Source organism: Varanus komodoensis, unplaced genomic scaffold, assembly GCF_004798865.1.
Source record: "Varanus komodoensis strain SLA01 unplaced genomic scaffold, ASM479886v1 scaffold101, whole genome shotgun sequence".
NCBI lineage: Eukaryota > Metazoa > Chordata > Lepidosauria > Squamata > Varanidae > Varanus > Varanus komodoensis.
In genome coordinates, this window is record NW_025335275.1 from 7775 (window position 1) to 151300 (window position 143526).

General features: G+C 43.8%; 5 protein-coding genes across 20 annotated transcripts in view; 1 reads left to right on the forward strand and 4 right to left on the reverse strand.

Annotated features, from left to right (window-relative positions):
• Positions 1 to 1040: 1040 nt before the first annotated feature.
• ILVBL (ilvB acetolactate synthase like) lies at positions 1041 to 52305 on the reverse strand. 8 transcript variants are annotated; one of them, XM_044419260.1, is made up of 17 exons: positions 47547 to 47640; positions 46804 to 46844; positions 26515 to 26676; positions 22696 to 22897; positions 22485 to 22612; positions 22094 to 22232; positions 15041 to 15152; positions 12222 to 12321; positions 9189 to 9286; positions 8695 to 8831; positions 8425 to 8559; positions 8131 to 8245; positions 7808 to 7977; positions 6221 to 6291; positions 5901 to 5972; positions 4974 to 5079; positions 1041 to 2304 (listed from the first exon to the last, which is right to left on the reverse strand). In XM_044419260.1, the coding sequence occupies exons 3-17, from the start codon at positions 26650 to 26652 to the stop codon at positions 2126 to 2128; spliced, it is 1902 nt and encodes a 633-aa protein (XP_044275195.1). In that variant the 5' UTR covers positions 26653 to 26676; positions 46804 to 46844; positions 47547 to 47640; the 3' UTR covers positions 1041 to 2125. The 8 variants fall into 8 exon arrangements, with proteins under 8 accessions (XP_044275195.1, XP_044275196.1, XP_044275197.1 ...); XM_044419261.1 differs by lacking the exon at positions 47547 to 47640 and adding an exon at positions 47396 to 47540; XM_044419262.1 differs by lacking the exon at positions 47547 to 47640 and adding an exon at positions 46921 to 47389.
• Positions 52306 to 66866: 14561 nt separating this feature from the next.
• On the reverse strand, positions 66867 to 68021 carry S1PR5 (sphingosine-1-phosphate receptor 5). The gene has a single exon (XM_044419336.1). It carries the CDS (start codon positions 68010 to 68012, stop codon positions 66867 to 66869), a length of 1146 nt encoding a protein of 381 aa, XP_044275271.1. The 5' UTR covers positions 68013 to 68021.
• A 31145-nt stretch (positions 68022 to 99166) lies between these two features.
• Positions 99167 to 118138, forward strand: ATG4D (autophagy related 4D cysteine peptidase). 6 transcript variants are annotated; one of them, XR_006413659.1, is made up of 12 exons: positions 99289 to 99530; positions 100564 to 100870; positions 103310 to 103393; positions 108493 to 108666; positions 109109 to 109445; positions 109695 to 109759; positions 109892 to 110040; positions 110536 to 110614; positions 111798 to 111874; positions 113499 to 113618; positions 114073 to 114865; positions 116761 to 118138. XR_006413659.1 is itself a non-coding variant. In XM_044419272.1 (12 exons), the coding sequence occupies exons 2-10, from the start codon at positions 100651 to 100653 to the stop codon at positions 113611 to 113613; spliced, it is 1344 nt and encodes a 447-aa protein (XP_044275207.1). In that variant the 5' UTR covers positions 99289 to 99530; positions 100564 to 100650; the 3' UTR covers positions 113614 to 113618; positions 114073 to 114101; positions 116761 to 118138. The 6 variants fall into 6 exon arrangements, 4 of the variants coding, with proteins under 4 accessions (XP_044275205.1, XP_044275207.1, XP_044275206.1 ...); XM_044419272.1 differs by having other exon boundaries at positions 111798 to 111918; positions 114073 to 114101; XM_044419271.1 differs by having other exon boundaries at positions 114073 to 114101.
• A 2746-nt stretch (positions 118139 to 120884) lies between these two features.
• On the reverse strand, positions 120885 to 129392 carry LOC123017767 (galactose-3-O-sulfotransferase 3-like). The gene is made up of 2 exons (XM_044419330.1): positions 129009 to 129392; positions 120885 to 122043 (listed from the first exon to the last, which is right to left on the reverse strand). The coding sequence occupies exons 1-2, from the start codon at positions 129110 to 129112 to the stop codon at positions 120885 to 120887; spliced, it is 1263 nt and encodes a 420-aa protein (XP_044275265.1). The 5' UTR covers positions 129113 to 129392.
• A 3476-nt stretch (positions 129393 to 132868) lies between these two features.
• Positions 132869 to 143526, reverse strand: part of KRI1 (KRI1 homolog) — a 36106-nt gene continuing 25448 nt past the window's right edge. For all 4 annotated transcript variants that reach the window (XM_044419273.1, XM_044419275.1, XM_044419274.1 and 1 more), the window contains 10 exons: positions 140324 to 140444; positions 140062 to 140157; positions 139754 to 139924; positions 138707 to 138782; positions 138326 to 138438; positions 137476 to 137617; positions 136958 to 137088; positions 136799 to 136863; positions 136020 to 136115; positions 132869 to 134929 (listed from right to left, as the gene is read on the reverse strand). In XM_044419273.1, the coding sequence (XP_044275208.1) occupies positions 134497 to 134929; positions 136020 to 136115; positions 136799 to 136863; positions 136958 to 137088; positions 137476 to 137617; positions 138326 to 138438; positions 138707 to 138782; positions 139754 to 139924; positions 140062 to 140157; positions 140324 to 140444 (1444 nt within the window). In that variant the 3' untranslated portion in view covers positions 132869 to 134496. The remainder of the gene's footprint in view (positions 134930 to 136019; positions 136116 to 136798; positions 136864 to 136957; positions 137089 to 137475; positions 137618 to 138325; positions 138439 to 138706; positions 138783 to 139753; positions 139925 to 140061; positions 140158 to 140323; positions 140445 to 143526) is intronic.

Here is a 143526-nt window from a genome sequence, read left to right on the forward strand (position 1 = left end):
CCGAGGACAGAACCGAACCCTGTGGCACCCCACTTGCCACCTCCCCCCATTCTGAGCATGTGCCATTGATGTGCACTCTGAGTCTGATTTTGCAGCCAATGGTGGATCCACTTAATGGATGCACTACCTAGCCCACTCTCTGGATGTGGTGGGGGACTTTGTCTAGATAGATTATGTCACAGCATTTCCACAGTCCATCAGGAAGGTTACCCAGTCAAAGAATGAAATTAGATTAGTTGGGCAGGATTTGTTCTTGAAAAATCCATGTTGGCTTATAGTAATTGCTTCATTGTCCTCAAGGTGTTTGCAGACTATTTGTTTATAATTTGCTCTAGAATTTTTACAGGGACTGATGTCAGAGTGTAGTTCCAAAGTTTGTCTTTTTTTCCCTTCTTGTAGATAGAGACAGCATTAGCCCTTCTCCAGTCATCTGGCACTTCTCCTCTCTTCCATGAATCCTCAAAGATAATAGATAGTGGCTCTGAGAGTTCCTCCACTAGCTCTTTTATGAGTCTGGGATGAAGTTAATCAGGCCCTGGAGATTTGAACTCATTTAGCCCAATTGAAGGGCAGCGGGGCTCAACTCCTTGACCATTTGCCTTTCAATCTTGGGCTGCCCTCCTGCCACTTCAGCTCGTATTGCACCTTCATCAGGAAGGCTGTAGTTCTTCTTTTGGGAAAAGACTGAGGCAAAGTAGGAGTTGAGCCCTTCTGCCTTTTCTTTGTCGTCTGTTATTGTTGCATCTATAGTAAGTAGCTGAACTCCCTTCTCTTTCAGCTGTCTTTTGCTTTGGATGTATTTGACAAATGCTTCAGTGACTCCACCACCAACTGCTTCAGTGACTCCATCTGTACAATTAAGTACCACTAAACTTGACAGGGCTTGCTTCCAAATAAGCATGCATAAGTTCATTTTGTAAGGTCCTCCCCCCCACAACTGCTGGTATGTCTAGGCATGCTGTATGTTACAAACAGATGGGGAAGAGCAGTTATGGAGGCCTAAAGCTGAACTAGTTTAGAACAGACAATACTTCAACAGGTAGCAAGAATCCCATCCTTTTATTGTTTGCACAGCAGAAGGTTACACAGTCATTTCTGAATGGAGAGAGGCAAAGACAGAAGAGCAGTCTGAGAATGACTCCCATGATTTGCCTGCTGCTCCCTTAGGTTTAGTAGACAACCAACAGGAGAGATTGTTTATAGATATAAGACTGTCTGCTATCAGAATAGAAGCAGTTGCTTAGTCAGAAGAGTACTGGTGGCAGTGAAAGGGAGACCAAGATCACACCCAGTCTAACTCACACAGGGTAAGGATGAGGCCCCAAAGGATGTGCTATCAGCTTGTCCTGCACCAAATTTGCACCCAGTGCTGCAACATGACCAGTTACCTACATATGCACATGGGATAGAATGAATATTCCAAGGGCTAAAAGACTCATCTAAATCCCCATGAGGGAAAGCAGAGCACCTAGTTTGAGAAGAGAGTTGGGCTAAGGGAAAGAAAGGACAAAGAATGGCACTTGCCATTCAAACTCAACAATAGATATTTACTTCAGGGGCAGCTTTAAGAGTGACCCATATCTACCTGTGTTGACAAAGGATTCCTTTATATCAGGGGTGTGGACAACTTGTTTTTGCTCACAACGTCCGTTACTTGCAGCCAGCAGAGCCAATAGTGAGGGAATAGTTCGTCAAAAATTTGGAGGACCACAAGTTGCTCTCATTGCACTAAATTACTGGATGTCTTATTTAGGGGAAGGGTGTCTTGTTTAGTCCTAACTGTGGAAAGTTAAGTGTTAGCAGACATAAACAACCAGGAGGAAAGTGCCAATACACAGGAAAAGTGATTCACCAATGTGCACATGTGGGGATGAAGCACAAGCAAGACTTCAGCAAAAATGCTGACTCCAAGAAGTAAGGGGCCCTTGATATTTGCGGAAGGGCCCAAAGAAGGCCTGTGGAGCCAGGACAGGAGCTAGCAATTCAGGCCCCTGGAGCTGCTAACGTAAAGGTAAAGCTTTTGTGCTACTCCATAACCTTGCTTGGGAGGCATTCAGTTGAACCAGGGCCCTCACACAAGGCAGATGCAGATCCCTTTCTAGCTGGACCTCACACACTGCAGGCCCTATACAGAGATGGAGCCTTCACGGAAGTTTGTTTTTCCAATCAGGGCGTTGAGGAGGACAGGCCGTCCACTCCTGCATTCAGACTGTGCAGCTTTGATGATGTCATCCATTTGCTCCTCATTCTGGCGGCTGAGCAAGAAACCTTTTCCTCCTAATCCTTCTGCTACCACATGGTAATCTGTGGGGAAGAGCACCAATCATGAGCAAGTGGGAAAAGCACATTTCAGAAGAGGCAGGGTGCTTCATTTCTGAAAGAGAAGACTCCCTGGCATAACACTACCCCTGAAAGATTATGTATACACAGTGCTGAAGGAAAGGCATGCTTCCACTTCATCAATTCCAGGATATGTATTAAAACATGTTTCCAAGGTTTGGCAACTGCTGACTCCAATCACTAAGCCCAGCAACAGTGGTACCTCAGCTCACAAACCTAATCCATTCCATGACTCTGGTAGCGACCCAAATTGGTCGCGAGTCAAGTCAAATCTCCCCATAAGGTTCAATGTAAATAAAGTGAATACTTTCTGTAAATATTTTTTATCACAAATATCTGAAACAAAATAACAAAGAACAACAAAGTAACAAAGTACAGTACAGTAGAGAACACTAACCTGGGGAGGGAAGTTATTGCTTGGAGGGAGAGTCCAAACCATAAGCATGCGATAGCGATCGTGCTCAGGGTGGGGGGAAGACAGCTGTGATTGCGATCGCACTCATGCAGGGAAGAGGGGCATGATCATGGGCATGCTCATGCAGGCAAAATTGTTCTGAAATTTCTGTTCGTGACCCGATTCGGTCGTGAACTGAGGCATTTGTGAACCAAGTTACCACTGTACTAATCCTGAGCTACCTTGCCAGCTCCTGGACTTGCAGTCCTTAATGCTAGCACAATTTACACCCCTCTTTTTTAATCATTCAATTGGCATATTTTACTTTTATGTTCAACAGGCCTTCATTTCTTCTTGACTCCCTTTTTATTTTAATAAACAGTGTATTTCTACCCATCAGCCACATATTGCATTATAAAATGGTGCACACATGGAAACTTGTAAAATGTGGAACACCCCTTCTTTGCACATAATGCTAACCCATCCATGGTTTAATTCATGGTTCATTGCCCTATCCAGATCACCAGATGATCAGGCAGATGTTCAAGCAAAGCATGGTTTTCTCATTCCTTGGGTTCTTTGCATCCCATATATGTTGCCTGCTTGCTTCCTGTATTCCATGCTTTTGTGGCAGTATGTAGATGGAGGCAGATTTTTTTTTACTGACTCTTGCTTGCCTCCTGTGTAGTCTGGTGAAACAGTTTGGGGTTCACACTTAATGGCTCAGAGTTCACAACTCTACAATAAATTATGTGTTCACTTTCTGGGTTGTTCATGGTTAACAAACATGCTTTGTTAGTGCAGCTGAGTTCTCACAACATGAAAACCCAGAATTCAATAACCCATGAGCTCACACTGTGAGTGATCTCTTCCACACTAAGAAATCGATAGGATTAATTATGACTACATTTGCATAGCTGCATCTTTAAAAGCTAGCATGACTCATGAAAGACTTGGGATGAAAGTAAGAAATTGTCCTTTCAGTTGTATTGTTTATGTGTATGTCTTCAAATCCAGCTCCTGGGAAGAAACAGATGTGAAGTTAAATTGACCTGTGTGTTAATACTCCGTAAAATCAATATATAGATTCGTGCTTTTATGTATGTCTTCTTAAGGAAGAGAAGAGATTATATCTTGATTATCTCTATTGGCCTAGAGATTATGTTGACATTTGATAGGCATATCCACAATGTCATACACAGTGCCTATAAAAACAATGATATTGGTGATGGGATCTGTGTAAGTAATAATGATTTATATGTTTATGATTGCTGAATGGGCTTTTTGATTTTTTTTACACCATACAGATACAGTTACTTAAATCTGTTCACAAGTAGTTTTTTAACTTCACCTGCTCCCACTGAGCTGGCTTGAGAATGCTGTCTGGGTGATTAGCAAATATCCATGAGTTTATACCAGCAAACATCCACAAGCTATTTATATCTGCAACATGCAGCTGGTAGTCAGAAATGCACAATACTGCATCATAGGTAAACTCTGAGAAACTCCACTAAAAAGGCAGGTTATAAAAGCAATGTAATCAACATAATCATCAGTGTTCTGTGCAAAGGAACAGTTTTTGACAGAAGAGTGGAGCTTACTGAACACCAACTCCAAATCTTCAGAAGCCACTAATAAGGGGCTGGCCCCAGTGATATCACAAACCTTGGCCCTCCAACAATCACAGGAGCTCATTAACATAGCACTTTAATAATAAAAAGACTGACAGTACACCTGAAGCACTAGGGGAATGGAGGGGAGAAAGACCAAATAGTGGAGTAGGAAAAAAAAGCATGCTGCCATTCTTGGTTTAATGTCTTATTTTACAGACATGTGAAGCCACTGAAATAGATAATAATGAGCCCAAACACAGACGCCATGCAGCAAGATGGAAAAGGGGAGGTGCTTAGTTTACCATCCTTAGTCTACCACCATTGAAACATGTATGCTTTCTAACTTAGAGAAAAATATATGGTAATGTCACAGGAATCTGGAGATTTAAGACAACAGGGGTTGTAACAGGATTTACAATCATAATACCACACCTCTTTGTACAGACTAGTCTATACATCACATTGCACAGGGGAATTTGCAGTACAGGCAGAATTTACCATGAAGCAAGGTGAGGCATTATCTTGTTGGCCCCACATGAGAGTCAGCCCAGGCTTTTTTGGTTCCAATAGGGCCAGGATTTGTGTGTAGGATGTCCTGCCTCCTGCCATTTACACCATCAACTCACCCAGATACTCCAGGCCACAAGCTACATTGCTGCCCAGCATGGGAACTTGCTCTCGGGAGATCTGGCTCCAGCAGGCATCATTCCCCACTAGGGCGATGACAGGGGTCTGACAGAAAAGACAAAGTGTTGAAGAATCAAACAGAGTTGAGACAGGCTGCCCCACAGTCCTCTCCTGCTAACATTTTTGCTATTTGGGCTGCTCACTTTCATATGTATGAGTACTGGCAAATCGACAGTGCGATTCTGACTGCAAGCTGAACTAAGTCCCCTCTACCTGTTTCATAAGTCCCTGTGAGGAGGGAGAATTACATCTCAGTCACGTGGCTCTTGCACGCAATCCAGTCCTCTAGATTCCTCTCCCTACATGTTGCTGGAAACAAATGGAAGGGTGACAGGCAGAACAAACAGCAGCAGGGGGAGAACGAGGAAACCCTCCTCCTTCGTATCTGTCTTTCTTCTTCTTTCCATGCCTGAGTAGCATGCTTGGGCCATAAGAAAAGGGAGAGAAATGTGCATGCAAAAGAAGAAGGTAGCCATCACTTATCACTTGCACTTATCTTGCTCCAGAGACCTACCAGGCACATTTGGGAAGTGCACTGGCTCAGCTTTATATGACCTGGAATGATGTGGGAGTTGAAAGGGAGAACTACATGAGAAGGAAGGGTGGTTGGCTCAATTTGCAAATAGGCCACTCGGCATGGTGGAATGGAAAAGTTTGCCCTTCCTGCTCTCATGTCACCAAAACCAGCTGCCAACAAAAACCTACAAACAATCAGGAAGTTTTGACTGAATAATGCAATAGCCATCTTAGCAAAACCGCCATAGTTCCATGAACTTGCCAATGCTGCATCTCTCCAGGTGTTTTCTACACCCACACCATGCTGTGCAAACACAGGAACCCAAGAAACTGGGCAGAGTTACACCTACCTTGTGCCGCACGAAGGAGTCAAACTCCATGATGCTGAATCCAAGAGAACCATCTCCATATATAATCCAGACCTAATAATGATATGAACAGAAGGGCAAATGATGCAGTTAAAGACCAGGCAGGAAGATCTTAGTACCCTATTTCCTTTTACATGAATAAGCAACTGTCACCAAAAAGGAGGAATGCTTAATCTGGAGAAGGTTTAGTATAAGCAAACATATCAATTAGGGATTGAGACATTTACCCATTTACCTCTTTTGAGAAGAGGGGACATTCCACCAGAGCTTCCATCCTTACCTTCCCATCACTAAGCACTAACCTCTGAGTCTGGCCTGCAAAGCTTGGCTCCTAAGGCAAAACCTCCACCAACCCCCAAAGTTCCAAAGGCTCCTGCAGTGAGAGAAAAATGGAGAATTAGTAAGTGAAGGGAGTTTGCAGCTGCCTGGCTGTTCTGCAGGCCTTCTTAACTGGTGTTGTTTTATTATGACCGGTTGATGTTAGCTACTTTGGATGTCTCATATACAAGGTGGCATGATGGGATATATTGTAAGTAACAAATAGACCATAGTCCTGTACCAAGGAAAGGCACACACTAAGCAGCCCCAATGAACAGGGCTTACACCAGTTTTTTTAAAGCCACTTAAATAAAAGACAAAGCACAGCATCTGAAAGTATCTTGATCCAAGCAGAAAAACTCTGGATGGAAAGTATTTCTGATTTTTTCCTTAAATTGACCTGTTCATCCTATTCTTCTAATCTGAAATCTTTCCAAAATGATGTTCTTTTGTTTCCCCATTTCAGTCAGCAAGCTCAGTGGCAGTGACAGTGGTCATGGCTGCTCCAACCACCATTTTCTGCTGCCCTGTTCACCTAACAACAGGTGAGTTTCTAGCAGACAGGATACTGATTGGCTGCCCCTGCACTTCCTGCCCTCCCTCTCAGTGCATGCACCCTGAAGCTCAGCTGCCCTGCTGGCACCATGTCAACTGTCCGGCCAATTGCACATCTTGTGCAGTGCTAATTGCTCACCTCACATGCTGCATAGCCAATTGCCAAGGGGTCCAGCTTGCACAATGGTGCTGTATTATCACCTCACAAGCTCTCATACACTATCCCCATGTCCCTGCACTTTGTGTGAAAACTCATGCTGTCCCCATGCATGGGACATGGGGCAGCCCATGAGAACTCCCATGAAGGTCAGGCACTTGAGAGGTGATGGAATGGTCCTGCTGTGCAAGCTGGATAACTCAGCAATAAGTCAGGCAGTGCATGAGGCAGGCGACCCAGCCATGAGGTAGGGGGCGGGTGACTGGCCAGGTGACAGACATGATAGCAGTGAGGTGGCTGGGTATCAGAGGGTGCACACTCAGAGGGACGACGGTGAGCAGTGCCCATGGGGGCAGCTGTGTTAACGCTAATGAATTCACAGGGACTTTGCAGAGCAGGAATGCGAAAAAAGCAGAGGCTGGCTGAGAACATCCTCAGAGGAGCATGTGGGCCAATAGGGCAGAGGTAGGCAACACAGGCAGGAGTGGTGTGCACTGGGACCAGTTCCCAGCCAGGGAGGCTGATAAGGTATGTGCTGCATTTGGAGGGAAGATGAAGGCATGCTGAGACTATTCCTGAGTTGGTGCCTTGCAATTGTGTGTCCATAGAGCACAAGGTAACTACATGGTAACCATATGCATTATGCAGGATGGCAAATATCTTTCCTGGATGGGAAAGATTACACTACCTCATGCTGCAGCAGAGGTCCATGGGCAAGAAATCTCAACAATGAAATGTCCTAAGAATCACCAAGCTACAGCTTGTCGCCTGGATCATAAAGTCCAAGTCTTTTCCCCCCAGGAGACACTCAATTTAAAGCTTCTCCACCAATGCATAACTCTTCCTAATCTCATGTTACCTGGATCTAGCCAGGAGAGCGGCTCCCTGGGCTTCACAATGTAGGCAGCACTTGCCACAAAGTCACCCCCATCTGCAATCAGCAGGCTGTCCTCTGGAAGCAAGCAGTCCACATGGTGCAGCAGTTTCAGAGGGTTCAGGTGTTGTTCTGTTGGCACTTCTGCCTTCTCTCTAGGAGGAAAAAGTGTCATAATTTGAAACACATCTGTGAACAGGCGTATACTTTGCAAATCACAATGTTACTGAAGGGCAGGGCAAAGCAACAGCACCACTGCACATATGCACGCATATGGATAAAGACCATTGGTTAGTCACATTTCTAACCTGTTTTCTTTCTCCTTCATGCAATCAGCCTCCTTTAGACTTGTTTTCCAGTCCTGGGGACACGAATAACCCTTCAACTCTTGGCTCAAGTGCACTAGGAAGGAGCCAGCATCTCCTGTGGAAAAAGGGTTGTACAAGGCCTGAAAAGCTCAAGGTCTAGGAAAGAGGGAGGATGAAGCAAATGTATCCTCAACTTTAGGACACTGGCATGCCTTGAAACATCCTTTTCCTCCAGTAATTCAACCCATGACAAATACCCAGGACCATCTCGTAATCCCTTGGCAGCCCTCTCACCCTTTATGGTTATGTGGGGTGTCCAAAATAAATGTGCATTTTTCAGCAGTTGTTCCCGGTTCCTATTGACAGCAATAATTTTGCTGCGTTTGCTCAAGATACGTCCATATGACAGACGAAAATCACAGACTGTGCCTGGAAAGGAAAACCAGAGTTATGGAAAGACTTAAGAGATTAATCACACATGCACAAAACTCTTGCTCCCCTCCACAGTTCCCAGAACTGTTCCCCTTGGCATGCAGCTTACACAAGCCTTCTGGACCCAGCTACCTGCAAGAATGACCACATCTGCCTCCTTGAGTGCCTCATGGCGCTTCTGACGAATGTGTAATGGACTATTTTTTCCCAGCATGCCACGGGCCATGCCTCCCAGAAAGCAGGGAATCCCCAGTTCATCTAAAGCATCCCTGTAAAAATAGGAAAGGCAAGGAGAATCTTACTGTAGAGATTCCACTAGCATCAACCACCAACAGCCAACAGGAGATAACTTCTATCCCTTTCCCCTTTTCTATCCTTTCTATTCCTTTTCCCCATCCACCTCTTAATCTGAACTCATGTTCCCCTCTGATTTTAGTTCTGCTTTCCTTACTGATTTGGCTTACCAGGATACAGGCTACATTTCCTAATGTTGCTCTGAAAGTTCTGTAGTAACATCTCTAAATCAATTATACTGGACCACAAGCACACTGGAGGCAAGATGCAGAGAGGACTCAAGGAAAGCCCCAAACTGTGGCTGAATGCCTCCAAGAGCTAAGCAAACTCACCTGAGCTTCTTTACTGGTGTTGGAGGCAGGGTCACTTGGCTGCCAAGGAGAATGACTGGTTTCTTGGCTCGGCTGATTAGTTCCACACACTGTTGCACCTGCACAGAGGTATGCCCCAGTGAGGATCAGGCTGAGAACAAAGACCAAAGCTCTGGAGCAGTGTGGACACTCTTGCGGGTGAGGGACACTGTGCTGAAGAACTAGGAGGAAAGACCTACTAGTTCTGGGGGCAATGTATGTAGAAAAGAAGAAATCTCAGGGTTTTGCTGGTAGCAGTGGAGAATATGTCTTCTGGCCTCAGTTTGACCCTTTGCAAAGGTAAAACTGGATTGCCCTCTGTAGAAAATAGGTTGACTGTGTTTGCACCGTACAGCACCCCACCATAAGCAAACAGCCATGGTATGTTCTCATGACATCTAAATCAAGAGTGTTCTCTGTGGGGTGTTTTATTTTTGGGGAAGAAATCAAATAGAGAACTCATGTGTGGGATTGTTCTTGCTCACAAAATGTTGTCCAAGCAGGGAGACCAATTTTATTGTCAAATGAGGTAATCAGCTATGGAGACATTCAGCAAAAGGACCAAAAATGCTGATGCCCCTTGATTTCTTGATCTTACCAATGACTGCCCTTCCACCAATGCCAAAACAGCACTTTGGAAAGACAGTCATTTATTCCCTGTTTTTCATTTTAATTTTCAGCATCTCCAAAATGCATGATTAGGGTTGTTTTTGTTGCTGCTGTTGTATGTTTTTCACAAGTGGGCACTAACACCTGTTCAGTATGAGTGGTCTTTCCCAGTCGATTTTCTTGTATGTTCTAGGTGCCAATCAAAGGGGACAGGTTACAAGGAAATTGACAAGACAAGGCTGCCTCTTGGCTAATTTGCATACAGAGGCACAGGACCAGGAGATAAATAACATTGAGAGAGAGACAGAGGGACTTGGTAGCACAAACCAGAAGCACCAAAAATGGGGGACAAAAGCCAAATAGGAACACCCCAAAGGAGAGCAAATAAAAATCAACTTGGTGATGTGATCCTCCTGGTTTTAAGTGCTGAACTGATACTTCTGAATGACCCCCATCTTTTCAACACTTCCCTGATTCTCCAGCTACTGCAGAAAGAGGAGCTATTAACTCCCCCACTTTTTTGCAGCTTGTTTTTTGAGCAGTTCCTGATGCAGTTACTGCAGATGGAAGCTTAAAAAATCCAGTGGAAATGCATGCACATTTAATGGCTGGGAATAAACTGAGGAGAAATCTACATACCCGTATTAACTGCACCATTAGTGCAAGTGTGCAAATTCTCCCCCCATCTATTTCCTGGGCATTAACTTTGCATCCCTTTCTCTTCCATGTGCTTTCCAGCCCTCACATTGACACACATTTTCCCAATAGCTTAAAAAAAAGAACAAACAGAAACCCTTAGATGATGACAGAATGAGATGGAGTAATGTGGGCACCCATCCCAGCCGTACTTATGCCTGCTCCACTAAATGAGGCTGTATTTCTCCATCACATGCAGCTGTCTGGTCAGGGTATTTTTAAAAAACCATCAGGGAAGTGCTACAGTTTCTGAGGTACCCCCCACACCCAAAAAGGGGAAATGGAAAGGGATAGTGATTGGAGCAGGGAGGGGGCTGGGATGAAGAGACAGGAAGAGTTTCTGCTGCATAGTCTCCTTGTATAAATGCTGGAGCTGGCTAGAGGACTGAGGGGAATAAGAAACCATGACAAACAAGCCTGATCATCTGTCCAGTGTACTGTGGGATGTTCTGTGAATAACAAACCGACTGCATCTTATTTGCAGGATGGTTTAATGTGATGAGTCAACTTACCCATTAAGTGCTAGAGGGAAAAGGAAAGCCAAAGATACAAAGAAACTATGGGTGGGTCCACACATCACACTACCCTGGGAAAAAGCCAAGGTGGGCAGTTGTTCACTGAACAACATGGTACATCCAACAGACAATGGATGGCTTGTTCTCTCACTCCTTCCCATTCAGTCCTTAAGGTAGCTCTGACACACATCCCAAGGAACTTTAGCAAAAAAAAAAAAAAAAAAACCCAAAACATTTGCCTTTCACTTCCTGCTCCAGTCACTACTCCTTGTTCCTGGCCGTTTTTTTTTTTTTTTTTTTTTGGGTGCCTAAGAACTGAGCAATTTGGCTGACTGTTATTCCATTTTGCTTTCCAGCTTTATTGTTGGGGGGGGGTTGTCACAAAATGTGCAACAAGGTAATAATTTTTATTAATTTTTTGCCAGTCTTTCCCAAGTGCACATTTATAGTTGTCTGATACATGTAGTCTTGCCTGGGGAATTTCCTTGGCTGTTTCAGCTGCCAAAGGGAACTATAAAGGGAAGCCGGGAACAAGACAAGGTTACATATAAATTACACACATTAGCCAGGGACGAAGAGAAGCAACAGTTAAGAGAAAGGAGGGACCCAGTAACACAATTCAAAAACACCAAGAATGGGACAGGGGAAACAAATGTCTATGCATACCAAAAAGGATAGAGGACAGTATCTTCCCAGTGGCAAGGTGCTCTCTCAGTTTTCAGTTTAGAACTGAAACTTTTCAACATTCTCCCAGCTGCCAAAATCCCTCCTTTATGGAGTATTTAGGGCATCCTTCCAGAAAGGAACAAATAACCATCCAGTTTTGCCATTGGTGGAAGGGCAGTCCCTGATCAAATCATGAAATGCTTTTTTGCTGCCCTTGCTGAGTGGCTCTGCAGCCAACCAGTCTTTCAGGTTTGTATGACATGACAACCTGTTGTGGGCAAGAACAGCCTCATAACAAGTCAGAAGTTCTTGGCATGGCATGTTCCTGAAAAATAAGCCACCTCATGGAAAACCTCCAGGTTCAGGTGGCGTAACAACCTACTGGTTGCCTATATTGGGTGGTTTCATTGTGTGAACCAGTCAATACTGGCTGCAAATCAAGACAGAAATAATAAATAAGACACACTCAGCTGCTTACTTTTCTAACAGGAGTCGTGACTCCCTTGCTATACTTCTCTAAGAGACTCACCTGTTCCTTTGTGGCCTTTGGAACGCTCACTGGCAAGGGTGAAAAGTTTTGCACCTCCCATGCCCCAGCAAAGAGGTTCATCAAATATCTGCGCAGATACCTAGGTGAGACAAAGCAAATGTGACCACTGAAAGCAAGAGATTGCCAGAGGCATGGCTGCAATGTACAGGACTGTAGCACAGAAAATACAAAAGCTCAAGAACCCTTGCTGTCAGTTTCCTGCCCCAAATATAGGTAGTTACCAACCACCAAAAACCCCCTAAGAACCCTGATGTGGCAAAGTGCAGAATATTGCAAGCCAAGAGGGCAAAAATCTGCACTTCCCTCCTCAGCATTATACACAACATTGAATCAAAGAATTGCTGTACCTTACAGTGAATGTGCACATGACTTAATTAAAAGTTGGAGAGGACTGATTAGAGAAAACTACAAGGCCTCTTTAGGAATTGTAATATAGTATAGGCATCACCTCTTTCTCTTAGTAGTTTACTGTTTAAGCTTTGTTTGCAAAACTATCTTCTTTTCTGCTATAATCTTTTTACACTATCTGATAGATGTTGAACACAACTGTGAGCACAAGGAACTTGAGTAGGAAAGAGCCTACATTGGAGGGGAAAGACGTCTGAAGTGTTTAAAGTGGTAAGACTTTTATTTTATAAATTCTATTTTTATAAATTTCTAAGACAAATGATAGTTAATAATTTTAAAAATCCAAGTGTAGCCTTTCTGGCTGCACCAGACACTGTGTTCACTTGTGGGGAGAGCACCAACAGCCAATTTAATGAGAGAAGGGCAAACTATACCTACAGGTGAGCAGCCTCTAGGAAGTATTGAGACACTGACACAATTTGCACGCCACAAAGCAAATGGGGAGGTATTTAAGCCATGATTGTGGGGACATGCACAGCATGCAAAATGTTCTCACTTACTGTAAACATCCTCAAATTGTCACAATCTGAGGTTGTTGGTGTGATGTGTAAACCAACCACAAACCATGGTTTAGCCCTAAACAACCCAGCTGTCTGGGTTCACATGTCATACTGACAACCTCTGATCACAAGCTGTTTACAATAAGCAGAAGCTGTTTGTGCAGTGCATGTGTTCTGGCAAATCATGGGTTAATTAACCTACTATCTACTGCCATACATGCAAACTGCATCTGTGAAATTATGGGAAGGATCATGGCTCAAGCTCCAATTCTTGAACATGGACTAAAGAAGGGAATCAAAAGTAATCATAAGCTAATATTCCCAACATTTGATAAAAACCTAGCATGAGTATAAAATTTAGGGAGAAATGAAGTATTAATCCAGTTTGTGACAGAAATGAGCTTGTGAAATATTATTAGGCTTAATTACAGTTTTAGAAGACGCATATATGCAAAAAGCCTTTAACCTTTTCAAAGACCATTCACTATGGGTGTTATTTATGGCTATGTGAATATACCCATTTATTTTTATTTGTTGAACCATTCAAATATATTTACACACTGTATTTCAAAGATCATAGAATCATAGAATAGTAGAGTTGGAAGGGGCCATAAATGCCATCAGGTCCAACCCCCTGCTGGTGCAGGACACCAAGTTACACCATCCTACTCTGTTGGCTGCCCAGTTTCTTTTTGAATATCTCTAGTGTGGGAGAGCCCACCACCTCTCTGGGCAGCTGGTTCCACTGTTGTATTGCTCTGACAGTGAGGAAGTTTTTCCTGATGACCAGCCTGAATCTGGGTTGTCACAACTTGGACTGATTATTCCGTGTCCTACACTCTGTCATCAGCAAGAAGAGATCTTGATCTTCCTCTTTGTGACAGCCTCTGAGGTATTTATACAGGGATATCATGTCCCCCCTCAGTCTTCTCATCTCAAGGCTGAACATGCCCAGTTCCCTCAGTCTATCCTCACAGGGCAGTGTTTCCGAACCCTGGATCATTTTTGTCGCCCTCTGCTGGACCTTATCTATTATTTCTGCTTCTTTCTTAAATCTTGGTGCCCAGAACTGGACACAGTATTCCAGATAAGGTCTGACTAGTGTGGAGTACAGAGAAACTACTACTTCTTGTGAACTGGAATACATCTGTTAATGCATCCCAAAATAGCATTTGGCCTTTTGGTGGCTGCATTGCATTGTTGGCTCATATTTATCCTATTGTCCACAATTACTCCAAGATCTTTTTCAGTTCTGTTGAGTCATGCGTTCCCCATCTTGATGCATTTGGCATCTTTTTCCTAGGTGAAAGACTTGGCACTTGTCCTTATTGAATCTCATTCTGTTGCTTTCATGTACAGTCTTAAACCCACTTACAAATAAAGAAATTGGACACAAGCAAATATAAATATAGAAAGATGATTTTTCTCAGAATTAAGGAATTGAAGCCAATTCTGAGGCTATTGAGAATGGAACAAATATGATCTTAAAACTTTCTCAAAGGTCTCATCTGAGAATGTATAAGGTCTAAACCACAGGAGAGAGTTCTGTGATTTAAGGGCTCCAGTCAAGAAAGTCCTGCCTCCTTTATGTGCTAATCTTACTGTTCTAACCAGGAGACATATTCTGATCTAAGTATACTGGCCACCTTAGTATGAGTGAATGCAGTTCTTCAGGTAACCTGGTCCCACATCATTTAAAGCTTTACTGGTCAAATAACCAGCAGCTAGAAATAAATTGCCAACCAATGTAATTGACACAAAAGAGGTGTCACAAAACAGATTTTCTGGCTTTCATCAGCACTTCAGGAAGCCACTTGAAATTTCTGAGCCAGCAACTTACCAAATAAAAGTTCTCCTGATTAGGGGGCAGTGAGATTCAAACTCACTTACCAGTTAACAATCTTTTCTGTCAAACTCTTGGGAGTATCTTTCTTGAACAGCTCTCTTTCCACCAAATGATAGGGATATAGAACATCCAAAGGTAACTCCACAAATACAGGACCTGCAAGACAAGTCAAAAGTTTTATAAAGTCAGGTTGCTTACTTTTAAGTGTTGTTCTTCCAGTGATCACCTGTATAGTCACACATTTCGGCTTTGTACCTGTACAGAGCCTGTTGTCAGGAAGACTTCCAAGTTAGACTCATTCTGGCAGGAACCCTTCCCCTTCTAGGAGAGGTTTCTGCCCTTTCCCCTAGTTCCTTTGAGACCAACATTGTGGCCTTGGAACTGAGGGGAGGCCAATAAACAGCCAACCCATACCCGATAGATACAGGACCATATGAAAGACATGGTACTGAAGCTGGATGGCATCACCAAAGGGTCAGTGGGCGGGTTGTGTGAATGCATAGATGTCCACTCAAAGAATGACAGTTACTGGTAAGCAACTTGACTTTTTTTTCATGATCGCTCTGCATCACACATTTGACTAGCAAACTTACCTTGAGTTGGAGGTAGGCAGGTGCAATCAGTGGAGGAACTTGGTAACAATCTTGTCTACTACAAATATGAAGCTATTAGTGCCAGATGAAGATTGACATTGCTGCTTTGCAGAGGGATGCCCACATGCAGTGTTGTAGAGGTCACCAGGACCCGTGTAGAGTGTGCTCTGGGCCACTCAGGGAGCTGTAGTCTTGCCAGATGATAGGCAAGCACAACGGTCTTGACCACCTGCTGTGTGAGTTGTTGGAAACTAACCAGCTCACCCTTGGACCTTTCATCATAGCATATTGACAATCTCTGGGACCAGTGAAAGGACTTGGTATGGGACTGATAGAATGCCAGCTCCCTGCAAACATGCAGGGTGTGTTGGATGGATTCCATTGGGTTCAGCCATGTTGGGAAGAAGGCCGGCAAAACAATGTCCTGGTTTAGGTGAAATGGTGATGTCACCTTAGGGAGGAAAGAGGGCCCTGGGCACAGTTTTGTAAGTGCCTGTAAAACCACTGACAGGCTCCAGCTGGGAAAGCAGGAGCAGAGTTGTGGGATGAAATTCTGCAGCCCCCCGAGGAACTGCATGACAGTGGATGAGAAAGAACTGAAAGACCATTGATCAGTGGATGGAATGATGAGACCACTGGTGGATGGATGCCTGGTCTCATGGAATCTCATGGAAAGATGGATGAAAAGGTGCTTCTGGACTGACACGTGCCAAGAACAATAAGCATGAATGAACCAGAACTGGAGCAGCCACATCTGTAGCCTGGAAAACAGGATGACTATGACTGTCCCCGCAATAAGCCCGAGGCATTGTACCTGCCACATCAATTTTGAGGACCAATTGACCTGCTGCTCTATCAGCTGGGAGGCAAACCTACACTGTTGATGAGTTGAGTCTTACTTATTTACTTATTTATTTGACTTGTATGTGGCCCCAGTAGTCATAGGCTCTCCTGAGTTTTGCCCCAGTGTAAAGGCTTGACTGGGAAGGAGAAAAGATAGCTATTTCACAGAAGGCAGACACCAAGAAAGCCTAGGAGATCACAGGTATGACACACCAAATCCAAAAGTTTATTTCAGGATAGGGCAACCAGCAGCCACTCATCCAGGTAGGGGAAAACTTGGACCCCTTGCACCCAGGGATGAGCACAAGATAACAGCCATGTGAGAACTTCTGGGGAGATGGCGACTTGCTGACAGCATCTTCTTGGTGCTCTGTACCTTATCTCATTTAGATATTAATAAATCGCCTTTGAGAGTGTTTCTACTTCTCTGAATGACAAGTGGGCTGTATGACTTTCAGCGAGATGGCCAGATAAGGTAAACTGAAATGTGTTATAGAGTGGATACCCCATATTTTTTCCCCAAGCTCTTCTTTTGTTGTAATAGTAGAAGATTCTGTAAGGAAACTGTGAAGAATTTATTTTGTGGAATGAAGACGTTGATGCCTTGGAAGTCAAGGATTGGGCAGAAACTGCCATCCATCTTTAGCATGGTAAAGTATTGTGAGTAAAACCCATAGCAAAGATCAGAATGAGGCATGGATTGGATAACCCCTTTTGACAGCAACATAACTACTTCCTCCACAAGGATGTTGGGATGGCAGTGTCAACCACATAGAACTGAGAGGTACCAAGGTCTTGAATTTAAGACCTTAAATGGCTGCTGGTGGATGGATCAGGAGTACTAACCCCTAGGTTGGTAAGAGGAGGGAGCCTCAAGTCCACTTATTCAATCCACTTCATGCGTCACTTGATGAAGAGGCACGAAGCCCATCTTCTTGGCTGTTGTCCTAGCCTTGTGGACTGCATCCATCTGTGCGGGTGTTAAAGAGCCTCTCTCCATCAAAGGGCAAATCCCCAATTCTGAAGTGAGTCTTCTGGGAAAGACTTGCAGCCCGAAGCCAGGCATGGCTCTGGATCACTATCATGTTAACCAGAGCCTTTGAGTCACAGTCAATGTGCTGGAAAAATGGAGGGCCTCCAATTGAAACACCCAAGCCAAGTCTCAGTATTCCTCTGAGAGGTGCCATGCTAGGAAACCCATCTTCTCCCAGAGGAACATTTGGAAGTGGCCCATGATAGCTTTGTAGTTTGAAACATGGGAGATCTACATGGGGGAACGAATGAGGCCAGGGACTTAGAGGCACAGATCAGTGTCAACCCCCGAGAAGTTGAGGAGCTCCTCAGGACACGGGACATCACAAAACCCTGATGGGTTACACCCAAGGGTACTTCAGGAGTTGGCAGGGGTCTCATGTGCCTTATGGCCTCCATTTTTGAGAACTTGTGGAGAATGGGTGAGGTTCCAGAGGACTGGAGGGCGGCATCAGTGGTCCCAATTTTCAAAAAGGGTAGGAGAGGGGACATGGGAAATTACAGATCGGTGAGCCTTGCGTACATTCTAGAAAAGACAATGGAAAGGCTCATAAGACGAGAGATCTAGTAACTGTAGATAGGGAAGAGAGGTTGGCAACCATGCAACATGGCTTCTGCAAAAATAGGTTCTGCCAGATGAACTTTGTGGAATTCTATGACAAGGTTTTAAGGTGACTAGATGGAGGGGATGCAGTGGATGTTGTTCATCTGGATTTCAGCAAGGCCTTTGACAAAGTGCCGCATGATATCCTGGTTGAGAAATTCAGGAGTTTTGGGATAGACCGATGCACTGTCCGATGGATTAGGGCATGGTTGATGGACCAGAAGCAGAGGGTAACTATTAGTGGGGAATCATCCGGATGGCGGCCAGTGATGAGAGGGGTCCCCCAGGGTTCTGTCCTGGGACCAATTCTGTTCAATCTTTTCATCAGTGACCTGGAATAGGGGGTAACCAGTTTGCTGATGAAATTCACAGACAATACTAAAATGGGTGCAGTGGCCACAACTGAGGTGCAGGTAATCCGGATCCAGAAGGATCTGGACAGACTAGGGAAGTGGGCAGGGAACAACAGGATGGCGTTCAGTGTGGGTAAGTGCAAGGTCTTGCACTTGGACATAGGAATGGGTGTCATAAATACAGGTTAGGGGGGCAAGTGGCTGAGGAGCAGCACTTGTGAAAGGGGACTCAGGGTACTGGTTGACTGCAGGTGAAACATGAGTCAGCAGTGTGATGTGGTGGTCAAGAAGGTGAATGCTATCCTTGGTTGCATAGCCAGAAGCGTGGCTTCTAGATCAAGAGAGTTACTACTGCCACTCTACATGTCTCTGGTGCACCTGTAACTGGAGTTTGTGTTCAGTTCTGGGCTGCACATTACAGGAAGGATATAGCCAGGTTAGAATCAGTGCAGTGTAGGGCCACAAGGATGGTGGCCAGAATGCAGGGAAAGCTGTAAGAGGAGAGACTGAGGAAACTGGGTCGTTTCAGCCTGGAGAAGAGGAGGCTCAGAGGGGATCTGTTGACGACATACAGGTATGTGAGGGGGTGTCACACAAAGGTGGGTAGAGACCTGTTATCTCCTACAGAGGAGGGCAGGATGCGCTCCAATGGAGTGAAGCTCAGGGAACAAAGGTTCAACTTGAATGCCAGGAAGTACTTCCTGACATTTAGGACCCCTAGAATATGAAATGAGTTTCCACGGGAGGTGGTTGAGGCCCCATTGGTGAGGGTGTTCAAGGACAGGCTGGACATGCACATGGTAGGCATGTAATGAGTGGAACCGGCTGTAGCCTTGGATCAGACTAAATGGCCTGGGAGACCCCTTCTGGCTTGCTCTGTTGTTGTTCTTTTTAATTTTTTCTAGATACAGAGCTAGATCTATGCTACTGATGCGTAAATCCACTTTATTTATTATTTATTTATTCAATGTATATTCCACAATTCTGCTTTGCCAATGACTCCAGCCAATGTCCCTCTCGGTCAGCCTGTGTTGAATGCTCCCACTTCTAACAACCCTGTGCTGACTCCAACATGACCAAATCCAGCACAGGACTGGGATCTTACATGCCATGACCTGATACATGCCCTCCAGATGCTTGGATGTTGGCTGCAGTGGCTGCAGCTGAGAAGAGTGGGCAGGAATGTATCAACAAGGGCACTACTTCCTCTGTTTGGACAGTGTCAAACTGGATCTGTCCTTCTCTGAATGCTGCTGTATCTCCTGTCCAAGAGACACATCATCTGAAGGATCTCCTAAAGGAAGCAATGAGGATGGAGTATCATACTGCAGGGATCAGGAGGCTGGCAGGCAAGGTGGTGGAGGACAAGACACCAACACTGATGCTGCATTGCAACCTTCTGGTCTAGAGCCTGGGAAGGCAAGGTGGCGATTTGGAGTGGGTGGTTGATGCCATGGGTCTGAGCACCTGTTCTCCTCCTGGTACTTTAGGCATTTGTCATGAGTCAAGGTTCCTCCTTTGAATAAGCACCAGCCAGAAACTATTTTCCTTGCAAAATGTCCTTTATTGCTTCCCAGTACTAATCACCCAGAACAGAACTCTGAGCATGCACAGAGCAGTTTGTTGAACCCAATCTAGAGTTTACCTCCAAGAATTCTCCTTATGGACATGACAGAACTCCATCCTCTCAGCAGGGGGAAGGGGCTTTCTTTAAATTAGTACACCTCATTCAGTTGGGCCTCCCACCTCTGCTGCCACATCCCCATGGGGTTGAGCACAATGGGCATCTTCTGCATCTGAAAATTCCTCATACTCAGAGGCCCAACAGCTGTACATCTTGGCCATTCCTAGGAACTGCCTGGCTCAGCAAAGTCGCTGGCCTTGAGATTATTACATCCTCCTCTCTCATCTCAGAATCTCGACCTAGACCATCCTCTGCAGTCCCACTGTAATCTCCTTCAGTTGCTGATTCTGAAAAATCTGAGAGGCAGTCAGCAGTCCATGAAAGTGATTGCCCAAGGTTGGTACCCTTACTCCCAACAGGTTGGCAGTGGAGGCATCCAGATGGCCTCTTGGTCCCAAGCAGCAAGAGGAGATCTGCAGCATGGGCAGTGATCAGAGGCACAGGACAACACTGGAGAATAGTCGCTGGTACTACATTGAGAGATGGTAGCAGCCAGTGGGCAAAGTAATGGCAGTGGAGGTAGTGGCCCTCAGCATGGAGACTGTTGGCTCTGGTTCCAGTACAGATGCACTCAATGCTGGTGGGGAATAGTGCACCCTGGGCTGCATCTTGTGTTTGTCCTTCCCCGAATCTGCCATTATTTTGGCCTTCTTTATTTATTTATTTTATTTATTAAAACATTTTTATGCCGCCCCATTCGCCGAAGCCTCGGGGCGGCTTACAACATAGATAAATGTTGTCAGCTTTCAAGCCCATTCAAGCCCAAATGTTCATCTGAACATTTGGAAACAGCCATGGATGGCATGCATGGTGTAAGCATAGCCTGGGAGGTAGATGGGCAGTCTGTTGGCACCAATAAGGCCAAATCAGCAGCCTGACGAGTACAGCTCCAGACTTCAGACCTGAGTCACCAAGCACAGTTTTTCTGAGCCTGTTTGGTGAAGACCTGGCAATGTTGACAAAGGTGCCCCTCTCCAAGGTAGAAGGGGCACAAAGAATGCCCATCAATAGGAGGGAGATGTCTTCTATAGCTAATATACTTCCAAAAAAGGACACCTTGAGTGCAATAGTGGAAGAAAGGAGAAAAGAAATAGAGGAACAAAATGTTGAGGCATGGGAGAGATGGATGATATTAGGTTTTTTTGCAGTGGGTGTTGGGGAAGGGTTAGGATAGGGCAAAAGTAGAAATGCTAAGCAGAAAGGTTAGAAACATGAGAGAGAAATGGGTTGAAAAGGCAAATACTGAGAAAGGAAAGTCCCAAGACATCCACAATGGTGGTCAGAAGAGAACTGGGAAAAAGGGCAGGGACCCTAGATATACCAGCGGAGGTGGGAGAGGAGGAGTTCCTGTCAGAGCGAGTCTAGCTTGGAAATCTTTCTGACAACAAGCCACACGCAGGCAGTGTCCATATGTGTGATGCACAGAGACCACAAAGAAGCACCATAGCCAAGTGAGTAAAGTAAGAGCTAGAGAGACATTGGAAAGGTAGGTTGTTATCCACACATCGCTAGCCATCAGTGTTTTCATAAGAGCATCAGGGTTCAGATGTTAGGCAACCCCCTCCCCCACTGGGGGGCAGGAAGAAGGGAGCTGCTTCCTTGATACAATATTGCAATACCAGGGCAAAAGCATCTCTTTTCAAAGTACATCCAAAGCACATGTTTTATAGACATTAAGTTCCAAAGGGTAATTTGTCTCCAATTTCATGGCTGAAATAAATGGAGAACCAAACCTGGAAATTCTCAAATTCTTAAACCTAATGGAACAATAAAATAAATGCATGCTATCATCTGCTCTGGCCTTTGTTATTTTATTTATGCCTTAGTCTAAGCACAAAAGTGACAGCAGCATTATTCTAAGTGAAGGAGCTATTGACCATCAAGGCCCATGCCCACAAATAGCTTCCACTTAGGTAAAACCCCACTACTCAACAGCTGAAATCTGGACTAGAAGAGCCTCTTTGTAAGCCAGTGGCAGAGTGCCATACCTGGAGTGTCACACTGGGCAAAGGCAATCGCTTTTCGCAGCACAGGGGCAATATCTCGGACAGTCTTCACTGAAGCACAGAATTTGCAGAGTGGTTTGAAGAGGGACAACTGATCAATGTCCTGGAGAGCTCCTCGGCCCTGAGTTGGAGGTGGAAAGAAAAAGGTGAGTGATCACTCTTGCACTTAGTCCTACGCAGATACAGCTGCTTGCAGATATGACATCTATTAGGCACACAAGCAAATAGAACAGAGATGCCACTGGGCAGAGGTGGTGGTTTAATGAAGAACAGTGGTGGTTTAATGAAGAAACGCCAAAGCATAATTAGAACAGTCAGGCACCATGTCAAGATCCTTCCTTCTTCTACAACTCCAGTAGCTGGGGCACCCTACCTTCTGCAGTGTGGATGCTGCCCCTCCAATCAACAACACAGGAGACTCTGCCATCTGGGCATTTTTCATAGCTGTCACAGTGTTTGTCACTCCAGGTCCTGCTGTCACTACAGCAACTCCCACTGTCCCTGCAGCAGAAAAATGCAAGGAAAGTTGTCATTCTGCATCTCTCCCTATTTGGCAAAGAAAGAAACAGGAACATACAAGGTACCTGAGAGCCTGGCCACTGCATCTGCTGCAAACACAGCAGTTGCCTCATGCCTTGTGTCTATAATACGAATGCCCATCTTTTCACTGGCCACCAGAATAGGTGAAATGTGTCCACCAACCAATGTGAACAGGTAGTGCACACCATGAGCTTTCAGCACTTCTGCCACAATCTCTCCACCATGCCGAGTGCTCTTAGGGTTTACCTGAAAGAGACAGGGAGACACAAAGTGAATACTCCAAAAATCAGCAATGATGTGTTTTACAAAACCCACTCGGGAAACATTTTCAATAATGTGCATGGGGTTCTGAGAAGCACCTTTAGCAGCAAAATTGTTGGGGTTGCAGCGGGGCTCATATTGTCCCTGGATGCCCTCACTTTCCACATGTGGATAGTCTATGGGCACAAGCCCATCCACCCAAAAACAAAAAATCAAGCCAATAAGGGTGTTTTGGGGGACAACCTCTTAATTCCTCTTTTCCAGGAGGATCCTCAAGGGTTTTTTCTTGCTGGTGATCAGAACTTTGCCACTGACCCTTAGTTGCTAGCATCTGAGGAAGTGGTAAAGGTTGTGGGGAGGAGGGATGTCCAGTTTGTGGGGTGCATTCACATGTGCCAAACATTGTCAATGGGAATCCCTCCCAGTTTTGCAGGTTTTCCCCAGGCTAAAAGTAGGGGGATACCTGCAAAATGGTGGCAGCTAGGTACACCTGTTCTCCCCATAAGAACCAGGAAATCACAATATAAAAATAGGTGGAAAGGCCCCTTTCCACAAAATGCTATCTTGCTGCCTAGGCAAACAGTTGCCTAGTCCTGACCTGTCAAATCTGACAGCTCCTTGTTAAGGGGAGAGTAAGGGTGAAAATAATGACCTGCAGCCTGCAGTAGCACTGTATGGGGGAGGGCCAATATTTATCCCAGGGTACCTTTTGCTCTATTTGCACAAATAAAAACATAGAAACAGAGCAAGACAGAAGGGGTCTCCCGGGCCATCCAGTCTGACCCCTGGCTCCAGCTGGTTCTGCTCAAGACATGCCCACCATGTGCATGTCTAGCCTATCTTTGAACCCCTCACCAATGGGGCCTCAACCACCTCCTGTGGAAGCCCATTCCATACCCTTGGGCTCCTAACTGTCAGGAAGTACTTCCTGGCATCTAAATGGAACCTTGGTTCCCTGAGCTTCGCTCCGTTGGAGTGCATCCTGCCCTCCTCTGCAGGTGAGAACAGGTCTCTACCCACCTCCGTGTGATACCCCCTCACATACCTGTATGTTGCCAACAGATCCCCTCTGAGCCTCCTCTTCTCCAGGCTGAAGAGACCCAGTTCCTTCAGTCTTGCCTCATACAGCATCCCCTGCAAACCATCCACCATCCTTGTGGCCCTACACTGCACTGACTCTAACCTGGCTATATCCTTCCTGTAATGAGGGGTCCAAAACTGCACACAATACTCCAGTTGCGGGTGCACCAGAGTCGTATAGAGTGGTAGTAATACCTCTCTTGATCTAGAAGCCACGATTCTGGCTATGCAACAAAGGGTGGCATTCACCCTCTTGACCACCGCATCAAACTGCTGATTCATGTTTAGCCTGCAGTCGATCAGCACCCCGAGATCCCTTTCAGAAGTGCTGCTCTTCAGCCACTTGTCCCCTAACCTGTACTTATGACACCCATTTCTATGCCCCAAGTGCAAGACCTGCCCACTTCCATAGTCTGTCCAGATAATTTTAGATATGGAGTACCTGCTCCTCAGTTGTGGCCACTGCCCTGGTTTTAGTATCATCTGCGAATTTGATCAGCAGACTGTTCTTCCAAGTCATTGATGAAAAGATTAAACAGGATCGGTCCCAGGACAGAGCTGGGGGGACCCCGCTTGTTACTGGCCACCATCCTGATGATTCCCCACTAATGGTTACACTCTGCTTTCGGTCAGTCAACCATGCCCTAATCCAGTGATGGCAAACCTCTTAGAGACTGAGTGCCCAAAGTGCAACTCAGAACCCAGTTATTTATTGCAAAGTGCCAACACTGCAATAAAACCTGAATTTGCTGACCACCAGTACAAGGTGGCAACATTCCACTGGCCACCAGGTTTTGGCCGGCCCTGAAAAAGGCATCTGAGTGTATTTTCTACCTTTCCTACCTTCTGCTAAAATCACAGTCAAAGGAAATCCCTGGCAGCTCACTGACTGGCCGTGCGAAAGCTCAGCGAGTTGCAGCTAATGAGTCGTGGCTAATTGCCTGGCATCCTTAATCTTTCCAAACATGTGCATGGCTGTTGGGGCAATCGCATGCTGACAGAGAGGGCTCTGCATGCCCCTTCGGGCACGCATGCCATAGGTTTGCCAACACTGCCCTAATCCATCGGACAGTGCATTGATCTATCCCAAAACTCCTCAGTTTCTCAACCAGGATATCATGGGGCACTTCGTCAAAGGCCTTGCTGAAATCCAGGTAAACCACACCCACTGCATCCCCTCCATCTAGCCACCTCGAAACCTTGTCACAGAATTCCACAAGGATTGTCTGGCAGGACCTGTTATTGCAGAAGCTGTGTTGTGTGGCTGCCAGCCTCCCTTCCCTATCTAGCATCACTAGGTCTCTTGCTATTATGAGCCTTTCCATTGTTTTTCCTACAATGAACGTAAGGCTAACTGGTCTGTAATTCCCCATTTCCCTTCTAGTACCTTTTTTGAAAATTGGGACCACTGACGCCTCCCTCCAGTCCTCTGGAACTTCACTCATTCTCAACAAGGCCTCAAAAATGGAGGTCAGCGGGTATGAGAGAACCCCTGCCAACTCTTGAAGTACTCTTGGGTGTAACCCATCAGGGTCTGGTGCCTTTGTAACTCCCAATGCCCTGAGGAGCCCCTTGAATTCCAGGGGGGTGACTCTAATCTGTGCCCCTAAATTCCTGGCCTCATCTAATCTCCCATGCAGATCTCCCCCTTTCTGCTTTGGGGAGAACACAGAGGAAAAATAGTCATTTAGCATCTGTGCCTGTTCCCTCGTATCAGTCACTGGATCCCCTTCCTCCTTATTGAGCGGTCCCACTACTTGTCTCCCCTTCCTGGATGGAACAGTTTGGATTATAAAAACCATGAATGCAGTTATTTGTACACATAATTGGTCTAAATATTTTTTAAGGGAGGACCATGGACAGCCCTTCCAAGGTACCGGTAGGGGTCCTTGGAGGGGTGTTTTGTGGATGCACCTATTAGAAAAGTAAAAGAGGGCTTGACAGCCTGCTATCATGATCTGAGATAATATTTTAAAAGAAGGAACAATCCAGTTGTGGTGAGCATGAAATCACACGTGGGAGATGCAGAGGGTGCCAAGCACTTGGGCACTTTGGGGTGGCCAGCAATGGTAGCCTCTTGCTAGCTGCTTGGGAAGGGATGCAAGGTTGTTGTTTTTTTTTTTTTTTTTTTGCCACTTTCGCTTAGTGACACTGTAATGTTTTGGATTGCCTCCTGGTGGGTCATGTCATCTGGGTTTGCAAAACACAGCAAGCCACCATGGGGAAAAGAAACCCTAGAAGCAGCCCTGGCATGTTAGGGTAGCTTATAAGCCACACTTAGGCCACCCTGTGTTTGGACAATATTTTAAGCCTTCATGGCTTTAAAGCCATGGGGGCTTAATGTGTCATGCAAACCAAGTCAATGTAACTGAGTCTCAGGGAACACACATCCACCAAGAGCAAGAGAAGCAGACATGAGTCTAGTTTTGATTAAGTCATTTAAACTCTGCCCAGTGTGTTTTGCTTCCCTATCAATTGTGTATTGCAAGTTACAAGTAGGCAGCAACTAGTTTCTCCTTTACCTGGTGCCAGAGCTGATAGATCAGCCCCAGTTTGTGTGCAGCCCCAAGAAGAATCACTGCGAGGATTCCAAAAAATGGCAACAGCCATGCTGAGGCACCTTCCAGGACTGAGGTGGCAGCAATCATATCAGGGTTCATTCAGGGTCTGCTAAATATGCTGTCCTGTCCCAAAAGGAAGACATGACACATGTGTCATTGTGTAACCTGCATGCCTCATACATATCAGACTTGCTTTAGAATTCTATTCCATATAAATACTCTCCTTCTCAAGTTTTATTTCAAGGTCACTAAACATGCTGGAAAATGCAAAAATAATGTAGCATAAACTCTGTCAAACACAATTCAGGTACCAATTCATCAAATAAATATTGCCATGTACTAAGAGATGTGGGTGGTTCTGGGAGTGACTGATCAGCTACTTTAATTCCCAAGAACAGAAAGTGAGCTGAAGCAACATGGGCCTAGAAAAGTGGGCAGCAAAAACTGACACATGGCCATAAATGAAGCGAAACCAGTGCTAGGTACCAAAAGAATGCAGGGCTCAAGCTGAGAAGATAGTGGGGGGGGGGGGCTGGTTTTGTATCTTTATTTCTTTTTTTTAGCACAGGTTTGTCTATGCTAATTTATGAATGCTCTAAAGTCTATGTGTGCCTGCAAAGGTCTCCTAAGGATATCCCTATTGTATGAACAGGGAAGAGAAAATATTTGATTTCAGGATAACTAAGACAGAAAGATTCAAGAAAGGGGGCAGTAGGAGGTAAAACACATGTAGGAAAAAATCCAACCAATCCAGGGTGCTCAGACACACAGAGATCATCATATAGCAGGGCAGCTGGCCTCTCAGAGATCTGTTGCTCTAAATGAAAGATTTGAGGCTCCAGTCCTAGTAGGCTGCCCCCTAACACTGATTCTGATGGGAACACCATTTGATTAAGAATCTGGATAGCTTCTGCCTGTTAGAATAGACAACACTGGCCTGGAAGGACAACAAATGGAACCTGGCACAGGGCAGGTTTCAATGTTCCTAAGCAGGAGGTAAAAGCATTAGTTGCATTTACCTTCCAATGCTACTCTTCTATGATTCTCTCAATTGGCTGATTTAATTAGGTCCTTATCAAAAAGACACTGCAACATCCAGTATACATGAAATACCTTTTTCCCCTGAATTAAACATACTCTTAAGTCCATTACTTCTTCTGAAATAGATAACAATGAAGCAATTAGGCAAATTGGGGCGCTTCAATTCCTTATTCTAGTCTTGGTTAGACCATATAATATTTATTCACCAATAATATTTATACACGTAGAATGCATGCTGATGTAGCTCTTCAACCTCAATCAATACTTCCAGTAACACAGGCAGCTCTGAAGCTGCAAAAGCAGTAGGGCCAAACCTAGATTCTAATACCTGTTTCACCTGCACATCTTTGCCATACAGCCATGGTTGGTATTTTAAAGATTGCCACAAAGTCGAAAATGGCAAAAAGTTATTGTCAGGACCAACAAGCTAATCCAAGGTAAAAATCAGCCTGACTATCCAAATCTGCCAAACCAACATTTTCTTCCTTATCCAAATTAATCCATGAAATTTGTTTTGCTTGTGAAAATAAGTAAACTGCAACTCATATAAAAATATACTCCACACCTCTCTAACTGCCATAATTGTAGGGGGCACGTTATTTGTTCTGGTATAACAAGAACCCAGTGCAATACATCTGAGAAGAGGATTCAAACATAAAGACTTCAGAAATGATCAAGGAGAAGAGTATAGTCTAAGTGGAAAAGACCAAAATCTAGTACAAGTGAACATATAAGCCTGATGATATAAGGAAAGATCAGGGAAACCAAATCCACCTTCTTTACGCAAAAGCTGCATTCTTTTCAAAGATATTTGTGGCAGAGTGGAACCCCATAAAAATTTACAAAACTAGGCTTCTGAAAATATTTGCCAGGTATAAATAAAGGAATACCACACAAAACATAAACAATTTGGGGTATTCAATCAATCAATCAGTCAATCAATCAATCAATCAATTCATTCTTTATTTGGTCATTGAGCAGCAAATAAAACACAAAATTACAGTTAGTTAAGAAAAATACAGTTGTTCTAAAATAACAGTTAAAGATAAGGGAAAATGCAGTTATCTTACAACGGTTAGAGTTAATTCTACAGTGGACTGTACAAACTATTGAGCAGTACATGGTTGTGGTCAAAGAAATAAAATCAGATTGATCCAATAAAAGCATCTTATGATAAAATAAATCAGAATGGCCAGGATATTTCGAAAAGAGCAGGAATAACAATTTCTGGTGAACATCTGCATAGGGAAAACGATATAGAATAACATGCTTCAACAATTCAATTATTCTCCCTCACATATTCTCTGTTCTAAGTGGATTTTTTTGGTATCTCCCTTCAGTTACAGCTGATGAGAGGGCATTGAATCTAACTAAGGAAAAAGTCCTTCTAAATTTTGGGACCTTTATTCATTTAATAATTCATTTAAAACTTGTCTATACCATCCCCTCACAGATGTCTCGGGATGTTTTTCAACAAATTAATACAATAAAATAAAAATAGAAATAGAAATAACAGTTGCACGGCATCTGATATTAAAATAAAACAGGTTAACAATTAAAATACTTGAATCAGACACACTGATTATAGCTAGACCTCTCTTTACCATTCTTATACTGCTGTTTGGAATTGGTTGACTTTTGTGGAGGTTTACACTTAACATGGTGAACATCAGCAGATCGTTGTTTCATGTCAGTATAATTTGTTGGAGGAATGGGTTCTGCCCCAGGCAGTGATGTTGCTGCTGCCTTGGAGACAATCTTTATCCTGATTCCATGTGGTTCCTGGGGTAAAGATTTGCCTAAAAGGCTGGAATGTGCTTCAGTTATTGGGTATATTAAGCAACACTTGTTCATGCCATGTTTCTGGTGTGACCCATCACCTTATTCATGTTGAGGTTCCCAGGGTTTGGGGCAGTCGAAACCTTCCTCTCAGCAACATTTGGATTGCATTCTTTAAAGTTTCTGGAAGTTGTACTATTTCAGGAAGGAACTGGGTAGAGGAATTTGGATCTGCTCCAGGGAACCTGTGTTGCTGGTCTGCATTTCTAGATTCCATAGGTCCAAGGAGGGGGTTGTGATACCAACAGATCTTTTCTGAGTAATGGCAACTATCTTGGATAGTTGAGAGAACCAGATGAGTTCTATCAGCTACTGATCAGTCTGACTACTTTATGTGTGGTCACTAAGGCTTCTCTCATAAAATCATAGAATAGTAAAGTTGGAAGGGGCCATGAAGGCCGTTGGGTCCAACTCCCTGCTGTTGCGGGACACCAATTTACACCATCCCACTCAGATGGCTGGCCAGTTTTGCCTTGAATATTTCTAGTGTGGGACAGCCCATGACCTCTCTAGGCAGATGGTTCCACTGTCATATGGCTCTAACAGTGAGAAAGCTTTTCCTGATATCAAGCCTGAACCTGGTTGTTGCAGTTTGACTTGATTATTCTGTGTCCCACACTCTGGTATGAATGGGAAGAGATCCTGACCTTCCTCTTTGTGACAGCCTTTGAGATGCATATAGAGGGAGATCAGGTCCCCCCTCAGTCTAAGATGTGATAAAGGACATCACTGATGTGTTTCTTCCCTTCTCTATTTGAAAGCTGTCAGTTAATACACCATTAATTAGAATCTTTGCATGTTGTCTGGTATAAATTGCCTGCATTCAAGTCAAAATGTTTGAGCCACAATCTAAATGTTGGAGGGTTTTCAGAAGAAAAGACCAAGCCACATTATCAAAAGCTTTCTCTGCATCTAAAATAATGAATGCCGCTTTTTTCCTTTTTAACCCATTCAATAGCATCAGCCACAAAATGTATATTATCTTTCATGTTTCTTTTAGGGACAAATCCAGCTTGCTCTGTATGGATCTGCTTTTCTATACATTTCCTTAATCTTTCTGCCATTATTAAAGTAAAAAGTTTATAATCAACATTTAATAATGAAATGTATCAATGATACATGAGCTTCTTGCCAAGTTGGTGGCAGTAATCCTTCTTCTTTGATTTAATTCATTACTTCTTGTAGTGGGAGAACTAGGTTTTCTTCTAAAAATTGGTAATGCATGGCAGTAAACCCATCAGGACCAGATGCTTTATCTTTTTTCAATTTGCTAATAGCTTGTGATAGCTCTTGAATAGTAATAGTATGATTTAATATTCTGCTCCAGAGTGAATTTCTCAAGCCCTGTTTCTTCAATATGTTTCTCCAGCCCATCTTCTGGGGCTGATGGTATATAAAAAGCTATATAAAAATAGCTTTGAGACAAAGTTAATAAATTGCTCATGAATTTCCTTTTCCACATATGTTATGTCATTATCCTTCTTCACAGCTGTTATAGATCTTCTTTCTACTTCCTCCTTGAGACAATACGCTGGACAATCTTCCAGATTTATTTGCATGTTCAAAGTGTCTCTGTTTTTAAAAACTCAGCTTCTTTTGTATCTCTTCTGTCTCTAACATATCTAGTTGATTTCTTAACTGTCTGAGTTCAGTTAAAATTGGTTTATCTTGGGGTTTTTTATGTTGATCTTCTAGTATTTGCCCCAAAAGTCTTTTTTTTTTTTTGGTGCTGACTTCTCTCTCTTTTCCTTAGACATTGTTTCTATAAAGTGTCCTCTCATATAAGCTTTACTGGCTTCCCAAATTGTAACTGTGGAGACAACATTAGTATTATTTAATCTAAAGAATTCTTCCAGTACTTCATCTGACTTTCTCAAAACATCTTCTTGTACAAAAGATTATCACTGAGTCTCCATCTTCTTCCTCCAATTTGTTCTTCCTGTCATATTATCTCCAATGGATTATGATCAGAAAGTAACTTGGATAAGATCTTTACTGACTCTAAATTCATAATTAAATTTTTAGATATCCAGCATGTCAATCCTTGAATATGTCTGATGTCTATCAGAAAAAAAGGTATAATTCCTAACTGCAGGATTTTTGAATCTCTATGCATCTTCTAACTGCAGCATTTCTATGTAGTTAAAAACATTTTTAGATAATTTACCACCTCTAGCTTTTTTTTACTTATGTATGTTTGGTCATGCACATGGTAGGCATGTCATGAGCAGAGCCGGCTGAAGCCAGGGGTCAGACTAGATGGCCTGGGAGGTCCTTTCTGACTCACTCAGTTTCTATGTTTCTATGATGTTTGGATCTATAACTCCATTCATATCAGAATTTCTCCTTCTTGAAAATCCAATATAAATTGAAAGAATTTTTTCAGAAAAAATTCCTTTCCATCATTTGGTGCATAAATCACTGCCAATGTATTAATTTTCCCACTCGGAAATCTAATCTTCAAGGCAATAAACCTTCCCTCTGGATCTTTAAATTCTACCACATTTAGTCCTTGATTACTAAAATAGATGGTGACTCCCTTCTTTTTAGAATATGTTGCAGAAACCCACCCAGATTTTTGCAATTGAGGATGTCAACAATTTTTTTCTTTATATAAGTTTCCTGAATACATATTATATTTGCCCTCTGTTTTTTTAATTAAAAATTTTAGTTTGTTTAGAAGGGGAGTTCATGCCACTGACATTTATAGATAAGATTTTCATTTTGCCTCTATTGTCCATTAAAAAAAAAAGCTCAAACAATTATTTTTCAATAAATCTAGCATATGATTCCACTTCTATTTCCAAGTTAATGCTTCTCTTCTCCCCTCCTCTTCTTCTCCACATCAAACTTCCACATTCCTTCATTGCTATAAATAATCTCACAATTTAACGAAGCTCCTAAAGCAATACAGAATTTAACAGTAACAGCAATAAGGGAGAGGGAGAAAAGAGGAAAAACAGAAAAAAGCAAAATTAAATAAAATCAGTCAATCAGTCGATAATATCATACTTTATAATGATACCCTATCTCTATTAAAACATTAGTAAAAATTAGTTCATTGGAAGAAACATTGTTCAAAGAAGACTTCCATATAAAGGAACTCTGACATACAAAAGTCTTAAATTAGTCTATGGCAGCATAAGTTCTTTTGTTGAATAGAAACATTGTTCAGACATTGCTTTCACAGCAGGGGGCCTCAGCCTTCCCTTCTCTCAAGGTCCAATAGAACTCCAATTCACTTTGCCCCAGCCTCAGGACTTTATTCACTCCATAAAGCCATAAACAAAGGAGATCAGAGCTCAAGTCAGAGGCCTGGGGAGATACATTTGCCTTTTAAGACAAGCCATACATCAGTCAAATCAGCTAAAGCAACAAAGAATCCCTCAACTCTTACAGACAGCTACTCCTCAGAAAATGGCTATGGAGAAAAGGAGAGATCATCTCCTTCAACACACTGAAATCTCAGCCACAACCAGTTAGCAACATCTGTAGTTAATTTCTTGAAAGATATTAAAGAATTTGCAAAATAAGATCTTAATACAAGTCAAACATTGCAAAATATCAGTTTTAAATAATTTCCAAGCATATAAACAGGAATGCCTTAAGAGAGAATCTCAGCCTCAAATCCAAGCTGTCCAGGGGATATAGTTATTCTTCAACTAAAAAGGCACAAAATGAATAGAAAAAGACAGTGGAACCTCAGCTCACGAAAACCTCAGTTCACAACCAAATTGGGTCACAAACAGAAATTTCAGAAAAACTTGCTTCAGGTCGTGAACTCCACATCGGGTGACGATCACGATCGCAGCCATGTTCCCACACAAACACGATCACAATCGCGATCGTGGTGATCTTCCCCACTCGTGGTCACAGACAGACCTGTGGTCACTTGCTGTAAAGCTTATTGAATAATGGCTCCAAAGAAAGTGGAGAGCAAGCATGGTGGTAAAAAGAATGTGCAGAGTTGTAATGAAGGTGACAAGCACGTGCAGATTTTTCGCCAAAACTGACCCTGCAGCTAAGAGACAAAGAAGAGAGGAAACCCCTGAAAGAGATCTCCCCAATGTCCTTATGGAGGGGGACTCTCCCTCCAAACAATAACCTCCCCCAGCACCTAGGTTAGTGTTCTCTGTTGTACTGTACTTTGCTACTTTGTTGTTCTTTGTTACTTTGTTTCAAATTTTTGTGATTAAAAAAAAAAATTTACAGACCGGATTAACCTTATTTACATTGAACCTTATGGGGAAATTTGACTTGGCTTGCGACCAATTCCGGTTGCAACCAGAGTCTTGGAAAGGATTATGTTTGTGAGCCAAAGTACCACTGTACTCCCAGCTAGTATTCTCACGCCAAGGTCAGTTTACACAATCCATTCTCCTCAATTCTTAGTTCTAAGACAGAACTTTAAACAGCCTGCATATAAAGCATCATTAATCATCCAATTTTCCATTCCAGAGACTCCTCAAAATATGCAAACAAAGAATGCCTTAAAAGTCCAAACAGCAGCAAATTGAAGTGTTATTGTTGCTCCCTTGGGAAAAGCAGAAACATAATACAAAATATGTTGTATAAAAAGAAAAACAAGAGAGAGAAAAAACAAAAAATAGTACATGGGAGGAGGGGAAGACTCTGAACTCATTCGAGTTAACCTTATTTTGCCTTCTCATTAATACCAGAGCAATAAACTAAATATTTATGCTCACCTGTCAATTAGAGAGGCCAAAATGCCTCTCAGAAGGCAAATTATTACCTTCCTAACAAGATAAGGAAAGGAGTGGCATCAAGCTGCTGCGAATTGAGTCACCATTCCCCCAGAAGTTGAGAGAAAAGGCTACTGATGAGCACTCTTTCTGTCTGATTAAGCAGCCAACTTTAGATCCACTTAATAGTTTTATATCTAGTCCAGTTTTGGTAATTTGCTTATCAGAATGTCATGTGGCATTATGTCGAAAGGTTTGTCAAAATCTAGGTCAATTGGGTCCACAGTGTTAACTTGGTTCGTTTGGCTGATTACCCAGTCAAAAATTAGATTAAATTAATCTGACAGGATTTATTTTTGATAAATCCATGCTGGCTTCCATTAATCACTGCATTTTCTTCAAGATGCTTGCAGATGGATTTTTAAATAATTTAAAAATTTTATTTAAAATTGTTCCAAGGATTGATGTCTGACTAACTGGTCTGCAGTTCCCAGGTTCATCTTTTTCCCCTTTTTGAAGATAGGGAAAACATTAACCCTTCTCTAGCCATCTGGCACTTCTGTTTTCCAAGATTTATTGAATGGTTCTGAGAGTTCCTCCACTAGTTCTTTTATGACTCTGGAATGGATTTCATTGGGCCCTGGAGATTTGAAAGTGTTTATTCCATTTACATATTCCTTGACCATTTGTCTGTCAGTCTTGGGCTATCATCTCTCATTTTCAGCTTGTACTTCCTCTTGGTTGTAGAATTCCTTGTGGGAGAAGACTGAGGCAAAGTAGGAATTGACCACCTCTGCCTTTTCCTTGTCATCTGTTATCACTCTGCCATCCACTTTAAGTCTAACAGCTGGACATTTGTTTCTTTCACATGTCTTTTGCTTTGGATGTATCTGAAGAAGGCTTTCTTGTTGTTCTTAGCATCCCTTGCTATTCTTTGGCCATTTCCTGCTCTAGCCTTCCTGATGCCATCCCCGCTATTTGTTTATATTCTTCCTTCATGACCTGGCCCTGCTTCCACTTCCTGTACAAGTTCTTTTTTTTTTCTTTCAGGCTGTCATTTAACTTTTTCTGGAGACACATGGGCTTCCTCTGCTGTCTTCTACACTTTTTTCTTGATGGAATTGTTCGTAGCAGCGCTTGGAAAATCTTCCTTTTCAAGATTTCCCACCCCTCTTGGATTCTTTTTCCCTTAAGGGTGTGCTGTCATAGCACTTTGCTTATCATTTTTCTGAGATCATTAAAGTTGGCTTTTTTGAAGTCCGGGATGCTTGTTTGGCTCCAGTTACCCTTGTCCTCTTTATAATTGAGAATTCAAGTATTACATGGTCACTTTCCTCCCACGGTTATTTTGTCCACCAGGCCATCCCTGTTAGTATAAAATCGAAGATACCTAATCCTCTTGTAGCTTCCTCTACTTTCTGCTGGAGGACGTTGTCAGCAACACATGTCAGGAATCTCTTGGAGTGGTCATGCTTAGCAGAATTTGTCTCCCTGCATATATCAAGGAAACTGAAGTCCCCCATGATGACTACATCATTCTTCTTGAAATGCTGGCAAGTTGCTTTTCAACGGTTGCATTCTTGCCCTCTTTTTGACTGGATGGTCAGTCCATTTATGGTCAGTCCATCAATAATAGAGTTCCAGTCATGTCAGTTATTCTTATAAGATCATAATTGCCCATAATTGTACTATGAGCTCAAGTTCATGTTGTTTCCCATACTCTGAGCATTGGTGGAGAGACATTGGAGTTCATTCTCACATTGCCCTGTTTATCTTCCTACTTTTTGGGGAATGCTTGGGGCTTTTTCTCTGTTGAAATACAAAAGTCCTTGCCAGGTGATGGTATGCCATGCTGCACATCTCCCTCCCCTGTAGGTTTTAGTTTAAAACCCTCCTGATGAACTTGTTCATGTAGTGGTCAAACATCTGCTTCCCATTCTTTGTGAGGTGCAGTGCATCATTTGCCAATAGTCCATCTTCCAGGAAGCTCAGCTTGTTGTCCCAGAATCCAAATCGCTCTTTATGGCACCACCATCATAACCAGTCATTCATTTGAAGGATTTTTCTTTCCCTAACAGTTCCTCTTCCACGTACTGGTATGATTGAGGAGAAGACTATCTGGGTCCCAGTATTTTTTATTTTCCTTCAAGTCTGATGTTATTTCAGCAAAGTTCATTGCAGTTTCATTTGTTCCCACACGGAAGAGAAGAAAGGGGTATTTGTTATTGGGCTGTATGAGTTGCATGAACTTGTTGGTTATATCTTTAATCTTGGTGCCCGGGAGACAGCATATTTGGACATTCTCTTGGTCACTGCGACATACATATTTTCCCATCTTGCATAACAGAGAATCTCCCACAATATCATTCTTCTCTTTTTGGTGTTGCAAACTTTGGTATCTTTTTCCTTTCTGGACTGGCCTTTTCTCTCTTTTTTGGAGTTACACAGTGTGTCCTGTAGTTCTTTTACAGTGGGCTTTTCACACAGCCCTTCCTCAAGTAACTTAAAGTAGTTCATGAGTTCTACTGCTTCCAGTGGTGCACTGTTTTCTAGGTCTTCTGCCAGCTCTCAATTCATCCAATCTTTTCATAATACCAACTTGCTCTGAATCTGGCAGGGCACTGAAGGAGTTAATCAGATTTTCTCCCAGAAGGTCATCTGTACAATGTCTTGCTGAAAGCAGTTTGGACTTTTTGCATGGACAGTCGTCTCTCAGGGGCTGAATCTTGAGGTTCAGGGGCGTCCTTGAGGTAATCTAGAGTTGTCTGGTGACATTTATTCTTTAGTGATAGTACTCTTAAGGATGGAATGACTTACAAGTGGACTGAGTTCCTCTGAGCAGAACACATATCTTTAAAAAATTGGGAAAGTATGCAGAAAAGGACTCATTTTAAACAACATACTGGGACTCATGGGTTGCCTAAATGTAAGTAAAATTTGTTTTTGGTCTCAGCTACATGGAAGCCACTCAGTCTGCTGTAAAACAATCAGCTGCTTTTCACATTGTAATAACTGACTTAGCTAATTACTGTTTCTGATCTCCATCTTCCTCTATTTGCTCTGTTATTTAATATTTGGAAGGTGATTTGTCTGGGCTGCAAACAGTATTTACAGTTTAGGAGTCTCTCCTTCGGTTACATGTGCATTGGAAGTTTGTTCCTCACCCTTTCCTATGGGAATAATCAGCTCTCTCTGCTTTTTGCTCTCTCTTTTCCTTGGTGTAGGGGTAGAGTTGCCCACAGCTTCTCTGCTATCTGCTTTTGTACCACACTTGGTACAGGAGATTAATACTTTTGCAGAGTTTGATTGATTTTCAATATACTTTGCAAATACCTCTTTTAAAGAATCCACTTTTGTTTTAACTGTGGATGACAATTCAAAGATAGAGAGAACTGTTCATGCTGTCAGCAGACTTTGATTAGAAAGTCAGTTACATTTTCATTCTTTAGTTTGGTCAGGTGAGTATTTGCACTCTCATCCTGTGTAAACTGTATGGCTGCAGAACAAATTGCATCTGTGTGTTTGGAGGAGGGGGAGTTCTCTGCCATTGAGGAGGAGAGCTCTATAAACTGTTGACTTTCAATCTCTGCTTGTAAATCCCATTCTAAGTCAACAGAGGGATTTGAGGGAGTAGTAAGACTTACAGGAGATGGCAGGCTATTCAGTAGGTAACTGTCAACTTTCAACAGCTTTGTGGGCTTGGAACTGATTTGTATTGCAGAATGTGTGTGATGTCTCTTCCTTCTTTTTCCCATGATGGTTTACAATGTCCTAGAAGTTCCTCAGCTCCTTCTAAATATTAAGACTTCCAATAATGCAGCAAAAGAATGGTATTTAAAACTATAAGTTAAAATACAAATGATAGAATCTTTTAGTGACTTACAGGTATGTGAGGGGGTGTCATGTGGAGGAGGGCAGGATGTGTTCCAATGGGGCAAAGCTCAAGGAACCAGGATTCAGGTTGGATGTCAGGAAGTACTTCCTGACAGTTAGGCTCCCTAGAATATGGAATAGGCTTCCAAGGGAGGTGGTTGAGGCCGCATCAGTGAGGGTGTTCAAGGAAAGAATGGAAAGCTTGGACAAACACATGTTGGGGCTTACATGAGCAGAGCTGGCTGGAGCCAGCGGTCAGACTAGATGGCCTAGGAGGTCTCTTCTGACTCACTTAGTTTCAATGTTTCTATGTTCAAAAGTCGTGAAAATAATTGAATGTTATCACAAGTGGTGGAGCAGGGTTCTGTGTTAATCTTTTTTTTTTTTTTGCTTCCTCAGAATTATCTATTTTTAAAACTTTCCTAACATATACAAATACAAAAAAAGAATATAAACAAATCAACCTAAAATAAACTAAGCAAACTAAAATGAACAAAGTAAACAAAATTGCCAAGGGAATTTTAAACAAATGCAACCTGTACATTCAATCTCCCAAAACTATCTATCTTCTATCTTTCAATGCTCTGTGAGAGTTTAACAGAAAAAAAAGCATTAACCTATGCAACAATGAATCTTCCTATCATTTCAAGCCCTCTACTGCTTTTCTTTTTCTTTCCAACTCCCCTCAGCTCCCATTAGTCATACTGAGCATAAAATTTCCATTTATCATTGAATTCTTCTAAGGATCTTCTCTTTACATAATTAGTTAACTTTGCCATCATGGCATATTCTGCTGGTATATTTCTCCATTCTTCAATTGTTGGGGGCTCTGATGATTTCCTTTAAGAAGCAATTGTGATTCTTGCTGCTGTTGTCATATACTTGAATAACTCTGACATATTTTTTAAAGGATCTCTGGCACTATATTTAGAAGCATATTCCTGGGACTCATAGGAAACCTGGTCTTCAAAATTTTCTACATTTCCAAATGTATCAATTTCCCCTTTCTTTCTTTCCTTCCTTCCTTCCTTCCTTCCTTCCTTCCTTCCTTCCTTCCTTCCTTGTTATTTCACAAGTCCACCACATATGATGGAAAGTCCCATCCACCCTGATATGTTTCCAGCATTTTCCATTGTACTTCTTGTCTATTTTTCAAAATCTTTTAGAGTGATATAACATCTTATATCCATCTTGTACCCGATAAAACATTGTGTACCCATTTTCTCTTAATGCTTGACTAGCAGTGAATTTAATAACATTTTTCCAAAGAGTTTCCCACTGACTCAGTGATATTTCTTCTCCAAAGCTGTTTCCAAATAAACATACATTTCATATCTTGATGGCTTTCAGTATCTTGGGGAAGTCATTGAGGTCCCATCGGTGCGGGTGTTCAAGGATAGGCTGGACGTCCACATGGTGGGCATGTCGTGAGCAGAGCCAGCTGGTGCCGGAGGTCAGACTAGATGGCCCAGGAGACCCCTTCTAACTCACTCTGTTTTCTATGTTTTTATGTTTCTATCTTAGTATAATAACAGTTTGTAGAGTCTTCCCAGTAATCATACTGTTGTGTAATCAGCTTTTCAAAATCTGTCAAATCTCTTAAAATACCTTCTCCTAGTTGTATTTCCCCTCTCAGTCTTGAAATCAGTTGATGATAAACAAGTCACTGTATGTTTTTCCCTTCATCTTTCAGTTGTTGTCAAGATCTGGCTTGTCTTGATTGATCAATGGCATGTCAGTAAGTTATAGCATTATTTCTCCTTAAGTGTTTTCCATATGCTTTAACCAGGAACATCAAAGGGGAGACTGAAGAACTATTTTTTTCCCCTCATGGAATACCAATTTTTTAATTAAACTATCTCTTAACACATGGTTGTTGTTTGATATCAAAGCCTTCTTAACAGACTCCTTAACCAAAAGGAGATTATGTATTCCGTCTTGAAGATCAGCTGTTTACAACTTCACTCACATATCATTTACATTTATAATTCAATCTGCAATATAGGCCAGGGCTGTGGCATAATAGTATAACTTCAGATTAGGTACAGCAAGGTCTTCTCTCTCCTTTGCATCCTGTAGAATTTTGAATCTAATCATGTTCTTGCCATTTCAAATAAAATATTTAGTTGTCTCTTAAAGAATTTTGTCTGATATCATAATGGATATCATCTGGAAAAAAATCAATTTTGCTAGTACATTCATTTTTATAATTGAAATTCTTCCCAACAAAGATGCTTTTAATTTAGTCCATTTTTGGATCTTTTCGGATTAAGTCTTTTTGGATATTCATCCAAGTTATTTGATACTTGTTTTGTGCATCATTATATCCTGCAATGTTGATTCCTAAGTATTTAACTGTATTTGAAGTTATTTCACATCCTGGGATTTTTTTAATGTTTTCCGCTTCTTGCTTTGTTATGAATTTTAATATAATCTTTGTTTTTTGTTTTTTGTATTGATCTTATATCCTGAATAAAATCCAACATTTTCAACATGAATTAGTTGAAATAGTCAAAACTATGTCATCAGCATAACATCTCATTTTATATTCTTCTCCACCTGTTTTAAAGCCTTTAATTTTGGGGACCTGTCTAATCTTTTTAGTTTAAATTTCCAATACAAGAATAAATAAAAGAGGTGATAAAGGGCATCCTTGGCATGTTCCCTTCTCCATTTGGAAACTATCAGTTAATATTCCATTAATTAAAATCTTTGCATGTTGTTTAGTATAAATTGCCTGAATCTATTTCAGGAAGTTGGAGCCACAATCCAAGAACTGAAGAGTTTTCATTAAAAAAGACCAAGCCACATTATCAAAAGCCATCTTCGCATCTAGAAAAATAAATGCAGCTTTCTTCCCCTTCTTCTTGGCCCATTCAATTGCATCAATCACAAAACATATGTTATCCTTCATGTTCCTTTTAGGAACAAATCCAGTATCATCTGTGTGAATCTGTCTTTCCATATATTTTCTTAATCTCTCTGCCATTATTTAAGCAAAAAGTATATAATCAACATTTAATACTGAGAGAAGTCAGTAAGTGTGTGGTAACATAAGATCATTGCCTTCTTCATGTATCACTGTCATACATGCTTCTTGCCATGCTGGTGGCAATGATCCCTCTTCTTTGATTTCATTCATTACTTGTTGAACTGGCAGAATTAGTTTTTCCTCTAAAAATTGATAATGCATGGCAGTAAATCCATCAGGACCAGATGCTTTATCTTTTTTCAATTTATTAATAGCTTGGGATAACTCTTGAATAGTAATAGCATCATTCAATACGTTTCTCTGTTTCAGGGTGAATGTCTCAAGTCCTGTTTCTTCTATATACTTCTCCATTCCATCTTCTAAAATTGTTGGGGTTTTTTATATAGTTTTGAAAAAAAAGGTAATTTGTTCATGAATTTCCTTTTCAGCATATGTTACGTCATTATCTTTCTTCACTCATGTTATAGATCTTTCCACTTACTGTATTCTTCTGTGTATAAGATGATACCTTTTCTTTAAAATATTTACCTAAAAATGGATGGGTGTCTTATACACAGGGGCTGAGAGGAGAACCATGGTTGCAAAACTGCTGATACCTTATCTCTGCAAACCAGCCTCACGAGCGAAACTTCCAATTGCAGAGACAAGCTAACAGTCATGAGCCTTATGTAAATGTCATCAGCTGATGCTGCAGAAAGCATGTAGCCAGTGCCCAGATGAGACAGGGAGTGGGACTCAGCAGAGAGCAGTGATGCAACAGAAGTTGAAAAAACTGATATGTTTGAAACTAAAAGTGAAGAAGAAGAAACCAGTGATGCAATAGAGGCTGAATAAAGTGATTTGCTCAGAGCTAAGTGTGATGCATAATATCATAGTACTGGTATGTAAACGTTGCCTAATCATTAAATAAAAATGTCTTCTATTTAATGTTTAAAATGTTGATTTCTGAATTTTGGGTAAGAAAAGGGGGGGGCATCCTATACATGAGGGTGTCTTATAGACAGGAAAAATACAGTACTTCTTAATACAATACGCTAAATATCTTCCAGGTTTATTTGCATGTTCAAAGTGTTTTTGTTTCAAAAATCTCAACTTCTTTTGTAACTCTTCTATCTCTAACAAGCCTAGCTGATTTCTTAATTGTCTAAGTTCAGTTAAAATAAATTTGTCTTGGGGTTTTTTGGGATAATTCTCTAGCATTTGAATTCACTCCAAAGGTCTTTTGCTTTGTGCTGACTTCTCTTTCTTTTTCTTAGACATAATTTCTAAAAATATGTCCTCTCCTATAAGCTTTACTAGCTTTACAGCTTGTGGCTGTAGAGACATCACTTGTATTACTTAGTCTAAAATTATTTTCCAATACTTTTTGTGACTTTGTCAAAATATCTTCTTGTAGCAAAAGATTGTCATTAAGTCTCCGTCTTCTTCCTCCAACCTGTTCTTCCTGCCATAATATCTCCAATAGATTATGGTCAGAAACTTATCTTGGGTTGGATCTTTACAGCTTCTAAATTTATGATTAAAGTTTTAGATACCCAATACATATCAATCCTTGAATATGTCTGATGTCTATCAGAAAAAAAGGGATAATCTCTGGCTCCAGGATTTATAAGTCTCCATGCATCTTCTAACTGCAAAATTTCCATATAAGTAAAATTGTTCCCAGAGCTATAGACCAAAAGTCTTCATGCACATCTGTCAACCTGAGAAGCAATAATCCTCCCAGGAGACGATTTATAACCGTCCTTAGCTAGATGAGTAACAGAACGGAAAATGCTGTTGCAATTCAGACTACCATCTCCCTGGAAGTCCCCCTTCTGTGTTAATCTTGAGAAAAGCCCCATTCCTTTGCTTTGTTATTTTGGTGAATGGTGGGGAGTCCCTCCTTATACAATGTGTAGCACACATGCCGCCAAAGTGTGCATGCATGGCAGTTTACTTCTCACAGACTCAGTATTCAATCTTCTCTGCTTCACCATCATTCAAGTGCCATTGTGCCACTACTGCTGTACTACGAGCACCCAGCAGGCACCTCAGTCAGTCTTGCGCTCAATTAGTAAGTTCTTCCAGGTCTTTTCTACATCTCTCCTCTTTGTCATCATTTTAAGTTTTAAATTAATTTTTCAATTTGAATATTATCAGATATGAATCAGTAGTTGAAAACTGGCACAGTAAAATAGCTGAAACATAATATGGATATTGACCAATCACCAAGAATTTCTTAGGAAACATTTAATACATAAAACAGTGAGAAGGCACAGTTGTCAGTTCTTCAAACAGGTAAAATGAGAAAATAGTGTGATGAACACATGAAGTATGGATTTTTGTATATAGGAGATGAGGACTGTTCTAAACCTGAGCGTGTAGAGTGTGGGGAAATATTAGCCAATGGCTGCATGAAACCTTCTTTATTCTTGCGGCATTTATATACAAGACATGCCAGATATACAAACAAAGAATGTAGTTTTTTTCACCACTTAGAGAAACATAAGAATATGACATTGTTCTTGTCAGCTAAAAAGGATAACAAAAATGCACTTGAAGTCTCCTATCGTATTAGTTATCATTACTAGATACGGTAACAATCATGCTATAGCTGAGAATTCATCTGTGTAAAAGATGCCATTCTACTGTGTTTCCCCAAAAATAAGACCTAGTACTATTTTTGGTACTTGCTAAAATGTAAGACCTAACCCGAAAATAAGACCTAGCTGTGTTTATTCCCAGGGCCAGTGAGGAACATAAAAAGCCTTTTTAAACTTAATTTTTTTAACTTAACTTTAACTTAATGCACTGTGTGGAGGAAACATGCTTATGCAGCTCCACTCCCTCTGCGGGTACATTTGGTATCACTCTGCCTGTGACAGGAGCCGGTGCTATAGAGGAAGCATCAGCTAAGCCTCTATAGCACCGGCTGCTGTCACAGGCAGAGTGATACCAAATGTACAAAATGTACATGTATTCATGCTGTTGTACATGAATAAGTGTGGATTGTTGTACACATTAAAAAAAAAAATAAGACCTACCCCAAAAATAAGACCTAGTGTGTTTTTGTGAGCCAAAAAAAATATAAGACAGTGTCTTATTTTGGGGGAAACACAGTATGTATGCTTGGAGAAGAATATGTAAGGATAATGAACACAATTCCTCTTTGTCTGACTAGGTTGAGGTAAAAGTAATAGATAAAATTAAAAATAGTACATTCTTTGCTATTCAAGTTGACAAAAGCAGATATGTTGCTTATTTTGCTGTTTTGCTTGTTATTGCAAAGTATTTGAAAGGCAATGAAGTTGAAGAAAACCTTTTGCTCTGTCATCCTCTGTCAGAGTGCACAAGAGATGAGGATATATTTAATGTTATTGATTGTTATTGCAAAGAAAAGGGCCTTAATTGGTCTAATTGTTGCTGGCTATGTACTTGTTGGGGGCAACTGTGTGTCAGGTTTTTACTCTAGGTCTTTGTAGTCATGTCATGAAGGTAGCCCCCAATATAATCTGAAGTCACTGTTGCATGTACAGGCAAAGGCACCTCCCTAATGAATTACAAGTCATTCTTGATAAACTGTTAAACTAGTTAATTTTATAAAGTCAAACTCCACAAACTCGAGAATTTTCAAAGCACTGTGTGAAGAGATGATGAGTCTTCGATCTACCCTGCTCCTTCATGCAGAAGTAAGGTGGCTCTCTCATGGTTAAGTTCTTAGCCAACTGTGTGAACTTAGACATGATGTCCAGAAACCATGACATTTTTTGAAGACCATCCTTTCCAACTTGCTTCCACGTTACGCAACAGCTTCAGGCTCTTGCATACTTATCAAATTGACTTCAGGCTCTTGCATACTTATCAAATTCTACAAATAAACAATCTAAATTTGTCACTTCAGAATATTTTGATAATAATATTCAAGGTTTCAGACAAGAGTCAATCTATGATTTAAAAATGAAATTTTTGGAACTCATGTATTGAAAAGGCCAACCTGAAGTATTTGAAAGTACACAATTTTCTATCTGAGAACATGCTACAGCTCTCTCAGGAAATTAGCAATAAAATAACTGAACACTTGAAAGGGCTAAAATTATCTTTCAAGAAGTACTTCTCAAAACACAGAGAAGAGAACTGGATTGCAAATCCCTTTGAAGAAGAAGACTTCTGAGCTGCCAGATTATCAATGAAGAAAAAAGAGAAGTTGATTGAACTTTTTACTGATTTGCAGTTTTAAGGCTGAATTCAAAGAAAAATCCCTTATTAACTTTCAGGCAGACATCAGCAGAGAATATACATGCACTGTCTGTTCACCTTATTATTCCATTGCCTTTTAATCCTACTATTGGCCTATCTTTTACAGTTACAACATATAAATTTGAAATAACAGCAACTATATTATTTACAATCATTTTTTCTAATAGGAAGGGTACAATTTATGGAAATGGGATGCCAAGAGGTTCGCAAGTGAAAATAAGTAGGGAACCACTGCCCTATCATATTATGGGTATAATACACACTGCTGCTACATGGAGACAATAGTGGATTGATAACTAGATCTGTGGAGAAAATAATTGATGACCATTTACAAATAATATCTCCTGAAAGGCAATTACTGCACAGGGGATCTTTCACAATGGCAGTGATGATCAAGCTTATTCTGGTTAGTACTGCACAGACAGCGATGGTAAACATCATAGCATTTGGTGTGATCATATTAAAATGGACTGAAATGGGATATCTTCATTCAGACAAACACAAAGTGTTTTACTCTGGAAATGACAAGCACAGAAGAAACTGAATGGCTCTGAATGGCTTTCATTCACAGAGTCACCATGTTACAGACAACCTAAGAGCATGTAATGCCCACCCAGCTGAAGACCAACTATGAGATGAATCAATTCCATAAAGGAAGCCACAGTCTTGAGTCTGCAATTACTGAGCAGAGCTGTTAAGGACTGGGCACTCTGGAGGGTATTCATTCATAGGGTCACCACAAGTTTGAGATGACTTGATAGCACATAACAACAATAAATCATGTATATAACTGCACCTTTAATTATATGTACAAAGTCTGGCATTTAGAGACCTCCTTAGGATTGTATGAAACCAATCAAGGCCTAAAAGCCTATATGTTCATTCCCTGATCTCACACACAGAGGAAACTGCCTTATATTAATTCAGACTTCAGTCTACTTAGTCCAGTACTGTCAGCACTGACTGACAGCCATGGCTCTCCAGGGTTTCATAGCTTTCCAAGACCACTACCTGGAAAGGCCACTGATTGAATGTGGAACCTTCTGTGTGCAAAGCAGGTGCTCTATGACTAAGACATGCACAAAACTCATTACTTTTTCAAAGCAACAATAATCTTTTATGTGCTCAGAACTTCATATTTTGATAAATCAAGAATGAAAGCCAACATCTATCCTCTTAGTGACCACCCTTACTCAAAATGTAGTTCTTTCATGCCATCTTCTTCTTCTATCAAGTTTGCCTTCATCTTTCCCTGAAACAATGTTTATATGGTTGGTTTCATCATCATCAGACTAAAATGAGCAAGTACTTTCAGATTGATCTTGCAAATTCAACTCTACATTCCTTTGACCTTTCTACTATTCACTGTCTACACTGCTGAAATTCACAGAAGTTCCTGCACAGTGAAGAGCAGAGGAATATTCCTCTTCAAATACTCCATGAGCGGCAGCCACCTCCCCCTCTCAAACATGGAGAAAAGGAAATCTCTCAAACGACAGGAAAATACCTCCACGGCCAGAACACACGTTTTGAAAAGATAGCTGTAAAAAGCCTTCAACTTACAAAATCCCGAACGATGGCGGCTCCAAGTGCAAAGTTCGCTCCTGACGGAGAAAACAGAAAGTAAGCATTCACTCCCTCGGTCTGTACATTCAAGGGGTGGCACCCTGCTACCCTCACCTTGTTCGCCAGCGCTGCATCGGTACACGCCTTCGGCTTATGTCCTATGCTAGCATAGGGTAAGTCTCAATCATTTCAGTGAATCTCTTTTAAGTAGGACTTCCACCGAAGGCAAACCTAAGGCCATTTCTTTCAGGGGAGCAAAGGAGGGAGCGGGAGGTGGAGCACCAGCTTGGCAGTTGGAAGGATTCCAGTTCAATCCCCGTCTTCTCCAGGGAGTACTAGAAAAGAGGCCCCTGCTGAATCCTTGGTCAGTCACAGCTGCCAGTCAGCGTCGACAGTACTGGCCTAGCTGGACCAGCGTTCTGACTCGATATAGGGCAGCTTCTGATGTTCCTCCAGATCGCACCGCCTTAAGGTCAGCAGCAGCGTCTTGGACAAGGGGCCTCAGCCGGCTCAATCCAGATCCTTCCCCAGAGAGGCCAAGGAGCCTCCAGAGATGGGCAAGGGCGTCTCAGCAAAACCCCAAACTTGCCTATGGCGCTCCGTTCCGCTTCTCGCCTGGTCTACCGCCAGCTATAGGAAGGGCAGAAATTGGCTGGCTCCGATTGAATTAATATGCCCCGAGCAACGGGACTAAGCATCCACACGAAGGGCAATTCCGAAATGTCCACCCCATCAGTTACCTAGCAACGTCCTCGGTTCACGGTCGAAGCAGCGTAACATCACGCAGCGTGCGCCTGAAGCGGGAAGGGTGACATTGCAAGTCACGCGACGTAACCAAGCCGCTTCCTCAACCCAAGCGTTTTGAACTTACATGGCCCCAATCGCGACTCGTAGCAGAGCTGATACCTCACAGACCTGATGGAATTATAGAGGACCGTCTAGGTAGATGTCTTTTGAGTTCACGTCTGAAGACTTTTTTTTCCCTTATCGTCTCCTGGATGGGGATTGAGAGCTAGAAGATTTTTAATGTACTGCCATAAGAATCAAGCAGGAGCCAATCTTCCATCAAACCGAAGCGGACAGGTTCGGTCTTATTTGGTGAAGGGTGGGGGAGTTGCAAAAGAAGAAGGGGATGGCAGAGGATGAGGTGGCTGGATGGAATCACTGGTGCGGGGGGCGTGGGGTTGGGTGGACTCCGGGGGATAGTGGAGGACAGGAGAGCCTGGCGTGCTGTGGTCCATGGGGTCGCGGACACGACAACAACGGGGGAGTTGCTGTTTTTAAACCTTAAAAGCAGAATCTAACCATGTCTACTCAGATTCGGTGCGTTTAATGCAGACCTACTCCCTGGTACATGTGTGTAGGATAGCAGTCAAATTAAAACCTGTCAGATTAAATTAGACCCCAGTAAGAATGTATCTGAATTCCTAGCTTCACTGTGGTTGACAGGGCAGGGAAATGTCTTGCTGTTCCTTAAGGAGCGTGATTGAAGGTCTACGTCGCTTCACCTGTTTTGCTTCTTGCCCAACGAGGAGACGAGGAATGCTCCAAGACAGTGACTATTGCAGCTGAGAACAAAAATGTAATCTCCCTAAGCTTTGCTCTGTGTCGCAACATAGGTGGTCCTTCTGAACCATGACTTATGATGATCAAAGTACACTAGCTAAATAACTTCTGCTGTAGTTAATGAAAGTCTTGAACTACAAGCCTTCACAGGCTGAGACAAGCACTTTTGCAGATCATGGCAAACATGCTGCACTACAATTTGGACAGGTTTGTCCAGAAGCTCGGACGTTTTCACAACCTGGAGAAACAATTACAACCCTTATAATGCTTTTGGTGTTTTACATGTCCTTCATGTAGCTGTGAAAACAGCAGATATAAATGAATTACACAGCATCATTTTCTGTACTGAAGTGGGTAGTGCAATCACCACATCTGCCACCTTGCTGTGACTCCATTCAAGAATATATTTGCATGCTAATTACCACACACGTTTGGGAAAATTGCCTGTCCCAGTTTCTACATATCCCCAGTTCAGCAGGCTATGGATGGCAGATGACAAGAGGTACTTATCATGCAGCAGGCAACTAGAGAGGCAACCTGGAAGTCAGCCCTGGAACTATTGTCCGGAGGTGGAAGCAGTCCTGTGTGGCACTTGCATGAATGATGTGTATAGCGACACATTCTACTGTGACATCCAAACTGTTGACAATACTCTGCTTCTGCTCTTGAACTACATAAGGAAGATTGAATTATTTTTATTGATGGAAATATTTTCAACTCTCCTTCCTTCTGTGATGAAATATTTTTGAGAAAACATTATATTTCAGTTTTGCTGTTTTCGTGGAATCCTAGAATAATAGAGCTGTAAGGGGTCAGAAGACCATCAGGTCCAACACCTTGCTCAGTGCAGGACTCCAAGTGAAACCATTCCTCTCAGATGTCTGTCCTGTGTCATCTTGAATGCCTCCAGTATGGGAGAGGTCACAACCTCCCCAGGTAATTGGTTCCATTTACCATTGTTGTGCTGCTCTAGCAGTCAGGAAATTTTTCCTGATGTCTAGCCAGAATTTGGCTTTCTGCAACTTGAGTCTGTTATTCCATGTCTTGCACTCTGGGATGATGGAGAACCTGGCCTTCCTTTTTGTGACAGGTACTTACAGAGTGCTATCATATTGCCTCTGAGTCTTCTCTAGGCTCAACATGCCCAGTTCTTTCAATCTTCAATGGACATGCACATGGTAGGCATGTCATGAGCAGAGCCAGCTGGAGCTGGGGGTCAGACTAGATGGCCTGGGAGACCCCTTCTGACTTGCTCTGTTTCTATGTTTCTAATCTCTCCTCATAGGGGTTTGTTTCCAGTCCCTGCTGGTGCTCTCCTCTGAACCCGTTCCAGCCTATCTGCATCCTTCTTAAACTGTGATGTCCAGAACTGGACACCAGATGAGGCCTAACCAGTGCTGAGCAAAGGGGAACTAGTACTACATATGGTTTGAAAGTGATATTTCTATTTAATGCAGCCTAAAATAGCATTTGCTCTTTTTCAGCCAAATCATATTGTTGAAGTTCTTGTATTGAGGTTTAATGTATGTATTTTTGCTTTGTAGTTTTATATAAGCTTAGCCAAACAGATGACAGTGCTACTTCGCCTCACGAACACCTCAGTTCACAACCAAATCGAGTCGCAAAAAAAAAAATTCATTAAAAAATTGACTCAGGTCACAAACTCCACATTGGATGGCGATCGCGCTGGGGGTGGGAGGGAGATGGCCGAGATCGCACCCGTCTTTCCTGCAGGAGCGCGTCTGTGAGTGCACCTGTCTTTCCTGTAGGAGCGCAACTGCGATCTCGGCCATCGCCCCCCCAGCACAATCGCGCCCGTCTCTCCCCCCCCCCAGCACACCCACGTTCATGCCCATCTCTCCCCCGTGTGCCCGTTTTCGCGCCCGTCTCTTCCCCCCCCCCCGCACACCCGCGATTGCACCCGTCTCTCCCCCGCCCCAGCACGCCGGGATGATGACATGTGTAAGGATGACGGGTGCGATCACAGTTGTGCTTGTGGGGTGGGGAGATGGCCACGATTTTTGTTGTTCTTTGTCACTTTGCTTCACTTTGCTTGATAATTATTTCAAGAACTGTTTATGGACAGCTATGAAAGTTCAGAATAGAACGCATTGTATGAGCTCTATAGGAAGAATGGTTCCTGTAGAAGCAGTTAAGATTCCACTGGTAGCAGAGTGAATTTTCCCAATGTCCCAAAGCTGCAATGGTTTCTTGAAGCCATGCCAGAGGCTTAAGGCCCGATCACTGCTCTTTTCTTCTCTTCTGCACTTCAGGGCATGCATTCTGTTTGCACAGCAGGGACTGCTTGGCAGTCATGGTGAGCCCAACAGCTTCCACTCACAGCTGGCAAACAAGTCTCACTCCTCCCTGGGTGCCTGCTGGGACACTGCCTGGAAGACTAAAAAGGAAGGAGATTGCAGAAGGAAGGAGAGTTTCCATGATGAGCCTGATCATCTGTAAGGCTCATCCACACAAAACACTGGCATGCAGAGATGCTTGTTATGATGTGCGAACACAACTACCATTGTTTCTTATCGTGGTTTTAAAGACCAAATTTACCGCAGTGAAATACCACAGCTGGGTTCAGACAACATGACAGGGGGAAAAAAAACCCCACCGTAACTTGTCATGTAGTCTGAACCTAGCAGTGTTGGGGACTTGAGTTGAGAGACTCACTCCCAAGTACAACTTGAGTTGCATTTGCAGCTTGACTTGGACTCAACTTAGGAGTAACAAGTGAGTGATTCGACTTGACTCAAGATTTCTATTGTTTTTACAACAGAGTTGCTTTTTGACACAAGGGAGGCAGTGGGAAGGAGAGACAGGGGGAAGGGGTTACAATACAGGTAGTCCCTGGGTTACATACTTACAAATGCATAGACTTCCATAAACCCTGTATGAATAACTCTAATGAAAAGCCCTGAATTTCTCTAAGGAACTATGTGATGTGTTTGGCGACACATCATCAGTGGCCAGATAGTTCCTTAAAAATATTTGCAGCTGTTAGCTCCATATTATTGGCGTGAAAGTACCCAAGTCAGTGTGTTTCAGGGCATGTGTGGGACCTGAAGGATGAATCAGAACCATGGCAAAACAATTTCTGGCAAGGGCAGAAGCAGAGGTGTCCAGATGACTTCTCCCTACTCTATTATTCTTTGTTTTAAAGCTTGAAAACCTGTTTTTCCCATAACTTCCTAATCCATGAGGTACCATTAAGCCCAACATTAACTAATGATGACAGAGATGGACCTGGTGCTGGAGAGCCAGGGTTTGATTGTACTGCTGGGGGGGGGGAGGGTTTGCACTGGAGTTGCTTTCTTGAAGTTGGCCTGAAGAGTTGTTTGTCAGCCATTTTCTTTCTTTCTTTCTTTCTTTCTTTCTTTCTTTCTTTCTTTCTTTCTTTCTTTCTTGTCATAAATAAGCCTTGTAGCAGCTGAGGGCCTGGTTACAAGAGCAAATGCTAAAGGAGGACTAGATCAGTATTAACACACCCATATAGATGGGGAAATGCTGCTAAATTGACAGCGGGAGGTGGGGGGGAGGAACCGGACCCTGTCTGTTTAGAATTTGGCAGGCTTCATCTCCTCAACAAGCCTGCAAATATTAGCCAACTCTATAAAAAGAAAGAAAGTTCTGATTATTTTTATCTGTTTTGTTTTAGATTAGTTTTTGTTTGGCACTGTGGCATTTTATTATTCTTATGGTTTATTGCAAATTAGCAGAGCAACTCAGAAATAGGAGTTAACAAACAAAAAGAACAAATAACATAAAGTACTTTAAAGTGTTCAAAATGCTTCATATTCATGATCTTCTTATAATCTAGGCAAGAATGATAGTGAGCTAGCTTAACCCTGTAAGACACTAATTTTGCAAAAATATTCACTCACCTGTTCGTTCGCCTGAGAGGACTGATTCCCAATCCAAATCGTCTCAGGGGAGACAATAACATGGACACCAATGGGTCTTGATTCAAGAGACTTTTATATAGAAACCAGCTGCAGTGGGTCGGAGCTCGGGCTCACACCACAAGAAGGAAGCTTCACCCCCGCCCCCCAGTTGTTCAATGACAGTTAGAGACAAAGAGTGTACAGTTCTAAACGGCCAATAAGCAAGCTTGCTTTACCTAATCATAATATGGCCTTGGTGTGCGCCTGATAAAATATTCCGGAGTGTACACATGCTCAGCTTCTACCAGCAATTACTAATTGAATGTGTTTCTCTAGGCTACAGTGTTTTTATACAATATACATCTTTGCTGCAACACTGATTTGAAGGAATGTTCTAAACTGTTTTAAGAACTATTTCTTTTATTTGTTTTTTACAATAGTGTATATCTACATACATACATACATATAGTTTCTCTCTCTCTCGTTACTTTATCATGACCGTATTATCATCATTATTACAATGCTGTATTGTATTTAAGATGTTTGTGTAAATATGGAAGTTTTATATGCATACAAAATGTAAAATATATACATATACTAAGACAAACATTTGGGTTACTCATGTGATCTGATGTACATACAAATTCAGCTTGTCCACAGAATGGAACTTGTCCGTAGCCTGGGGACTACCTGTATATGGGGAAGGCTGCAGCTATTTTTGGTGTATTTTGTTCCTCTGCTTCTCCTGTCTGCTGCCTCTGTTCTGTTCCTCCACATTTCCAGAGAAAATAACAGGGCCAGTCTGGGGCAAATTGTGTCAAGAAAATCATTTTTCTAAATTGCAATCTTGATAAATTCAAATAACAGCACAGCTTTGTTTAAATAAATCGTGGTTGAAATAAAGGCCTCCAATGCATCACTGAGAGAAGTGCAGATGGGAACACCAGGTGTGGGGTTTACAATTCCCCCCCACCTCGCACATACACACACACCACCGTCACCTCCCTTTGTTTTGTTAAAGCTGGCTCTTGAGACTTGACTCAAAAATGTCTTGCAGTGACTTGAAACTTGACTTGGGCTTGAAAACAAGACTTGAGACTTGGAGTAAAGGACTTGAACGCATCACTGGAATCTAGCCACTCAGAATTAAGCCTCTTGGCTTCATTACCTGCATAAGTCATTCTTTAGTATTTCATCTTCCTTATGTGGTGGAACTCAAAGCAGTGTAGAGCAGTGGTTTTCAACCTTTCCACAGCTGGGGACAGGCAAAAACAGGAAAACTGCCTTGGGGACTGCTGAGGTAGAAACAAAAAGCACCATACACATAATATAGTATTCTGTGTATTAACTTCCAAACACAATACCAAAAAAAATTAAAATTCACCAAAACAACTAGAAACCGAGCAATAAAAAATGTCAACAAAAGAACAAAATACTGAAATCAGTGCAGCACGACACCCAGCTGGCTCCCACTGAGCCGTCAATCCCCTCCCTGCCCACCCCCAGTGGCACTAACACATCCACTGCGAACACAATGCCAACCAAGGAAGAGGTGATGGAGTACAGCCAGCCCCCATGCCAGTCCGCAGCAAGCAGGATGTGCCCCACCCCCATGGACCTGCAGGAAATCCATGGACCAGTGCTGCTCTGTGGACCAGTGGCTGAAAAACACTGATGCAGTGGATCCCCAGGGATTTTCCACCCACAGGGAGAAAACGACTCTCGCCTCTTTCTCCATCCCATTCTTAATTTTATAAACAACTATTATGTCACTGCTTTCCCTTATTTAAAAACCCTCAAACATTGTAGCCTTTTCTCATATGGAAGTCATTTCCACCTCAATTATCCTACTGGCTATCAGGAGGGTAGGGATGAACCCTTTCAGACTCTACCCCTCCCAAATCCATGGTCTTCCTCTTGTGCCTGGCCCAGTCCTGCAAAGCAAGCCAAGCCAAAAGGAAGTATGTCAATGCTTGTGGACCCCCAGTTGCACAACTGGCAACCTTTCCTATTAAGGAGTTGCTCCTTCTCATTAGGTGGCCAAAGTATTTGAGAGTTTCATCTTCAGTATCTGGCCTTCAGTCAGGGTTGATTTCCTCTAGGACTGACTGGTTTGCTCTCCTTGCAGTCCAAGGGACTCGCAGGAGTCTTCTCCAGCACCACAATTCAAAGGCCTCAATTCTTCGGCACTCAGCCTTCTTTACGGTCCAGCTTTCACATCCATATATTGTAACTGGGAAAACCATAGCCTCAACTGTACACACGTTTGTTGGCAGGGTGATGTCTCTGCTTTTTCATATGCTGTCTAGATTTCCTCCCATAGCTTTCCTCCCAAGGAGCAAGTGTCTTTCAATTTTGTGGCTGCAGTCCCCATCTGCGGTGATCCTGAAGCCCAGGAAAATAAAATCTGTCACTACCTCCATTTCTTTTCCATCTATTTGCCAGGAAGTGATAGGACTGGATGCCATGATCTTAGTTTTCTTAATGTTGAGTTTCATATCAACTTTTGCGCTCTCCTCCTTCACCTGCATCAAGAGGATCTTCAGTTCCTCTTCACTTTCTGCCATTAGAGTGGTATCATCTGCATATCTGAGGTTGTTGATATTTCTCCCAGCAATCTTAATTCCAAGTCGTGATTCATCTAGTCCTGCCTTTCTCATGATGTGCTCTGCATATAAGTTAAATAGGCAGGGTGACAGTATGCAACCTTGCCAAACTCCTTTCTCAATTTCAAACCAATCAGTGGTTCCATGTCCAGTTCTCACTGTTGCTTCCTGACCTGCATATAGGTTTCTCAAGAGACAAATAAGATGGTCTGGTACTCCCATCTCTTTAAGAACTTGCCACACTTTGTTGTGATCCACACAATCAAAGGCTTTAGCATAGTCAATGAAGCAGAAGTAGATGTTTTTCTGGAACTCCCTAGCTTTCTCCATGACCCAGCATATGTTGGCAATCTGATCTCTAGTTCCTCTCCCTCTTCAAAATCCTGCCTGTACTTCTGGTAGCTCTCGGTCCACATACTGTTGGAGCATGTAGGATTTTGAGCATAACGTTGCTAGCATGTGAAATGAGTGCAATGGTGTGGTAGTTTGAACATTCTTTGGCCTTGCCCTTCTTTGGAATTGGAATGTAAATGACTTTTCCAATCCTGTGGCCACTGTTGAGTTTTCCAAATTTACTGGCATATTGAGTGTAGCACTTTTACTGCATCATCTTTTAGGATTTTGAATAGCTCAGCTGGAATACTGTCACCTCCACTAGCTTTGTTGTTGCTCAGACTTCCTAAGGCCCATTTGACTTCACATTCCAGGTTGTCTGGCTCGAGGTCAGTGACCACCCCATCGTGGTTATCAGGGACGTTAAGCTCTTTCTTGTCTAGTTCTTCTGTGTAATCTTGCCACCTCTTTTTAATCTCTTCTGCCTCTGTTAGGTCCCTCCCATTTTGGTCCTGTATCATGCCCATCTTTGCATGAAATGTTCCCTTCATATCTCCAGTTTTCTTGAAGAGATCTCTGGTCTTCCCTATTCTATTGTTTTCTTCTATTTCTTTGCACTGTTTACTTAAGAAGGCATTCTTATCTCTTCTAGCTATTCTCTGAAATTCTGCATTCAATTGGGTGTATTCTCCCAATTTCTCCCTTGCCTTTCGCTTCCCTTCTTTTCTCAGCTATTTGTAAAGCTTCCTCAGACAGCCATTTTGCTTTCTTGCATTTCTTTTTTTTCAGATGGTTTTAGTTGCTACCTCTTGTACAATGTTGCAAACCTCCGTCCATAGTTCTTCAGGCACTCTGTCCAAAAATAAAAATGGCGTTTTCTACAGTAATTCCCTTCTATTTTTGGAACAATGCTTCTTGAAGTAGAATTCCATCTAGTGGATAAAGTGCATTACCACCTCTTTGCATAATTTTGGCTTTCCTCTTCCTCCTTTCTTGATCCGATCAGTGGTTAAAACATGGTTGATAGTCGACAGGGTGAAGTTAATAATTTAGACTTGTTAGAAATGAAAACAGCGATAATTTTGACAATACAGTTATTAAATGATACCTTGAAGAAGGAGCTCTTGGAGGAGTTAGGAGAACTTAGAACAGACTTGAAAGAGTTTTAAAAAGAGTTGGGAGTTCTGGAAAGCCAGATTAATACAAATTCTACGAGGATCTGTCAGCAGGAGACTATGTCCAAGGAACTTCAGAAACGCGTAATTCAATTACAGAATTCTCAAAGAAGAGCCAACATTTGAATTAAGAATTTGCTGGAAGCACCTGGAGAGACACAACTTATACAAAAGATTCAAAGCTGGATAAGTTACAACTGACAAACTGTTGACACAAGTCGGTGATTTAGAGTCAGAGGCATCAGAGAGGGAGGATCCCAGGTCACCGGAGCAACTGCCAATAGGAGAAGAAAATACTACAGGGACTGGATAAAACAGGAGAGCCCTAAACTACCAAGAAATAGAATGTGGAAGAAATAATGATGAACTGATGGGAAGATGGTCTTTTGGGTTGTTTGGGTAAAACAAACATAGAATGGTTAATTAGAAATGATGGTTGGCCCCCAATTGTAGGATTTAGGTGGACCTATATGGACCAGGAGGAGAATATTACATTATTTTCATTTTGGACTTAAGTGTTGTAAAGGGTAAAAATATTCATTGTTATACATTTAAAGCTAAATAGGATTCCTTATGTGCAAAGGAATTTAGATGTATCAAAACTAAATTGAGGTTTAATATATGAGGCAAGGTAGATGGAAAAGGTCTGGGTAATAAAGTAATGGGTAATAAACTAATGGGCAGTAAGAAAAAACAGGAGAGCCCTAAACTGCCAAGAAAAAGGATGTGGAAGAAATAATGATGAACTGATGGGAAGATGGTCCTTTGGGTTGTTTGGGGAAAACAAACAGAATGGTTAATTAGAAATGATGGTTGGCCCCCAGTGGTAGGATGTAGGTGGAGCTTGTATGGACCAGGAGGAGGAGATTGTATATTTTTGCTTCAGACTTAAGTGCATTGTCACACATTCAGGGTTTAAGTTAAGTAGGATCCCTTATGTGCAATGGAATTTAGATGCATTAGAACTAAGTTGAGGTTTCATATATGAGGCAAGGTAGATGGGAAAGTGTGGGTAATATAGTAATGGGCAGTAAGAAATATTTAAAATAGTGAGATCCCATAGCATAAGGATAAGATGTAGTAAGTTTTATTACATAAGTTTGTCTTTAGGGACTATATTTAGAATTAAGTGCTAATCCCAATAGAGTAGGAGATGGTTAATAAAGGGGCTATATATAAATTTATAACAAAGTTCATAAATTAGGTCATTATACAAGACACAGAAGAGGTGAGTGGCCTATCTTTTCTCCTTTGGAGGGACTTAAGCTCTTTCTCCCCTCCGCCTTGTGCCTAAGGGCAGAAAGGCTGCAGGGGAATCTCATTAATTCAAGGGGGGAAGAAAATCTGTCTATGTATCAGGGTTGAGGGGAAGTTGTGGGTTTATTGTTTGATTTATGTTTTCTATGTTGTATGTATTGGTAATGTTAAATGTGGGTCACAATACTTGGGATTGAAGCTACAGAGTTGGGAATATCAAAATCGACATGATTGCTCCTAAGCGTCCTCTCCCACCTAGCAGAGCCCACTCAGCACCGTGGTATATGCCTGAGTTGCAGGTGATGAAGCAGCCTGGGATACGATTAGAGTGCAGGTGGAGAAAATCTCGGGACGAATCTGGCTGATCACACTTGCGTGTTCATTGTCGAGCCTATACTGTGGCAGTGAGGGTGGCGAAGAGGCAGTTCTCTGCCTCCATTGCTTCCTCACAGTGCTGTCCAGCAGAGCTTTTCTGAGTAGTGTGAGGTCTAATACATCCTGGCCAAGAAAAAGAAGTGGTCACACCTCCCCCAGCCCGCTGTGACGACTTTGCCCAGCACTTTAAGGAAAAAATCACTCAGATTCGCCACGATCTGGACTCCACAGTTGATATGGTTCCAGTACGGGAGGTGTCCAGAGCGCCATCTAGTCCATCATTATTGGATGAGTTTCAGTTATTGCGGCCTGATGAGGTGGACAATGTGCTTGGAATGGTATGTCCTACCATCTGTCTTCTTGATCCTTGTCCCTCTTGGCTACTTAAAGAAGCCAGTCACAGGATTGGTTCCTGGGTCCGGGAGGTTATCAACGCCTCACTGAGGGAGGGCCGGGTCCCTGCCCCTTGAAGGAGGCAGTGATCCGGCCTATCCTGTAGAAGGCATCTCCGGACCCAGAGGTGGCTGCCAGTTTTAGACCAGTGGCCAGCATTCTGTTTTGGGGCAAGGTGTTAATGCAGGTGGTGGTGGGACAACTACAAGCACTCTTGGATGAAATGGATTATCTAGACCCATTTCAGTCCAGCTTCAGATCTGGTTATGGAACTGAATCCACCTTAGTCATTCTGTACGATGACCTGTGCAGGGAGAGGGACAAGGGGAGTGCGTCCCTGTTGGTTCTCCTAGACCTCTCAGTGGCTTTTGATACCATTGACCATGGTGTCCTTCTGAATAGGCTGGCCGGGTTGGGAGTAGGAGGCTCTGCTTGGCGGTGATTCCACTCCTACCTAGCCAGCTGATTCCAGAAGGTGGTGCTGGGGGACTATAGCTCTGTGCTATGGCAACTCTGCCATGAGGTCCCGCAGGGCTCTATTTTGTCCCCCATGCTTTTCAACATCTACATGAAACTGCTGGGAGAGGTCATCAGGTGGTTTGGGCTGTGGAGACACCAGTATGCTGATGATACCCAGCTCTACCTTTCATTTACATCTACTCCAGATGAGGTGGTGGCTGTACTGAACCAATGCCTGGGCGAGGTAATGGGCTGGATGAGGGCCAATAAACTGAGCCTCAATCCAGGTAAGACAGAAGTCCTGTTGGTGGGTGGATTGAGGTTTCTGGTAAGTGATTTTGACCTTGCCCTGGACGGGGTAGCACTCCCTCTAAAGGACAGGGTCCGCAGCTTGGGAGTACTCCTTGACCCGGAGTTGTCACTGAAAATCCAGGTGGTGGCGGTGGCAAGGAGAGCTTTCTTACTGCTTTGGCAGCTGCGTCCTTACATGGACAAGCACTGCCTAGCAACAGTGGTACAAGCTCTGGTAACCTCCTGGTTGGATTACTGTAACATGCTCTACATGGGGCTGCCCTTTAAAATGGTCTAGATACTTGAGCTGGTACAAAATAGAGCTGCCAGGCTGCTGACGGGGACCAATCGTTATTCTCATATAATGCCGGTCCTCTACCAGCTCCACTGGCTTCCAGTTGAAGTCTGGGCCCAATTCAAGGTGCTGGTTTTGACCTATAAAGCCCTAAACAGCTTGGGACCAGGATACCTGAAGGAACATCTTCTTCCTTATATGCCCTCATGCCTGCAGGAGATCTGCAGGAGAGGCCCTGCTCTGGGAACCCTCCTTGAAGGAGGTAAAAAGGAAATCTCAGAGTAGGGCCTTCTCTGTGGTGGCACCCAGATTGTGGAATGCACTCCCCAGAGAGGTTCACCTGGCTCCGAGTTTATACTCTTTTCAGCACCAGGTCAAAACCTTTTTATTTAACCATCATTTTAAAAATTAGTATTTTAATGCAGCAGTCACGATTTATTGGTTATATGTTATTTATGGTTTAGATTGTTTTTAATGTATTTGATTTTATTGATTGTGATCCATCCCGGGATGCCATGCATAAGGGACAGCATATAAAAGTTTTTAAATAAATAAGTAAATAATAAAATGGTTAAACAGATTAATATACTAACATGGAACGTGGAAGGCCTAGGGACAAATGTAAAAGGTGTAAAATACAGAATGTACTGAATAAGGGTATGAATCATGTGGTATTTTTACAGGAAACTTATCAGAAAAGGGACAGGTTAAATGAAATTAAAGGGAATTGGATAGGTGTTTATGAAAAATGTTTTGGAACTTCTAAATCCAGAGGCCTAGGTATTATATTGTGATTTATATCCTGCCTTTTTCCTACAAAGGGCTCAAGGCAGCTTACATATCTCTCCTCCTCCATCTTATCCCCACAACAACAACCCTGTGAGGTAGGTTGGGCTGAGAGTCTGTGACTGGCCCAAAGTCACCCCGTTGGCTCCATGGCTGAGCGGGGACTAGAACCCAGATCCTCTGAGTCCCAGCCCCATGCTCTTAACCACTACACCACACTGGCTCTCTAAGAGCTGTGAATTAAAGTTGAGAAGGTAGTTAAAGATCAAGAAGGAAGATATAGTTCAGGGGCAAATGAAAGGAGAGAATTGTACTTTAGGAAATATCTTTGCTCCAAATGTTAACCAAGAATTTATGCAGAAGGTTTTAGTGATACTGGAGGAAACCAGGAAAGGATTTGTGATTTTGAGAGGGGATTGTAATATGGTAATGGATAAAGTGAATGATAAATCCTCTTGGAAACAAAACGAAGAACAAAATAGGTACGCTAAACTATATAAGATGATAAATAGGACAGATTTGAAAGATGCCTAGAGAGAGCTAAAGGGGAATGAAAGAAGGTACTCTTTTTATTCAGAAGCTCATAAATCCTATTCAAGAATAGAGTACTTATTTATAACTAATGATGTAATAACTAAAGTTAAGAATGTAGAAATGGGGGTAATTCAGAAGGTATACATATGGGAAAGGTGCAGAGAAACTTAATATATGTGAAAAAAAACATTTTTTTGAGTATGGAAATAGAAATTCCAAATTATTAGCACAAGCCTCACAGATAAAGAAAAGGAAGGGTAATATTGGAGGGATAGAGAATGGAGGAGGAATAAGATGTACTGTTGATGTCCCTGCTAGCCAGGTGACTTACAGACCCACCAATGTCTGTAAGTGCCAATGAGGTTCAGTCAGGCGGAGATTCGTTCAGTTTTCTTTATTCAGCTGAGCAAAGCAACCGGGTGTCCGCTCCCTACACGCAGGCAGGAAGCGACACACACACACATTCCTGCTTTTCCTCTCTTTTTCCACTTAATCTCGCCCCCAGCGTTCCCTCACCCAGTCCCCTCTCGGGTCCGCCTGACCCTTCGCCCAATCCCCTTGCGGGCTCTGCATGTCCACTGCATGCCTGGCCTGTGCAGGTGCTTATCTACGTCCAATCCCCTCACAGGGGGAGCGTAATCCCTGCGTGCTAATCCTTGCTTGGGGGGGTCTCACTCACTGCCTCTTTATCAACATTCTTTTGCCTTCCCTTTTTCCTCTCCAAAGCAAGCAGTTTTACAAAAAGCAAATGGCGTTTGTTACGCTAACCAAGCTCCTTCAGTACTAAGATGAAGGAGAAATTAAAAGCATTTCAAGAATTTTTAAAATATATATATATACAGCCACAGGGGTGGATACAAATAAGGTTATAGAATATGTGAAAAATAACTTGGAAAAGAGCTTGATATACAAGACAAAGAAGAAATGGAAAGGGAAATTACTGATGATGAAATTGAAACAGTAATAAATAAATTGAAAATTGGTAAAATCCTGGGGTAGATGGGCTAGGCCCTGAATTTTATAATTTTTCGCAAATTAATGATACCCACATTGAAAAATTTGATGAATAAAATTTTAGAAGGTGAGGAGATCCCCCCATCATGGAAGGAATCTCTGACTGTTTTAGTATTGAAGCCTGGAAAAGATGCAGTAAATATGGATACTTATAGACCAATCTTCCTGATAAAACAAGACACAATTTTTTTTCTACAATCCTATCTAATAGATTGTACACATTTATTGGAAAATATATGAATATATATGTGCCGGGATTTTAGCATTAGATATCTTTAAGGCATTTGATTCAGTGGAATGGGATAAGATAATATGAGATTTGGAGTTAAGTTTAAACATTGTGTAAATCAATTATATAAAGATAACACCACAAGAGTCCTGCTAAATGATGGAATCACAGATATAATTTCTCTAGGCTGGAGAACATGTCAAGGATGCCTCTTGTCTCCCATTTTATTTGTGACAGTTATGGAATTATTAGCTATTGTGATTAGGAAAAATGCGGAACTAAAAGGGATTTAAAGAGGAAGTTAAGGTAAATTTAGTTGCTGATGATACCCAATTGACGTTAGAAGTTATAGATTGACTTAAGCTGCATTTACAAGAATTTGAGGACATAACTGAACTAAACGTAAATTGGGACAAATCTAAGATTATGTTAATTAATTATAGCAAAGAAGATAAGGCCAAGCTGAAAGATTTATTTGAAGGAAAAAGGAAGGATACAATAAAATATTTGGGAATTTATATTACATGGGATATACACAAAATGGTGAAACTGAATATGGAATGTCTTAAAAAACAAATAGAGGAATATATTAAGGAATTTGATAAGGTCAAACTATCTTGGTTTGGTAGAATTGCGGTATGCAAAATGAAGATTATTCCCAAAATTAATTTTCTTTTTCAGATGCTACCCATTAAGATTGCAGATTCTGATTTGAAAAGTTGGCAGAGTATGATTAATTCCTTTTGTAATGGTGGGGGGAAGCTAGAATTAATTAAAATTTAATTAGCACTATGTTGTTATGTATAGTTTTAATGATGTTACACATATTTTAACCTATGTTGTTATGTATAATTTTAGTCTATGCATTATCTAATTTATGTTATTTGTATAATTTTGTTATGTATTTTTGTAAATAAAAAATAAAATATTTTAAAAAAGAGAAAAAACAAGTTCCAGAGTGTGGCCTTTCTCATGTGTTGGGCCAATGACATGCTGAGACAGCCCCATGGTTATCATGGTGGTCATGAGGTTCTCAGCTGCTCCAGATAAGGAGGCCTCAGCATGGAAATTGAAGTCCCCAAGGACCTCAAAACCAGATCCGAGACCAACTCCATCAGCTGAGGCAGGGAGACTGATAAAGAATCCCCAATCTGTCTCGGAAGCCCAACACACAGTGCAAACATTCTAGACCATGGGTCCTCAAACTACGACCAGGGGGCCGGATCGTCCACCTCAGAGGTTTTCAGTGTGCTGTGCGCACATGCGCACCCCACGAGCCTGCTGCCCCCCGCCTCGCCCCCCGCACGGGGAGGTGGTGGCTTGCTTGCAAGGAGATTGTTTTGGATTTGCTGGGAGAAAACGATCTCCAAGCGAGCAAGCTGCTGCATCACGCGCCCACCACTGCATCACGGCGCGTGCCCACCCCTGCCTTGCCTTGCCTCCCCTCGCCACACGTGCCAGCATGCCCGCGCCTCACTGCGCCCATGCACCGGCCCACGGGCACTGCTGGCACCACCTTTCCAGCCCACGCCCAGCACCGGCACCTTTCAACTGGCCCCCTGCTGAAAAAGTTTGAGGACCCCTGCTCTAGACCAGTGATGGCAAACCTTTTCGAGACCGAGTGCCCAAACTGCAACCCAAAACCCACTTATTTATCGGAAAGTGCTAACACTACAATAAAACCTGAGGTTTTAGTTTAGAAAAAACACCTCACAGCCAGTTCAAGCAAATATATATATATATATATCCTTGGCAGCACACTGACCGGCCATGCAAAAGCTTGGACGAGTTGTGGCTACTGAATCGCGGCTCGTGAAGTCATCGCCTGGCACTGCTACTCCTTTCTGAGCATGCGCATGGCCCCTATGTGTGCTGGTATCCAATGCTCAGCTGCTGGGGTGATGCTGGAGCAGCTTGGCTCGCATGCCGACAGAGAGGGCTCTGCGTGCCCACTGTGGCACATGTGCCATAGGTTCGCCACCACTTCTCTAGACCTTCACCTGAGGGGACAGGAAGCCTGGGAAAAGAGATCAAATCTTTAAAAATTATTGCCAACCCCCCTCCCTGGCCCTCTAAGTGATACCAAATACCCCAGGGGCATAACTGAGAAAGAGAGACTCCACCCTCCTTTCTCACCCAGGTTCCTGTAATGCACACCAGGTCGGCACTCCTCAAAACACTTGGTGGGCACCAGGTTGGGGAACCACTGGTTTAATGAGTTGGGCCAGTGCCATGTTTCCCACAACCTTTTTTTTTTTTTTTAACATGGAGAATGTCTAAAATCAATTCCAGAATTGGTGCATGCACACTTGGTTGCAGCTTTCAATTCTTCCTGTTCATTTGTGTCTTTAAACAAATATCCAAAGTGCTTGTGCAAGCAAATCCTTCCCAACTCTTGGAATGATTTCTATAAATTAAAGAGATGGGGAAAATGTGAACAAACTGAAAGCAAGCACAACCTGTGCATGGGATAGAACAATAGCTTGTCAGTGCAGTAGTGAGGCTCACAGCAACTCAGAAAAGCACTGTGTAACTGCATTGCAGAGTACCCAGTCCGTGCAGTGTGGGGCATACAAATGACTATTTTTCTGTATAGTGAAGGTGTGAGAAACAGCTCTCTTTCCCAAGTAAACCATGTATCACACTTTTGATGAAGCCTCTGATGTGGTGACAAACCAAAATTATATAGCAATCATTCTGTTAAAATCAAAACAAAAAGTGTTGAAAATTCACCTCCCAGCTGTGACCACATTTTGAGTACATGTCATGGTTGTTCCCCACATGCTTCCCTCCATCACCACAGCTGCTCCAGGATTAGATCACAAGCTCATGGGGAGCAAGGGCCAATCTACTTTCCTGTGTAACTCTGCACTGATAGTGCGGTATAAACAAGAGTCTACTAGTGTGGACAACCCTAGAGAACATGAAGGGGAGACAAGTGCTTTTATGTAAGGGGGCAGTTAGGGGTAGGAGAAAACAGTCAGAAGGGTTGAGCCTCCTCCTAATGATGCTTTTCTAAAGAGGGAGCAAGAATTGTGGGGCAGGGGGATGCATTTTTACTTCACCAGAGATCTAGCTGGAGCAGGCTAAACTGCTGTTTTGGGCTATCAGCATCCTAATTCCAGCAGACCCTTCTGATATGTTACACACTCTCTCTCATTCAAATCACCTCATAATACAAGGTTGGGGTTCCAGACTCATAGTTTTAATACCTTGTTTTCCTGTATTCTATGTGCCACTTTGGCAAATGGAAGTGGAACATGAAGGGAAATTTCCTACATAGTTCAGAGAAGTAGAGAATACAGCTGCCACATCAAAAACAAGACAACTTAAAACCACAGTCACTGAGGGGTTATAAAATCCAACATGTCAACTATTTATTAAACAGCAAGTTTATTAATATACAGATGTAAAAACTGAAACAGTTGTGGCCCCATATATATTTGATTTAACAACATTATTGTGTAAAACCATATACAAGGGTTAGTGAATGTCTGACCCTCCAGATCTTGCAACAGTCCAAATCCCAACATCCCCTGCCAGTGTGGACAATGGGTTTGGGATGATAGGAGCTCATTTTGGGCCATGTATTCCCCATCCCTTACCTAGTGAGACATCTTGAAATTGGACTTGCAGACAACCATTTTATGATGACGGGATCCATTCTGGTCTAGTCAGCCCTCTTTATCTCTCTAGCACAGCCTTTTTCAACCTGATGCTTTCCACATGTTGTTAGACTTTAGCTCCCATCACCTTCATCCAGCATGGCCAATGGTCAGGCATACTGAGAGTAATAGTCCGAAAACATCTGGAGAGCACCTGTTGGAAGAAGACTGCTACAATGGATTAGAACCACTTTTTCAACACTTTTTAATAGCTTTGTGATGAAGAACTCTGTCTGAATAGAGAAAGGGTGATTGCGTTTGGCATGGGGGATATGTGAGTAAACCAGCTATAGTAAGGAGGGCTGCAGAAGCCAGGATGGAAATTAAGCTTGCTTAACGGGAAGCTGCAGGTGGCGCAGTGGTTTAAGCCGCTGTGCTGCTGGGGTGGTAGATTGAAAGGTCGCCAGTTCAGATCTGCACAACGGAGTGAGCTCCTGTTGCTCCGTCCCAGCTCCTGCCAACCTTGCAGTTTGAAAGCATGCAAATGCAAGTAGATAGAAAGGTACCACTTCAGTGGGCAGGTAACAGCATTCCATGCACTTCGGTGTTTAGTCATGCCGGCCACACGACCACGGAGACTGTCTGCGGACAAACGCTGGCGCCTCGGCTAGGAAACTGAGATGAGCACCGCCCCCTAGAGTCAGGCATGACTGGACTTAATGTCAAGGGGAAACCTTTACCTTTACCTTTAACGGGAAGCTCATGAGCCTCCCCAGCAAAGCACATGCCTGATCCTATTGCCATCTTTTTCTTTAGCAAGCTACTGTCATCAATGACCGCGGAGCAGCCTCTATGTTTATGGCCCCCCAGTTCTGCACTACTGATGGCGGAAGCAACAAGAACTGGAGCAGCAGACCTTCCAATTAGGGAGTGAACTACTTAAGACTGCAGAATGGGAGAATACTATCTTTCTGGGGTAGCTGGCCTAGCTATCATGCTAGGTGATGCCTATGTCTTTGTCTAGCAACACAGGCAGATTCTGTGTGGTTACTGAGGTAATTTTCAAGTACCCACACTCCCCAAGGTTCTTGTCCCTTCCTCAGTTTCTCTGCTTGCCTCTCTGCCTGCCATCCCTCACTTCAAGATCTGTCACAGTGTTTCCCTTGGGGTTCTAGCTCCAGTTTTGGGGAGACGTGTGTTTCTGGCACACTACTTTTCAGGTTTCCAGAGCCCTGAGTAGTGCTCACAATGGAATTCAGTGGGCAGCTTTTAGCACCAACACCTTGATGGCTGCAGGGTTGCCATTCCCAACTGACAAGCTCATGTTGTGCCCCTCCTGCTGGTGTGAGGAACGCTCAGACTTGCTGGTGCTGCCATCCAGTGTGGGGTAACCAAAGTGCTTGACCCGGCTCTCCTCTGCACCTGGTGCGACCACCAGGAGGCAGCAGAGCAACTTGAAGATAGCCCTTCTCATGTCTTTACTGGTCAGGGTATAGATGATGGGATTAAGAAGAGAGTTAATCATAGCCAAGGCCAGGAAATAGTCTGCCTTGTATAGCACACTGCAGGCCTGGACCTGGCATGCAACATCTAGCAAGAGGAGCAGGAAGAGGGGTAGCCAGCAGGCTATGAAAGTGCCCACCACAATGGTCACTGTCTTCAGCAGAGCCATATATTTCTGGGATTTCTTGAGCATGCCTTTGCGGAGGGTGCCCAAATGCTGACCGTTGAACTTGACCATGCGATAGATGCGGGCATAGAGCACCACAATGGAGAGCAGGATAGCCAGAAAAACTGTGATGCAGAAAAGGAGATAATGCTTGGAATAGAGCGGCAACACTGTGGAACACTTAGGAAGGTTCTCCATACAGTTCCAACCCAGAACTGGAAGCACCCCGAGCAAGATGGAGGCCAGCCAGCTCGCACCTATTAGCAAGAACATTCGCCCTTTCTTGTCTCCATGGTAGAGCCTCATGCGGATCATAGTTATGTGCCGCTCAATGGCAATTGCAAGCAGGCTGAGCACAGACGCAGCAAGTGTGACAAACACCCCACCTTCTCGCAGGAACCACTGGACAGGGGTAAGCTTGAGGGTGTTGGGCCCAGACATGATGATATTGGCGATATAGGCCACTCCAGCCAGCAAGTCTGACAGTGTCAGATTCCCAATCAGGTAGTACATAGGTAAGTGGAACTTCTTGTTCCTCCAGATGGCCAGCAGGACCACTAGATTTTCCATCACAATGAAGGCACACACAACCAGGAAGGCAATGGCATCGGCCTTGAGGCTGCCCTTGTACTTGCTGGCATGGAGCTTGCCTGTATAGTTGTAGTGCAACAAAATGATATCATTGTTGTGGTACTCCCGGTAGAAGTGGACCAGATAACGTGGAGACTCCATGCTGATGGGCCCTACCCCATGTGTACTTCTCTTCCCTTAGTCTCACAGGGTTTACACGCCACACAGAGTTCTTCCCATCATGAGCCTTTCTTATGCATGTCTCAGGTTCTGTCCAGGGGACGATGATGAAGTTTTACAAAGCAGGTTCCTTTCCCCCGGCAGCAGTTATGCTGCCCTCAGATGCAATTCTGAAGGAGCCACCAGGAATACCAGTGGACTCCTTCCATTTCTATCAATCAAGATGAACCTAAAAAATCAACAAGAAAACCATGTAAATTGATGCTTGCAAAACAGAAGGCCAATCCAATTTTCCCGGTGAAGTCCAGTGTATTAAGAAGGTGCTATCAGAACAGAACCTGAGAAGCAGAACATTCTTTAATCAAAGCTAGCCTACTGGTCCATCTAGCTTCTTCCTGACAGCAGCTCTCCAGGGTTTGCAAACCGGGACTGAAGCCAAGATCTTTTATAATCATAGCATGCATTATGGTGCTTTCTCAAAGACCTTTACCAGATACAGAAAAGCAAAACAAGAAGTTGGCCAGGCAACAAAGCACCTTTATTATAGGTCCCTGTTCCTGGCCTAGTAAAGCAGGTGCCTTCCCTTGAACATAAGCGAGGCGTGCCACACCCCTCACGCAAGGTCAAGACAACCAGTTCTACTATGTGGAGGTGATACTGGCATTTCCTTTATTGGCTGCATATTTACTTGCAGTAAGGAAAGGATGTAACAAATGCCTTGCTGGCTTAGATTCAAGATGTGTCTACACAACTTCCGGTCAGGAGATGTTGAGAACAGAGCTCCCCTAATGTGCTGCACTACAATTTCCATCACCTCTGCAGCATGCCCATTGGTGCTGCATGTTGCAGTCTAACACGTCTGAATGGTGCCAGGTAGGGGAAGGCTGCCTGTTCTGAATGTATTTCAAGTGATTTATGGACGACTGAGATTTCTCATAGAATCAGAGAATAGCATTTTGATTGATTGATTGATTGATTGATTGATTGATATCCCACCCCTTAGCCAAAAATAGGTAGTAAAGTCGGAAGGGGACACAGCGCATCAGGTCCAACCCCCTGCTCAGTGCAGGGCTCCAAGTTAATCCATCCCTTCGCAATGGCTCTCCAGTTGCATTTTGAATGCCTCCAGTATGGGAGAGCCCACAATTTCACAACCTCCCAAGGTAATTGGTTCCATTGTTGTATTGCTCGTGTGAAGTGAAAGGGAACAAATAATTTGCACTCTTTAAGTACACAAACAAGATGTGACCAAGGGATGGAGGGTGGGGCTATGCTTATGAGCAGCATGTCCTCTAGGTTCACAGCCAGCTCTATAAAATTACTGCGAGCCTATCTTCTGCAGCTCCATCATATGATAATTTTGCTTCTAATTCCAAGCTCTTCACTTACTTTCCAGTATATTTGATTCTATGTCTTTCACATATCAATCTCTAATTTAACCTACTGTGACTTACTAGTTTATGTATCAGGATTAGGTTTTCCATGGATTGCCCAGTGATTTTCAAGTTGCACCAGAGCACTAGTGCTAGACAATCAAGATGGGAGTGGAGAACTCTAGCAGGATTTCCACCTGTCTGGTAGTCAGAGGAAGACTAGAGATACGTAGCTAAGCTGCAGTCTGATGGTATGAAGAGAATAGAAGGCCCAAGGATGTATGTTTGCAACACAACAGGCTTTCAGGATTATCAGACAAGTTTTCTGGCACTCAAAAATTCTTACTAGCCCACCTGCTCACTCATAATAAAGACAGTCATTTGTAGCACATCAGTGGCTTTAAACAAGAGTAAGGAAACAATATGCATGCATGGGCAACTTCTAGGTTCAATTTCTGCAATGCGCTCTACATGGGGCTATCCTTGTGCCCACTATGGAAACTGCAACTAGTAAAAAATATGGCAGCCAGGGTGATTTCTATGCATCATGGCGAGACTATTTATTTCCTATTTTAAAGTCTTTGCACTGACATTTCTGGATATAGTACAAGATGTTCTGTGGGGAATCATTAGGATGGCAGCCAGTGAAAAGTGGAGTCCCCCAGGGCTCAGTTCTGGGACTGATTCTGTTCAACCTTTTGATCAGTGACCCAGAGGAAGGGATAACCAGACTGCTGACTACATTTGCAGACTTCACCAAAGTGGAGGCAGTGGACACAACTGAGGAGCAGGTAATCCAGATCCAGAAGGATCTGGACAGGCTGTGGAAGTGGGTGGGGGACAACAGGATGGCATTCAATGCGGATAAGTGCAAGGTATTGTACTTGAGACACAGGAATAGGTGTCACAGGTACAGGATGGGGGACCAGTGGCTGGAGAGCAGGATCTCAGGGAACCTGTCAATAGCAAGCTGAACATGAGCCAGCAGTGTGATGCAGCGGTTAAGAAGGCAAACATCACCCTTGAATGCATAGCCAGAAGCATGGCTTCCAGATCTAGGGAGGTGTTGATACTTCTCTACATGACTTTGATGCACCCAGAAGTGCAGTACTATATCCAGTTCTGGGCTCCACATTATGTAAGAGACATGGTTAGGTTAGAACTGGTTCAGCACAGGGTCACAAGAATGGTAGGAGTGACATATGGGGAGAAATTGAGGGAACTGGGTCTTTTCAGCCTGAAGAGCAGCAGACTCTGAGGGGATCTTTTAGCGACTTATACGTATGTGAGGGGATGTCTTGTGGAGGGCCATGACCTGTTCCTCCCTGCAGTGGAGGACAGGATGCATTCCAGTGGGGCAAAGCTCAAGGAGCCAGGCTTCAGGTTGGATGTCAGGAAGTTCTTCCTGAAGGTTAGAACCCCTAGGACATGGGTACTAAAACTATGGCCCGCGGGCTGGATCCAGCCCACCATTGCCCATTTATCAGGCCTACCCCAGAGGTTTTGCACTGGTCATGCATGGTCACGCAGCTTGCTTGCGCAGAGATCGGTTTGGACTCACTTGGAGAAAATGATCTCCGCTCGAGCAAGCACTGCCTCGCCCCACGCGCCCCCTGCCCCCACCTTGCCATACGTGCCCCAGCCCACCCCCCCCCCCGCCGGCACCACCTTGGGGGCCCGCACCCACCGCTGGCACCTTTCAACTGGACCCCTGTTGGGAAAGTTTGAGGAACCCTGCCCTAGGATATGGAATGGGATTCCAAGGGAGGTGGTTGAGGCCCCAGCAGTGAGGGTGTTCAAGGATAGGCTGGACATGCACATGTTGGGGATTACATGAACAGAGCTGGCTGGAGCCGGGGGGTCAGACTAGATGGCCCAAGAGGTCCCTTCTGACTTGCTTAGTTTCTATGTTTCTGTGTTGGTAATTACCTTTAAAGCCCATCATGGTTTCGGTCTAAAACACCTTCAGGAGCACCTTTGCTGATACATTCTGCGGTGCCAGCTAAGGTCCTCTGGGGATATTCTTCTGAAGTCTGCCTCTGTACAATTAATGTCAACGACCTAGAAGACTTTCTCAGTAGTTGCCACTAATCTGTGGGGTGGTCTGTTGGGAGAGAAGTTTCTGATATCCTAGAATGCTATCTTTCAGAGGGAGTTAGAGGTATCTCTTCTGACAGGCCTTCCCAGATTAGTTCTCAGATCAGTTTTATTTAGTATGTTGCTTTTAGTCTATTTTTTTTATCATTGTTGGTTTTAATTTCTTGTTAACTGCCTATGGGAGCCTAAGGGAATGGAGCAATATATAAAAATTTTAAGACAGACACAGAGAAAAGTGTTATCCTCTGGAAATGATGAACTCAGAAGGAACAACATAGCTCCAATATTATGGCAAGACATAGCATAGTAAGGTACTATCATGCAAATTCTAACCAAATTACAGCAATCAGAATTCTCAGAAAACCTATTAACACAGCCATTATTCAAGTCTAGCAACAAATGCTGAAGAAGAAATCCAAAACTTTTATGTAAGCATCAAAGAGGAAATAGATAATGCATCAAAATAAGACAAGCTAATAATCATAGATGATGGGAATGCTAAGGCAGGAAAAACGCAGAACCCACTGCTGTGGGAGAATTTGGTTCAAGGGTCAGAAACATAGCAGGAAACGACTCATAGAATTCTGTGAAACATACCACATACCACATGATTATGAGAAGGCTAAGTCACATGATTCTTTTTTTAAGTTACTATACTAGAAAATTATTATCAGTGTGGGAAAAGTTATACTAAGATGGTTTTTTCACCCATGGAAGCGTCTGTGTATCCAAATGCATTGAATTTTGAAGGGATTATAAGATATGATGTACATTTTGGATAAAGATGGAGGATTGAAATTGAGCTAAGAAATACAAGAACAGGGAGTTGATATCTTTTGGTGACATAAGGTGGAGATACAATCGAGATGTTTGTTTATTTATTTATTTATTTATTTAGACAGCTTATATGCCGCCCCCTTCGCATAAGCCTCGGGGCGGCTTACAATCATTAAAATCCTGCCTATAAATACAAAAAAAAATACATAGAATAAATAAAATGCCTAAAATAGTGGAAACAGCCTGGTCAGTTTAAAATCAATAAATAAACCTTAGCAATTAAAATAGTGCTTAAATTAAAAGGTCTTGGCCTGGCGCCAAAAAACAAATAACGACGGCGCCAGGCGGACCTCTCTCAGGAGCACATTCCATAGGTTGGGCGCCACCGCGGAGAAAGCCCTTCTCTGAGTACTCACCCTCCTAATATCCTTCACGGAGGGTTCCCAGAGAAGGGCCTCTGCCGCCGATCTCAAGGGGCGGGAGGCATATATGGACGCAGGTGCTCCTTTATGCTAAAGATTGTAAAGTATGGGGCTTTTTATAAGGACTTAATAGTATTTGACTAAATGATGTTTAAACCAGATGAGAAAATGATTAAAAGATTGTGTGACCTTTTACTTGTTAGGAAAATGGAAGATGAATAGGTCAAGGAAGCTATGAGAATATGGGAAGAAAATCTTAGATATAATATTGAACTAGAAATGTGGTAAAAGCTGTGGGAGAGAAATATTAAGGTAACATTAGCAACCTCATATAAGGAAAGCTTAAAATGTGTTATAGGTGGTAGCTGTCGCCAAATAGATTAGCCAAGATGTTTTTAATGATGTCAAATGGATGTTGGATATGTAAACATAAATTGGGTATTTTTTTATTATATACAGTAGAGGAAGTGGTACAAAAATCCTTAGATTTTTAAACCTGCAATTTCTTTTTCATTAGGCATTATATTGGGACATTAGTAAATAAGAAATGTATCTGATTTTATATGTAATCACTGCGGTGAGGATTGTATTCGCTTAACACTGGAGAAGTGAGGAACTACCCACTGATGAATTGGTTAAAAGATCCTGGACTGTGCAGAAATGGATAGACTGAATTTGTCATTGAAGGAGAAAGAAGATGCTGACTTCTATCAAACTTGGGAATCTTTTTGTTATTGGCTAGAGAAATGGGACTTTGCATAAACTTAAATATGTTTTTTAGTTATTATAGATGGAAAAAGAAAGGTGTGGGGGCTGACCCAGTGGGCTCGATGTTTTCTGATCATGGATGTTGTTTGTAGTTCTCTTTTTGTTTTTGTATAATTTTTCAAATAAAACTTATTATTAAAAAAAATTCTGTGAAGCGAACCATCTGTTTATTACAAATAGAGTAGAACCTCCATATTGCAAGCCTCCAAAAGATACATGAAACTGTGGATAGTAGCAAACACTATGGTGTACACTGTATATGCTGTACATACTTGGGATAAAGTTTGATTTTTAAATGTGGCACAATAAGACATTTCACCACAAGCCTAGAAAGTGCCAGCTGCAGCAGGCTGACCACCTGCCCACTGCCCCTCTGCTTCCAAATCTTGGCTTATCCGCCAATTCCAAGCCTTAGCTCATCCTTCCTCTCTCCCACTCCCAATAACAGGTCTCTTCCTGAGCACCTGACCCCACTGCCAGCTCCCTCACACCCACCCAGTGTGTCTGCCAGGCCTGGCCAGACAAAGCCTCAAAAGCCACATGTGGCTATTTGAGTTTATTTCGCTACTCATCACCTGTTGCTGCGCCCAAAGGCACCTGCTTACTGCCTGGTACTCACTGTCCGCAGGCACCCGCTTGCATCTCTCAAACATCTGACACTGACCACTCCAACCAGCCACAGTTAAGCAAGAATGTGGTTGCTGAGTCAACAGATACGGCAGTTCTGCTGTATGTACTTCAGGAAGCCAATCAGATTGCCAATATAGAAATCACACTGATTTTGCATCGATCACATACATTTTACAGAAAGCATCTACGAATTGAAAGGAGTGCTGATGAAAGTGAAAGATGAAAGTGCAAAGGAGGACTGCAGCTGAACATGAAGAAAACAAAAATACAAAAGAAGTGTGCAACTTTCAGGCCGATGAAGAAATTGAAATTGTGAAAGACTTTGCTCAATCACCAATTCAAGGGAAGACTGCAACCAAGAAATTCAAAGGTGACTAAGGCCTGGAAGGTCAACAGTGAAGGAACTAGAAATGACCATGAAGGGAAAGGACATCTCACTGGAGACCAAGGCCAAGGCCATCCACACTGCTATATTCCGAATGCATGTGAAAGCTGACAGAAAGAGCATTGATACATCTGAAACATGGTGCTGAAACTGAGCTTTGTGAATACCCTGAACTGACAGAGCGGAACTTAGATCAAATCAAGGTACAAACAAGCAGGACTTAGATCAAATCAAGGTAGAACTTTTCCTGAAAGCAAAAACTTATAGTAGGAATATTTTGGGTACATCATGAGAAGGGAAGATTCTAAGAAGACAATAAATCCAGTGAAAGTCAAAGACAGAAGAGGACAAGGTGGACCAACTAAGAGATGGATCGATTCCATAAAGGAAGCCACTGTTTACAAGATCTGAGAGCAAGAGCAAAGGGCATTCATTCAGAATCACCAAAAGTTACAGACAGCAGGTAACAACAGCAGCAAGTACTGACCCAGTCAAATGCTACTAAGGGCTTCACCAGACTGACAGCAGTCCACTACGTGAAAGAGAGAAAAAATTCTGAAGAAAGGGCTCACAGAGTTAGAGCTTGGTCCATTAATGACCATAATAATGGCCATTTCCAAAGCTTGGAAAGCATTTTGCAACATAAAGGACTTCAGACATGCTACTTTTGTCTGCTTATCCCGAATATTGCACAGGTGGCTACCACGCTTATGTGAATACAAGCCTATGTATCCCCAGTGCTTTTTTTGTTAAAAAAAAAAAAAAAAAGGTGCCAGAACTCACATCTTGTTAATCTTTTATTTAAAAACTTATATATTCAGTTCTTAATATTCTGGCCTTTTTATTAGCAGGACCGGTGGTTGAGAATTAGCAATGTTCTTCATTTTTAAATTTGGGGTCACACTTTTGCACTAAAAATTAAAAAAAGATTTTCAACTCACCAACTTTGTTTAAAATAAAGAAATTATTTACCTCTTGCACGTAGCCGGTCACTCTACACACACCAACACTGTGTAATGAAACATAATGGTCGCCACCTGCAGTAAGCGCTCAGCGCGTGACCACACGACCAATCACAAGCCGAGCAGCGCCATCACAACCAGCACGGACACACAAGCAGCCCGCATGCACCATTTTAATGATTTTGCCGCCGACCTGCTACGGCTGGAAAAATCCATCGAAAAAAGGTGCCGGAATGCCGTTCTGGTGCATTCTATGACAAAAAAAGCCCTGTTGTGTCCCTAACTTTTAATGGCAGCAATATCTCAAGAATGTATTTCAAGACCCCACACATTCTGGGAAGGTATTTGGGAAGGACTTCCCAGACAGGGCACTGATCTCTTCACAGCAGATTCCCTGGCTGTATTCAGACATAGCAGGAATGGCTTGCCATTATGTGTGAATACTGGAAGCATGGTGAAACATGGCACATTTGGTTACCATGAGTCATCAGAGAGCCAACCGTCTCCTATAACATTTCTGCATTTCAGCATTGCTCCTCATTATGTGTGAAGTCAGTTACAACGTTTTTTCATGCTTTTCCCATTTCAAGCAGCAAGTCCAGAGGCAGGAGCAGCCGTAGCCACTCCACCCACCATTCTCCTCTGGCCTGTTCACTTAATGATGGCTGACTTGCTGAGGACAGGGTGCTGGTTGCCTGCCCTTGTGCTCCCTGCCTCTCCTCTGGTGCAGGCTCCCTGGCGCAAAATGGATGATCGGCCAGACAGCGGACATGGCAGCGAGGTATTGAGGAGCATATGCCAGGAGGACGGACAGGGAGTGCCTCCAGCAGCAGGCAGTGACCAGGGGCAGGGGTGGGGGGCAGGCTACTGTAATGAGTTAACAGGGCTCCACAGAGCAGGGGGCTGGAGGGGGGGGGGAGCAGCAGCTGGCCGAGCACTTGCCTAGGGGAGTATGGGAGCCAATGGGGTAGAGGCTGCTGACTCAGGCAGGAGTGGTGCATACTGGGATTGGTTCCCAGCCATAGAGGCTGATGGGATGCATGCCATTTGGAGGGAAGATGGAGACATGCTGAGACTACTCCTGAGTAGATATCTTGCAACTATGTGAACACAGGACAGAAAGAAGAAAGGTAACTGTATGATATGCGTTCACATTATGTGTGAATAGCCCCACTGTCTTGACTCCATGGCAGATTAACATATGTCCATCACAAACATGGTTATTACCTTTGGAGCAACACAGAAAAATTGCTATAATTTTTGAAACCTGTCTGCAGTGGAGCATAAAGGAGATTATTTGTTAGAGACCTTTGTAAATGTGTGTTGTATCCCTGATTTATTCACTTGTATTGGGCTGTTTGCCTTGTTCACTTTGATATTTTACATAGTACTATATTTTGCCACAGATATACAAGTTTTTTGATTAGATTTATTTGATTTACAAGCATGTGTGCAGCCAGGGCCCTCTCCTAGCACCCAGAAGAGTGGCAGGCTGCAAGCCCATTCCCAAGAATCGGATTCTGACTTGCTGAAAGTCCCAGAATCTCTCTCCAGCAATGGCTGACGGAGAAAGCTTTGCATTCAGTGTTGTCTTTCCCTCTCTTTCTTTCACGTGTCCTTTATAGCATCACCAGAAAGTACTCTGTACGTTCTAATTTTGAGATACTTTCCATCTACCCATTTTTCTCCCCCTCTTCTCACTTGTCTCCTGAGAACAGTGCTCTGCTATCTCAAAACCTTGGTTGGGTCATTCATTTGCAAATACCTCCTCCACACAAATTTCCTTCACCTTTGTTCAGGAAGTGATATTCCCTCTCATGACCTCTCAAAACCCAGACAGTAAGTTTGCACAAATCCAAAGCATGTGCACTGTCACCTTTCATTGGTCTGATTCAGAATCTACTTTTCGTTTTTGCTAGACTGTTTGCCAATCAGTATTAGAGGAGTATCTGAAGACACTCTCCCCAAAAGTGAGTTGCAGAACCCCTCTGGGGGGGAGGCTGTAGAGTGTCCTGAAAATACCTGAAGAACCAAGAAAAGAAAACAAGCCTATTTGTGGTTATCAAGCAGAACAGTCCTAGAAGAACCATTCCAGGCAAAAGATACAGCACCAAGATATCACCCTCAGAGCACTCATTTTCTTCCTTTTATGCACACCGTGCATACACAAATTAGACTCATACGCACTTAGAATTCAAGTCACAGCTTCATTTGAGCCACAGTCCACCAAAGACTAGAATCTGCTTTCAGTTCCCAGAACATATTTAAGAGTGCTGTTGAACATGTGTAGAGTTCCTTTTCATGATCCACTGTTGGATACCATCTGTTACGAGAGCCAAAGGTTTCCAAGGCAGGAAGCCCTGAGTTTTGGAACTTTTCATTGCAGAAGTTAAGCACTACGTAAGGCAGCACTCTTAACATCACAGCATCCTCTGCTCTGCCCCCATAACCAAGAGTCATGCGCAAATCCCTACAGGGTTCTCTACAGGGCTACATATTGTCACACAGCCCAGCCTGGTGCCCTCCAGGATACCGTTCTCATTCGGCCCAGCCAGCACAGCCAATTGTCAGAAATGCTGGGCACTGTAAGCCAATGCACGTAGAGGGCACCCTGTTGGTTCTCCATACATTGTTTATTTATTTATTTATTATTTATTTTCCGATTTACATCCTGCCTTTTTCCTACAAAGGGCTCAAGGCAGCTTACATCATTCTCCTCCTCCATCTTATCCCCACAACAACAACCCTGTGAGGTAGGTTGGGCTGAGAGTCTGTGACTGGCCCAAAGCCACCCAGTTGGCTCCATGGCTGAGCGGGGACTAGAATCCAGATCGTCCCAGTCCCAGTCCCATGCTCTTCACCACTACACCACACTGGCTCTCATTTTTTGTCCTACCACATGCAGAGCCACATCGGACCTCTCTCTCATTCTCAGCTAGCTCCTGCAAGCCTCACAGAGACCACATTCCTACTTAGCCCGTTTCTCACAGTGCTGATTTTCATGCCATCAAAATAATGTACATCCAGGCTGCCCTGAGGATTCCTGGATGCACATTTCAGTTAATATTCCCAGTCTTCCTTTCCCTATGAGATAATGTTTTTGGCACAAATGTCCAAATATGTTGCCATAATGGGAAGAGACAATATCTTCCTCCCACATATACTGGAGAACCCTATCTGGTAAGTGTCTTCTTATTCAACCATGCCCTCTCTTATGAATCAATAAGAGATCAACTTGGAGCCTCTGAATTGTTGCAAAGATCACTGGAGTGATCTTCCATGCTCCAAAGGAAAAGATGCTCACAGGTTGGGTGAGAGGAGCTGCAGCTTGTTCACTGCCTTTCGGGACAATTTGGACTAATCAGTTCAAAAGCAGCTTGAGAAAAAGAACTGTGCAAACCTGAGTAGAGGTGGCCAAGCATGCCGCTTCAACACAGCTCTCTCTGAACTGCTTCTTCAAAGCAAACCACCATTCCTTGCTTAGCATGATAATGCTACTGTTTTGGCTGGTGGGGAGGGGGCGGGGTGAATGAGGCAAGCAACTGCTTTGAGCCCTTATAGGCTATGATTGGGGTCCTGACAACATGATAGCCCACACTCAAGAGTTGAATATGGCTTGGATGTTGGTTGCCATTGAACCATGGACCATTGCTGAAACGCACTTTCTTGTGTTGTTGTTGTTGTTGTTGTTGTTGTTGTTGTTGTTGTTATTAGAACATTTCTATGCCGCCCCTTGCCAAAGCCTTGGGGCAGCTTACAACACAAACCCAGCCAGGAGAACAAACTTGTGGTGAACAATGCACTGTTCACAACCTAACAAACCATGGCTTGTAAAGTGCATCTGATTTCAGACAACATGATAACCGATATTTCAACAATAATCTATGGTTCAACAAAAACCCTATCAACCCGTACTCATCCCTTGAATGTTGGTCATCATCTTGTCTGAACCCAGACTAGAAGCAGAATATTGCTTCTAGTTCATATGGCACTATTTTTCTGTGAGCAGTGCTTGTTCAACCAAAAGCAGCATGCTGGGTGCTGCTTCTCACTTTGATCCCATCTCTAATTTCTCTCTGGAAAGTGTCCCTTTCTTTGAAAGATTTTGGAAGCGGCACAGAAATTGGAGCTAGGTCAAAGTTAGCCATTCCTAGTCTAGTGAAAGAAAGACTGTGTTCAAGTAGGGCAAAGGACAGTGCTTAGCCATGGATTGGGTTCAGACCACATGATAACCCATATGCAAGGGTTGAAGTGTATGTTGCTGTTGAAAGATGGGTGACCATGTTGTCAGTCCAGCTGTGCTAACAAGCCATGGCTTGTTAAGTATGAACAACTCAAACCAGGAAGAGAATTGCAGTTTTTTTGTGGTTTGTGCAGGGTGTTCATGGTTAACAACCCACAGTTAGTTAGCACAGCAGGTTCAAGCAGCAAAACAATCCACAATCAGGCCATGGCATGGTTCACTTATCATTCGCACTCAGCTTTCAAGTGTGGGTTATTGTAGTGTCTGAGTCCAGTTGTAAAATGTCTCTGTCTTTAGTCCAAAGGGGCCTCGGTCGTCTATGGGTCTCGATCTGAATGTCTTCTCTTTCTCTATTGCAAGTTAAAAGTTCCAGACAGCAGTCATAACTTGCTATTGGTTACTAGTAATGTGTTTTAGATGGTATTATGCATTAATACCCACAGCAGAATGTTAGGAGGGCTGTATTCCAAGCTGTAGAAAATTGTTGCAGAACTTGACAATCAGAAAATGTTTCCTGATATCTGAGTAGTATGACAGTGGAACTAGTTGCCTAGAGAGGTTGTGGGCTCTCCCACAGTACAGACATTCAAGGCAAAACTGGACAAAATGGCATAACTTGGTGTCCTGCACCAGAAGGGGGTTGGACCCAATGGACCTGTGACCCCTTCTAACTCTACTATTCTATGATTCCATGATTCTAACTCCCTTTGTGATTATAAGATCAAAAAGGACAGGAGCAGAAGGCATTATACTCTATTTAATATTTATTCGTCTATATATAATACTTTTGTACCACTTACTATCCTAAAGCCTCCAAGTGGTAATCAGTGTTGCTCCCTTCACCAAGCCACCGTGTAAGTGTCAAATGCACAGAGCTACACCAGATTCTCACCAAAAGTACTTTGTGAAGGCTGAAATGGGAGGCATAGAACTTACACAGAGCCCTAAGGAAAACAAGTTCCGCATCAGAATATAGGGGATTGTACTACTATTTATGCTGCCTTAGGCCAGTAGTCCACATTCCCTTCTTGGGCAAAGTGGGAATGATTGCCAGTCAACTCAGGCTCTCTTGAATGAAATGGATGACCCAAATCCATTTCAATTGAGCTTCAGACCTAGTCTTGGAATGCCCTTTGCTGAGACGGGGCAGGTGGAGTTGATTCTCTTAGGCTTTTCAGCAGCTTTCAATACTATGGTATCCCATTGGATGGACAGCCTGGGCTGGGAGATGCAGGCACTGCACAACTGGTCTGGATAATTCAATTGGTTCAGAATAGAGCTGCCAGGATGTTAACGGGGACCAGCCAGTTTTCACATATAAATGCTGGTCCTCTACCGGTTTCACTGGCTACCAATTGAAGTCCGGGCCAAATTTAAGGTACTGGTTATGACCTATAAAGCCCTAAATGGCTTGGGTTCAGGATACCTGAAGGAATGTCTTCTTCCCTTCCCACCCCTTGAGACCTGAGGCAGAGATCCTGCTCTGAGAGCCCTCCTTGAAGGAGATTAGGAGGCTGAATACCTGAAGGAGGGCTTTCTCTGTGGTGGCACCCCGATTATAGAATATGCTCCCCAGAGGTTTGCCTGGCACCAATGTTATAGTCTTTTCAGCATCAAAAACCTTCTTATTTTTCCACTATTTTAATGTTTAATTGATTTTAATTGGGGTTTTAGTATATCAATTGTTGGATGCTGTGGTGTTTGCTTTATTCTCCTCGTTTTTGGTAAGCCGTCCCAAGACGTTTGTATTGGACAGGTTAGAAAAGCTTTTAACAAACAAACAAACAAAACCTCTGCTCCTGTTCGGATGGCTGATTCCAGAGGGTGGTGCTGGGGGATAACTGCTCTGTGCCTTTGCAGCCATGCAATGGAGCGCACAGGGTTCAGCATCCACGTGTAGCTGCTGAGGGTGTTTATCCAAAGGTATGGGCTTAGCTGTTATCAGTATGTAGGTGACACCCAACTACATCTTTCATTTACATCAACTCCAGGTGAGGCAGTGGCCTTTCTGAAGCAGTGTCTAGGCAGAGTAATAGACTAGATGAGGCCAATGAATTGAGATTCAATTCAGACAAGATTAGCATTGTGGGTGATTCATCCACTCAGGTGAATGATAGTCAGCCTGTCCTGGAGGGGGCCGCACTCCCCTTTTGCAAGCAAGGTTCACTCTGGCTTTGGGAAAACTTTGATCATTTCACAGGAGATTTTGGAATCCAGTGGAAGGTTGCTGCTGTGCTCCCCTCACCCTCCAAGACATTTGGATGGCTGATGTCAGCCATCTGAATGTTTTCCCCTCCTTGTGAAGAGGAAAGGCTGAGGCACTGCCAGGATGCTTCACTCCTCCTCTCTTCACCCTTGGAACACTCTCCCCTACGCTATGTCCCCCAGATGACACCGGAGGGCCATAGAATTTTGCTCTTTGTTGTTGCTTGTTGCAAAGTCACATCCGACCCATCACGACCTCACAGACAACATTCCTCCAGGCTTTCCTGTCCTTCACCATCCCCCGGAGTCCACTTAAGCTCGGGACTGCTTCAGTGACTCCATCTAGCCACCTCATCCTCTGCTGTCCCCTTCTCTTTTTGCCATCAATCGTTCCCAGCATCAGAGGAATTTTGCTCTTACTGTACTTTAAATGTTTGCATTGCTTCTAGGTTTTACTTTGTTGTCTATTTTTATTCTGTGGTTATATTCTGGGTTATTTATTTATTTATTTATTTAGGGAACTTCTATGCTGCCCCATTTGCCGAAGCCTTGGGGCAGCTCACAAACATTAATAAATAACATCCTATAAAACAATATAAATTAAGTCACCCTGGCCAAAGAATACTGTGTGTTAGGGTTTTCATTGTTGTGACCTGCCCAGGCATCATCAGCTATTGGGCTGTATGTACATGAAATAGATAGCTAGACAAAAATATACATTTTGTAGGTACAAGAGATTAGCTTCAATCCCCAGCACATTCATTTGGGTTTGCATATGATCCTGAAGAACCAGAGACAGTTAGAAAAGGCAGGACTAGTCTAGGTAGACAAACGGTCCCCACTCAGGGCATCTGTGTCTCCATTTGCTGTTGCTCCCGTTACATATTCAAAAGTTAGGTTCAGAACTGGAGCTCCATAGAGCTGATCATTTCCACACTATCAGAGAGAAATGTGACAACAGTCTGACTCAAAATCAAAGATAAACAACTAACTGGAAGAACCGGTAGACCAGAAGGAAGACATCCTGCTTTGCCCAGTGTGTTCACACATATACAGCCCCCACTCCCACAGAAAGATCCTGCAGAAAAGTGAAGGTTGACTCCAAAAAGAAGCAGACGGCAGCTGCACCACCAGGGAACGCCTCCTGATTAGGATGGTTCCATGTCTTAACAGAGCCTTTGGCTCTTTTATCACAGCACATACCATGAGTATCCTTCGCCTATCTTGTCCTGCTCCCGGTGGAGTGCAAAATGAACTAGCAAACCAAAGGCAAGACAAAAAGAAACCTCTGTGATGATCGGTCATAGGCAGCAGGACTGCTCTGGAGCTGCTCTAATGGGTCAGCCTCTAGGAGCCTCTACTGTATCTGGTCAATGCCTTGTGGCAGTTCCATTTTTTTTATCTCCCCATTTTCTTCCATTCTAACAGCGATGTGTGCAGGCCATGCTTAACATCCCTGAACGAAAGATGGAAAAGGGTAAACACATAAGGATTTAGAAGCCCCATAGCTAAGGTGCAAAGACAAGAGGCAGACACAGGAAGAGCTACGTGCTGTTTCTGCTGCCCCCATACTCGGCTGCCCACTCCTGGCATGGCATACTGACTGGGGATAATGGGAGTTGCCAATCAAACACAGCTGGAGGATACCAGGTTGAGGATGGTGAAATAAGAGAGCACGCATCTATCTATCTATAGCTTTTCTATACTGTCCTCCAACTAAAAGTCCCAGGATGGTAATACAATGGAATAAAAGTACAGCAAAAGTCCTGCCTTGCTGCCCCAAATGCCTGGAATTGTCAGAAGGACTGGCTTGATGTTACTTATCTGGATTGTTCAAATCCCTGCCCAAATCCCACCTTTTCATCCAAGCCCTTCCTTAACTCCCGAGGTCATTCCTGATAGGATCCACTTAACATTCTTTCTTTACTACTTTTGTTTTTTCCAACCCTTCTACTTTACCTCAAGCATGTTGATTTTTGCATGTAAACTTATTTGGGGCAGAAACTTGTTTGTTTTTGCTATTACTTTTGCTATATAAAGTTTACATCACTGCTGCAATAAGTAATGTGTAACAAATGTTAAATCAACATGGGAAAGCATTGTGGGTGGAGAGCTCCAAACAGACATTTTTCAGCCAGCTGAAGGGCTGCCATGAGGTTGACTCCCCCACCCACAATTAACATTTATTGCCACTTAGTCAAGGATCCTGCCCATGGAACCAGCTGTTCCAGAAAAGTTAAAAGAATAATTGTCCCCAAGGGAGCTTAAGAGGAGCCTATTCAGAGGATTACTCTGAAGGAGGGTATCTTGCCTGTAGAAGAGTGGAACAAAAACTGATGCTTTTGTATGAAAAGCGTGTGTATACGTTAAGGTTGAAATCATAATGCATTTGTATCTAATGATATTTCTAATACAGTTTATTTCAAGAGAGCTGTATTTGTTTCATTGAATCTTTACAAAGTATATGCAAAAAGCTTTGGTTGTCCTTTTTGTTAGATTCATGCATCCTTTTAAAGGTGGCAACCTTTTAAGCTTGACATAGGTAAGGGCCTTTGGCATGTCATGACTGGGCCCTGATCCCCACATATAATATCCAGAAACATGATATAAGTGCAGACCGTTCTCCATTGCTGTTTCCAGTCTTATACTGGAAAAACTGGAAATTACCTCCATTTTCACCAGGTCAGTTGAAAGTTTTAAGGCACAATCCTATGCATGTTTAAACAGAAAAAAATCCCACGGTTTTCAGCATTTCTAGCAAGCACGTCCAGGGCATGCTGAGAATTGCAAGCCTTCTTCCCGCTCTAAGCAACGCCTAGGATTGTGCCCTTAAAGTTTTAAAGGACCTATTCAGTGCCACCCACTAAACAGCAGACCACGCATGGGGGCCTTTTCCAGCTCTCGCCTTCGGGTTCCCCTTCTAAAACCTGGTCATAACCGCGACCTACCTCACAGAGCTGAAGCGAGGCGCGGGAAAGACCGCGAAGCTTGGGCTGGGCAACCCCGAAGTCGACCAGGCGACAAGCAACCACCGGCTCGTCGAAGCCTTGCGAGTCGCTGCCGAGCCAGAATGAGGCGCGCGCAGCTGCCTCCAGGCGCCGGCCGCCACCGGGCCCCCTCGGGCTTGGGGTCCGCGCGTTGCCTGCGGCGCCCCGGAGAAGCGGCGCCCGGGCTCTGCAGTAGTTCCCCGATCCGGGAGCGCAGCGGAGAGAGAGGAGGGAAAAGCCGCGCCGCGCCGCGCCGCGCCACTCCCTGCAGTCCCGCTCTCTGTCCTCCCTGCGATTCGGAGAGGAGGCAGCGGCTGCGTCCCCCTCTCTCGCTTCCACCAGCTCAGCACGCCAAGTATAGTGTAGGCTGATCGGGGCAGAAAGCGGCAGTCGGAGCCGGGCGCCTCCGCGCTCGGGACCGTCCCATAACGAGCGCCACCCACGACAGGGGATCCGGCCGTTGACTTGTCCCCTCGTCGGGCCGCCTGTCCTCGGGCTCAGCGGTACCTCCCCGCCCAGCTGTCCCGCGGCAGCTGCTAGCGGGATGAAGCCCGCCTCCGGGCTAGGACTTTTGAACAAGCTCGGCGGCTTCGGAGTCACAGGCGGGAAGCGGCTGAGCTCTGACTCAAGCTCTCCGCCGATGCTCTGGAGGAGTTCAAACCCGACTGCCTTGGAGATGCGGATGCAGCAAAGAAAGGACACATTGCACGCGCTCAGAGGCACTGTGCTCTATTTTTACGCTCTTGCACTGGAAGGCATATACTGTGCTGGTTCCAGAGGAGCAGGGTGAAAGAGTATAATAGCTGTCTTAGCTTTCTATTTTTCTGCAACGGAAGACCTCCCCTCCCTCTCTTTTTCCCCAGAAACGCTTTGCTGCCTCCAAAAGCAGCCCAGGCTAACCGTCCAAGGAGTGCGGCCCACGTTCCTCTGCTGTGTGTGAGGAGAATGGTGGTCAGTATCAACCCAAACTGTAATAATCTTGGGTTGCTCTTTCTATTGATGATCCTTCCCAGTCCTTTGATCATTGTTTAATCCATCCCAGCTTAGAAGCACAGAATGCATTCAGGGATTTGGGGGTTATATATCATATTAATTTTACTTAGAGTAGACCCTTTGAGATGACTGGAACAGAGACTTAACATTGGAGTCTGTTTGTCCTGTCACTAGTGCAGCCTTCCCTGTACTCCGAAAAATAGATTTTGCCATCCCGGCAATAAAACATCAGTGCACTGGTGTCTGGCAGTGAAGGTTAAACAACTCACTCCATCACTGGGTATGTGATTTTTATTTAAGTGATATACAGGCCTGCCAGAGTGCCTTCCTAACCCTAAGTTCACACATGTAACCTTTTTACTTAACTTGGCAAGCCAATTCAAGATAACTTTAACTTAGGAGGTCTGTCAAGTGTATCTAATTAGAGTAAAATGTAACACTTTCTTTAATGACACTGTACAGTGTATCCAACCACTTTCCTATCCATATCAAAGTATCCAAGCACCTTCCTGTGTATTGCATTTACTCCCCTTTTCGATTCTATAAAACCCTAATGAGATTAGCATTGGGTGTTCCTGTCTTGGGCACTCATGGATCCATGTATTGAATTGTAAATAAACCTAATTGCCCTGGCAAGAAACTGATCATTTGAGCCTTAATTGTGGATTTTGGTGCGGCACCCCAATACCGTTCCCTCCAGTTGGATTGCAACTCCCATTATCCTCATCCAGCACAGCTATGAAGGATGATGAACCTTAGAGTACAAACACAGCTGGAGAGCATCAAATTGGGGAATGCTAAACTATTTACTTATATGGTCAGGAATTCTGGGAATTGTAGTTCCATCCAGAGGGTCCCACTTTATAAAATACTGTATGAGATGACCACAAGCAAGCAGAGAACTCAGACGTTCTGGCCCTCTTGAGAAACTAGAAAGAACTGTTAACCTGTCTTCTGATTTTCAAGGAACAGTAAGTAGGGGTCTTGTTTGGATGAAGAGGTTGCTCCATTCAGTTCAGAGGTTAAGGAATAAAAGGCCATGGCTAGAACAGAACAACAAAGAAGGCAGGTACTTAAGAAAAATAAGCATTCTTTTCCCAGGAAGCTGATGAACTGTTAATTCATTCTCTTGTGTTCATTTCATAGCAATCTAAGTCTCTCTTCAGTTTCTCAGCTAAGGGTGGGATGACTGAAAGTATGTGCTGGAGGCTCCCTCTTTGAATTAGTAATCCAAAGCTTTGTGTCAGATGCTATCTCCAGGGTGTTGCTCAGAACAGAACTGGAGTAATTCCAAGAGCAGGATCTGCAACATTTTGTGGGACAGGCAGCTGGAAGTGCTTCCAGGCAGAGGGGTGCTAGTGCTGACTGTTGGAAGGCAGAGTACATATTTGCCATCTTTTCCTCATTAACAGATGGTTTGGTGAAAAAAGAAGTAGAAATAGTGGTGAGAAAACATGAGAAAGTTCCAAATGGAACACAGCATCATATGAACCACTCCCTTCCCTGTAAAATATTTGAGGTAGAGTGATTGCAGGATAAAACATTCAACCGGACACACTCTGGCTTTCCGAGATCAGAACCGAAATACAGGACACATGCTGCAAATTGCTGCAGCAAGAAATGTGTTGACCTGCAAATTGCAATGCAGCCCATTTACTTACACAAGGAATCAGGACATAGAATTGCCTTTTGTACAGCAGCAGAATGCAACTCCATATGACCCATGGTGCAATAAATATAGATTTACAGCAATGAATATTACCATGGATTGCTCCCTAGGGGATGCTGGGAGTTGTAGTTCAACACATCTGAAAGGCATCAAATTGGGAAAGGCTGCTGTAGTAGGTTGTGTCCTGGGTCTACCCTGATTTATGTGAAGATGCAGGAAAGGAGTCACTCCCCAGAATCACAGCTGTTTGTTCATGTGGGGATGTTTAAAATACATTGACATTGCTTCATTGTCAACTGAAACATGTTTGGACAAATATCTAAGGCAGAGGTTATGCATTTAGCATTTAAGCTACCTTACACACAATTATGAAATAGCTTCAGGTGTTCAGCATTTGTGCTACATGCCAGTGGACCATTCTAAAACAGAGTTGAAAGGGACTATAGAGATTATCTAGTCCAGCCCCCTGCTTATTGCGGACTCTGATGGAGGATGCAACTACAGCAGCCCTGTCAGCCATCCAGCCTCTGCTGAAATACCTTCAGTGAAGGACAGCCTGCTATCCACTGGAAGTATATTTCACCACTCTCACTTTAGGACAGGGGTCCCCAAACAGTCCGTGGCCTGTTAGAAACCAGGCTGCACAGAAGGAGATGAGTACTGGGAGAGTAAGCGAAGCTTCACCTGTATATGCAGCCGCTTCCCATTGCTAGCATCACTGCCTCAACTCTACCTCATATCATCAGGCTTTAGACTCTCATAGGAGCACGAGCCCTACTGTGAACTGTGCATGTGAGGGATCTTGGCTGTGCACTCCTGATGAGAGCCTGATGATCTGAGGTGCAGCTGAGGTGGTGATGCTAGGGCTGGGGAGCAGCTGTAAATACAGATCATCATTAGCACAGAGGTTTGACTGAATAGAGACCATACATCAGTTGCTTGCAGACTCATCAAAATCCTATCAGTGAGTGGCAAGTGACAATGAAACTGTGTCTAGTTGCAGGAAAATAAGCTCAGGGATCCCACTGATCCTGCATTTATGGTGAGTTGTATAATTATTTCATTATATATTACAATGTAATAATAATAGAAGCAAAGTGCATAATAAATGTAATGCACTTGAATCATCCCAAAACCATCCCCCACTCCCCAGGTCTGTGAAAAATTGTCTTCCATGAAACTGGTCCCTGGTGCCAAAAGGGTTGGGGAGTGCTGCTTTAGGACATTTCTCCTAACGTTTAGCTGAAACCTGCCGCCCTGCAATTTCCACTCTTAGTTTTAATTCTGCCTTCTGCAATATTAGAGAACAAGTCTGCTCAATTTTCTGCATGAGATTCTTCTAGAGATTGGTGGACTGTTGTCGTGTCTCCCTTTAATCTTCTCTTCACCACACTAAATATATTCCACTTTCTCAACTGTTCCTTTTGAAACTTGCTTTCCAGACTCCCTCATCGACTTGGTTGCTTTTCCCTTAACATGCTGTACTTGGTCTCATCCTTCATAAAATGGGCTACACAGAACTGGATAAAAGGTAAAGGTAAAAGTTTCCCCAGGACATTAAAGTTCAGACATGTCCGACTCTGGGGGGCGGTGCTCATCTCTGTTTCCTAGCCGAGGGAGCCAGCGTCTGTCCGCAGACAGTCTCCGTGGTCATGTGGCCGGCATGACTAAACACCGAAGTGCACAGAACGCTGTTACCTGCCCACCAAAGTGGTACCTTTTTATCTACTTGCATTTGCATGCTTTCGAACTGCAAGGTTGGCAGGAGCTGGGACGGAGCATGGGAGGTCACCCTGTGTGCAGATTCGAACTGTCGACCTTTTGATCAACCAGCCCAGCAGTTTAACCCACTGGATACAGTACTCCAAATGTGGCCTGACTAACACAGGATAGAGTGGAACTTTCTGTGATCTGGAGTCTATGCTTTGTTAATGCAACTGAAGATTGCACTAGGTGTTTCGGCTGCCACATCACTCTGCTAGTTCATATTCAGCTTGTGATCCATTGCGATACCTTGGTCCTTTCCACATGTCCTGCTACCAAGCCAGGGTCCCCCCATGCTATTTCTCCTGTGCGGGTGACCAGCAGAGCTCCATCTGATCAATGGCATCCCATGAAGAAGCTGGAGCTAGGGAGGCCTCCAACCGTCCCTCTCTAGAGCTCACTTTGCAGAGTGTTCTGTCCCAGGGCCCTAGTCTAGCCAAGGCACCTCACCTGAAGATATTTCGGAAGAAATAATCCCACCCATGTCTAGGATGGTATTCAGTTAATTGAGTACAATGATGAACTATGAAAACAGGGTACAAGCAAGCAAAAGAAGGCTTACACCCCCTTTTTCAGTGGCCACGTCAGTTCCTTGAATGCCTCAGGGAATGCTCTGCGGGTCTCAGAAAGTGACTCATCAATTCCGCTCTCCAGGCTGAGAATGAAAGACAACACCTTTTGCTATGGATTTGATACAGTTTGTCTCTCACACTATTGTAGAGTCTGACAGTATGCACAGAAGCTCCTACACTCCTTCCTGAGACTGAAGCTGCTGCAAGAAACAGATTCATTCTCACTTCAAAGGTAGTCCTTATCTACAGAAAAATTGGGGAAGGCAGTTTCAAGGCAATTATCTTTTCTGGTGCTCTTCCTAATAAGCTGAAAGTCATAAGGCTCTGGCATGCTTTCAAAAAACTATCCTGGCTTTTGGACACTAGGAAAGTTCAGAACACATGTTGAATCTTAACAATCTACTCATCATTCTTCTGGAAGAGCCCATCTAATACACAGTTCTGATTGTTGCTACAGTGGTACCTCGGTTCACAAACTTAATTTGTTCCATGATTCTGGTCATGAACCGAACTGGTCACAAACCAAGTCAAATTTCCCCATAAGGTTCAATGTAAATAAGGTTAATCCATTCTGAACTATAACTTTATGTTATACATAAAGGACGGCATATAAAAGTTTTAAATAAATATGCATTTTTTAAAAAACAACAAAAATATGAGCCACGTCCCCAGGCTGCAGGCCAAGCTGCAGCTGTCTCACTGAGCCCCAGGTGGATGGGCTGAGGTGGAGTGGGAGCGGGGCTGCATCTCCCGTGACTCTGCCACGGCCTGCTCAGGGCAAACTTCTGCCGCCGAGCAGCTGCCATGCTTCTTCCCCCCCCCCCCCCGGCGGGGAGAGGCGGGAGGCGCCCTGCTCGGCCGGCCATGGCCCCGTCCCTCGCCTCAGCCCCTGGAAAGCAGCCCTTCCTCATGGTCCTCTCCTGGACGGGGGAGCCGTCCCGCGCCCACCTCTCTGGCCTCCCGCTCCTGTTCCCCCTCCCAGAGCCAGGTGAGCGCCTGTGAGGGGATCTTCCTCCGGCTCAGAAGCAGGGCAGCAGCGAGGAGCCAGGAAGGCCTCAACGGAGGTGAGTGCACCCTCATGACTCCCCCTCATGGTGGGTGGGGAGAAGGTTATTGTTTGGAGTGTTTGGGTGGGGAAGATGGCCGTGATCATGGTCATCACCCGATGCGGAGTTCACGAAAGGAGGCAAATTTTTGCCAAAATTTCTGTTCGCGAACCGAATTGGTCGCGAACAGAAGCATTTGTGAACTAAGGTACCAATGTAATTGGTACTGTGGTTGGGTCTTCCCTTTGACTCTGTTTAACTGACTGCTAACCTGCATTGCTAATGTCAAAGTGCAGAATCCCCCATGCCCAAACCAGAGGGAACTGGTGGAACACACACACCAAAGCACCTGGCAAAGGTCAAATGTATTGTTTGGTTTAATTCTATCAGAAAAACAGGAGAATGGAGTTGAACATAGGACATTGCTTTACACCATCCAGCCACTAGTTCAAGACCAGGTATGGTTTATTTTGACTCCATGTGACTTTCCCCAGCTTTGCTTCATATTCTTTTAACTGGAGATAATAGGAACCTCTTACATGAAAAGTGTATGTTCTGAGCTATGGGCTCCTTGTATCTGGCCAGGACGGCTTATTTTATACTGTATTTTTGTATTTTTAATGTTTATATTTTTTAATTTAAGATTATAATTATTTTAATTTATTGTTGTAAGCCGCCCCGAGGCTTCGGCAAATGGGGCGGCATAAAAATGTTTTAATAAATAAATAAATAAAATAGCTTGAGTAGGATATTTGCATCAGCAAGTTAATATATACTTAAATGTTGTTGCTTTAAGGTATACTATTCAGATGCACATATAGTTCCAGCTAGAGACTGGGAGTGGATTGGCACACAGAGAGGACACACATGCACACAGTCAATCATTTTACAATGCTGCTGAAATGTTGTGGCCTTCACAGAGGTGGAACCATCCCCATCTATTTACACTATGACACTTTAATCATTCCGTTTCAAGTGTCATAGTTTCCCTCAAATAACCCTGGGAACTGTTGTTTGATGAGGACACTGAGAATTCTGCTACATATTCCAAATCCACCCTTTTTACAGAACCAGAAGGCCGAGGGGAAGGGCTAGTTATAGCAATGTCACTCCGCAGTGTTGGTGTGCCCTGCCTTGGATGGGTCCTGGAATGCTTCTCTGCAATTCTGCCAATAAACACAGCTTCTGATGTCCCAGTTCTTGTTTTTCCCCTCCAAGCTTTGTCAGTAACCTTCAGTCCTCATTCCCAGCTCAGCATTTAGGGATGCTCTGCTGCTTCTACATGCATTCCTTTGGCCTTGACAAACAATGCTCCATTGAGGGCAAGCACAAGGACCAACAGCCATGCCTAATGCAGAAACAATAAAGTCCAAATCCAGTGCTGGGCTGCATGAGCAAAATGGGTTGGAAGGACTGATAGGACATGGGTTGGAGTCAGCACAGACCAGATTTTTAGGAACTTGGGGAGAGCGAAAGACTTCAGACAGAGAGGCCTTGCAGTGCTCTCTAAATTCACTGACATGCTCACTAGGCAAGGTGAAGCAAACTGCAAGTCAGTATAATTTATTCTGTATGCCACTTACCTCTCTCTGCATTTGGCACCATCCATGTTAATCTGGTTGAAACAAAAATTGATACAGTAGCTCTGGCAGCTGCTTAAAGATGGACATAAATAACTTCTAAGTTAACTAAGGGAACATGTCCTTCCCTATGAGACTGCCTGAACCTTAAGATCATCTGTGGAGGCCCTCCTTCAAGAGCTCTCCTTGAAAGAGGTGAGGAGGACGGTCTTTTATGCTATAGTGCTCCAAGTATGGAATTTGTTCCCCAGAGAGGTGTATCTGGCACTGACAATTTATTCATTCCTGATGTCAAGACAAAACCTTTTTATTTATTCAGTTTTTAAATTAATTGGTATTTTAATTTTTATATCAAGTACTGACATTAAGGAATTTTTAAACTGTAGTATTGTTGATGATATTTTTTATTTTTAATGTAAACCATCTTGGGATTTTTTTTTAATGAAGGACAGTATATACCATTTTTAAAATAAATAAAACCTGAAGTTCCTGATCCTGACTAATCTTGGAAACTAAGCAGGGTCAAGCCTCATTGAAATCTGGATAAGTTACTTAAATGTTGTGAACTGCCCAGAGAAATGTAATTAATAATAAAAATAATATGCATGTAGCATAAGCTCTCCTGTTCTAGAGTTTCTATTTTTTGCCAATGTTTGTGAACTATTTTAAATATTTCTTTACAAAGAATTCTGAAAAAAATGTAGGGTTAATTGAAGGGAAATGATGTTTTTATAGGTCCATAATTGGTTAAAGAACAGAAAGCTGAGAATAAGAATAAATGGGCAGTTCTAACAACAGAAGAATCTGTATTAGAAACAGCTGTAACAAGGAACACTCCAACCTAGGAGAATGGCAAATACAGTTCCCATTAAATCAAATTAAAATAGCAAATACGGTTCAATGTAAGAAAATATAAAGTGATGAACATGGGAACACAAAAATATCTAACTTCTTATATGTGCTAGTGGACTCTGAGCTGGAGGTAACTGACAAAGAAAAGAATTTTGGGGTTTAGATGGATAGCTAGATGAAAGCACTGACCCACAATGTGGCTGCTTTGAAAAAGGCAAATTCTATGTTAGGCATAATTGGGAAAGTAATTAAAAACAACTGCTAACAGAAGTTCAGAAAATGACAGCTATCATTACCACATGGCTGGAACAACTCCCCTAAGAGGACAGACTGCAATATTTGTGTGTTAGCTTTTTTTTTTTTTTTAAAGGCATGTCTGCAATGTATAAGATTATACATGAAGTGGAGAAAGTAGATACCTCCTGTGATATTAGAACCTGAAATCATCCAATGAAGATAATTGATGGGAGAGCTAAGGCAGACTAAAGGAAGTACTTCTTCACACCATATATTTAAACCTTGGCATTTGCTATCACAGGTGTAATGATGGTCACCAACCCTGAACAGCTTCGAAGGGTAATTAGACAAATTTGTGGCTACTGGTCGTGGTGGCTACCTATTATTTCCAGTATCTGAGCCTCTGTACTGCTCAGGACCAGGTGGGTGGGTGCTCTTGTGCTCAGGCCCTGCTTGTGTTCTTTCCATAGGGCCAGCCTTATCCAATGCGTTGCCCTCCAGGTGCTTCAGGTGATAACTCACAGGACTTCTGACATGTGGCTGTGCTGGTTAGGTTGATGGGAATTGAATTCCAAAATATCTGGAAGTTCCTGTGTAATGGGAAATTGCTGAAATGTTAAGTAGTAGCCTTCCTTTGTAGACAGTAACCTTATTTGACTGCAGGTTTCACACTCTGTTACACTGAATTATCTCATATCTGCGCTATGCTGCGTGTATGAAACAAACACAAGATGGAATGAGCTGTGAGTCTGGGGGCCCCATTAGCAGCTGGCAAGAAATCACCTGAGCTGACAAAGCACTTTGGCTTTCCAGTTGTGAGAATACTTGAAGTGTATGCACCCGAAAGCCTGTTGTGAAGCTGCTTTCTGCAAAAGTGGACAGAACCTAACAGCCCTGTGGGACTTTAGCTTCCTTCATTCAAGACTCTAATCATACACCACCCCACACTCATGCTGTTCCTTGCCAGACCTCTTCCTGCCAAAATGTCCCCAATTCTGCAAAACCCTGAAGTTTGGGTTTAGAATAAACTGTTTAAATAGACTGGAGTGATAGGCATAATTTGCAGAATAAGCATAATTTACAGGAATTCAAAATATTTTACTTCTGAGGTAGAGAAGAGGATATTAGGAAAAGCTTTGCTGGACCAGACCAAAGGTCTTTTCCCAGTTGCCAATCTCTGGATGTTTTAGACTTCAGCTCCCGCCATCTCTAGGTAGCATAACTAACACTCAAGATTTCTGGGAGCTGTAGTCCAAAGCATCTGGAGAACACTAGATTGATGAAGGCTGTTCGGGATTAAATTTTGCTGCCAATATGGAATGGACTTTCTTGTAGATTCAGTGTTGTTGTACTTTGAGCACACTTGTAATGTATGGCTGTGAAAGTTGGACCATAAGGCTGAGCACTGAAGAAGTGAAGCCTTTGAATTGTGGTGCTGGAGGAGACTCCTGCAAGTCCCCTGGACTGCAAGGCGATCAAACCAGTCAGTCCTAGAGGAGATCAACCCTGACTGCTCTTTAGAAGGCCAGATACTGAAGATGAAACTCAAATACTTTGGCCACCTAATGAGAAGGAAGGACTCACTGGAGAAGAGCCTAATGCTGGAAACAATAGATGGAAAAAGAAGAACGGGATGGCAGAGGATGTGGTGGCTAGATGGAGTCACTGAAGCAGTCAGCGTGAGCTTAAGTGGACCCCAGGGGATGTGGAGGACAGGAAGGCCTAGAGGAATGTTGTCCATGGGGTTGTGATGAGTCATACACGACTTTGTGACTAACAACAACTTGGGTTTGTGATGAAGTTGCTGTTGCCTGAATAGACCTGCATTTTCCTATCTGTGCAGTCAAGGACCCGGCCCTGTTTTGTAGTGATTGGCCTTTTGCTGAACTGGTTCTGCCTGTACCAATCCCTAGGGCAGTTTCTCCAACCCTGCTCTCACCTGTTCCTTCACAGGCAAGCCTAGGCTGCAGGTTCAAACGCGCTGTTTGGGCCAACCACACCCTGGTCTTGGCATTGGTCCCAGCCCTCTTCTTCTCTCCCTCTCTGTGACACCCATGTGGGAAGGCTGTTCCTGTCACTCCAAGAGAAATTGTACTAAATAGAGGAAATTTGGACTCCGTGTGCCTGTCCGTTCAGAAGGCAGTTGGCACCCTGGAAGATAATTAACAGAGCCTAAGTATGTATCAGCCCCTCTATATTGTGTGGTTTCTTCCAAACTTCTTGGTGTTCCTGCAGGCTTTCCCAGTGCATTTACCTGGGTCTGTCTGCAGCCACTTGCTGTAAACATCTTGCAATTCTTTGGGAACTTATTTGAGTGTGGGATTGTTGCAATGCTAAGAAAGGAATGTCAGGGGGAGCAGAACTGGAGTGCTGCAGTGGGAACTGGTAAGAGTCGTGCTGCTGCTCTGAAAGGTTACCTTACTAAGCTCCCATTGACAAAGGACTTCACCACTGGCTGGCCAACCCAACCAGTTTCTCTTAAGAAAAAGCCAGTGACCTAAAATTAGGCCATGAATGCTCTGGCCCCTCCGTGAACAACTGAGGGCTTCATAAGTAAGGTGATGTTCCTGCACTATTTACAGCAGAACTAGGTAGTCCTTTGCCTCTCAGAAACCAGTATTCCCAGAAAAGATTAAAACTGGGACTAAATGAATATAAGAGTAGGCCAGCCTTATGGGGATAATAGGTGTTGTAGTCACAAGCACATTTGAAGGTCACCAAGTTGGAGAAGGCAGAAGAGTGGGTGACTTGGTACCCATTGCTACCTGGAATTCTTACAAAGAATGCTGAACTGGGAGGGTCTTGATCTGACTCAACAAGGCACTTCTTATATTAAAAGGTAAGAAGGAACATCTCATGCCTCTATGCAATCTCCCATTTGCCACCTAGTGGAGCTTTTAGGATCATCCAGTGTCTATTACCTGCTGGCCCCACAGACATTTGAGATCCACTGTAATATATTTGATGAACACTTCCGGGAAGCATTCTCTTGCATCTGCTGGACTTAGACTCCCAAGTTAAAGTAGTTTAATCTGTTGAGATATCCAGAGCACAGTTTTGTTGGATGAATTTTAGTTAGTACAGCTCAGGGATGTTGGCAAGGTGTTTGGCTGGATTCATGCAACCATCTCTGTATTGAATCCTTGACTCTCCTGGCTTATAAAAGCCAACAAAGAAGGAACAACCAGCTAGGCTAGGGAGGTGATTAACGCTGCCATGCAAGACGGAGTGGTCTCATGCCACTTCTGAAGATATCCTTTCTTGATTGGGAAGACCTTAACTGGAAGGCCAGTAGAGAATGCTCCTTTCCTGGGCAGGGTTCTTGAGCAAGAATCGCCAGGCCTGGTTTTGCATGGAAACAACCTTGTTTACATTGCATGCTGACTAGGGTTTCAGAATCCGTCTCTCTAGCACCCACAGACTTCCTCCAGTGTTCATCCTGGGCCTGGAAAGCAAGCCAAGTCAAGAGGAAATTCACAAATGCTCATGGACCCCCCGTTGGACAACTGGCAACCTTCCCCAGCCTCCATTCCTGCCAGTCAAACGTCTTCCCTACTCACTGCTGCCAGAAGTGACAGCGTGCAGGAAAAAGCGGGGCAGTGAACAGCTACCATTCCTGGTGGCCAACATTCTTTTTTACTCAGTGCCACCGGTGACAACAGCTGGGGAAAGGGGGCATAACAGGTGGGCATGCCAGCTGCCATTCCTGGCAGCCAATGTTTCCCCCCTGCTTGCTGCTGCCAGTGCAATTCCTGGCACAAAGCCTGGGTACATGCACTCTCGGATTCTGGGCTGCAATGCAGACTGAAGTCCAGAAAGCCAAAACTAGGGAATCTGGCAGATGTTCTGCAAAACATCTCCTAGGAAGCGAGCAACCAGAGCGAGCAAACAGGGAGAGAAAACAGGAGTTTGGTGGAGGAGTTGTAATGAAAGAGGAGACAGAGGCAAGCCTGCACTAGCTCAGCCAAGGCCTTTGTTTTCTAAGGGACAATGGAAGGGAAGGTCCAGATTAGCTGATTGCTGATTAACGGAAGAGGAGCAGGCTGATCAGCTAGCAACAGTTGGTTTGGTGGGGTGATTCATTCAAGTTCCTGACTCCAAGCAAACCAAGCTGCCCCAGCTGGACTAGGGCCTCTGGGATACAAGGTGCCAAGCTCCCAGGGAGCAAATGACCATGGAGAATAAATAGGAGTTTGATGGAGGAGATCAAGGGGGAATTCCCCAACATTTTTTCCTTTCCTTTCCTTTCCTTTCCTTTCCTTTCCTTTCCTTTCCTCTTTATTTCACCTTAATCCCCCAAACACACACACACAAACTTGTTTTCCTCTTTGTTACACGCTCCCATTTACTAGCAAGACTGCACTATCTAGCCTGCATTTTGCAAATTTGCTTATCAGAATGTCATGAAGCACTATGTCGAAAGGTTTGCTAAGATTGTCGGCAGTATTCCCTCTGTCCATTTGAGGGGTTACCCAGTCAAAATTAGTCTGCCAGGATTTTTGACAAATTCATGTTGGCTTTGCTTAATCACTGCATGTTCAAGGTGCTTGTAGACTGATTTTTTAAATAATTTGCTCCAGATTTTTTCCAGGGATTGATGTCAGACTATCTGGTCTGTAATTCCCAGGTTCATCTTTTTCCCCTTTTTGAAGATAGGGGCATCATTAACCCTTCTCCAGTCTGCTGGCATTTCTCTTGTTTTCCAAGATTTATCGAAGATAACAGCCAGTGGCTCTGAGAGTTCCTCCGCTAACTCTTTTATGACTCTAGGATGGAGTTCATTGGGCCCTGGAGATTTGAAAGTGTTTATTCCTCCTAGGTGTTACTTGACCATTTGACTGTCAATCTTGTGCTGTCATCTCCTACTTTCAGCTTGTACTTCCTCTCGGTTGTAGATTTTCTTGTGGGAGAAGACTGAGAAGTAGGAACTGAGCTCCTCTGCCTTTTTCCTGTCGTCTGTTCTGACTCTTTCATCCACTTTAAGTAACTGGACACCTTACTCTTTCATATGTCTTTTGTTTTGGATGTATCTAAAGAAGGCTTTCTTGATCTTAGCATCCCTCACTATTGTCAGTTCATTTCCCTTTTTAGCTTTCCTTATGCCATCCTTGCAATTACTTGCTATTTGTTTATATTTTTCTTTGCTGCTTAGCCCTGCTTCCACCTCCTGAACATGTTGTTCTTTTCTTTCAGGTTGTCATTTGACTTTTTGTGGAACCACGAGGGCTTTCTGTGTTGCCTTCTACACTTTTATCTTGTTGAAATTGTTCGTAGTTGTGCTTCAGATTTAGCCAGAGTGTTTTCGGTTCCATTTCTGTCGGTAGCATTTTGCAGCAGCAAAAACACGCATTCCACGTTTGTACAAACTATGTGGCATTGTAACAGGGGTAGGAACACCGTTCAATTGAATGCAAAGGGCTTGGACTCGCCTTATTTTCATGCAAGCCGACTGAAATAGGAATTGCACTTCAAGCAGGCGATAGCACGTACCACTCTAATTTCTAGATCGTGAGCACGTTGGGAGGAGCACTTCGCGTGACCAACTGAGGGCAAAGATGCACTTCCGCCCAAAGCAGGGTGGGCTCAGTTGTTACTGGACTCTAAGATGGCGTTGTCGTGATTGCTGTTTCCGCTACTGCGGGCTTGGAAGTCACGATGGCCTGAACAGCGGCGGCGGCGGCTGGCCGAGGGTGAGCCTTACCATCCATCCTGTGCCCGGCCAGGTCGGGTGAGGCGCGGTGCGGAGGGAAGGTGTTTCGTGCTGGTCTTGGCGTTGGTTGCCGGGGGAGCGCCTTGGATGCTCGTGTTGTCGAGGCTCGGCTTTGGCGGGTGGGAAGAAGAGGCCCCAGATAAGGGTTCCTCGAGGGCTGCGGCGTTCTCTGACTGATGTGTGGAAAGAGGAAGCCCTTGCTGCCTTTCGTCCCAAGAGCTCCTCAAGGTGGGTTGCTGCTGCTGCTATTCCTGTGGGGGGCTGTTGGAGGAATTGGGGGCAAGCTGGCAGTACAAGCACAAGCACATGCGGCAACAGTCTCTCCTGAGAACGAAATATGGAGGCAACCGGCCTCCGGACGCAGGCGTATGACATGGTATGGTATGGTGTGATATGGCATACTCCTCTATACAAAGACGTGGAAATCTTCAAGAACAGAAGAATTTGGTACAGTTGTTCAGCATTACATTCCCTGGTATTTTGTTATCCTAAGCTAATTCAATACCATTACTTTTCTACTCATTTCTTGTTAAGTTCTTCAGATAGGAAACCTAGACTTCCATCTATCTTCATGTAATTTTGTTTTCTGGATCCCCTTCAGAAGGATATCTGACATGGCATTATACCAGTTTGGCAATGTCTTACTTGAACTTACCTCTTCTCTCTCAGCTGCAATGCTGAAATGAGCTGTTACAATTGCTGGATGTTGTTTCTTACTTCCCAAGGCTCAATTTGGGGAGAGGGAGGTGGCTCCATCCAGCACAACTGCCTAGTGTCTGGAATGATGAAAACTAAAATCTTTATATAAAGGGGACAGAGATTGTCCTTGGAGTCATGGACTCGTCTTGCTCTTTCTTTTCTCTTCCAGTAGTCTAATCAGCCTATATGAATGTATGCAATCGCTTTCTATCAGGACTTTCTTAACTCTGTTAAATTTTATTAAAACACAGTTGGGATTAGGAACTGTTGCCTGAGGAAGGGGCAGAAGCTTGATGAATTATATATCATTGCCCCATTTGGTTTTTCTGGTTGTCTAGCATCTCTTAAATGGCTTTTCCTTTTTTGCCCCCTGAGGCTTCTTGTTGTTTCAACACAGAGAGTGAGATATCTGGACAAGGCAGGTGGGGATGGCTAGTATGAGGTAGACAGGGTAGAAAGAACAGGAGTCTTGCTACAAATATTTATCTTTAGAAATGATGTCCTGTGTCTTTGTGCTTCTTATAATATCTTGCTAGTAAGACTTATACTTTATATCTGATAGTTCTGCAGTTTTTCCCTGGAGATGATTGTGGAAGTTGCATCCCAGCTCCTGAGAGAAGACTCAGCCAACACTGGCCCCTGTTGTTAAATGAATTCCGTGTCACCCACCTCAGTGCAGTACTTAAACCAGGATGAGCTGGGCCACTCAGATGGAAGACAGCTTTTTAATTCCAGGGCCAGCAGGCAAGGAGCAAGCTACCAAGGACTCTTTCCTGGAGGAGGTGCCGCCCACAGCCAGCAGAGTGAACCTGACGAAGTGGACAAAATCAAAAGCAAGCTTCTCTCTACTTGGAACAATGTAAAATACGGTGAGTCAGACTTAAAGAAACTGCATGGGAATTAAGGGAAAGGATCCTGCATGTGCTTGTCATTCATCTTGACCAATTCAAAAATCTTAAAGGGAGTTAGTATTGAGGCTATTTCTGCATCTTATGACATTCAATTCTATGACAGCAGTGATACTGAAGAATCTTTAAATATGAAAAGTTCCTTTGAAATTCATTGGTTAGCAAGGCATCCTATCTTTTTCAATGCATTATCTTTATGCCCTGAATTTCCAGGGTGAGCTAGGAAGTTCTAAGCTGCTGCGGATGGCAGAATTTTTTCTTGGCTCCAGATCTGTTGTAGCCCTCATGGCAAAGGCTAACTAGCAGTTAAACCACTGAAAATGGCTCTCAGTTTCATTTGGAAAGCAACTTGACATAGAAGGCAAAAATCTGATATCTAGCTAGATGCCACCCAACTCCTATTCTAGAACATCAGCTGGACCAGTTGCTTGTCTTGTTTTTCTTTTACTTTGGAATGAGGCCTTCACCGCAAATTGAACAGAGATGTAGTAGTGGCTGAACATCCATCTATATATTTCCCAAATGTGGGTTGTTTGGTTTTGGCTATATAGTTGGACCTCCACAACTGCTGAGGTTAGGGACACAGGATGCCTACAAAAGCAGAGAAACTGTGAATGTCTTTAATCTACCCACAAACCTTATCTCTTAATACTATTTGCCATACATGAGCTCATGAGACAACTCCCAATGTTTGCTTTGCTATGTTTGGTTTCAAGGCTTGTCTTATATGCTAATATATATAGTAATAATGTGTGGAACAAGCGACCAGAAGGTATGCTCCAAGAAAGTAACTGTATGCAGCAGGTATTTTCTAGTCTACACACACCTGTGATTTTCCAAGGTAGACTGCAAAACTTTTTAAAAAACCAAACATTTAATTATTGATAGCAAGCTTGCAAATAATAAGACCCGTGTTTTTCTGGGTCTGATAATATCTCCCCACTACCATCTTTAAATCAGCTAAGATTCTGAAGCCACAACTATGGCTAAATGAGCATGTGCACATATTTGGCTTAGTGAAAAATGTCCTAATATTTTATGATTGTGTGGGTGTGTTTACAAATAAGGATTCCATTTTCTCCCTGTGCCCTAAAAGAACTACTCCAAGAGGTCAGGAAAAGATGTTTTCTTTCTATTTATGTAACTTTTGTCGTTACTGTTTCTGTGCTGTGGGCAGAAGGCCACTGTTACCTTGTTTGTCTCTCCACCTGCTACCCCCTCCCAAACCTCCCCCTCTGGTTAACCCTTTGCTCTCTAATTCTATATGGCTTCTTTCAGGCTTGCTAAGGAATGGACAGTCGCAACAAAGGTTGCTTTTAATCCCTTTTTTTTGAAGGGATGACAAAAAATAAAACATTTAAGGTGTTCTTCACATCATAAGCAGCACTCTGGAATCTGCTTCACACAGTGCAAGCCGATCAGCAGAAGCATACTGTTAAATATGTCACCACATGAGCAGGACATTGATATGCCAGTTCCTTGACAAAGGCCCTTGTGATCAGACCTGCCCTCTTGGTGACCTTACTCTAGGAATGCCACTAGACTGTACCACATTGAAGTGGCTCTCGAACTGCTGGGAGTGCATGTAGTATTTTGACTTTGTCCCAGCTCACAAATGGGACAATCGATGGTCTAACCTACCTGCTCTTAAAAGTTGAAATTTAGTTTTATGTAAGGCAGAAAGCATGAGCATGTCACACTTAGCTTGACTGGGCTAGAGTTTGATAGGGAAAGAGTTTCCAGCTGAGTCTTTAGCTCTTCCTTCCTTCATTGTTTCTTCAAAGCATTCAGAGTTCTCTGATCTGCTTGCTGGTGGCTGTGGTTTTCTTCAAGCCCTTCATCTCCAACGGCATGTGAGGCTTTGTGTCTAGTAAGGTATGGTGGACTATGGAACTTTGCCTCAAACCCAAATTTTGTGAGGGTAGCTTACAGCAATTTATGCTGTCTTTTTTACACATACATGTTTGGGTTAAATAGAAATTTAATTTTTATATTTAAATGCATTTAACATATGTCTACTAATTTTTCAACTACACTATAACCAGGGCTTGATTTCTTTTAAAAAGTGAATATTTTTGTTTTTCTTATTACTGATTCTTCCCTATCCTGGAGGAGTACCATTCTTGGAGCATGGCCTGGCTATTCCTTCAGCTCCTTTGGTCCTTCTCCATTCTGGGCCTCCTTAACCATCTGCAGAAGATGCAGATGGGGGAAGGCCACAGACAGCTGTTTTGAGCTTCGTGTGATTTAGTTGAGTTGAGTAGCCTCCTCCCTTTCTTCTTATTACCCAGTCTTTGTCTGGCTGCCACTGGTCATTGCAAAGGTCTCTCTTATTTCTGCTTCTTTGTGACAGCTGGAAATGAACTGGGCCTTTCTGACGTCTTTTCCTTTCCTCCCCAGGATGGACAGTCAAGACTAAAACCAATTTCAGCAAACTTTCCCCAGTCTACCTCTTTGGACATCGATACAACTTTGGACAAGAGGGTGAGTGACTTTGGTGTCAGGATGGAGGGGTCTCACAGAGTTCAAGCTTAGTTTTGTTTTGGGGTGGTTTTCCAAGTTTCCTTCAAGCAACCTGCCTGCCCTCTGAAACCATCAGTTTGGTGTGAAAACCTTCCATCTCTGCCACTGCTGTATCACTAATAGCATGATTTCCAGAAGGGGTTGCCAGTTCTCTTAACAGAAAAAAGCCACAAGAGTACAGGTAGCTTTTCAAGGCCAAGGCCTAGAAATCCTCTTATGCAGTCTTCTGCTGCTTTTCTCAGCCTGCCCTTTCTTACTCTGCCTGCTGTTGACCAAGGAACAATTAGCTCACATGTCCCATAGACTGCCTTTTTTTGCTCTTCATGATTTTTAATTAAGAATTGTTTGTTTCTTTACTTATTTAATTTCTGTCCTTTCAATAAATCAGAGTTCTCTGACCAGTGAACAAAAGTAATAAATTAAAAGAACCCTTTGGGTTATGTGGCAGCATAGAAGTAGAATGAATAAAAATATAAATACAATAAGATACAATATTAAATAAAGCATCAACGAAACATAATCAAATAAAACAATAAAAATTAAAAACTCATTTTTGCAACTAAACATCTAAAACCAGTCCATACTGCTTTCCCTGCTGTAAAAATGCTGGCAATGCTTCCACCCCTTCACCCATGTGCTACTTGGAGCTGGTAAATGCCTCAGCAAAGAGAGTAATCTTAACCTGGTTTTGAGAAGATGGTAAAGTTGGCACCTGGTGGGCCTCAGTAAGGAGATCATTTCATAATTTGGGGGCTGCCACAGAGAGGGCCCTCCCCCTTGTTGCTACCAGTTGAACCTTTCTTGAAGGAAAGCCTCAGTTGTCGAGTGTGGTATCTGGGTGCATTGTGCTTGGAAGAGGCATTCCATCAGATATTGTGGTCTCAACCTATATAGGCTAAAGCCAACACCTTGAATTGGGCTCAGAAGCATATAGGGAGCCAGTGCAGTTGGACCAGAATGGGATTTATATGCTAGGGCCATCTGGACTCAGTTTTGAGTATAACTGCCATATTTTGTACAAGTTGCAGCTTCCAAAGTGCAAGGGCAGCCTCATGTAGACCATGTTGTAGTACTCTAGTTTACAGATTGTTAGAGTGTTCCTATTCAAATAGTGGCATAACTGGACCACCAGCCAAAGCTGGTAGAAAGCACTTAAAGGCAATGAAGCAATATGGGCCTCAGGAGACAAAGATGGATCAAGAAGGGAGAATCTTCAAAGGAAGTGCAGTTCCACAGAGAGCATGTTGAGCACCCTGTGCTTGGTCAGAGGAACTACATACCAGCAGCATCTCAGCCTTGTTTGGACTGTTTATTATGCAGTTCATTGACATAGCCAGGCACCAGTTAGCACATCTACGGCCTAATGCACTAAAACGGAGAGATAGTAGAATTGAAAGGGTCTTAGAAATCCATTGGGTCCAACCCGCCCCCCTTCTCCGTGAAGAGCACCAAGTTAAACCATCCCTCTCAGATGGCTGTCCAGTTGCATCTTAAATGCCTCTAGTGTGGGAGAGCCAACAAATTCTCTGGCATTGGTTTCATTGCCATACTGCTATAACAGTCAGGAAATTCTTCCTGTAATCTAGCTGGAATCTGGCTCCCTCTAACTCAAGCCTGCTGTTTCATGCCCTTCCCTCTGGGATGATCAAGAAGAGATAAGTACTTGAAAAGTGCTATCATATCACCCATCAGTCTTCTCTTCTTGAGGTAAACGTGTCCACCTTTGTTTCCAGTCCCCACAGCATTCTTACGGTGCTTCCCTGAACCCTTTCCAGCTTATCTGCATCTTTCTTAAACTGGTGCCCAGAACTGGACATGGTACTCCAGATGAGCCTTAACCAGTACTGAGCAAAGGAGAACAAGTACTTCACGTGTTTTGGAAGTTCTGGATGCTTCTGTTAATGCAGTCCAGAACAGCAGCATTTGCCCATTTCACAGCCACATTACATTGTTGACACATTTATTTATTTCCCTTTTCTACTGCCCAATAGCCAAAGCTCTCTGGGTGGTTAGGAAAGTCAAAAACATGCAACAAAAAGACATAAAACACTAAGATAAGAAAACCACAACAGTTTTAACTAGGGTGGATTTGATTTAAATCAGTAGTCAGTAAGACTAGATGTAAATCATGGTTTTGCACCACATGCCTGTCTTACCCATAAATAGAAGAACTTCATTAAAATATTCCCAAACCAGGTCTGTTTTACAACCTGCAGCCATCCTGCTTTGGGGAGAACACAGAGGCAAAATAGTCATTTAGCATCTGTGCCTGTTCCCTCATAGCAGTCACCAAATCTCCTTCCTCCTTATCAGGCAATCCCACCACCTGTCTCCTTCTTGCTGTTTACATGTTGACAGAAGCCCTTTTTGTTGCCCTTGATATTCTTTGCAAGCCTCAGCTCCTAATCAGCCTTAGCCTTGCGAAGAATCCTTCTGCAACAGGCCTCCTCCTCCCAGTATACCCTTTGTTTACTTGCCCCAGTGCCCATTTCCTATGGAGGTTCCTCTTACAACCAATCCCTCTTAACACCTCTCTTTACATCCATGGTGGGGCTCTCCTTCACTTCCCTGCCTTGCTAACTAGCAGTATGGTTAAGGCTTGAGCCTCCAAGACCTCCCTTTTTAGCAGCATTCACCCTCCTGAACTCCCTCGCCTTCCAGTACCCTTTCCCAGGAGACTTTCCCCAGTCTGGCCTTCAACTGACCAAAGTTGGCCCTCGTGAATTCCCAGCTTCTAGTACTCTTATTTTTTAATATTAAAAAAATTGATTTTTATCCACCCTAGTTTTAACCAAATTGCTCCAGAGATACAACAGCACATGATAAAATATAATATAAAAACTAAAGTTAAAAAATGGCTGTTAAAATGCTGGGAAAATAAAAAGGTTTTCACCAAGCACTGAGAATAAAAAGGGTTTCACCGAGAATATTTTACCTGCTCCTATTTAATTTAATTCAGTTGTTTTCAACCCTGTGCTCCAACCTTTCAAGATTAGCTTGAATCTTGCTTCTGTCTGCCAGGGCATTAGCTATCCCACATAGTTGTGTGTCATCTGCAAATCTGATAAGCATTCCCTATGCCTTTTCATTTGAATCACTGGTAAAGATGTGGAAGAGTGCTGGGCCCAAGAATGAAACCTGGAGTACGCCCCTCATTACCTCTCCCCTGTTTGAGAAGTTGCCATTGAGAGCTGTAGCAACTCTGCAATAAAGAGGGTGCTCAGGAGCTATTGTGGCAACTGCCTGAGTCATCTTTGCATTCCATAATTTGATAGAACCACCAGCCATATCAGCCAGAAATTCCTCAAGGGCTATCTGAAATCTATCCAGCTTCTTTAGCCTCCAGGGTGGACCAACTTAATTAGCTGCCCGCCTTGCAGAGGGGAAAAGATGGCATTGGTCTCTCAGCATGCGCTGATCTGACCATAACAAAAACATCAATTCGAAGTCCCCCACCTTCAGGTCACTATGTCCACATTCAACTGAAAAAAATGTAGGGTGTCCATCTACATATGTTGGGCTGATGATATATTGGGACAGTCCCATGATGGTCATGGAATCCCGCGCTGCCCCAAATAAGGTAGCATAAACATGGGTGTTAACTTCCAGCAGTCTTGGGAACCACAGCATTGCAACTCTGGCCAGTTCTGTCCACTCAGGTAGGGAGGCTGTTGAGACTGGGAGTCTGTATAGTGGGCACTACACCAACAGAATCTTTCATTTGTCTCCAGATGCAAACACTCCAAACTAGTTGTCAGACAAGGAGCCTGGAGGAGGGGGCGGAAAGAAAATACGTTCCTGTAGACCAGAGCAACACCTCCTCCCTGACCCTCAGGTCTTCCTTGATGCTGTACCAAGTACCCTGGCAGGCAGAACTGGGAGAGATTAAATCCCCCCTGTTTGCCCACTGAGGTCTCAGTGATGCATGCCTGATCAGCAGCCTCATCAACTCCTAAGTTATGGATGAGGAAGTCCTTTTGTGGACTGATCTGGCATTCAGAAGCAGCATTTAGCAATCTGAGGACAGGCTGATAATGGCAGTCCTTCTGGGCTATGTGCCCCTTACCTGGCCAGCCTTCCTCCCAATACCATATTTCCCTGCACACATCACTACGTTAATTAGGGCCCCACATATTTCCCCACTTGGTCCCATGTCCTTCCTTTGAGGCATATGTACAGTCCTTTTGGGAAGGAAGAAATACAGTGGTACCTTGGCTCACGAACTTAATCTGTTCCAGGATTCTGGTTGTGACCCAAATTGGTCATGAGCCAGGTTAAATTTCCCCATAAGATTCAATGTAAATAGATTTAATCTGTTCTGTAACTATTTTTTTTTAAATCAGAAAAATGTGAAGTAAAGTGACAAAGAGCAACAAAGATCGCGGCCATCTCCTCACCCCCAGCCAGCACGACCGTAATCTCACCCGTCATCCCTGCATGCGCCCATCATCCCAGTGCACTCGGGTTGTGGGAGAGACGGGTGCAAACGTGGTTGTGCTCATACAGAAAAGTCAGGCACAATCACAGGCCGCTCATGCAGGAAAGACGGGTGCGATCTCGGCCATCTCCCCCCGCCCCCCCAGCACAATCGTGGCCATCTCCCCACTCGGGGAGTGGGGAGATGACTGCGATCGTAGTCACCACCCAATGCAGAGTTCGCAACCTGAGTCAACATTTTTATTACATTTCTGTTCACAACCCAATTTGGTCATGAACTGAGGCGTTCATGAGCCAAGGTACCACTGTAATTCCCTCGCATCAAGAGTCCTGAGCGGTCCAAAGGCAAAATGTTAAAAGCGTGATCCTGGATCTTGCAGCTTCCTGCGAAAGGGAATTTGTTCTGATTCCTGTTCATGTATCATAACTTTTGAAGGAGTATTTTCTTGGCTAAACATCTGGAAGGTCACCTTATAGTTAGGAACTGGGATTTCAGAGGCATCCTAAGGCTGCCAGAATTCCTTGATGAGCATGGAGGGAACCTGTGGCCAGCTATCAAGGTGAACCTCTTGGGCACATCCACAAAGGGTTTCAGCCCAGCCAGACTTTATTCTGCCTTGCAGAGGATGTGGAGGGCTTCCAGAAAGACTTCGCTTCCCGCATCTGGCTGACCTATCGCCGGGACTTTCAGCAGCTGGAGGGAACTATGTGGACCACAGACTGTGGCTGGGGCTGCATGCTACGCAGTGGGCAGATGCTGCTGGCGCAAGGCCTCCTTGTCCATTTTCTTAGCAGAGGTGAGTGTCAGGAGAGTGGTCTGGTGGGTGTGAGACATGAGGAGGAAGTTCCCCCTGCCCATCTCCAAGCATGCAGAGGAAGTATTTGCGTGCCAGTATTTTGCTTCTATGGCTCTTCATGACAGTTTGTACTGAGCCAACCATTTGTCCAACAGCCTTTATGACTTAGTTGCACCTGCCATCCCCACTGGAGCAACAGAGGAGAAGCATTGTGAATAATGTACAATTGATCTCACATGAGCGTTTATGGCACCGGATTTCTCCATCACCCCTCAATTATTAGCCAGATCAGGAAGTGTGGATGGCCACACATTCAGTTTTCTTCAATGTGGTTGCAGTTGGTGGGAATTTGTGATGTCAAAGTTATGTGGTTGTATTGACATAAGTAGCTTGTGTCAATAGGTTGGATGGCCTTTTTTTGGTTTTCTGTTCCACTTTTCAGACTGGATCTGGCCAAATGCCCTTTTTACCACCCGTGTGGCAGAGACGGAGCTTCCTGTGAAACTGCTTTCCCTACCCTGCCCCAACACAGCCAATTTGCATCATGATCCACCCATTCCCACTGATGGTAGCAGGAGTCCCTGGGAGCTACAAGCTGCTCAGCATACCTGTAGTCCTGATGAACTGGAGAATGAACGCTATCACCGAAAGATTGTCTCGTGGTTTGCAGATCAGCCTCAAGCACCCTTTGGGATCCACCGTCTAGTTGATCTGGGGCGTAGTTCAGGGAAGAAAGCTGGGGATTGGTATGGGCCCTCTGTTGCTGCTCACATCATCAGGTGAGAAGTAGGTGGGCACAGGAAGTCAGTGATATTTCAAGGAAGATGGGAAGCCTTTCTTGGCATCAGTACGTTCTGACCAAGAGTTGTTTGGGGGGTTGGGTGGATTTTAAGCGTTGTTTGGAGGATGTTTTTTCATGAAATTTTTTGAGGATGATCTTGAAGGGGGTTGCTGGCTGGAGAGAGGGGTTGGGAGGCAAATTTGACAGAACTATGCTTCCCTAAAATAAACCCGTCTTGTTCCTGTAGGAAAGCAGTGGATTGCTGTTCAGAAGCAGGCAATCTGGTGGTATATGTGTCTCAGGACTGCACAGGTAAAAGGAGATTAGCAGGCCTTTTTTGGGGGAGGGGGGTCATGAAGCACCCATTTGGGCTTCACAGTGTAGGCAGCTGGGCTGAAGTCCCCATGGTTTATGAATTAATGCTCTTCTCTGGTACCCCTGCAGTGTACAAAGGGGATGTGGCAAACCTGGCCAACAGGAGTGAAGGCAGGTCCGCATGGGATGCTGGTGTAGAGTGGAAAGCAGTCATCATCCTGGTGCCCATGCGATTGGGTGGAGAGACTTTTAACCCTGCCTACGTGGAGTGTGTCAAGGTGACTTGGGAATAGGTGTCTGATGGTGGATCTCAAGAGCTTGAGGGAATCCATGTTGATGTCTCATTCTTTTCCCATGCTGGGTACAATGAAGGAAAGAGACCATAGTGTGGCACCTTTTTGTCCGCATCAGGTGGAATGAAAATGAAACTGCTCTATAAGGAGAACTGTATACATTCTATGCAGGAAGTGTTTTCTGGGAGGCCACTGGTTAAGAAGTACCCAGTTAGGTAACTAAATCAGGGAAACTGTCTCTCATGCAACTGAGCAAGTTAGGAGCAACAGAGAGCAAAATGTGGTTGGCTACGACCAGCCCTTCCAACCAAATTTTCTTATAATTGCATTGTTCTTGTCCTGCTCAGAGTGGTTGGAAGTAGGCACCTGGCATCTTCCTCAGAACTTTGTCCAATCATTGGGTACCACATAGAGAGAGAACCGGTCAAAGGTGATGGTATTAAATTCTGAAGAGCCTGCCTCTGTCGTCTTACCATACAGGAGCTTCTGAAGCTAGATTTCTGCATTGGAATCATTGGAGGAAAACCAAAGCATTCACTCTACTTTGTTGGATTTCAAGGTGACAGACTCGCTACTGAGCTTCAGAAATCTTTCCTTTCTTCCTCTCAAGTGTTGATTTATTACATGTTTCCTTGCTTTATTCCAGTGTTAGGTAGCTGTAAACCTAATTAGAATTTCCAAAATCTGTCTCAAAATAAATAACCAGTAAGTCGTGTTATGCAAATTGGCAGCCTGTGTAATTGGATAAAATTTGGACCATATATTAGCAATAACATTTAACATATACATCATGGGTGGGCAGCATGGGGGGCTTATGTATGCCAAGTTCCTTATCAATTTTGATAGCTGCAATAAGGAAAGTTCTAGGGGGGCAATATGCTCCCCCACAACCTCCAGAAGTTGCCATTTCAAATAGAGCAACTGAAGATTTGGCATTAAATAAACATAGTTTCAAACATGTATCTGCAAACATGAGTGCTAATAACCTCATGCTGCAATTACTGAAGCCCTGGTTTCTCTGTGACTGCTATATTCTGCAAAATGTTTGGCAAGCTACTAATTGCTTGTAAGCCCATCTTTCTGGTATTGAGGTGCCCTGCAACCTTTGTTACTTTGAAACGGATTTTTAAAATTTAATTTATATTTTAAAAATTTAAGTTTTTAAGTTTAAAAATGCTAGTAGAGCACACAATACTGGGTTAAGTGATAAATTGGAATTAAATGAGGGAGACCGTCAATGTTATAGAGAAATTAAAAGACTTTTTTTTTCTAGATACTCCTTTAAACCTCGTATGGAATTGTTACTTATCAGATTTGCTTTAACAACATCTTTTACAGGAAAGAAAGGAGTAAGTGGTGGCCACTTAGTATGTTGATAGGTTCTTGACTGACAAGAGCAAAGTTGTCAGAATTCTGAATTCTGAGAGTGTTCCCTTTTTGATGCAATATGGCTGATCATCTTCCTATTACCTAGTATGCCACCTGACAAGCTAAATGAGCCAGTCACTTTTATCTCTGAATGTGCTTCCAGGTTTCTGCTTAGGAGCAAACTGTTACTCAACAGAGATGCATCTGAACCACTTTAGCCTCTGAGCCACTTTGGCCTCTGAAATGGCAGGGCGCACAGGTTGGGTTGGATGTTGCATGTTCTCTTTCCTTTTGGGTCTGCAGTGAGACTTGAATCACAGTCGCAGAACAGGATTCCTCACCGATCTTTGTTTCCTACTTCCTTTGCTTTCTAGATGACTCCCTTCTGTACCTGGACCCCCACTACTGCCAGCCCTTTGTGGACACCACCAAGGAGAACTTTTCCCTGGAGGTGCGCATCTATTTGATCTCTAGGATAGTATGGAAAGATGGCAAGTAAGATGGCAGCTATATGTCCTTGCATCTGAAGTATCTCAGTGGCAATTAGGGAGCCTTATTGTTTGCTGAGGAGTCGGCAGCTTAAATTGGCAAGGCATAGTTGTGTGTTGCTCAATGTGGGAGGGTGTGATAGCATCTTTAAGTAAGGTAAATTAAATACTGGGCCGGAGTACAACTTGCTTGGTTTATAGGGATAAAAAAGAAAACAAAGATATGCTAGTATCTTATTAGGACCAAACAAAAAGTTGTAAAATAGTTGGTGAGGGTGGGGATGGGGACAGTGACACAAAGCAAAAGCCTTCAGAAATGTAGAAAAAGTGAAATTCAGACAGAAACTTTCTTCAGGATTCATAAGGTGGTCTGTATGATAGGGGCTTGTGGTTTATAAGAATCATTTTTGTAGGTTTATGACTGGTGTTAAGTGCTTTCCCAGATACCATTGATATGATAGCATGATATTTGAGATGGGTCTGTATGTATGTTAAGAATTTAATCTTATACTCGGTTAATTGTATGTGTAGGTTAAAGTGTTCATTTTTTTCCATCCAAGCCTGAGTTTTGAGAACTTAAAGGCTTACCTTGGCCTCAATATTAATATTTCACAGTATTAACTGAGAGAACAAGAGGCACAACACAGGTAGGTTAACAAGGCTTGGACATTCTTGGATTTTAGCAGCTCAGTTGTCCCTTCTACATAGCACTGGGACAGGATGAAATTGCTGTGGTTCTGAACTACTACATGACTTTGAAAGCCATTGAAAATAGTCTGGCAAATTATTAAAATTATCTCTTTCTCAACATAATTCACCACTTTCAACAGGGCTCTCAGGATAGTGATTCAAATTTAAGAACTGCTTCAGATGGTCAAGCCTTAGAATGCGATCATAAAACAAAACTTTCTTTTTCTATTTTTCTCTCTCTCTCTCTTTTTTAAAGCAAACCTCAAACCACTGTATTTGACTTGGAAAACTTTCACATTTTTTTCCTTTAAAACTGAAAGAGGTAGAGGCTTTGAAATTTACCATATCTACTCCAGAACTGCTGTTAGCAGTTCTACCCTTGTTGGGTAGAAAAAGTCCTACCTCTACCATGGTTCATTATATGATCCTGGGGAAGCCAGTCTCATTCAGCCTCTATTGTTGGTTCCATTCAACAAAAATGGGAGAACACGTTTCAGATGAGAGATGTTCTTGAAATGGTAGGTTGTGCACTAGAGGTATTCAAGAAGCAACTGGACAGCCATTGATCAACTGGACAGAGGCATGGTTTAACTTGGAGTCCTGCACTGAGCAGGGGGTTGGACCTGATGGTACTCTGGCCCCCTCCAACTCTACTATTCTATGATTGTATTGGAGGATGTTCCTAGGTGGGAGATGCTCTTGGTTTTGATTGCCCAGAACCAAACTGTGTCTCTCTCATCCTGTTTGTATTTGTAACTGTCCTTGAAATCTGTTCAATTCTGGATTTCCATCGAGGATGGAGCAGGGCTGGGTAATGCACTAGTAGTCCTGTTATTGGTCAGCTTTAATGCAAGATGGGCCACTCAGTTTCACCCTTAGCTGACTCCTCTTTTCCAGTCCTTCCATTGCAACTCCCCCCGGAAAACAGCCTTCACCAAAGTGGATCCCAGCTGCACCATTGGCTTCTATGCTCGTCACAGAAGAGAATTTGAACATCTGTGCCAGGAACTGACTCAGGTGAGGAATTAGGTTTTCCTGGAAACATTTCAAAGTCTTTCCTGGATGTGTACTATAGCAGACTTAATTTTGCTAGTTGGGGCTGCATTGAATTATTGTAAGGACTCAATAGAACTCCCTGGTTCAGAATTTTGGGAAGGGACTGTGTTTGCAGAATGTTAAAATGGAGAAACTTCTGGTGTGAACATGATAAAGAGGTATGATGGAGGATTCTGAATGAGTTTCCTGTTCACTAGCCTTTTCCCCCAGTATTTTTTGTTAGCAATGAGAATTAAAACAAGGGGCATCATCCCTCTAATTTTTCCATCTTCATAGAAATGTGCTCCTGCTCCAAATCATGAAACAGAACCCGAACTACAGAGCTGGAAATGTGACTCTAGACTGTTGTAGAGTTTACATGACAAGGCCTTGAAAGCATTAACTATGTGACCATTCTTCTTCTTTCCCTTTGCAGGTCCTAAACACAGCCACCGCCAAAGAGAGGTATCCTATGTTTTCAATTGTGGAGGGCTGCTCTCAGGAGTATGGCTTGGAGGAGTTGTGTGCCCGGTTTTCCCAGCAAACAGTGCAAGTCCAACGGCCCAGCAAGCGTGGCAGGACAAAAAAGGCTACCATGGAGGAATTTGTTGTCTTATGATTGCTGATCGAGCAGCCCCGACACTTCTGACTATTTATTTTTTATTTATATAGATAATGCAGGCCCAAAGTGGAGCTGCCTGGTTCTTAGGTCTAAGGAAGAGGTATCTGTATCATATCTGCACAGTAACAGTCCTTGCTATTCCAGTCTGTGGCACCGTGGCTCTTCCTCATAGGAGAGACTGAACATGAACTGTGCTGAGGACACCAAACTTGTGGAAACCTGTTCCAATTTAAAAACTGCTACTTGATGGAAGTCATGACACTGGGCCATCCTGCTGAACAGGGGCAAGAGATATTTAGCACTAAAATGATTGCAAATCCTTTTTAAAGTGGGCAGCTAACATGAGAGGAGGTGGTGGTTTTGGACTAGTTTCAGGTTCTCTCTTTTCTGCTGAGATACCAAGGCATCTTAACTATTTGGAGTGTCCATTCTTGAACTCAGGAACAGGCTATTAATCCTTCAGTTGCTGCTGTCTGTCAGACTTGAGGTTCATGGCTACTCCACATCTGCTGTTGCTTCTTTACACCAGGGCTAGAATTGTCTCGCTCTCGGGCCATTGTAATGAAGGGGAGAAGGCACAGCCTGGCCTATCTTATTTTAAATTGAGGTATGTGTATGGGCAGAGATAAGCCTGTATTCACTCCAGGAGAAGGGTGAAGACTAAAGGACCTAGGAGGAGGGGAATGTCCGAAGTGAGGGGTCTGGTTGGCTGGTGTCTCATGTGAGCTTGAATAATAAGTATTGTTGCACAGGAGGAGGAGTTTCCCTTCAGATGGAGGCAATGTTTGAGTAGACGGTGTTTCTGGTGGACAAGTAAATTCAGTTTATCTGGCAGGTAAACTTCCCATGCACTCTGGTTGAATGGGCTGTAGCAAAGGAATATACTTCCCATTGGGTATATTTGAGTCCCCCCCCCCCACTCTCTCCAACACACTTCCACTCCTCCCCAAAGCACTTTCTTTGACCTCATCAGGGTCTTTTCTCCCACCGCCCTCAAGCAACTTCATAATGTGACTTCAAGAAAGAAGGTTAGACTGACAACGAGGGCACTATGATGGCAGGCTTAAGTGCTCTTCTCCCACCTTTTGTATGCTTTTCAAAACTCAGGTATGTGTAGTTGTGGTCAGCCAGGCTTGTTGTATGGATGACACTCCACTCAGAATCCTGCTGAGAGATTTCCTTCAGAGGCATGCCCTGTATTTTAGTCAATAAATGTTACCTGGGATGTGTCTGCAAAACAGTGCTTGTCTGGGGATTGCTTATAGAATCGTTGGCCTGCCACACCTCATAAATACATTGGGAAGTGGTCCTACTTCCACACAAACCCCCCATGTGGAATCTGGACTGCAACTGCAGCAAATGTGTCTGTCATGTGACTTCTGAGGCAGGAAAGGGGAAAATCCTTGTTTGCCTAGCCGCATCCTAGGGTGTTTGTAGGCTGTAGTTAGAGCCTACCACACAGAAGCTGCTGCTGCTTTGGGATGCTGCTTGCTGGATTCCTACAGTTCCTCCAAGTACATAGAGCTTTCCTTGAGTTCAACGAGTCATTTTTGCCCCATGGCTACTTGATATTTCATGAAATTTAGTTATGAAGACTGGCTGCCTTTTCACACTTCAAACATGTATTTCACCTTAACAGAAGCCAGAGGGTGTATTCTTACCACAGACTTAAGCATCCTTCATTCCCTCTACTCACAGAATTCGTGGAGCTGTATTTCTGGGGAAGAGCTGCTAGGGCAGGGTTTGGTACCTTGGGGTCCAACAGGGGTTTAGGTTAACAGGTATTTAGGTCAGTGCAACTTGAGTGGCTAAAGGAGACTTCCCTGCCCCCCTTTTCTACACAGCAGCTCCCTGAAAATTTTACACGGGATTAACAAACTTTAACAAAGAACAAAACCATAATTACAATTGTTAGTATTCAACACAGAAGCAGTACAAAAATAAATGGGATATATAAAAACAAAGTTAAAAAGTTACCTGGTTAAAATGCTGAGTGGGGGGGAAGATCTTCATCCAGTGCCAAAAAGAACGCAAAGTAGGTGCCAAGCACATCTCTGGGGAGCTCATTTCAAAACCAGGATGCCACTCCAAAAAAGGCCCTCCTCCTAGTAGCCACCTGCCTCACATCCTCTGGGAGGGGCTCCTGGAGAAGGACTCCCGAAGACGAGTTTAGCTTCTAGGTAGATATATATAGGAAGAGGTGATCCTTCAGATAATCTGGCCCCATTTAGGGCTTTGAATGTTAGTACTGGCAATTTGAATTAGGCCCAGATATCAACTGGCAGCCAGTACAACTGGAGGAGACTTGGCATAATGTGTTCTCTTGAGACAGTCCCCATTAACAATCTTGCTGCCCTGTTTTGGCAGCCCCACATACACCGCAATGCAGTGATCCAAACAAGAGGTTACCAGAGCATGGGTAACTGTATCTGGGTTTTTCTGTCTGAATAGGGTTGTAGTTGGTATATCAGATAAGCTGATAAAAGGTTTTCTGTTCCACAGAGTCCACTTATGCCTCAAATGACAGCTCTGGGTCCAGAAGCACCCCCAAGCTATGAATTTTGTCCTTTAGGGGGAGTGCCACCCCACCTAGAACAGATGGAATATCAGCCAACTCAACAGACAAGCCACCCACAGACAGCACCTCCTTCTTGCCTGGGTTGAACCTCTGTTGGCCGTCATCCAGTCCATTACCATGCTCAGACATTGATTCAGAGTGGCCACTGCCTGACTTGATGAAAAAGAGTGTTATCTGCATATTGGTGATACCTCAGCCCATATCTCTGGATAACCTCCCCAAGTTGTTTCATGTAGGGGATAAAATGGAACCATGTTCACCGTGGCACAAAGCAGTAATCCCCCAACACCACCTTCTGGAATCGGTGGGTCAGGTAGGAGTGGAATCGCTGCAAGGCAGTGCCTCCTTTGCCCAACCCAGCCTGCTTATCCAGAAGGATACTATGGTCGATGGTACTGAAACCTGCTAAGAGGACTACATAAATCAACAGGGCTGCACTCCCCCCGTCTTTCTCCCAGCATCGGGCAACCAAGGCAGTTTCCATTCTAAAACTGTTCCTAAAGCCTGAGTGAAATGGATCTAGATCAAGGTGATCCAACTTTTCATACCTCTAGGGCTGCATGAGGAACCTGGGGGGCACATAATGAATTAAATTCCATATTGTACATTGCAATATCTTTTATATACACAATATAACCATTTAAAAAGGAGAATTAATTTTAGGACTAATTGAATGAACAAGAATGCAATGTGGATAGCTCCTCCAGTGACTGCAGCCCACGCACAATGGTTGGCTCATCCCTTTCTTCCCTGTTCCTCTGGCCCAGAAACCCTCCCATGTGACCCCCAGCCCTGCCTGCCTACTTGGAATTGGAGTGCTGAGCCTCTTGTACTTGAGCCAGTGAAAGTTTCCCAGCATGACTCGCCCACTCCTGCTGATGAGCTCAGAGGTGCTTGGCTCCTGAGTGCCTTTGCACTCATCGGCTGGAGCAGTGCAGGGCATACCGGGACTAACTCTCCTGAGGCCAGCATCCCATCCCGCTCTCTCCTGAAGGAGAAAGCAAGACGGGCTGGCTGCCTTGCAAGAGCTGGCCACAAGGATGCTCATGCTGTTGCTGGAATCGACTGCGGAGGGGATGGCAGGGGGCTCTGAGCAGCAAGGGAGCTGTGGAACAAGCTGCTGCTTGTGCAGCTCATGGGCCACGTGTTGGACCACCCCACTCTAGATAATCTGCAACCTCTTCCTCTTTGTTTCTTCAGGTCTTCATTCTATACCTTATTGCTACAGATATGTCTGCCAAAGATACTTTATTCAGTTGTATATAAATCACTTAACTAATATAGTAATATATCAGCCCTTTACTATTTCCTCCTGTTTTTCTCCTCACTCACCATCTATCTGAGATTTATTTTTCCTGTGATACAGGAGCTGATGAATCCTGACTTAGGCTTCAACTCAGTGCATGACAGTTCAGTTTAGGGCACCATTTTGCATTCAGTGGTAGTATGCTGCTTGCCAACCACAGAAATGCAAAGATGTCTGTCCTCTTGAACCCAGTGAAACTTACATCTGAGTAAACATGCATGGTGCCAGGCTAGGAAGAGTATCTTGCCAGTATCTCACTGGTAACACTGAGGACAAAATCCCCATTGAACTCAACAAGACAGTGCAGGTCAAACAGATTTGGCCTGCAGAAGTACTATGTGGTATGTGTGTGTATTGATGAGTGTGGAAGAAACACTGCATTTCAATGTCCAGGCTGCTCTGTGAGGTTTCTCTGATGAGAGCAGATTACTGCCTAAAATAAAACTGATATGGTGCCCCAAGACAAGCCTCTTGGTCCACTGTGTCACTTGGGTAATCTGGCCAATGCCCTTGCACTAGCCAGTAGGCCACATCAGGCCCATTTTCTTTCACTAAATGTGCATAGTTCATGCTGGTAAGATGTATTGCAACTTACAGTGTTAGCGAAATATAGTTTATTGAGAGAAGGAATGACAGCAAATATTTTAACTACTATTACATGTCATACGGCTTCTGTACTTTACAATGTTCCCCAAAATTAAGAGCATAAAAGCTCCCAAAATGAGCACAAAATAGGCAAAAGGTTAGAGAGAAGACAAGAATGTTCCCTGTTATGGATCTATTTGAACCCTAACTCTTGCATATGTCGTATTCACACTTGGTCTAGTGGCATATCTAGCAAAGGTTTGCAGGAGAATAGAAACATAGAAACAGAGTGAGTCGGAAGGGTCCTCCCAGGCCATCTAGTCTGAACCCCAGCTACAAGTGGCTCCACTCATGACATGCCTACTGTGCATGTCACCGATGGGGGACCCTGCTCATCACTGGCTGCCATCCCAATGATTCCCCACTAATGGTTACCCTCTGCTTTTGGTCCGTCAACCATGCCCTAATCCATCAGACAGTGCATTGGTCTATCCCAAAACTCCTCAATGTCTCAAGCAGGATATCATGCAGCACTTTGTCAAAAACCTTGCTAAAATCCAGGTAAACCACATCCATCGTGTCCCCTCTGTCTAGCCACCTTGAAACCTTGTTATAGAAATCTACAAGGTTCATCTGGCAGGACCTGTTTTTGCAGAAGCCATGTTGTGTGGCTGCCAACCTCCCTTCCCTATCTAGGGTTACTAGATCTCTCACTATTCTGAGCCGTTTCATTGTCTTTCCCAGAATGGACATAACTGGCCTATAATTCCCCATGTCCCCTCTACTACCCAAAAAGTTTTTGTAACTTTTAAATATAAGCCCAGATTTGATGTATCAGTGTAACCTTCCATTTGGAGAGAATATATATGAGGTGTGTCCAGAAAGTGATGAGAATTATATTTTTAAAAATTATTTTATTGAAAAAATTTACCATTGAACACTGTCTCATTCAAAGTATGCACCTTCTGAACACACACATCAGTCCCAGCAATTTTTCCATTCTTCATAGCATCCCTGGAAGTCTTCAAGTGGGATGGCATTCAGAGCCTGCATAATGGCTCTTTGGATGATATCCACACTACCAAAATGGTGTCCTTTCAAATCATTCTTCATCTTTGGGAAGATGAAAAGGTCTCAAGGAGCCAAGTCAGGGCTGTAGGGTGAATGGGGAAGCACTATGATATGTTTTCCAGCCAAAAGCTCTCTGACACTGTGACTCGGTGTGTTGTGATGAAGAATCCAAGTTGAGCCAATCTGAACTTGTGCCATTGGTACACTTGTGCAGATGATTGCGCAACTTCTCCATAAGGTTTCCTCACCATTTCGAAAATTTCTGATGCACTTTTACCCAATTTCCCACAATTTTATTGCATACCACTGTCCCAAACGAGCTTGCATTATTCTTAATGTGAGGCCCTTGAACAGGGTGTCACAAAAAGAATGTCTCGACTCTGGCAGGGCTGGAATGCAACTGTATACCTGGCACCCCACCCCAAGCAACCTTGGCCAGTTTCTCCCTTCACAGAACCCTTTTCAAGTGTAGGAACTTCATTCTCATTACTTCCTGGGCACACCTCGTATTTATTCCTGTTGCTGACAGGGAAGAATAGATGGACCAGGATACAGCCTGGTTTTATTAGAACAGCTCCACCATGCCTCTCCACACCCAGATCATGTAGCTATGTCTCCTCCTGGTCTCACCCTGCCCTCCTGTGTGCTGGAGCGAGCAGAGCTGTTATATTGACCCCATGGCAGGCAGGCAGGCGGGGAATCAGAAGCTGCCCCCTCTTTCACTGCTGTGGTGCTTATTGGAGAGGTGGCAGAATCTTGGTACTAAAAGAAGAACACTCATAAGAAAGGTCTCCAATCAGCCATGTTTCCACCTCTACAATGTGTTACAGGGATCTAATATACAGATCTGAAATTAGAAATTGCCCCTCCTGGTTCTGTGTTCACTTTGTATTTCCAGGAGAGGTTTTCTGTGGGTTTTATTTAGACTTGGCCATCAGATCTTTTGTTTTTGTATCTTGCAAAACTTTGAAGGTCCTTTCCTTCATTGAATAGGTGAGACATTTGAAATCAAGGGGTGGAGGCACTGATAAAAGACCAGGACTGGTTCTTATATGCCCACCTCCACAATAATAGCTGGGATCTCCTCTATCTGGTAGGGAGAGGGCGCATGTCTTTTCCATATTGCCTGTAATAAAGGTAAGTGTGATATTGGAGCTCAGGTAAGACCATGCGGAAACAGGCACTGTGCTGAGCATAGGTGAGGTTCTGCCTCAGGGTATAGCCCAGAATAGTGACACTGCCTGGCTGCCAAGGACGCAGGTCATCAGCCACATCCTCCGGTCTGACAGACTCCCCTGTCAAGCACCTAGTCACAGTTTGTTGCTGCAGCATCCGGAAGGCATCTAGCTCCCGCTTCATGCGCAGATAGCCAAAGCGCTCCACCTTGAGCCAGAAAATACTCTGGAAAAATTTGTAGAGCTGCACATCAAATGAGTTCCAAGCCTGGATTTTCTGGGCCAGTGCCTTAGATAGCGGCTTCTCTTCTTCCTCCTTATGACGGACATTGAGCCTGACATAAACTAGCTCTTCCATGTCTAGCCCTAATAATTCCCGTGCTAGCAGCAGAGACTCATCAAAATGCTCTGCAATCATCACCAGCTGGAAAGTCTGATTGAGCCTCTCCAGCTCTCTGAGCCACTGGTTGCTTGATTCTTCTTCCTGGCTTGCATCCAGGCCCAGGTCAAAAGCCATGGGGTTCTTGGCCAGCCCATTGCTCACGTCCTGAGCATTGTAATATCGAGCGGACGCCTCAAGGAAAGCAAGAAGGGGCCTGGAGTGATTAGCCACTGGCTGGAAGGCAGGAACCATGTTGCGGTAGTAGTGGAAGACAGATTCAAATGTTTGCACGGGGTGACGCAGGATGGTAAGGAAGATGCTAGGGGAAGGCATAAGGGCCCGTACTTCCCCAGCATCCAGTCTCATGTGGCTGCAGAGCAAGTCAAAGTGAGCAGCTCCTTGTGGCAGGTCCTCCACGAAGGCCCTGGAAAAACGCTCTGGGTAAGCAAACTGGTAGGAGTAGAGGGGGAAAGCCACAGTCAGGTTGTGCTGTTCACTGACCCGGAAAAGGATATTTTGCACTGTGCTGCTGCCTGTTTTGTGGGTCTTCAGAAAGACTATGCTGAGGCCTTGGTGGTCCTCAAAGTATGACTTTCCTATCACCTGCTGGGCAGCCAAAGTGTGAGTAGGCACCATCTTCCGCTGCAGGTTCACTAGCTCTTCTGCAGGACTAATCTGCAGCACCTCTCTGCAAGAGAAAGCCACCGAAGTAGGGTTACATGGCAAGGCTTGGAGGAGAGCAGCCTTCCCCAAATGGGTGCACTCCAGATGATTTGGCCCACAACTCCCGTATACCCATAGGCAGCCCCAGATGAACACATACGCTCCTTTAGCTTCTCACCTGATTTTCATATGACCTGGATAACAGCTTTATATGGAATGTACTGGGGTTGCTCCTTGCCTAGGGCTCCCCACTGATATTTATTAGATTCATAAACTGTCATTTTTCTTTTTTAAAGAACTCAGAGTAGCTCACATCATTTTCCTCCTGCTACTCTCAATCTTATCCATACAACAACCTTTTTATTTAAGCGTCATTTTAATTGTTAACATTATTTGATTTTATCTGGCCAGGGCGACTTATTTTATATTGTTATTTTTTGTATTTTAACTTAATGTTTGTATTTTACAAACATTTTAACTTAATAGTATGTTAATGTTTTAACTTAATGTTTGTATTTTAACTTAATGTTGTGAGCCGCCCCGAGGCTTCGGCGAATGGGGCGGCATAGAAATGTTTTAATAAATAAATAAATAAATAATAAACAACCCTGTGAAGCAGGTTGGACTGAGAGTCTGTGACTGACCCAAAGTCACCCGGTTTACTCCATGGCTGAGTGGGGAGTAGAACCCAGATCACCTAAGTCCCAGTCCCATGGTTTTAGCAACCTCTCACGTAGGCATTCACAACCTGTTTCATAGCCCTTTTTTTTTACTCTTTTGAAATGTACTATCAAGTCCACTGCCATTCTGGAAAGTGTAAATTTTGTCCAGAATAAGGGATAGCTCATAGGTACACATGACATTATTCCAATCAGAGTCAAAACTTTCTTCAGATACATCCAGAACAAAAGACAAGAGAAAGAGAAGGGTGTCCTGCCATTTAAAGTGGATGACAGAGTGATAACAGATAACAAGGAAAAGGCTAAAGAGCTCAATTCCTACTTTGCTTCAGTCTTCTCCCACAAGGAAATCTGTAATCAAGAGGCAGTACAAGCTGGAAGTCAGAGATGGCAGCCCAAGATTGACAGACAAATGGTCAAGGAATACCTAGATGGATAAATATTTTCAAAAATCCAGGGCCCAATGAACTCCATCCCTGAGTCATAAAAGAGCGAGTGGAGGAACTCTCAGAGCCACTGGCTATTATCTTCGATAAATCTTGGAAAACAGAAGTGCCAGACAACTTGGAAAACAGGAGGAGTACCAGATGACTAATCTTGTCCCTATCTTCAAAAGGGGAAAAAAGATGAACTTGGGAACTACAGACCAGTTAGTCTGACATCAATCCCTGGAAAAATTCTGGAGAAAATTATTTAAAAAATTATCTACAAGCATCTCAAAGAAAATGCAGTGATTAAGAGGAGTACCATGGATTTATCAAATCTCATTTCTTGACTGGGTAACCTCCCAAATGAACAAAGGGAATTCTGGTGATATAATCTACCTAGACTTTAGCTAAGCTTTCGACATAGTGCCATACCACATTCTGATAATAAAATTAGCACAAACTGGACTAGATGGAAAAATTAGTAGGTGGATCCAAAATTGGCTGCTGACTCGAACACAAAGAGTGCTCATCAGTGGCACTTCCTCAAACTGGTGCAGGTGGGGTGCCACAGTGTTCAGTCCTGGGCCCAGCGCTCTTCAACATCTTTATTAATTATTTTAATGAGGAAGTACAAGGAAAGAAAATCAGATTTGCAGTTGATACAAAACTGGGTGGAATAGTAAGCACCCTAGAAGACAGAATGAAGTTCCAGGACAATCTTGGTAAACTTGAACATAAACTGGGCTGAAAAGCAACAGAATGAGATTCAGTAAGGACAAGTGCCAGGTCCTCCACCTAGGCAAAAGAATCCAAATGCATCAATACAAGATGGGGAATACGTGGCTCAACAGAACTGAAAAAGATCTCAGAGTCATTGTGGGCAACAGGCTAAACAAGAGCCAACAACGCAATGCAATGCAGCCTCCAAAAGGGCAAATGCTATTTTGGGATGCATTAACAAAAGTATTACTTCCAAATCATGAGAAGCAGTTGTTCCCCTATATACCAGTCAGACCTCATCTAGAATACTGTGTCTGATTCTGGGCACCAAGATTTAAGAAAGATGCAGGTAAATTAGAAAGGGTCCATCAGAGGGCAACAAAAATGATCCAGGGTTTGGAAACACTGCCCTGTGAGGATAGACTGAGGGAACTGGGCATGTTCAGCCTTGAGAAGAGAAGACTGAGCGGGGACATGATATCCCTGTATAAATACCTCAGAGGCTGTCACAAAGAGGAAGATCAAGATCTCTTCTTGCTGATGCCAGAGTGTAGGACACGGAATAATCAGTCCAAGTTGTGACAACCCAGATTCAGGCTGGTCATCAAGAAAAACTTCCTCACTGTCAGAGCAATACAACAGTGGAACCAGCTGCCCAGAGAGGTGGTGGGCTCTCCCACACTAGAGACATTCAAAAAGAAACTGGGCAGCCATCTGAGTGGGATGGGGTAACTTGGTGTCCCGCAACAGCAGGTGTCCCGCAACAGCAGGGGGTTGGACCCGATGGTCTTCATGGCCCCTTCCAACTCTTCTATTCTATGATTCTATGAATTCACACCAGTGTTTTCCACAGTGGGAGACAATGCATTTTTTTGAAACAGGTAAAATTGGAGATGCAAGATGACTACATTCAATTCAGCAGCACCACTACTCCTGCATAATCAGAAAGCATCTCATCATGCCTGTAAGCTGCCTCCTTTGTCCTCCCAGTTGAAGGGCAAGGATGGAAGTCTGTTTACTTTCAGGACCATGAGGATGCTTGATGTCAGTTATGCCATACTAATGCTGATGTCCACCCACCTTTGCACTGGCAAGGTCTATGGAGCTTGAGTCTATGTTCTTACAAGGGTCTCCTTTTTCAATGGCCAGCTCTATTACTTCACTTTAACAAATGTTAAGCCAACCTGCTGTGTTAGACAACAGGATCCTGCTGAGGTGGCATCATTGTGCATAAGCGAGCCAAGTGAAAGATTAGTGCCACATGGGGCCTCTGGTGGATGTAAAGTCATGCATCCAAGAAGGTGCCTTTTCAAAGCACAATTCTGGGAGTCTGCTTTATCTATCTATCTATCTATCTATCTATCTATCTATCTATCTATCTATCTATCTATTTAAAACATTTATTTATTTAAAACTTTTCTATACTGTGCCATCACTGTTGCCTCAGGTCTGTTTACAGATCAATGTTGTGCCCTTCACATAGATGGTGTAATGATGCAGGAATGCTGCAGCAGATATGATGAATGAACACAGCAAGGGCAGAGGTTTAGTGGGTGGGCTGGGTACATTCAAAAACAGGATTTTCTCCTGCCCCCAGTTCAGCCGTCTGATGTGGTACGGTCAACCAGCACCACCCCGTTGTGCGTCATAAATAAAATGGCTTTGAGTGAGGTCCACTGAAGAATATGTGAGGTAACATTAGCCACCATGAATGCTCATTTCCTGGTGGTTGATTTTCCTATATCTTTAGAGGAAAATTAGGTCATTTGCCCTATGACTCTATGTACTTGAACCAAGCAAAAGGGAAAAAACCCTAACTTTAAAGCACAGCTTCCAGAGGGAGCTGCAGGTACATAAACCGCAACAGGTTCAAGCACATGGGGTTTTTTTACGTGCGCACACACACACACACACACACACACACACACACACACACACCGCCTTTTTATACCAGGTAATAGCCAAAGCTCTGTGGGTGGATCATTACAATGGAAAACAGTGATTATTTAAAAAACACAGTATAAAGGTTTGTATGGTTAAAACTACAGTATAAAGGAAAAGTAAAGTGGAAGCACTCTTTAGCCATTTTTGACTACTACTCCCATCTTGTCCTTTCTGACTATTGGCCATGCAGGAGCATATGGACTGTAGTCAAAAGCATCTGGCTGTAGGGGTGGACTGCTGTGTGTGATGCTGCTCTTTGGAGCAGGAAACAAGTGCAGTTCTGCAGCGTGTTCTGTTATTTTAAAAGTGCCACTCTAACTTCACATTCATTTTTCTAAATAACGCAGTTTCAAGACTGAGACCCCTCTTTAGCTGCCTGCATGCTATATTTGGGTGCCAGAGGTAACTTGCAGCACAAAGCCATAATCATCTAATAGCTGGTTTCTGAGGATGCCACACAACAGGAAATCACCCAACGAGTGCTCTGGCCTATGAAGACAACTCCATGGTTGAATGACTGTGGCCATCTTAGTTTGCATGATAGAAGGCTGCACCTTTTGAAACCGCTGCACTGGGGGAAGCTTCATTTTAGTCTTTTGTTATAGAAGCCTATCTGTAGGCCCTCACAAGTGCCTTGGGCCCTTGTTTTATGTGATAGGACCACTTTGTGGTTTCGGTCCACTGTCAGAGATGAGTATTGCCACTGACAACCTTAGCTATATTCTTATGAAGAATTATCTGGCACTTGAAACATCCTTTGCTGTTATGCATATTCTCCAGTCCTGTCCACATCCACTTGTGATGGCAATACGGTGCATGCATTAAACTGGAAACATCAATGGCACCTTCTCAAATGGGGAAAGGAAACTCATGGGGTACTGCAGGGTTCAGACATGGACCCAGTGCTCATCAACATTTTATTAATTATTTGGATGAGGAAGTGCAGGGAACAATGATCAGATCTGCAGATCATACAAAACTGGGTGGGATAGCTAATACCCCAGAAGACAGAAACAAGATTCAAGATGATCTTGACAGGTTGGAATGCCGGAGTGAAAGCAACAGAATTAAACAGGGGAAAATGCCAAGTTCTGTACCTAGGAGGAAAAACCCCCGAATGCACTGTTGCAAGATGGGGGATAGCTGGCCCAACCGTACTGCACATGAGAAGGATCTTGGAATTCTGGATCACAAGATGAAGGTGATGTGGATGCAACAAGAGCAAATGCTGCTTTGGGCTGCATTAACAGAAGTATCATTTCCAGATCACGCGAAGTACTAGTTCCCCACTAATCAGCCCTGGGTACAAGTTACCTCTGTCTCATCTGGAGTACTGTCCAGTTCTGAGCACCACAGTTTAAGGAAGATGCAGAGAAGCTGGAAAAAGTTCAGAGGAGGGCAGCAAGGATGAGCTGGGCACTGGACAGAGCCCTGTGAGAAGAGATGGAAAGAGCTGCGTATATTTAGACTCACGAAGACTGAGAGGAGGTAGACTTTCAAGTACTCGAACAGTCCTATTCTGTCACAAAGAGGAAGGAAAAGACTTCTTGATCATCCCAGCAGGACATGGAATAATGGGCTCAGGTTGCAAGAAGCCAGATTTGGCCTGAACATCAGGAAGAACTTCCAGTCTATTAGAGCTAATAGGGCGGTAGGACAATGGAACCAATTGCCCCAGGAGGTTGTGGGCTCTCCCACACTGGAGGCAGTCAAGATGCGACTGGGCAGCCATCTGGCTTAACTTGGTGTCCTGCGCTGAGCAGGGGGTTGGACCCAATGATCCTTTGGCTCCTCCCAACTCTATTCTATGACTGCAGCTTGAGGTTCTTTGTATGTGTTCAATAAGAAACCTAGAATTTTTTTCCTGCTATAGGAAACCCCTTTTTTAGAGTTGTAATAAGTTCATCCTGTGACTGTGCTTATCTGCTGGTTGATTAGAGAAGGGGTGAGTAGAAAATAGATCAGGACCCACCAGCTGATCTGTATGATTTACTGTAGATTGGCAGAGATTCCTGACTCCTTGACTGTTCAACCAATAGCAACTTCTCACCTAGATTTGGCTGCTGAAATTAAGAGAGCTTATTTTTTCTTAATAATTTTCTATTATTTTTCTATGGATTTTTCTATGAAAGGACTGAGAATTCTGTTTTGTAGCTGAAAGCAACCTGGGAGGGATGCACCCTGTTTCAAATCTCTGCCTTTTGCACCTGGCCCTGGTTGGTGGAGCTTGGGGCTATAGTGAAATTTTACGTAGATCCTATAAACTGAACATCTGGGTTAAAGGGTGGTGGCAATCACTAGCTCTTCTCCATCAGTGGATAGGAAGTGGGCACAGGGGTTAAGCTGGAGCAACTCTTTTAATACCCTTTTACCAGTAACTAGAAATGCAAGGGGAAAGTCTGCCAAGGCCAAGGGTGAGGTATGCATTATCCTGGCTACGGAACTTATTTTCCAGTGCCAGCTGCTTCTGCCTGCCACTCAGGGCCTTCTGCTCTCAGGGTACTAGTGCAGACATCACAAGAAATGGATGGAGTAGAGATAGCACAAGTCTGGCATTCTCATTATGGCACATGCTGGCTGCATTTGCATTCAGAGAGTTGGACCTGATGGCCTTCATGGCCCCTTCCAACTCTACAATTCTATGAAGGTAGTGTTTAGAAGCTCCATTGGTTCTATTAGCTTCCCAAAAAGAGAATGTTGCTGAAGGTAGGAGGGCTCTTAGCTGTCTAAGATGACTATGCTCTATCAAAAGACCCTCTTACTGTCCTTCTGGGTCAACAACTGCCAGTTTCCCACATCTGCACCAGAAATGGATTGTACAGTCATTTAAAAGAATGACAGCTTACAAACCCCCAGCTTCTTACACACATGAACACTGAAAGCCACAAACATTTTAAAGGGGGTTACTTTTGAAGAGCAGCTGTCTGTGCCAAGACTTTTTTTCTGCTAAGGCCTTCCCCAGGGTATATACTGTCTGAGCTGGAAGCCATTTTTGGAAGCTGGCAGCCTTTTGTCCTTGGCCCAAATTCAAGGGCACTGCTTGTGGCCATCCGGTGGAGAGGGAAGAGTGTTCAGCACCTGGTCAAAGACAACTCTTCCTTGCCTGGCTAGAAGCCCAGGCTTCCGAAATGGCTGTGAGCGATCGTCTTGCAAGGAGCACAGCAGTTCTTCCGCAAAAACGCCCACAAAAGCCCCTCCCAGTCCTAGCCAATACTCACTGCTTTGTGAGCTGCCTGAGGAGCAACAGCAAGACCAGGAAGATGGCAGCCAACAGGCAGGACCGATGCTTCCAGATGGTGACCGAGAGGCAGAAGAGGTGCATTTTCAGAGCCAGGTGTCCAGGACAGCAGCAGCACTCCTGTTGGAAATCAGGAACCAGGAAGACCGTCCTTCCAACAGCCACCAAATTAAAGCTTTGAGTAGCCACTTAAGCCTCTCAGGCGATGGGTGCCTTGCCTCATCTCACCTCCCTAAAGCGGCTCAGAACCTCCACATGCCATTAACAGACATAAAGAAGCCAAACAAACAGATGGAGGTGCCGAAGCTTCAGTCTGATGACCTCAAGAGAGCAACTGCTACATGCCAGGCACCAACAGGAACACCAGCATTCAGAGGATACTAGATTAGCACGATCCCATTCACAAGAGATTGAGGAACTCCCACGGGCAACCCAACTGTGCTAAACACTACCAAAGAATTCAGCAGAATTTGGCAGCGGGAAAGAAGTCTGTGTAGAGAAACATCCTACAGTCAATACCTGCAATGCATGCAAAACCCAAAAGCTACATAGAGAAAAACAAAATGGCAGTGTTTGTATGATGCAACAACCCAGAGGGTGACAAGTCATGGCAGCTTGCTGTTTCATGTGAAACCAGAACAGTTCTCAGAGGTGACTTGAGGGCAAGCCGCCATGACATCCCGTGGTTTACATTAGGTGTTGGTGAACCTATGATGGGGTGCTGTGCCATCCAGACCTGGGTTATCAATTCTATCACACGTCCAGGGAAGGTGAAAGTGAGCCACTCTGCAAGAAAAGCAAAAACCTTTTGCTGAGCTTACCTGGGCCAATTCCAGTGACAGGTGCACCACTGACACCTGAGTGACAAAGTGAAGCGTCTGCAGGACCATTTTCACTCACTGCAGCTCCCCCAGCATCCTTTCCCGGGCCAGCATTTTGCAAACAGAGTTGACCATTAGTGACAACTCTTCAAGTGGCGCACTAGAAGGGCTATCACTGGTCTGCCACTTTTTCCTGTCACAGATGTATGCAAGTATTTTTCGATTTGTTTGATTAGTAGCACTTGCCAACAAACGCATTTGTGAGAGTCTGAAATGGGAAGCCTTCTCTGGGTAATGACCCAGGGGATGTCTGTTGTCCAAGTATAGCAAGTACCGACCATGGCCATTGATGAAGGAAGGCTGCTATACAGTTCATTTTTCATTTTGCCTTCCTTTGATAGCTGTCAGAAGGCATGCTGCCAAGGGTAAACAAGTTGTAAATGATTTTGGTTGCAAAAGCAGGGAGCCAACAGATTTCGCTCTTGGCAACAAATTCCTCTAATTTTTGTCGTAGGGCTGGGTGGGTTGGCCATGGCTCTTTTCAGTGCCCTGCATCTCTTCACCACCACTTTCCCAAGAGTCTAGGTGCTTGGGAAGGTAGAAAAGCACAAGCCACCTCATTTATGGGAGCACTGAGTTTTAGTAGCTAGCTATCAAAGCGCAACCTGTCTTTTAAAATTAGTTTTTGACAGGGACATATTTGGATGTTCCTATCCAAATTCCCTGCTCCTGGAAATGGGGTAACTTGCACTGCTCCATCTTTCTGAGCACCTTGTTTTGGGCTTGTTTCTGCCCAAGGCTCAGGAGAATGCTACATACACTTATCTCTAATAACTTAAAAGTTGCCCTGTACATTCTAAATATAGTTCAGAAATTTAGTGATGCAATTGTAGATTTTACAATGAAATGCTGTGAGCACAGCTTTTCCCCTTTCCTCTTGAGGGGCACTTTTCCTTTGTGGGTAATCAGTTGGGAGCTACATGTCAGCAGTGAGAGAGATCACAGATGGGTTTGTTACCCTCTTTTTATATCTTCCAGCCAAGTGGGTAGCCATAGAAGTGACAGGTTGCTTTTGCCACAGGCGTGAACCAACTGCATGCAAAGGATCTTTGAGATGAGTCCGGTTTGTCCCTTGATTCTGTGTGGAACATCTGGTCTTGCATTGCTTTATCCTGGAAAACGGGAGAAGCTCTAGAGGATTGGAGTGTGGTATCAGTGGTTCCAATGTTCAAAAAGGGTAGCAGAGGGGATATGGGGAATTACAGGCCAGTTAGCCTTACGTCCATTCTGAGAAAGACAATGGAAAGGCTCAGATAGGGTGTGCTCTAGAAGACCTAGAGAAGGGAGGCTGGCAGCCATGCAGTCTGGCTTCCATACAAACAGATCCTGTCAGACGAACCTTATGGAATTCCATTATAAGGTCTCGAGGTGGCTAGACGGAGGGAACACGGTGAATGTGGTTTATCTGGATTTCAGCAAGGCTTTTGACAAAGTGCTGCATATCCTGGTCATGGAATTGTTGAGCTTTGGGATAGATTGATGCACTGTCTGGTGGATTAGGGCATGATTGATGGACTGAAAGCAGAGGGTAACCATTAGTGGGGAATCATTGGGATGGCAGCCAGTGACAAGTAGGGTCCCCCCAGGGCTCTGTCCTGGGACCAATCCTGTTTAATCATTTCATCAACGACATGGAAGGGGTGAACAGTCTGCTGATCAAATTCGCAGACGATACTAAAATGGGGGCAGTGGCCACAACTGAGGAGGAGCAGGTACTCTGGTTCCAGAAGGAACTGGACAGACTATGGAAGTGGGCAGGGAACAATAGGGTGGTGTTGAATGTGGGTAAGTGAAGGTCTTGCATTTGGGGCATAGAACTGTCTTAAGTACGGGTTTGGGGACAAGTGGCTGGAAAGGGATATCAGGGTACTGGTCGACTGCAGGCTGAACATGAGTCAACAGTATGACACAGAAGTTAAGAGGACAAATGCCACTCTTGGATGTATAGCCAAAAGTATAGCTTCCAGATCTAAGGAAGTGTTGATACACAATGCTGGTGTGCCTACAACTGGAGTACTACATCCGGTTCTGGGCTCCACATTATAGGAGAGACATAGCTAGGTTAGAATTGGTTCAGTGCAGGGTCACAAGAATGGTAGCTGGGTTGGGAGGAATGATACATGGGGAGAGATTGAGGGAACTGGGTCTTCTCAGCCTGGATAAGAGGAGACTCCAAGAGGATCTTTTAGCAACTTAAAGCTATGTGAAGGGATGTCATGTGGAGGAGGGCTGTGAGCTGTTCTTCCCTGCAGTGGAGGTCAGGACATGTTCCAATGGGGCAAAGCTCAAGGAATCAGGCATCAGGGTTCAACCCTAACCAGGCTTCAGGATGGTTATTGGAGTACTTCCTGATGGTTAGGACCGCTAGGATATGGAATGGCTTCCAAGGGAGGTGGTTGAGCCCCTATCAGTGAGGGTATTCAAGGAAAGACTGGACAACCACATGTTGGGGATTGCATGAGTGGAGCTGGCTGGAGCTGAGGGTCAGTCTAAATGGTCTGAGAGGCCCTTTCAGACTCTTTGTTTCTATGATTGTAACACACTCTTGTGTATCTAGGCAGGAGTGGCCAATCTCCAGCTCTAGGACTGCTTGTGAAATCCAAGAGCTACCAAGTTGCCCAATCTGGGCCTGAACACACATTTTAGTCCAGGGCAAACCATGCAAGATAGGCCCCAACCCAAGATGAGTTTGCAAGGGACAAACTGGTACCACCCAGCTGGTAATTCCCTCCCTCCATTTTAGCATTGTGGAGATGAGCACACATCAGATTTCCACCAGCAAAGTGATCACCCACTTCAGGATTACAGATCCCAAAGCTATTTTAATACCCTGATCAAGCTGCTTAGTGTCCTCAAGGTCACTTGAGAAGGCAAAGGCTGCCTTCTATGGCCTGTAAGAAATGGGGTGGACTTAGGGAACCAGTCTGTGATTTCATGGAGTCTACTTCACACAGCAGGCTAGACAGATTTTGATTGCTTTAATTTGCAACGAAGTTGTGTGATGATACACAGGTAGGGAATATCTTGAGAATATTCCAGCATTCAAAGATTAAGACAGAGGACAAACCTGGCAGGGGCATGTTGGTCATTTTTCTGTCCAAAGTTGCCTAGGATTGTCGCTTTTGCATATAATGTAGTACTGTACAGAATGCCCTTCCTTCATAGCCTGGATCCTCTTCCATTGACTTACAAATAATTCCCAGAACTTGTAACAAGAATCTACTGTTAGTGCCTCCTGAGGAACACAACTGGGGGTTTAGCAACAGGCTGCTTCAGTTGTCAATGTCTCTCGTGTTCTCTCAGCTTTGTATGTTGCCATTTACAAAGTGGCATCACACTCCCATGGAAGCGGAGACTGGCAGTGGAACAGTTAAGTGAGCAAGGACAAGTAACAGGCCACACACCACTTATCCTGGAAGTGAGCCTGGAAGGAGCACATTCTTTGTCAAAGGTGTAGAAGCGCTGCAGAAGCCTGAGTATTTGCCAGTCTCCACAGGATAAGAGGGGGCTGCAAAGGCATTTTATTGTAACCCTCCCCCCACAACAAATCAGATGTGAAATATGTGGAAGGCAACACAGAGGGCCATGGAATACAAAGCGATGACAATGCGGATGGATACTGGGCAAGAAGTCAATGATGGCATTTACAGGAAAGGCCAGTGTGGGTGCAGCCAGCGTGGTGGGCTGCCTGTTACTCAAAGGCTTAGCAGACAGACAAAAAGCCCTTTTGCAAAGAGAAGTAAATGTGGGATGTATCTGAATCATTCCATAAACAAGTTGACTTGTTCATATTCCATGGGAGAAAAGTGACACAGAGCTTGCAACATAGGAAACAAACTAGAGTGTCATCTAGGGACAACTGTTTGTAGCTACAGTGTTTCCCTGAAAATAAGACCGAGTCTTATATTAATTTTTGCTCCGAAAGACTTATTTTCAGGAGATATCTTATTTTTTCTTACAAAAGCCATGAAATTCTTGCCCCAAGAGTCCTCCATGATTCCTTTCTTGTACTCAATGGAACACCTCTTTCTTTTTGCACCCATCTTGCATTTTGCATCCATGCATTAAGTATGTCCATTACAACACAGGATGTATTGATGTTATTCATGCCTTATATCTGTACTCTGACTGGTCATTCGGCAATAAATCCCACATCTGTTTACACAGGCCTTTACCTCTCGTCCAAAGGCACCCGCTTCGGTATTTACAAATAATTAAAATGTATATTATCATTTATTTTAAGTATTAATGTCAATAATATTATTTATTTATATTTAATTGTATATTAACATCATTATTTTATCATTCAATATGTCTATCATGCGCTGCAATGGACGGGCTACCATGTTTCCCTGTCCACACAAGGCTGACGATCTTAACTAGGGCTTATTTTTGGGGTAGGGCTTATATTACGAGCATCCTGAAAAATCATGCTAGGGCTTATTTTCTGGTTAGGTTTTATTTTCGGGGAAACACGGTATCAACAATTCCCAGCTGGGGGAAAGGAGGCAGTTATCAACGTTGCCTTGTGCAGCTCAGTGGGGCTGTACTATAAGGCCAAGGAAGCAGCAGTTCATCAGGCCTGAACTATTTTGCCGTCCTGTCCTGGGAAGTTTCTTTGGGGCTCTCCGACTGCTTCTTCCGCTTCTCACGAAGCAGCTGGCGGTAATGCAGACGCTTGGGATTGAGACTGTAGGCTTGGAGCCGCTGGCGGCTGAACTCAAAGCTCCCCACCCGCACCTTGGTGCTCAGCACCAGCCCCTTTCTGCCTCTCTTCTTTCTTTTCTGAACAGACGGGTGGGCTGTGCAAGGACCTTCTAAGGCAGCAGCCTCTGACTTCCTTTTTGTGGCTGGCACTGACTTGAGGCCATTGGCTTCCTTGGGAAGCAAGAGTCCCTTCTCCTCACATCCAGGGCTAGCTATCCGCATCTCTTCAGAAGGCAGTTCCTTATGCTTGGCTTTCGCCCTGGCCTTCTTTCCTTTCTTGCCCTGAGGTTTCTTGACATCATCTTCCTCCATCCTGCAAGGAAAACAAGTGGGAAAATCAAATAATGTGGATCTCAGGGGCTGCTATTGCACCACAGAGCAAAAGATGCAGTAGAATGGACAGAGCCACTGGGATTGTAGATACAGCCCCTGCTCAGAATCAATAGCCAGATTTCAGAGGAGAGCCAAGAAAGGAGTACCCAGCGAGTATGACCTCCAAATTCTACTGCTTCCTTTTCTGTGTCCATTCAAGAGAAAGTGAGCTAAAGCAGGCAGCAACTGCCCAAGATGGCAGGAGGAGATGCCAGTGTTCAATATAAAATACATTCTTTATTCTATTCTATATATGCTCTCCCCATATATATAGCTAAAGGCCACAGGGTGGCCATCCCTTTGCTATAAGTGCTACCTTGGCTCATGAACTTAATCTGTTCCACAACTCTGGTCACGACCCAAATTGGTTGCGAGCCAAGTCAAATCTCCCCATAAGGTTCAATGTAAATAAGGTTAATCCGATCTGTAACTATTTTTTTTTTTTAATCACAAAAATTTGAAGCAAAGTGACAAAGAACAACAAAGATTGTGGCCATCTCCACCCCCTCCCCGCAGCACGACCGCAATCACGCCAGTGTTCCCTGCATGAGCACTACCGCGACTGCGGCCACAGATGGGTGCAATCGCGGGTGCACTCGGGGGGAGATGGGCACGAGCATGATCAGCACCTGATGCAGAGTTCGCGACCTGAGTAAAATTTTTTCTTAAATTTTGGTTTGCGACCCGATTTGGTCATGAACTGAGGCATTTGTGAGCCGAGGTACCACTGTATTTAGATTGAGGAATTACCCTCTTTCAGAGGAGTCTGATTTTATTTACTCCCCACTACGACATGTGGCCTGACCCAGCCATCCAAGTCTTCTTGACTGCTTGAATAAGCCATTCAGCAAAAGAACCAATGGCATGGGGCACCTCTTTGTTTCTCATAATGTTCAGCATTTGCGGCAGTGTGGAGGCACTCATATTGCCTGTTCCCACTGTTTAGTCCAGTGATTTGCATTTCCAGGGACACAACCAGGCTTGCCATACCAACTGCTGGAATAAAGCCCACCATCTTTCAGAGTACATACTCGGCCTGAAGGGATCTGAAAATCTGTTTCTTCTTCCAGACATTTTGGCTTTTCTGTTCATAGACAGCCTTGTCCTGCAGCTCCTCCTTCTCGGACCTGTACAGAAGACATCCTGTCAGTTCCTAAGACTGTCCCATTACCCAAACCTACCCAGTTTTTTTTTTAGGACAAGAGGGATAACAAAGTGGCAGGAAGGGAGGCTTTTTGAAGCCTCGTTCATGAAGTACCAGGACACAGACCCAGAACAGATCCTCTCCCAACTTAAAACGGTGAATTTGCCATTTCATAGAAATACAATTTTGAGATTTTTTTCCCCAATTCGCTTTGAGAAGCAAGCCTGAACATCATCACCTGCTTTCATTTAACAAAAAAAGAAAGCCACTGAAAAGCCCTTCTATGCTGGCTTTGAGTTCACACTATTGAAGACAACCTGTAAGCAAGTGGGTAAAAGTGGGTAAAATCTAGTGAAGGCTCAGACCCACAAGTGAGGTCCTGAAAAGACTTTGTAATCAAGCTCTGGAGTGGGTTGTATGCCTTGTTTCTACCCTAAAATATGTGCTTTTCATCCCCCAGTCCTTGCCAGAGAATCTTGCAATTCTTTCAGAAAAAGTGGCCAACTCTCAGTGTGCCCAGAGTCGTACAAGAACCTGGAAGGACCAACCCCCATGCCAGGGTTCATTGTGGCACTGCAGGAGCCGTAGTTTTATTGCAAGCGTTGGCTACTCATTTACAATGCAGCCACCTGAAAGAGCAACCTCCTTACCATTCTTGCCACCCACCTGTACATGCAGGTTTTCCGCAGAGAACACCAACGATTCAGCTCCTTGTCATCGGCTGTCAAAATCTGGAGGGGAACAGATTGTCAGTTTCGGATGCTTCTATGAGCTCCACAACATCAGTGGTCTGGAGCACTCATTCTGGTGAGAGGGAAATGTTACCTCCTCGGTAGAGAGTCCATAGCTGCAAGGGACCACAGTGCGGTACTTGAAACGACAGGGCAGGTCTCCTATCAGATCCTCATAATGCAGGTTGTAGACCTCATCCAGGTACTGCTCAAATGTCTTTGTCTCTGCAAAGACCACAAGGAAACATGGCTTGGCAAGATGGCTTTCACCACAGGTGGAAGCTGAATTATGCCCAGGCTTTCGCTGACTCCATCCTTTAAACTATGGAATTTGCTTAAAGGTATAGAGGAGGATATCAATGGCTACTGGTTATGATGGCTACCTCCATATGAGTGGGACTACGCTACTGCATACGTATCTCATTTGTGGGTTTTGCATGGGCTCTACTTGACCTGGGCTGGCAATAGAAAAACACTTCACTTCTGTCACTGCACTGAAGCATCTATTTCCAAAGGGAGTTCCCTTCTCAGATTCCACAGTCCTCACAAGTTGTTGCCGTCCCTTGATCCAGAGAAAGTTCTCTAAAATTACCTAGCATCTGACTTCCTTACCAGGATTAAAAGGTTCTTTTTTGTGACCAATGCTCTCTGCAAAATGTGACTTGCGTTTCTTCTTGCCGAGAAGGGGAGCTTCCAGCTTCCGCTTCTTTTTCAAAGGGCCAGGTTGCTGGGTAGGGTCATAATCGGCATCCATCTGAAGGCATGGCATGTAGAGGGGAGCAGAAATGAGCAACATTACCATAAAACCAGATAGGAGAGTAGAGCAAATTCCTTCCCCACACATTCATGTGAAAGCGTGACAGACAAGCTCAGACAAGAACACAGCAAAGTTTGCAAATGTATGAGCTGCTGTCCATAGCAAACTAAGGCTGCAAACAGAAATCTGCATGGACATTTCTTGTCTTCATTTAGCCCTTTTAACATACAGAACAGCTGTTGCAATACTTTACCACTGCTACAGTTGCATCCCAGAAAGGGTCAATTTATCTGTAAGTAAGTCCTAAGAAATTAATGTGTATCACTCCTGTAAAGGTTGAAAAAGTTTCCAACTCTCAGGGAGCAAAGAATGCAACTACATACAACAGACTTGATGTCGAAGTTGGCAGGCCCCTTGTGAAAGATTATCTGTGGTTTAGGACAGAACCTGCATCTTTCCCCATAACTTCACTCATCTCTGTCCTTTGTTAAATGCCACAGTTTTTGCCAAGTCAAATCTTTGGACAATGTACTGGTTAAAATGTGCATGGCCCTGACTGCAAAATATGGTTTTCTTGGAGCTAACATTTATTCTTCCTGTCACAGCCTTGGCAGAAGTGACAGTGAGGCAAGCGCTCCTCTTGCTGGCACTCCCTAAGGACACCAGGGGAATGGGACAGCTGGTCAAGACATACAACAAACCTACTATGAAGTCAGGATCATCACAGTGTGGCTGGTACTCTTCCTCCTGCTGCAGCCATGTGTCAGCTTCTGCTTCAGCTTCTTGCCTGCCTGTCCACTTGTCCCAATTCCATTCATCTGGATAAGGGATAGAAAGATAATTTTTACTTTCCAAGCCACTATCCTCTGGGTCCTATTTTTGATGGCCCTCACTCAGCCCATGCGGATATAGCAGGTGACAGGCTAGGATCCCCTCACTCAAGCTTGGGATATAAAGGAAACTCATATTTGGCATACCTAATTCTAGAATGAAGCACAACTTCCAGAAACTTGCCTTGTAAAGCTACCCACTCTAACATATTGGTTTTACAGAGGATTGCCTTTGCTCAAAGACCTCCCAACATACCATCAATTCCTTCCTCTGTCTCAAACTGCGGTTTCTCTTCCTCATCAACTCCATAGTACTCATCCCCAAAGAATTTCTGGAAGAAAGGAATACAGCAGTAAAACTGGAAGAGTTCCACGTCCTCAGAACCAATGGACTATCTCAGAAGTTGCTATATTACAGAGTAGATGAAGTTATCTGATTCTGGAAAACTTAAAGAAGCTCCAGTTTAATTTTATTCAGAATCAAGTCTCTCTCAACAACTATAATGACAACATACTAGGTTATTTAACCTGATTTACGTAATTGTTATTATTAATTTAGAACGTTAAATAACCCCTCCGCCCAATCAGCTCCCTAGACTTGTACTGGAAGAAGACCAGAGCAAACAAGGAGAATAGTAGGATAATAATCTCAGGTCCCTACCACCTGCCTTGACTGTGAATAGTAAGACATGCTGAGTTGAATACAGCAGATACTCTTGCAATTTTACAAAAGGAGTGTTGCCATCGATATTATTCAGAGGTACAATGAATGCAATGTTGCCCTTGCTTTCAAATGAATCTCTACCCCACATATCCCCACAGAGATCAGTAGACTCTCATTCTCCCCACATGCAGCCACATGCCACTTGACTATGTCTTTAGAGAGAAATTTGGTCCTCCCACCAAAGCTGAGAGTGCAAATCATGAAAACTGGAAGCTGTTCCCCCACACTGTACAAGCATCTCCCAGCTTCCATGACAGATGAGGTAAGCTCAGAGCCCTCAGTCTGCCCCGTGGACAATGATTCCAGAGCTCGTTCAGCTAGAAACTGAACTTTAAACCACAAATCCTCCCTTCAAATCTCAGATTTGCCATTAATTCTCTAGGTGGCCTGGGGCAAGCCCCTATTCTGTCCATTTCAGCCTCTTCTTCCTTGCCCAGTATCAAAACAAATACTGGGCTGGTGTATGGGAAACATTCTGGACATTTTGAAATGCTACATAACAGAATCATGCCACTATTTACATTAGGGAGGTCTCTGATTGCCAAGAGATCTGTAATCAGCCTGGAAACAGGCACTCACCTCCATAAGCTGGTCATGATGGGAGGGATCAAAATCCCCTTCAAGATCCTTCTCCTGGAAGATACTGGTTGTACTGCCAGTGACCTCATGAAGCTTTGCAAGTCGCTCCAGGATCTCCCGGCGTTTCAGGTTCTTCAACTGCTTCAGCTCCTCCTGCTTACGCTCCTTCTCCTTTTAAGACAGGCAAAGCACAATATTCAGGGAGAGACCTTTGCCTGGCAACCCCGGCAGCCTGCATCATGCTAAGCCTCGTCACCCAGCCAGAGAGAGCCAAGCCCATCAGTCACTCTCTCCTTGCCAGAACTCACTTTCCTCTTGCGCTCCCGGGTCTCCTGGCGCTTCTCTTTGCGGTGCTCATCCTTCCGGCGCACTGAAGTTGCAATGATGCGGGGATAGCTATTCACCTGGCAGGCAGAGGATGGAGGAAGGAGAAGATGGACTGGGACATTCCTCTGATAACCACCTTCTTCAGACAAAACTGGGGAAGGGATCTCCAGAATGTCTCCCTCCAGTCTCCTCACAGAGGAGCACTGAACAGAGACCCATCCAGGCAAGGGATGCTGCCCTCACCCGTTCAGCTTCAGGCTCCTCAAAGCGGAAGTTGTATTTCCTCTCAAAATCCTCCTGCTTCTTTAGGAACAGCTCGCCCTCATCTGATGAGTCTGACACATTCAGTTGTGCCTCAGGTAGCCTGGGGGGAGGCAGCACAGAGCAGAATGAGTGACAAGTAAGGCAAGAGAACATGAAAGGTGCCACAGCATTTGCTCTTGGGCAGAACTCAACAGTATCCACTGCAGAAGTGGAAATGGCCACATCCTGGGACCATGTGCGACTTTCACAGAAGGTAGGCCAAAATCGTAGCCAGTTCATTTGCTAGAGCTGAAGTAGATGTGGGATGATTTTTGTCTGAGCAAGACCATACAAACTGATACCTTGTCAAAACTGTCTTTGCCCAGACTCAGGGATCTGAGCCTTCCCAGGGCGGGGAAGCATTCACCTGCCACCTTTGTGAAATCCCTCCATCATGCCCTCAACTCTAGCCATATTAGAGTTATTAGATATCTTCCATGTCGTTGATAAAAAAATTAAACAGGATCAGCCCCAGGACAGAGCCCTGGGGGACCCCAATTGTCACTGGCCACCATCCTGATGATTCCCCACTAATGATTACCCTCTGCTTTCGGTCCATCAGCTATGCCCTAATCCATCGGACAGTGCATTGGTGTATCCCAAAACTCCTCAGTTTCTCAACCAATTGAGAAGTTCTGAAGCCATCCATGTGGAGGATGTTTCATATTCCAAATGGCTGTGGGCCCCAGCTAAGCATTCCACCTGGCTTTGTCCTTGTCCCCAACAATACCCCATTGCCTCCACTGCAGCTCCTGCTCTGATTGGCCATGCCAGGAAAAAAAATTCTTGAGCAGTCAACAGGTACTGAATGTAAAACGGCGATGAGTGAAGAAGGAACAGAGAAGGCACCAAAGCAGGTTTTGGCTTCTTTGCGAGGCTGATAAACTGAGAACAATGATGGCCAATTTATACCACCCTTATTCTCAACCACGAATTCCTGAGGTTATCCGATTTCAGTGTCAAAAACTAAAGCAGCAATACCGAACTTGAAGTCTTCTAGATGCATTGAACAGCAATGCCAGCTGGGAATGATGGGAGTTTCAATCTGATACAACATCAGGTTGAGCAGGATAAACAAGAAATACTGTTGAAGATGTTACAGTTTCATAAAGGAGTTCCTTAAAGTTTGGCAGGAAACTGGAAAAAATTGAAAAGTTCCTCATATTGGCTTTCGCATTTGTGGTATCAAAATATGTCTTCTATTACCTTAGCAGCTCAAAAACATGTTCAGGCCTTTTAGGTGAAAAGTAGGAACCTTTTCATCCTCAAAAGGACCACTGGATCATGTCAACATCTGGCTGCCTGCAAAGTGACTGCAGATCTATTAGGAAAGGTCAGAGAGACTGTGAGGGCAAAAGGTCTACAGCAGAGGCTAGATGAACAGACCAAATGTCATCAAACATGGACAGGGCAAGGTGAGGCAAGTTTCAGCCCATCTAATCCAAGATGAAGAAAAACTATCCCCACTCTCTGGATTTCATCTCCACTGAAGCCCACTTCATAACTGCAAACATGTCAAAACTGCACACTCTTCTGCGTGCTGAAGAATCAGTGCAATTTTAGGAAAAATTGCAGTGCAATTTGGTAAGAATCAGTGCAATTTTAGGAAAAAGGACTTCATGTAATCAGCTTGGCATATGGAACCATTCCCAGCAACCCTGAAAGTATCCACTGCCATGAGTTAACTTTATAAAGAAATTACTTTGAACAACTAGCCCTACCAATTATTAGGGCAACAATAAGATTACTCCGATGTATCTTGAAAAGGATACTGAGGAATGTTCAAAGACTAAGTCATCCTGTATGTCAGGAGATGACAACTTGTGAAGCATTCATCCCAACCTGCAGCCCCCGTTTAATTTCAAAGGCCTGCTAAATATGTTTAGTTCAGATGTCTGAAAAGAGCAAGCTGAACTTTCTGGAAACTTGGTGGGCAGACACCTTCTTGGATGCCTCCCTTAGCAAAGTGAAGAAGAGTGAGATACTCAGAGAAATGAAAAGCAATGCTGCCAGAAGGCCAGCCCCTGTCACTAATCTGGTCTCCTAGCAGGGTCTCCCAAGGCGGAATGGTCAACGCTGAGAGAGTAGACCAGGATCCATCCAGGGAGGAATGGCTGCATCAGCAGACGAAAATGTTAATCTCTAATGGTGATGGGGCAGAGAAACATCTGAAAGTAACACCGGCAGAGGATTTTTATTGACAACAGCTGTGAAACTCACACTAACTCTAGTTAGTAAACATGCAGGAGAAGGTGATAGCAAACATCTTCTGAATATTCTTCTCTTACAAATGCTAGGACGAAACAGCCCAAAATGAAACAAGTGATAGTGTAACAGAATGAAAGTACCAGGTCAGAAAGCATTCAACCAGCTACTGAGGAAAAGCAAAGGGCAAGTACAAATAGTGATGTTGCACATGGCATAACTAGATCAAAGCCAAAAGGAAATCTAGTGGTTGACATGCACAAATATGAAAGGAGAGCCCAACAGTGTACAACATATACAATTGAAGCATGGAATGTTAGAAGAAGTAGTCAAGGAAAACTGGAAATGAGGAAGCAAGAAATAGAACAGTTAAACATTTCAAATGGAACAGTCAGACAACCTGTGCTTTCCTGTAGAAATGACAACTCAGAAGAAATGGAGTGGCTCTAATACTTAGGCAAGATGTACTCGAGGCAGTAGGGGCTATCATACAAAGTCTGAGTGATGAGAATTCTCAGAAAACCACGCAACATAACCATCATTCAGATCTACGCTCCAACAAAAAAATGCTGAAGGAGAAATAGAAAATGCTATGCAAGCACCCAAGGGAAATTTGACAAAACACCAAAACAAGGCATGCTGATAATCACTGGAATGAAAAAGTAGGAAACAAAGCAGAATCCAATGCTGTCAAAGAATTTGTCCTACATGTCAGAAACAAAGTAGGGAAATGACTCACAAAATTCTGTGAAGCCAGTCATTGGTTTATTGCAAATGCATACTTCAGGCAACCAACCAGATGACTGTGTGCATGGATATCACTAGACAGCCAATAGAGGAACCAAATAGACTACATAATTGGAAACAGGAGATGGAGAAACTGCATTCTAGCTGCCAAAACAAGACCAGGAGTAGATTATAGTAGTGACCAGTAACTA

Excerpts from the sequence above, each read along its gene's own strand:
- ILVBL (XM_044419266.1), bottom strand. The coding sequence starts at position 26,652 with ATGAACCCTGATATGATTGCTGCCACCTCAGTCCTGGAAGGTGCCTCA. Across the intron at positions 15,153-22,093 it reads TGCCCAGTGTGACACTCCAG|GTCCTGTATTTGTGGAGTTA; the intron begins GTATGGCACTCT and ends CTTGTCTTGCAG. Across the intron at positions 2,305-4,973 it reads TTGTGGCCTGGAGTATCTGG|ATTACCATGTGGTAGCAGAA; the intron begins GTGAGTTGATGG and ends TCTTCCCCACAG.
- S1PR5 (XM_044419336.1), bottom strand. The coding sequence starts at position 68,012 with ATGGAGTCTCCACGTTATCTGGTCCACTTCTACCGGGAGTACCACAAC.
- ATG4D (XM_044419270.1), top strand. The coding sequence starts at position 100,651 with ATGAATTCCGTGTCACCCACCTCAGTGCAGTACTTAAACCAGGATGAG. Across the intron at positions 100,871-103,309 it reads TTGGAACAATGTAAAATACG|GATGGACAGTCAAGACTAAA; the intron begins GTGAGTCAGACT and ends TTTCCTCCCCAG. Across the intron at positions 113,619-114,072 it reads TGTGCCAGGAACTGACTCAG|GTCCTAAACACAGCCACCGC; the intron begins GTGAGGAATTAG and ends TTCCCTTTGCAG.
- LOC123017767 (XM_044419330.1), bottom strand. The coding sequence starts at position 129,112 with ATGCACCTCTTCTGCCTCTCGGTCACCATCTGGAAGCATCGGTCCTGC. Across the intron at positions 122,044-129,008 it reads CTCAGGCAGCTCACAAAGCA|AGAGGTGCTGCAGATTAGTC; the intron begins GTGAGTATTGGC and ends TTTCTCTTGCAG.